We start from the raw sequence: 129884 nt of genomic DNA, 5'->3' as shown, positions 1-129884 counted from the left end.
ATTGCCTGTAGAGATGACTATAAATGGCTGGGGGGTGGACAAAATATACATATTGGCTACAGAATGTGTCTCAAATTAGGGAGTGAAAGGTAGTTGATTGACCAATGCTAGAAAGTGGAGAAAAACTGCCCAAAAGTGCGCAAAAAATATTGCGCCGTAAATTGCACCTTTTTTGCATATGGGGATCTGTAGCGTTATGGTCAAAGACAAATATATAAAACCATAACGCTGCAGATCTGCCGCTACATGGTCACCTGAGCATATTATGCTCAATTTGATGAATACATGTATTATGTAAATTATTGAATTATATTTATTTTTTCCCTGGTAAAGCCCAATATGAAGAAGTGTGCATTTAGAGCCAAACACCTTAGTGCGGGTATTACTGTCTCATGACAGCATCTAGTTCAAACTGAAGTTACTTCTCTGAACTACCTAGATATGACGTCATAATGGAATATAACGTCAAGTCACTGCATACTTGAGCTTACATGATTTGGAAAGTATCATAATTTTTACTTATGGTTTGAGTCATGATTTTTTTTTTTTTTTTTTTGGGGGGGGGGGGGGGGGGTTGTTGTTTAATTCACGTACTTTGATTGTTTTTATGCTCCATGTGCCTATATGGTGTTGAACATTTGAGATATAAGGGGTGTTAAGAAAGTTCGTTCCATGATGAAATATTTTCAAAATTTCAAACTAGTGCTTCACTTATATGGTGCCACATTGGTTCCTTAACTGGTAATAAACACTCACGTATGTAAGTCAATCAATTTTCTAAATTTAAGTGGGGCATATCCAACTTTATTTTAGCAAACATGAAGCGTGACGCTGTTTTAAACACGTCGACGCTATCAGTGGCGGATTTAAGGGGGGCGCCCCCGGCGCGCGCCCCCCCCCCTAAAATTGTCAAAGTTAGCGTAAATCAAATATGTCTACTTGGTAGACCCCATTTTTACCCTACAAAATCTCTAGAATCCAGAATCCAGCCCCCAGACCCCTTGCCTAATTTTGGCGCCCCTCTAACTCCAAATCCTGGATCCGCACCTGGCTATCATCCGTGCGCCGTAGGGCGCTACAGTACATAACATAAAATATCACAATTTGTTTATTTATGCACATATGTATTTGAAATTTGCTATGTATATTTATAATATATGTACTAAAAAGTAGTGAAACTTTCAGAACGCAGTGTTGATTATTTTTCAAATTAGACAACTTGTCCACGATTTAACGGGACAACCCTCGTATAGCAATTCATTTCTATCAGAAAATTATAGAATTTTTCTTCCATATTAAAACTTATATAACATCTTTAATATAAATTCTCTGTAATTATCAAACAATATCAATAATGCTTGGCCACGCTACATTTTCAATTTCTATGAAACTTTTTGTGTGTACTCATATTGTCACATCATTAATGGTTTTATATTTTTTTATTTCAAAAAAATGTCTCGTTGCCATGGTAACGGCACCTATTGTTTACCCTGTAAATTATTTCTAAAATTTGACCAAAAAACCTGATTTTGTAGGTTTTACTGAATAATAATGAGCTTAAAAGAAACAAGAGAATGGAAAAATCTACTTTTGTTTCAAAACTACCATTATTCCTCTCTAGTATAACAACATAATTTTTTTAAAAACTGTAATTTTACATCATGGCTTAACAACGCTTAGCTTTGGGGATTTTGGCATTTTGCCAAATTGAGAAAATTGCCATTTTAGACACTTTTTCAAAGCGATTTTTTAATATTTTGCACACTGATTTGAAATTCAGGAAACAGTGCATTGTATAGATGGTACATAAGTTAGTTTAAACACATTAAAATATTTATGGGACACTTAAACATTTTTTTAAAAAAGCTGATGAAAAATTACCCAAAATCTGCAAAATTTCCTTTTTTCAAGGAACATATGCCCATTTCATTAAGTTCATATAGAAAAGAAATATTCCTTTCTACCTGTTTTGATGTCATTTACAGTAAAATTAGTCCATATCTAGGAGAAGTGTCATGTAAAAATATTCACATCCCATTTCCAAGAGCATTAATACATGTAAATATGTTCTTAGATAGGAGAACTGTGAACACCTGCACAAAATGCCCCCCCCCCTTTCCGTAAAATTGACAATTTTGAAGTACATGTAGACTAACCAGGGCATGTTTCAAGTTTCCTGAAACTATCCCCTTAGATTGAAACTAATATAAAATAAAATTTTCCCTATCCATTCTCTATAACTATGTAAACAGGAATGCAAGATTTGTTACCATGGAGACAGGAATACCAGATTTTTAACCAAAATGGCTGCATTTAATGTAACAATATTCCCAAAACTACACTTATTTACTCTTTTATAAAACCTGTGTAATGAGTTAAATGTGAATGTGAACTAAATTTTTTGGCATCTTAAATTTGCATCTTTATGATGTTGCAAAAATATAATGCATTTTGTAATGCTATGTCAAATAATTGCAAAACCTTGTGGCTTTTACTTTTTCAAGATTCGGTCAAACTTGAAAAATTCTGAAATGAAACTAAGACAAGCAGGACATTCATAATTTTTTACTCATTTCAACTTGTTACTTTGTATAATTATTTATTAAATTCATGGGCAACTGCAAACCACAGATACTTTGAATGAAGTCAAAAATTTACACCCCCCCCTTTCTGATTTTTAGCTCACCTGAGCCGAACGCTCAAGTGAGCTTTTCTGATCACATTTTGTCCGGCGTCCGTCTGTCCGTCTGTCCGTCTGTCTGTCTGTCTATCCGTCTGTCCGTCTGTCTGTAAACTTTTCACATTTTCGACTTCTTCTCAAGAACCACTGGGCCAATTTCAACCAAACTTAGCACAAAGCATCCTTGGGTAAAGGGAATTCAAGTTTGTTCAAATGAAGGGCCATGCCCTTTTCCAAGGGGAGATAATCTTGAATTTGTTAAAAATTAATGGCATTTTTAAAAAATCTTCTTCTCCAGAACCGCTGGGCCAGGAAAGATGAAACTCATGTGGAATCATCCTCAGGTAGTGTAGATTCAAGTTTGTTCAAATCATGACCCCCGGGGCAAGGGTGGGGCCAAAATGACCGACCCAAGTTTTACATAGGAATATATACGAAAAATCTTTAAAAATCTTCTTCTCCAGAACCACTAGGCCAGGAAAGATGAAACTCATGTGGAATCATCCTCAGGTAGTGTAGATTCAAGTTTGTTCAAATCATGACCCCCTGGGCAAGGGTGGGGCCAAAATGGCCGACCCAAGTTTTACATAGGAATATATAGGAAAAATCTTTAAAAATCTTCTTCTCCAGAACCACTGGGCCAGGAAAGACGAAACTCATGTGGAATTATTTTCAGGTAGTGTAGATTCAAGTTTGTTCAAATCATGACCCCCGGGGCAAGGGTGGGGCCAAAATGGCCGACCCTAGTTTTACATAGGAATATATAGGAAAAATCTTTTAAAAATCTTCTTCTCCAGAACCACTGGGCCAGGAAAGATGAAACTCATGTGGAATCATCCTCAGGTAGTGTAGATTCAAGTTTGTTCAAATCATCACCCCTGGGGCAAAGGTGGGGCCAAAATGGCCGACCTAAGTTTTACATAGGAATGTATAGGAAAAATCTTTAAAAATCTTCCTCTCCAGAACCACTGGGCCAGGAAAGATGAAACTCATGTGGAATCATTCTGAGGTAGTGTAGATTCAAATTTGTTCAAATCATGACCCCCGGGGCAAGGGTGGGGCCAAAATGGCTGACCCTAGTTTTACATAGGAATATATAGGAAAAATCTTTAAAAATCTTCTTCTCCAGAACCACTGGGCCAGGAAAGATGAAACTCAGGTGGAATCATCCTCGGGTAGTGTTAATTCAAATTTGTTCAAATCATGACCCCCGGGGCAAGGGTGGGGCCAAAATGGCCGACCCAAGTTTTACATAGGAATATATAGGAAAAATCTTTAAAAATCTTCTTCTCCAGAACCACTGCACCAGGAAAGATAAAACTCATGTGGAATCATCCTCAGGTAGTGCAGATTCAAGTTTGTTCAAATCATGACCCCCGGGGCAAGGGTGGGGCCAAAATGGCCGACCCAAGTTTTACATAGGAATATATAGGGAAAATCTTTAAAAATCTTCTTCTCCAGAACCACTGGGCCAGGAAAGATGACACTCATGTGGAATCATCCTCAGGTAGTGTAGATTCAAGTTTGTTCAAATCATAACACCCGGGGTAAGGTGGGGCCAAAATGGCCGACCCAAGTTTTACATAGGAATATATAGGAAAAGTCTTTAAAAATCTTCTTCTCCAGAACCTCTGGGCCACGAAAGATGAAACTCATGTGGAATCATCCTCAGGTAGTGTAGATTCAAATTTGTTCAAATCATGACCCCCGGGGCAAGCGTGGGGCCAAAATGGCTGACCCAAGTTTTACATAGGAATATATAGGAAAAATCTTTAAAAATCTTCTTCTCAAGAACCACTGGACCAGGAAAGATGAAACTCATGTGGAATCATCCTCAGGTAGTGCAGATTCAAGTTTGTTCAAATTATGACCCCCGGGGCACGGGTGGGGCCAAAATGGCCGACTCTAGTTTTACATAGGAATATATAGGGAAAATCTTTAAAAATCTTCTTCTCCAGAACCACTGGGCCAGGAAAGATGACACTCATGTGGAATCATCCTCAGGTAGTGTAGATTCAAGTTTGTTCAAATCATAACACCCGGGGTAAGGTGGGGCCAAAATGGCCGACCCAAGTTTTACATAGGAATATATAGGAAAAGTCTTTAAAAATCTTCTTCTCCAGAACCTCTGGGCCACGAAAGATGAAACTCATGTGGAATCATCCTGAGGTAGTGTAGATTCAAATTTGTTCAAATCATGACCCCCGGGGCAAGCGTGGGGCCAAAATGGCTGACCCTAGTTTTACATAGGAATATATAAGAAAAATCTTTAAAAATCTTCTTCTCCAGAACCACTGGGCCAGGAAAGATGAAACTCATGTGGAATCATCCTCAGGTAGTGCACATTCATGTTTGTTCAAATCATGACCCCCGGGGCAAGGGTGGGGCCAAAATGGCCAACCCAAGTTTTACATAGGAATATACAGGAAAAATCTTTAAAAATCTTCTTCTCCAGAACCACTGAGCCAGGAAAGATGAAACTCATGTGGAATTATCCTCAGGTAGTGCAGATTCAAGTTTGTTCAAATCATGACCCCCGGGGCTAGGATGGGGCCAAAATGGCCGACCCAAGTTTTACATAAGGATATATAGGGAAACCTTTTAAAATCTTCTTTTCAAGTACTTCAAAGCTTAATATGATTAGTGATATTTATATGGAATCATCCTCAGTTAGTGTAGATTCTAGTTTGTTCAAATGATGACCGCCTGGAGGGGGGGGGGGGGGAGTAAATTCAAGCCCGATGTGCTCAGGTGAGCGCTGTGGCCCCTGGGCCTCTTGTTTCTTTTAAAACTTATGAAACACGGCTTTAAACTTGAGAAAAATTACATTGGTTTAAAAAAAAATCACGTCCTCTTGGGTAAGTTATCTTGGATTTAAACATAAATATCCAACAATGGAAAACTTTAAACATAGTGTTTGGCATATAATTAATAATTAGGTTTGCAATGGATCTTTTGTATTCTGTAAAGTCAGTTGAAACAATGCCCCCCTCCCATGAGACACTGTCCCCTACAAGTATCATTTTAAGGAAGTTCTTCCTTTCATTTTATTAGGTTCCTGCAAACATCTCATCACACCAACTATATCAATCTCCTTTTCTTTTTTTTCACATGTAAATATAAATTCTGAAAACAAGAGAACTTTTCGCTTTTTTTATTTTTAGCTCACCTGAGCCAAAGGCTCAAGTGAGCTTAACTGAGCCAAAGGCTCAAGTGAGCTTTTCTGATCAAAATTTGTCCGTCGTCTGTCGTTGTCGTTGGCGTTGTTGTCGTTGTCGTAAACTTTTTACATTTTCATCTTCTTCTCAAGAACCACTGGGCCATTCTCAACCAAACTTGCCACAAAGTATCCTTAGGTGAAGGGAATTCAAGTTTGTTCAAATAAAGGGTCACGCCCTTTTCCAAGGGGAGATAATTATGAATTAGAGAAAAATTAATGGCATTTTTTAAAAATTTTCTTCTCAAGAACCACTGGGCCAGGAAAGATGAAACTCATGTGGAATTATCCTCAGGTAGTGTAGATTCAAATTTGTTCAAATCATGACCCCCGGGGGTAGGGCGGTGCCACAATAGCCGATCAAAGTTTTACACAGGAATATATAGGAAAAATCTTTAAAAATCTTCTTCTCAAGAACCACTGGGCCAGGAAAGATGAAACTCATGTGGAATCATCCTGAGGTAGTGAAGATTCAAGTTTGTACAAATCATGACCCCCAGGGGTAGGGTGGGGCAAAATGGCTGATCAAGTTTTTACATAGGAATATATAGGAAAAATCTTTAAAAATGTTCTTCTCAAGAACCACTGGGCCAGGAAAGATGAAACTCATGTGGAATCATCCTGAGGTAGTGTAGATTCAAGTTTGTTCAAATCATGACCCCCAGGGGTAGGGTGGGGCCAAAACGGTCGATCAAAGTTTTACCTAGGAATATATAGGAAAGACTTTAAAAATGTTCTTCTCAAGAACCACTGGGCCAGGAAAGATGAAACTCATGTGGAATCATCCTCAGGTAGTGTAGATTCAAGTTCGTTCAAATCATGACCCCCAGGGGTAGGGTGGGGCCAAATGGCCGATCAGAGCTTTACATAGAAATATATAGGGAAACCTTTTAAAATCTTCTTTTCAAGTACTTCAAAGCCATGCTTGGGGTTAAAATTCAAGCCCCCCCCCCCCCCCGAGTAAACTTTCACTTCTGATCTGATATGAGTTTTTTCCTAGCCAATTGCTCAGGTGAGTGATGTGGCCCCTGGGCCTCTTGTTTGTATATGCAACATTTAGAGTACATTTATTCTCAACTACGGTACATATTATTAGATTTACGTGACAAATTCTACTGTTTCTGCTGCTCTTAAAATCTTGTCTCTGATTTTTCAATTTTAGAGTTTTTGTTGGTCAGGCATGTACCAGTAATGACCTTCATTGACATACGCAAGTAACACTGATAATTAGTTAATGAGAATTATGCTGAGTTGATTTTTTTTTGGCAAGGTACAGGATAAAGCTTGATAAGTTCTAAAACATATTGTTATACAGCATAAGATCTGAGGATGCCATCACATAATATGATAAACATGTTCCTATTATATTTGAACTTTGACATCTCAAACACTGATATCTTGAAGACAGTGGGTACAAGTATGTTGAAGTAGGTTGGAATTCAGCTTTCACTTTCCTGCTTTCAAACCTAAAATATGGCATCCCTCCTCAACCTGCAATGGTAAATAATTCCTGCACTTTCCAATATACACTGATTTCAAGCTAATTAAATGTGTATGTAATCCTTTAGAAAGTTGTTTTCTTTATTCTAGTATAATAATTCTTCTGTTACTGGACAGGTATTAAATTTTGTTTGAAAAAAAAAAGAAATAAGCAAGGTTTAAATTTAAATATAAAACTGAAATATTTTTTAACAATTTAAGGACAGATGATACAAACAAACTTTTGTCAAAGAATTTGAAAAGAACAACTGGGGTCATGTTTAAATCAGTAAAATTAATAACTTTCTTCAAGTACTTTTTAATTTTTAATTCATATTTGCATAAAAATGGAATTTGAAGTGAAAAAAATATTTGTATAGATTAATAAGGATAGTTTCAAGAGGGCAGACTTTTGAACATCACAGAAGGTTTACAATTTCTTTATATTCTAGAAATTTATTAATAGCATCATTAATTTGCAATTAAATTATGCCAAAAAATATATACCAATCCAGGCATCCATTTTTTGTTTGTATCATCTGTCCTTAATTTACTTTCATATTTTAAGAATGGTTACCTTGAAAAGAACAAAATCTAGGCTGTCCACTTTCTTGCAGAATGCACTTGAACTTCAGTTGGCCTATTTGGTCCTGTTTTGGTTTACTGGTCTTACTTTTTCTTTATTCATCTTATATGGTAAATCCTTTGATGAAAAAATGATGAAAATAATTATTTTCCTAGGAACATGATCAAAAGGAAAATTCATTTCATTCATACACAGACATGTTCATGTGTGTGATCATCTTAACAGTAGTGAATATTTGCCTGAGTATCAAATAATTTGTTTAGAATATTATAAAGCATGGTCAGTGTGTATAAAACAAATATCATTATAAATCAGAGGTGAATATTCTACATGTACATGTATATAGTTTTATTATACCCTCCGCTTGAAAAGTGGTTGGGTATACTGTAATCGGTATGTTCGTTTAGCTGTACGTCCATCTGTCTGTACGTCCGTCTGTCTGTTACGCTTTAGGGTACCCATCTCTTATTATCCACAACTCCTCTTATACCACTGCAATGAGTGAATTTCAATGAACCTTTCACAGAATCTTTATTACGTATTGCCATTGAGCACCTCCTATTTATTTTTTGATTCGACATATTTTGGATTTCCCGGCCACAGTAAAACATGGATTTGTCATCAGTTATAACCATATGGGAGGCAGGGGGTATCATTTAGTGAGCTCAGTGCTCACAGTACCTCCAGTTAAATTTTGTTTTAACACTTGTTGTACAAGTGTACATATATATTTTTTACTGTTTGCTATTTGAAAAGATTATTATTATTCACACAAAATTGAACTATATATTATACAGTACCGGTACTTCACAGACGAATGAAAGAGTCTATATAAACAAAAATAACTCAATATTTCTAGTGCATTCTTAACCTAGATCTATTTTGTCAATAAATATAGTACAGTTTTGGATATATATAATAAATTTAAAGTTTAAAAGATAGAAGCTATTAAATAAAACAATGACATCAAAACAAACATGCTGTTTTCCTATTTTCTGCTTATGAACATCACATGACCATATTTTGCTGATATATAGAATACTATTTAAAAAACTTAGCTACTTTATGCTTGTGCTCACACATTATAAACGTTTGATGTACTTTTTTTATACAAACAAACTTGCTCTAGTTAAATATTTTAACAACACAATTCTGTAAAAAAAAATATGTGCCTAATGGTAATAAAGAATTGAAATAATAGGATAAACAATGAATGAAAACTGACAGAAGTGGAAATTTATATTATAAAGATAAATAATGTTCACTTAAAAGTCTCTCTCTCAGCACATCATAAAAAGTAAACCTACTGAATGGCACATATTTTATACAATCTCTGTATATAGACATTTATATTTCGGGGGGGGGGGGGTTTCAGCTGTATCAGCAAGTGATGTTTATATGCTTCAAATTCATTTTTATTAATAAAAATAATTAAGTCATTGGTCAGAAAGTCAAACTGTCAAAAGGTATAGTTCGCTTGATTTGATAAGGACCACTGACCACTGCCGTGGTATAACAACTGTGTATTGTAAGGCAAATAAAATTAAGAAAATATGCATTTGTTAATCTTGATATTTTTGCTGTTTACTAAATACACATTGTACCTCCAAACGTTAGAGAGTAGTTCAAGGGAAGTAATTAGGAAGCAAAAAATGCTTCAAAATGTAGAAAAAACTATTCTCTACCTTTGAATTCCTTTTACATCTTTGAGTCTCCCACCAATATTTTACATATTTTGATATAATCAAATATCAGCCTTTCATAATTAATTATTACTAAATTTGTAATCAGTGTGCCTTTTTTGTTTTAAGCCTCCAAAAACTCCACTAAACCAATCACATATCTGATATGCTATAATATGTAAAATGACCATTTACTATTAAGAGATTAAATTAAAACTACAGATATAATTACTTTAATCTGTAGTATTAAATTTAAATAATGAAAACATATTAAGTTATCCCTTTTCATTTCTGGACACAGTTTTTCTTGATAAGTACACGTTTTTCAAAATTAACGAAATTGAGAATTTTGCACCCCGTTTCTATGGCAACCAAGGGTCTATTTCATAAACCCACTTTAGATTTTACAATTAATGACAAAGCTGTTTAAAATTATTATAAAAAAAATCAAAATGTTTTTCTTTGCGTGGCCAACCAATTTTGATAATTACAGAGAGCCTTTCCTTGCTCACCCCGGAATAGATACCTTAAATGATGGTGGACTATTTTAGAATCAGAATCCATGTTAGATTTTTGAAGGAAGAAAGTACAAGATAGAAATGGAGAATCACATTTTATTAAAAAGAATTATTGGTTCCGTCTATTTTTAAGAGGGCATGTAGGACATTATTTTATGCAATAGATTTGTACTTTTTCAGAGCATGCGCATTTGTTGGATTTTTGTCCCCATTCCATATCATTGTTTAGCATCTACATTGGCAGAAATTACTAATTGGCATTAATTATAGTAACCTGACGTTTACGCGTCAAATACTTTGACAGAATCTGAAATCTAAAAATGGCAAGCAAGCCGAGGGTTTTAATGGAATTGAGTGATGATCAGTTGGAAAATATAAGTGATGTTTGCCATCATCTTGACTGGGATTTTGATTCGGTTTCTAGCTCACCTGAGCTGAAAGCTCAAGTGAGCTTTTCTGATCACATTTTGTCCGGCGTCCGTCTGTCTGTCTGTCCGTCTGTCTGTAAACTTTTCACATTTTCGACTTCTTCTCAAGAACCGCTGGGCCAATTTCAACCAAACTTGCCACAAAGTATCCTTGGGTAAAGGGGATTCAATTTTGTTCAAATGAAGGGCCACGCCCTAATTCAAGGGGAGATAATTGGGAATTAATGAAAATTGGGTGGCATATTTTAAAAATCTTCTTCTCAAGAACCACTGTGCCAGGAAAGATGAAACTTATGTGGAAACATCCTCAGGTAGTGTAGATTCAAGTTTGTTCAAATCATTACCCCCGGGGTTAGGGCGGGGCCAAAATGGCCGACCAAAGTTTTACATAGAAATATATAGGAAAATTCTTTAAAAATCTTCTTCTCAAGAATGACAAAGCCATAATTCATCATATTTATATGGAAGCATGCTCAGGTAGTGTAGATTCAAGTTTGTTCAAATCATGACCCCCATTGGTAGGGCGGGGCCAAAATGGCCGACCAAAGTTTAACATAGAAATATATATAGGAAAATTCTTTAAAAATCTTCTTCCCAAGAATGACAAAGCCATTATTCATCATGTTTATATGGAAGCATGCTCAGGTAGTGTAGATTCAAGTTTGTTCAAATCATGACCCCCGGGGATAGGGCGGGGCCACAATGGCCGACCAAAGTTTTACATGGAAATATATCGGAAAATTCTTTAAAAATCTTCGTCCCAAGAATGACAAAGCCATAATTCATCATATTTATATGGAAGCATGTTCAGGTAGTGTAGATTCAACTTTGTTCAAATCATGACCCCCGGGGGTAGGGCGGGGCCAAAATGGCCGACCAAAGTTTTACATAGAAATATATAGGAAAATTCTTTAAAAATCTTCTTCCCAAGAATGACAAAGCCATTATTCATCATATTTATATGGAAGCATGCTCAGGTGGTGTAGATTCAAGTTTGTTCAAATCGTGAACCCCGGGGGTAGGGCGGGGCCAAAATGGCCGACCTAAGTTTTACATAGAAATATATAGGAAAATTCTTTAAACATCTTCTTCTAAAGAATGACAAAACCATAATTCATCATATTTATATGGAAGCATGCTCAAGTAGTGTAGATTCAGATTTGTTCAAATCATGACCCCCAGGGGTAGGGCGGGGCCAAAATGGCCGACCAAAGTTTTTAAAGATATATATAGGAAAATTCTTTAAAAATCATTTTCTAAAAAAATAGCAAATCCATGATTGGTCATAGGACTACTTTTGGATTTAAACTTTACAATAAAAAGCCATTTTCTACTTTTTCCTACCCTTAGTGCTCAGGTGAGCGATGTGGCCCATGGGCCTCTTGTAAATTCTGATAGTCACTCTTTAATGAATGCTGAGACTCAGATTGATTCACCAGAACATGAAGAAGAAATAAATGACAATGATAATTTCGTATATGTACCTTTCAGAATTCAACACGATCGTAAAAGTTTAGAGTGCATATATTATTTCTGTAGACCATGTATAACTAATGAAGTAGAAATTTCAAATTATTTAATCATCTATTTAATACAACTGGTTATGATTCTTTAACCTTGTTTTTCTTATTGCGCCTGGTTAGGACGTCAGCAAAAGTAACCAAGATTGAATGAACAGCTTCTTGAGTTTGTTTCATATAATCAATGAATTATCTAATAAAACAATTATTGCTGGCATTTTTCAGTCAATACGATGATTTGGCCACCTTTGTAGTACAATGTTCACCCCACCTCGGACTCGGGTAATATTGTATTCCTTTGGTGGCAAAATCATCGTCTTAAGCTAAAAACAGCAATAATTGTAAAATTTTGGTTTTTAATGCTTAATATACATTTTTATAAATTACATCATTATATTCCCGAAACGGAGTTTGGGAACATATTGTTTTCACTCTGTTTCTTATTATGTTCCCCAAACAAAGTTGGGGAACATATTGTTTTTACTCAGTTTCTTATTAAGGTCTTTCGTCTCCAACGGAAGACCTTATTGTTTTCGTTCGGTTTCTTTTTCCCAATTATTAAAGTCTTCCGTCTCCAACGGAAGTCCTTGTTATTCTTCGGTTTCTTTTTCCCTATTATTATTAAGGTCTTCCGTTCCCAACGGAAGACCTTATTGTTTTCGTTCAGTTTCTTTTTCCCTATTATTATTTTTTTTTCTTACCGATTTTTTGCACGCGAGTTCTCGGAAATGGCTCGACCGATTTTCACCAAATTTTCAGATCTGATAAATATTTATCTAAACCTTGTCGGAAATTTTAGTCGTCGATGACGTCACTTCCGGTCGTGAAATATGGACGATTTTCTGATTTTTAGAGGGTCGGCTTGTCCTGGAAACTCCTCCGGAACGACTTAAAATATTGACTCAATATTTTCAGTGAAAGTAAGAGAAGGTTTGCTGAGTTGCAGGCAGGCGTCCAAGTCTTCATAGCGCAAAAGGCGCCGAAGCTCAGTAGAGCCAAAAAAATGTCTCGGAAACATCTCACAAAATTTGACATCTTTTGTTTTATATCTTCGTATCTATTCATAATTTGTTAAAACATATAGAAGAAAAGTTGTACAGAATTACAAGACCTTTCATATGAAATCAAGAAAAAGGGGCTGGCCCCTCAAATCAGGGACTCAGAAGGGCCAAAACTCTTTCATTTATATCTCTTTATTGATAAATATTTTGTTATATATTACAGAAGCAAAGATATTTATCTAAACAATTTGTAACAATATATTATAAAATTTTGATCATATGTTACGTAAATAGGGGTCACAAGGGGCCAGAATGTCACATCTTTGACGCTTTATATCTCAAAAAGGGGCAATATTTTGATAAGCAATATTGAACAGAAGATGGTCAGAATAATGTTCTAAACAATATGCATGCTTTGAACTTTTGTAAAACGGCCCCATTAAGGACTTGGAGCGATGGCCCCTAAATATTTCCATTCCGCATATCTCCACCACGAAAAGAAATCTCTGAATAAGTGTTGAACAAATTTTTTTTTAAATGACAAGACCTTTCATTTGATATCAAGAAAAAGGGGCCGACCCCTAAAATTAAGGGCTCAGAGGGTCCAAAAGTCTTTCATCTATAACTCTATAATGATCAATATTTTGTTATAGATTACTGAAGCAAAGATATTCATCTTAACGATTTGCAACAATATATTTTGAAATTGAGATAATATGTTACGTAATTAGGGGTCACAAGGGGCCAGAATATCAAATCATTGGCGCTTTATATCTCAAAAAGTGGGAATATTTTGATAAGCAATATTGAATAAAAGATGATCAGAATAATGTTCTAAACAAGATGCATACTGTGATTTTTTTTTTAAATGGCCCCATTAAGGACGTATAGGGGTAGCCCCTAAATATTTCCATTCAGCATATCTCCAGAACGGAAAGAAATCTCTGAATAAGCGTTGAACAAAAAGTCTTTGAATATAAAAACCCTTTCATTTGATATCAAGAAAAAGGCTCTGACTCTTCAACATAGGGGCTCAGAGGGGCCAAAAGTCTATCATCTATAACTCTTTAATGATCTATATTTTGTACTACATTACTGATTAAAAAGTATTCATCTTAACGAATTGCAACAACATCGTATAAAATTTTAATCATATATTACGAAATTAGGGGTCAAAAGGAGCCAGAATATGAAGTGTTTGTCTGTTTATATCAAGAATAGGAGAAATATTTTGATATAAGCAATGTTGAACAAAGGATGGTCAGAATAATGTTCCAAACAATATGCACCGTTTGAATTATTGTAAAATTGCCCCATTAAGGACTTGGATTGGTGGCCCCTAAATATTTTCATGCAAGATATCTCTTTAACGAAAAGAGATCTGTGAATAGGTCTTGAACAAAAAGTGTTCAAAATCACGAGATCTTTCATTTGAAATCAAGAAAAGGGTCTGGCCCCTCAAATTAAGGGCGGAGAGGGCCCAAATAACTTTCATCAAGTATTTGAGATTGTTGAATTAATCAAAAGAATTTAATCAAGTGAGAGAAGTCTTGATATTATTTTGTAACAAATATCATAGTCAAAATCATCTCATCTTATCAAAAATCGGACGGAAGACCTACTCGTTGCTCGCAACGAGATCTCATCTAGTTAAGGTCTTCCGTTTCCAACGGAAGACCTTATTGTTTTCGTTCGGTTTCTTTTTCTCTATTATTATTATTATTATTATTATTATTATTCTTCCAACCGATTTTGTGCACGCGATTTCTCAGAAACGGCTCGGCCGATTTTCATGAAATTTTTATATGTTATAGCTAATCAATCGATCTTGATAGGTTTTTAAGCGTTTTTATGACGTCACTTCCGGTCGTGAGATATAAGGAATTTTCTGATTTTAAAATGCAATTTTGTCTTGATTTAGTAGCGAAAACTGCTTAAGATATAAACTGAAGATTAATTTGAGATGATAGTTTGTGATTTATAGCGTTGCAGAATCGCCTTTTCGTGCGTCGTCAGTACTTCCGGTCGACACCGGAAGCAAATTTAAAAAACGCAATTTTTCAACTTTTCTTTTTTTAATATTTTTGTTTTGATTTGAATAGAGACCCTTTTGCAGAAGCCAAATATGTAATTTGTTTGAAAATCGAAAAAGCCAATCTCGAGATATTAGCATTTGAAAACGCGAAGCGGCGATCCCAATGGCCGAATGGTTAGCGCGTTGGATTGTCACGCGGGCGACCCGGGTTCGATCCCCCGTATGACCACAAAATTTTATCATTTTTTCTGCTCGATTTTTCGATATTTTTAAATTTTAGACCATTTGGAACAATATATTACAAACTTTTAGGCATATCTTGCGTAATAAGGGGTCACAAGGGGCCAGAATGTCAAATCTTTGACGCTTTATATATCGAAAAGGTGGAATATTTTGATAAGCAATATTGAACAAAAAAAGGTCAGAATAATGTTTTAAACAATATGCATACTTTGAATTTTTGTAAAACGGCCCCATTAGGGACTTGTAGGAGTGGCCCGTAAATATTTGTATTTAGCATATCTCCACAACGAATAGAAATCTCTGAATAAGTGTTGAACAAAAAACCTTCAAAATCCCAAGACCTTTCATTTGATATCAAGAAAATGGGGTTGACCCCTCAAATTAGGGGCTCAGAGGGGCCAAAAGTCTTTTATCTATAACTCTCTATTGAACAATATTTTGTTATACATTACTGAAGCAAAAGTATTTATCTTAACGATTTACAACAATATATTATACAAATTTGATCATATGTTACGTAATTAGGGGTCACAAGGGGCCAGAATGTCAAATCTTTGACGCTTTATATCTCAAAAAGGGGGAATATTTTGATAAGCAATATCGAACAAAAGATGGTCAGAATAATATTCTTAACAATATGCATACATTGAATTTTTGTAAAACGGCCCCATTAAGGACTTGTAGGAGTGGCCCCTAAATATTTCTATTTAGCATATCTCCACAACGAATAGAAATCTCTGAATAAGTGTTGAACAAAAAAGCTTCAAAATCACAAGACCTTTCATTTGATATCAAGAAAAGGGGGCTGACCCCTCAAATTAGGGGCTCAGAGGGGCCAACAGTCTTTCATCTATAACTCTCTATTGATCAATATTTTGTTATACATTACTGAAGCAAAAGTATTTATCTTAACGATTTGCAACAATATATGATACAATTTTGATCATATGTTACGTAATTAGGGGTCACAAGGGGCCAGAATGTCAAATCTTTGACGCTTTATATCTCGAAAAGGGAAAATATTTTGATAAGCAATATAGAACAAAAGATGGTCAGAATAATATTCTAAACAATATGCATACTTTGAATTTTTGTAAAACGGCCCCATTAAGGACTTGTAGGAGTGGCCCCTAAATATTTATATGTAGCATATCTCCACAACGAATAGAAATCTCTGAATAAGTGTTGAACAAAAAGCTTCAAAATTACAAAACCTTTCATTTGATATCAAGAAAATAGAGCTGACCCCTCAAATTAAGGGCTCAGAGGGGCCAAAAGTCTTTTATCTAAAACTCTCTAATGATTAATATTTTTTTTTATACATTACTGAAGCAAAAGTATTTAACTTAACAATTTGCAAAAATATATGATACAATTTTGATCATATGTTACGTAATTAGGGGTCACAAGGGGCCAGAATGTCAAATCTTTGACGCTTTATATCTCAAAAAAGGGGGAATATTTTGATAAGCAATATTGAACAAAAGATGGTCAGAATAATGTTCTAAACAATATGCATACTTTGAATTTTTGTAAAACGGCCCCATTAAGGACTTGTAGGAGTGGCCCCTAAATATTTATATTTAGCATATCTCCACAACGAATAGAAATCTCTGAATAAATGTTCAACAAAAATCTTTAAAATCACAAGACATTTCATTTGATATCAAGAAAAAGGGGCTGACCCCTCAAATTAGGGGTTCAAAAGTCTTTTGTCTATAACTTTCTTATGATCAATATTTTATGATAATTTTGAGAAGCACAGATATTCATCTTAACGATTTGCAACAATATCTTATAAAATTTTGATCATATGTTATGTAATAAGTGGTTGCAAGGGGCCAAAATGATATATTTTTCATGCATTACCTTTCGAAAAGAGGGAGTATTTTTATAAGCCATATTGAACAAAAGATGCTCAGAATATCGTGATAAAAAAGAGAAACTTTAAAATTAATGAAATAAAACTTAATGTCATTCTCTTTTAACGAAATCTCATCTCATCTTATCAAAATTCACATCTATCTTTGCTCGCAACGAGAAATTTCAACGGAAGACCTTCTCGTTGCTCTTCGAGATCTCATTAGTTTTATTATTATTATTATTATTATTATTATTATTATTATTATTCTTACCGATTTTGTGCACGCGATTTCTCGTAAACTACTGGACCGATTCTCATGAAACTTTAACATCTGATAGGTACTGATCTGAACCTTATTGGAAATTTTTTTCGTCGATGACGTCACTTCCGGTCGTGAGATATGGACAATTTTCTGATTTTAAAATGCAATTTTGTCTTGATTTAGTAGCGAAAACTGCTTTAGATATGAACTGAAGATTAATTGGAGATGATAGTTCATGACTTATAGCGTTGCAGAATCGCCTTTTCGTGCGACGTCAGTACTTCCGGTCGAAACCGGAAGCGAATTTAAAAAACGTAATTTTTCAACTTTTCTTTTTTAATATTTTTGTTTTAGAATTGAATAGAGACCCTTTTGCAGAAGCCAAATATGTAATTTGTTTGAAAATCGAAAAAGCCAATCTCGAGATATTTGCATTTGAAAACGCGAAGCGGCGATCCCGATGGCCGAATGGTTAGCGCGTTGGATTGTCACGCGGGCGACCCGGGTTCGATCCCCCGTGTGTCCAAAAAATTTTATCACTTTTTCTGCTCGATTTTTCGATTTTTATTAATTTTAGACCATTTGCAACAACATATTTTCAACTTTTAAGTATATCTTACGTAATAAGGGGTCACAAGGGGCCAGAATGCTAAATCTTTGACGCTTCATATCTTGAAAAGAGGGAATATTTTGATAAGCAATATTGAACAAAAGATGGTCAGAATAATATTCTAAACAATATGCATACTTTGAATTTTTGTAAAATGGCCCCATTAAGGACTTGTAGGGGTGGCCCCTTAATATTTCCATTCAGCATATCTTCCAAACGAAAAGAAATCTCTGAATAGGTGTTGAACAAAAAGTCTTTGAAATCACAAGACCTTTCATTTGATATCAAGAAAAAGGGGCTGACCCCTCAAATTAGGGGCTCAGAGGGGCCAAAAGTCTTTCATCTTTAACTCTTAAATGATCAATATTTTGTGATACATTATAGAAGCCAAGGTATTCATCTTTACGATTTGCAACAATATATGATACAATTAGGACCATATGTTACGTAATTAGGGGTCACAAGGGGCCAGAATTTCAAATCTTTGACACTTTATATCTCAAAAATGGGGAATATTTTGATAAGCAATATTGAACAAAAGATGGTCAGAATAATATTCTTAACAATATGCATACTTTGAATTTTTGAAAAATGGCCCCATTAAGGACTTGTAGGTGTGGCCCCTAAATATTTCCATTCAGCATATCTCCACAACGAAAAGAAATCTCTGAATAAGTGTTGAACAAAAAATCTTCAAAATCACAAGACCTTTCATTTAGTATCAAGAAAAAGGGGCTGACCCCTCAAATTAGGGGTTCAGAGGGGCCAAAAATCTTTCATTTTTAACTCTTTATTGATTAATATTTTGTAATACATTGCAGAAGCAAAGGTATTCATCTTAACGATTTGCAACAATATATGATACAACTTGGATCATGTGTTACGTAATTAGGGGTCACAAGGGGCCAGAATGTCAGATCTTTGACGCTTTATATCTCAAAAAGGGGGAATATTTTGATAAGCAATATTGAACAAAAGTTGGTCAGAATAATGTTCTCAACAATATGCATACTTTGAATTTTTGTAAAATGGCCCCATTAAGGACTTGTAGGGGTGGCCCCTAAATATTTATATGAATCATATCTCCACAATGAAAAGAAATCTCTGAATAGGTGTTGAACAAAAAGTCTTTGAAATCACAAGACCTTTCATTTGATATCAAGAAAAAGGGGCTGACCCCTCAAATTAGGGGCTCAGAGGGGCCAAAAGTCTTTCATCTTTAACTCTTAAATGATCAATATTTTGTGATACATTATAGAAGCAAAGGTATTCATCTTAACAATATGCAACAATATATGATAGAATTTGGATCATATGTTACGTAATTAGGGGTCACAAAGGGCCAGAATGCTAAATATTTGACGATTCATATCTTGAAAATGGGGAATATTTTGATAAGCAATATTGAACAAAAGATGGTCAGAATAATATTCTAAACAATATGCATACTTTGAATTTTTGAAAAATGGCCCCATTAAGGACTTGTAGGGGTGGCCCCTAAATATCTATATGAAGCATATCTCCACAACGAAAAGAAATCTCTGAATAGGTGTTGAACAAAAAGTCTTTGAAATTACAAGACCTTTCATTTGATATCAAGAAAAAGGGGCTGACACCTTAAAATAGGGGCTTAAAGGGGCCAAAAGTCTTGCATCTGTACCTCTTTAATGATCAATATTTTGTGATACATTACAGAAGCAAAGATATACATCTTAACGACTTGCAACAATATAATATAAAATTTTGGCCATATCTTACGTAATAAGGGGTCGCAATGCGGCCAAAATGCTATTTTTTGTCATGCTTTACGTCTTGAAAGGAGGGGGTATTTTTATAAGCCATATTGAACAAAAGATGTTCAGAAAATCGTGATAAAAATGAGAAACTTTAAATTCATTGAAGGAAAACTTAATGTCATTCTCTTTTAACGAATATCTCAGTCAAAATCACATCTCATCTTATCGAGAAATTCAACGGAAGACCTACTCGTTGCTCGCAACGAGATCTCATCTAGTTATTATTATTATTCTTCCAACCGATTTTGTGCACGCGATTTCTCGTAAACTACTAGGCCGATTCTCATGAAACTTTCATATCTGATAGGTACTGATCTGAACCTTATTGGAAATTTTTTTTGATGATGACGTCACTTCCGGTCGTGAGATATGGACAATTTTCTGATTTTAAAATGCAATTTTGTCTTGATTTAGTAGCGAAAACTGCTTAAGATATGAACTGAAGATTAATTGGAGATGATAGTTCATGATTTATAGCGTTGCAGAATCGCCTTTTCGTGCGTCGTCAGTACTTCCGGTCGCTACCGGAAGCGAATTTAAAAAACGCAATTTTTCAACTTTTCTTTTTTAATATTTTTGTTTTTGATTTGAATAGAGACCCTTTTGCAGAAGCGAAATATGTAATTTGTTTGAAAATCGAAAAAGCCAATCTCGAGATATTTGCATTTGAAAACGCGAAGCGGCGATCCCAATGGCTAAATGGTTAGCGCGTTGGATTGTCACGCAGCCGACCCGGGTTCGATCCCCCATGTGACCAAAAAATTTTATCATTTCTTCTGCTTGATTTTTCGATATTTGTTAATTTCAGACCATTTGGAACAATATATTATAAACATTTAAGCATATCTTGCGTAATTTGGGGTATCGAGGGGCCAGAATATCAAATATTTGACGCTTTATATCTCAAAAATGGGGAATATTTTGATAAGCAATATTGAACAAAAAATGGCCAGAATAATGTTCTAAACAATATGCATACTTTGAATTTTTGTAAAACGGCCCCATTAAGGACTTGTAGGAGTGGCCCCTAAATATTTCCGTTTAGCATAGCTCCACAACGAATAGAAATCTCTGTATAAGTGTTAAACAAAAAATCTTTAAAATCATAAGACCTTTCATTTGATATCAAGAAAAAGGGGCTGACCCCTAAAATTAAGGGCTCAGAGGGGCCAAAAGTCTTTTATCTATAACTCTCTAATGATCAATATTCTGTTATACATTACTGAAGCAAAAGTATTTATCTTAACTATTTGCAACAATATATGATACAATTTTGATCATATGTTACTTAATTAGGGGTCAGAAGGGGCCAGAATATCAAATCTTTGATGCTTTATATCTCGAAAATGCAGAATATGTTGATAAGCAATATTGAACAAAAGATGGTCAGAATAATGTTCTAAACAATATTCATACTTTGAATTTTTGTAAAACGGTCCCATTAAGGACTTGTAGGAGTGGCCATTAAATATTTCCATTTAGCATATCTCCACAACGAATAGAAATCTCTGAATAAGTGTTGAACAAAAAATCTTCAAATTCATAAGACCTTTCATTTGATATCAAGAAAAAGGGGCTGACTCCTCAAAAAAGGGGCTCAGAGTGGCCAAAAATTTTTTATCTATAACTTTTTAATGACCAATATTTTGTTATACATTACTGGGGCAAAAGTATTCATCTAAACGATTTTCATCGATATATGATAACATTTTGATCATATGTTACGTAATTAGGGTTTGCAAGGGACAAAATGCTGTATTTTTTATGCTTTACCTATCAAAAAGGGGGAGTATTTTTATAAGCCTTATTGAACAAAAGATGTTCAGAATACCCTGATAAAAATGAGAAACTTTAAATTTAATGAAGAAAAACTTAAAGTCATTCGCTTTTAACGATTATGTCAGTCAAAATCACATCTCATCTTATCTAGAAATTCAACGGAAGACCTACTCGTTGCTCGCAACGAGATCTCATCTAGTTATTATTTTTTTCTTACCGATTTTGTGCACGCGATTTCTCGGAAACGGCTCGCCCGATTTTCACCAAACTTTCAGATCTGATAGATATTCATCTGAACTTTTCGTCGTTGATGACGTCACTTCCGGTCATGAGATATGGACGATTTTCTGATTTTTAGAGGGTCGACTTGTCCTGAGATCTCCTCCTTAACGACCGAAGATATCGACTTGAGATTTTCAGTGAAGGTAGAAGTGACATTTTGCATATAGAGCTTTCCAGGTAAAAAGGCATCGACGCTCGCCTGGGCTCGAAAAATAGGCTCATATGCATCTCGCAAAAATTGATACGTTTTCTTTTATATCTTTTTACTGGTTAATATTTTGTTCAGACATACAAATTATAATAAAAAATGTGCAATATAGTAAGACCTTTCATTTGATATGAAGAAAATGGGGTTAGCTCTTTAAATTAGTGGCATAGAGGGGCCAAAAGTCTCTCGTCTTCTACTCTTTAATGATCAATATTTTGTGATACATTACTGAAGCAAAGATATTCAACTTAACTATTTGCAACAATATATGCTAAAAATTTGATCATATGTTACGTAATAAAGGGTCATAGGGGGCTGGAATGCTAAATCTTTGACGCTTTATATCTCGAAAAGCGTGAATATTTTGATAAGCAATATTGAACAAAAGAGGGTCAAAATAATGTTCCCAACAAAATGCATACTTTCAATTTGTTCATTTTTTCCGTCGACACTTCCGTTGTAAACCGGAAGTACATGTACATGTAATTTCAATACATGTACATGTATAGCGATTTTTTTTCATTTTCTAATGAATGCAATTGTTCATTACAGAGATTTAAAGAATGCGTAGCATCTTAATATTTCCGCCGGAAGTACGGTTCTCTCAAACCGGAAGTTGTCTAAAAATGAGTATTTTCCATCGAAACTTTCAGGGATGATTACTGCATGCTTGACGTAGAGTTGAAAGTAGTTTTGAGCACATACGGTCGCACCGGAAGTGAAGAAGTAGAACCGGAAGTTAATTGGAATTGATAGATCCTACATTTTTTTGTGTTTCTAAACATATTTTGAAGAATTCTTGTGCCTTTTTGACATTTTTTATCCTATCAGTGGAATTATCCCAACACAGGTCTTATTCCATCAGATATCGGACAGAGGACCTACTCGTTGCTTGCAACGAGATCGCATCTAGTTATTATTATTATCTTTAAGGTCTTCCGTTTCAGACGGAAGACCTTATAGTGATTCTACTGTTTCTTTGTATTAATTCCCCCCTTTTTTTTGATGATTTCTCAGAAATGTCTGGACGGATTCTCATGAAATTTTCAGAGATGATAGAGAGTAAAAATATCTTTCAAATGCAGTTTTCAGTTTTTCAAATTTCACTTCCGGTCGTCAGATATGTCCGATTTCCGCTTTTTTTCAAAAAAGTAAAGTCATATCTCAGAAACGGTCAAAGATTAAGACACCAAACTTATATGAGTAATAACCTTGATAAGTAGGCAAAACCAATTGGGTTCACATTGTCCGGCGTCACTTCCGGTCGTCACAGGAAGTGATAAAAAAAACGAAAATTTCAACTTTTTCTTTTTTGCAACTTTTTTGCATCACAATAAAGCACCTTATTCGTAGTTTCGAAATATGTTGGTCTCACCGGAAATAAAAACGACAACTTCCGGTTATTAGAGAAAAACTGCATATTTTCAGTATTTTTCTTTCCCATAAATATTTTTTAAAGATAAAGTATATGTAATGATTTTAAGATATGTTATTCAGACTGCAAAATGACTACAGTAACGTCAAATATCTTTCTAAAATTCACTTCAGGTCGCGTTATTTCCTGTCCTCAAAATGAGAAGTTATTATAGCTACATCTCGTTAACGGTAATAGATAAAGACACCAAACTTATAGAAATGGTAGATCTTGATGAGTAGGAAAAACTATTTTGGTTTACATTGTCTGCCGTCAATTCCGGTTGTCACAGGAAGTGGTCTAAGAAATCGAAAATTTCAACTTTTCTTTTATGGAACGTTTATTGCATCACATTATAGCATCTTACTTGTAGTTTCAGAATATATCAGTCCCACAGGAAACAAAAAAGACAACTTCCAGTTATAAGAGGAAAAACTACATAATTTAAGTATTTTTCTTTCTAATATATATTTTTTATAGATAAAGTGTTTGTAACGGTTTTTGGGTATGTTATTCAGATTCCATATATCTACAGATGCCTCAAATATCTCTGTAAAATTCACTTCCGGTCGCGTGATTTTTGTCCTCAAACTAAGAATTTATCGTAAACGGTAAGAGATAAAGACACCAAAGGAATAGGAATGGTAGATCATGCTGAGTAGACAAATCGGTTTGAGTTAACATCGTCCGCAGTCACTTCCGGTTGTCACAGTAAGTGATCAAATATATCAAAAAATTCAACTTTTCTTTGTGGAATCTTTCTTAATATTACATTATAGCATCTTATTTGTAATTTCGAAATATGTCAGTCCATGTGAAAACAAAAGCGACAACTTCGGGTCATGAGAGAAAAAACTGCATAAATTTAGTATCATACTATCCCAGAAACATCTTTTATAAAAAGAGTATTTGGAATGATTTTAGGACATGTTATTCAGACTGCAAAAGTCTTGAGTAACCTCAAATATCTTTTTTAAAATTTACTCCCGGTCACGTGATTTCTTGTCCTCAAAATGAGAACTTAACATTACGAAATTTCTTAAAATGTAACAGATCAAGACACTAAACTTGTGAAGATTGGGCAACAGATACAGGGTAGAATGCGTGAGCTGTCATTTCCGGTCGTCACAGGAAGTGATAAAAAATTGAAAATGATTTTTTATAAATGTTATTAAGACTATAATTGTCTAAAGTAGCGTCGAGAATCTTAGTGAGTTATACCTCCGGTCGTTTGTTTTCCTTTAATCATTGTAAATATTATATGCCTTTTTTAACATAGATAAAAGCTCATTCAGACAGATAAATAGAGGAGAACGGAAGACCTTTTTGTTGCTGTAGCAACAAGAGTTTCTAGTTCTTCTTCTTCTTCTTCTTCTTCTTCTTCCTGGGTACTTTTTTGTCCAGGAGTGATCTTGTAAACTACACATCCGACTTAGGTAAAACCTTTTTAGTGTCAATAGGCATGTTATGTAGATTTGCAGAACGAAGGTCATTTTGCGCGCACGTGCTTGCAAGAGGGTGCACGTGCAACACGTGAAATGACGGATTTAATTGATATAGGCGTAACTTTTTACCTTTTTGATGAAATGCTTTGAAACTCATATTATAAAGATATATTAGTAGCATAGACAATATGACATGGTCAAAATAGCAAGATCTCACGCGCTTGCACCTGCGCTTCGCTCTGATTGGCTAAAACTAAAGTCTCAATATCTTTCTTGTTGTTTGACGAAATCCTTTGCAATTTTCAAAATAGCCATGCATTAGCATATTCTACAACATGTTATATAGCAATTATCATGAAAACACGTGCATGCACGTGCGCTGCAATCTGATTGGCTTTAATTTTAAATGGCTATAACTCCCTCGGTTTTAAACCAAACAGGATAGGATTTGGAACATAGATAGATATAATGGACTTCTACAAGAAAGTATGGTCACCATGCACATGAATACACGTCTGATCTGTGCAATCTGATTGGCTGAAAATTTAAACGGCTATAACTCCCTTGGTTTTCAACCAAACGGGGTAGGATTTAGAAGATAGATAGATGTAATGGACTTCTACAGGAAGGTGTGGTCACCATGCTCATGTATGAACGTGCGTGCACATGAAACGAGTAAAATAAAAAATACACTTGAATGAGCGTATTTTTAATACCTTTGGATTAAATACTTTAATATTTAATATATTAAAATATATAAATTGTGTAGACAAGTTGATATGGTCATTACGCACATGCATTCACATGCGCACGCGTGAACTGCTACAATTTGAATGAACTTGGTACACTTCTGGGTAAACGTTGTTAAAGTCTCAAATGCATAGAGTTTGTCTTATTTAATGAAGTTTACAGGGAATAAGGCACCAAAAGGGAGTTGGTGAGCGTTTGGGGAACATCTGTAACGGTTCCCGTTACAATTAGCCCTGGTATTGATGTTACGTTTGAATTTTTTATTTTAGCAATAAACACAGACTTAGCAAAAATTATTTTTATTTACTGAGTCATCTCCTTTGAAAAATATAACAGATATATGATCCTTTGATAAATCTTGCTATTATTTACTTTCTAATTCCCACGACTAGGGAGCGATCAAGGATTCCAAGAATCTGTAACTGTCAAGACGCATGATGGCAGCAGATCAGATATTGGAGCAGGTTCTGTGGACTACAATATAGATAACGGTAGATTTCTTCAATGCGTAAATTGTAAAGATTTTAAACAGTCCTCAATCTCATTAATCCTTTTAATCGAGGATGACGCCAAGACGCAGTCTTTTGAAACAGCAAAAGTGGGAATAAATGTTTAGGGTTAGCAGATATCCACGGTCGGACAGTTACAATCGCTGTGTGTGCGCTTTGCTTACAAGGAAAAAGGGAATTCGGGTGTCAAAATTAGCATGAAAACCTTGATTGAAAACTCTGTATAAAACATATAAGTTAAACCAAATGCGCTAAAGAGGTTACACGTTTCACCCTTAAAATTGTAATCAAATGCTACGAGTTTAAATGTCTTAAGATATCACAGCTATTCTATATTCTTAAAAGCGAGAAAATGATATTATTAAATGGCTTACAAATTGAAACGAAGTGGTTGAGCTTTTCAGATAAATGAAAATACATAAAAAATGGGATTCCTTGCGTTTTGAATAAATGTAAATTAAACAAACTGTTATCGAACAACTTTCAAAATTTAATATTCACAATAACTAAATACAAATACATTGATACAAAAATATCATCAATCTTGTTTAAGGGACTCCAATCCTCAGCCAGGAAGTTTCTTTGAAGTTCTCAGGAAGGTCTAATCGAAAGTCGAAATTTTTACCCTATAAAAGCATTTTTAGAATTACATATATCAAGAAATCAATGTTCATTTTTATCTTACAATAGATACCAATATTTATTAACATGATATGACATGAGAAGTGATTAATTAAGCTTTGCAATGTAAAATGATCAAAGTTAATAAAAAATAAAATACATTATATGTATGAAAATTGTGGATTTTTTTCAAAAGCCTGGATACCTATGATTTTTATTTTTAAAATGTGTAAATTGATCAAATTTAAAGAGGTGTTTTTATTCGCAATTCCTAAAAACATATTTGAGATTTACTTATTTTCTCTGTGTAATATGATTAACTTGAAAGATGAAGTTTGAAGAATAAGTATGGGTAAAACACGTTACTTTGACAATTCAGAGACATTTTTTGTACCTTAAGGCAACATTTTACGAATTCTAATCTTGTTAAAATGACTTTTGTCACAATTACAGTGTATATAAATTTTCTTACAAATTGGTATGGCATTCTTTTTCTACATGACCTTGATTACCTAATTAAGTAAAGTACACACAATGGAGAAACCCGTCCATTGGAAATACTCTTATTCCGACAACACCCGCAGTTTCCACGTTTCGCGTTTTAAAGACTCCGTGTTTCCATGTTTTTTTGCTGAGTTTTATACGCCCTCCCCCCCCCCCCGCTTGAAAAGTGGGAGGGTATATTGTAATCGGTATTTCCGTCTGTCTGTACGTCCGTCCGTCCGTCTGTTACGCTTTGGGGTACCCATCTCTTATCCGCAACTCCTCTTATACTACTGAGTGAAATTTAATGAACATTTCACAGAATCTTTATTACATAATGCCATTGTGCACCTCATATTTTACATTTTTTTTTCGACACGTATTTTAGGTTTCCCATAGCAAAACATGGACATTGTCATTATATCCTTACCTATGGCGTCACATATAAATGCTTCTTGATAACATTTGGTAAAGAGTTATTCCTCTTTACACATTACCGTAAAACAATATATAGCAAAACATGGACATTATGGGATGCGGGGGTATCATTTAGTGAGCTCATTGCTCACAATCCCTCTAGTTTGTTTTAATTTTATCTTGATCAATATTCGTTATATCCCTACTTTTATTACAAGTTACTTTACATATAATAATTGCTTATGATATTTATTTAACATCTTTTTATCGCTTTTTCTTTCTGTTTAAGTCAGTACAATAGAAGCTATGGAAGGAACATCAGTTAACATATCATGGACTGCTGATTTTTTTCCGAAAGGTGGATTTTATTACATATTACATCGAAATATCGGATCGCCATCTATTATAATAACATTAAAAAAGGAAAAAGTAGTAATGTCTGCAAAATATGAATACCAAACCCGACCCTTTGATTCTGTAAACATTTCCTTCAAGGTGAGAAATATTACTGTTGATGATGCTGGATATTACTTTGGAAGTCTTTCAGGAAAAGAATCTTTGTCTAGAAAAGGAGGAGTTGTTCTCATAGTTTTCGGTAAACATTTTAAAGCATCTGTCAAATTTTCTCTGAAGTATTTTAATACTCATATAAAAAATGAACGTTCTCATTGAGAGCATTATCTTCATTTCATTGTTTATTGTCAAAAAGATTTATGTAATTATAATATATTGTATAACAAACATATAACTAAAGAAAATTTAGAATATTGTTTAACATAACAAAAATACAGGAATAATGCATCGTTTGTTAGATGTTATCAATTAGAATCCCCTTGTGATACTCATATCATTAAGATCTTCTTCTCAGGGAAACCAGTTAAACCTAACATAAAAGGAAACCTTGAAGTTAAAGTTGGAAACAACGCTTACCTTAAATGTGAAAGTAGATCTACATCTGCCCCTCGATTTTACAAGAAGTTTCCGCCATTATCGTATTCATGGTTTGTCAACGACATCGGGCAAGACAGAAAGGATGGAGAGACCTACAGCTTTACTGTCACCAAAGATGTTAAATACAACAAATACAGCTGTCAGGCGAAAGAATATCTTGACTCAGAGAAAAGTGATGAAGTTCAGATAAACCCTATGTGTGAGTACAAAAATGATTTCTTATGAAGAATTGTTGTGTGGATTTCTTTCTTTCTTTCTTTATAAATACTTAAAGCTTTACAGCTTATCAATATATATAAAAAAATACAATCAGTTACAATGCAGAAATGGAAAATTTACAGGAGAACAATGTAGAAACAATATCATTTACATTTCATGGACATGACGTTAAAACCATGGTTTAAATTTCAAATGTTTATTTTTAAATAAGTAGTATCTACATAGAATGTTCAATTTTAAAAATTTAGAAGTTGTAAACTTTTTATGATGTTCAAAATTCTTTCTGCAGCCATCATTATTGATCTATAAAATATTTTCTAATTTTTGTGCTTAAAAAGCCTACAGAAAAGTTAGTTGACAGATATCAATTTTTAATTTGAGTACTCAACTCTTGTCAAATAATGTTCTCCTTCTTAGATTGACTAGCTTGTATGCTTGCTTGGCAGATATCAAACTTATCTTCGCTGATCCTTTTTGTTCGGTCCTATTCTGATATTGTAAATCTGAAAAGCAATGTCCTTTTTCATAAAACAATTCGATTATTTAAACAACTAGGTTAACTTTAGGCATAAAATGACCCTTTCCTTATATCAATTAATTGACTTTAACCTTTTGTCCCGTTTTAAAAGTAATGGTTATAAGTCGAAAACTTTCCAGATTTCAAACGGTCCGAAGGAAGAGTAGAGTCTTATATTTGACATAAAGATCAGTTTGAGGCTAAATGCATTGTACAGCCAGAGGTTAACGGGTCTCGTTCTGCTTTGATGACTACCTAGCACATTTCGTCAAGTTAGGCCAAAGAAAAATAGTTTTAGCTTCTCGTCTGTACTTTTTCAATAGTGCAAATCATCGAACCATATAATATAATGATAAATATGGACATTAACTTTGTTTAGCATTTGTATCGTTTAACCGCATTGCGATATTGTGATATATGAAATGTAGGAGTAAACTATATTAAATTCTTGACAATTAAATCATTTTACAACGCAACAATCACGGGTGACGACGGACATTTTAAGTAAGGACTTCCAATTCAGGTGTTTTGACAATGCCATTATTTAAAACCACCATAATGCAAGTTTCATTGTAAGTTTTCAGCTGTGAAATGCAAAGCATATATTTTTTATTTCGGAATTTGCAAGAAACAGTTTCTAACTTACACGCGGTTTTTCTACGGATTCTTTTACATTCATGTTTGTAATATATTCAATTCATTTAGGATAATATTTTTGCCATTTTCAGGAGAATTTTTAGTGAAATATTTACATCTTACGCTACAAATTTCAAACATTGTTGACTGATACCTGTACCTGTCCAATAGGTTGAATCTTATTGGACACCAACAGGTAATTTATTGGCCGTTGTGCAGAACAATAAGAAATTTACTGAACCAGGTTTCACAAAGGATGAAGTCACAAAAATGTTTTAAATCAAAATAAAATTGAAACTTAATTGGTGCTCTCATTTTCTATTACTCCATTTTTTTTCATAAAACGGGCTTTTTGAAAATGAAACGTTCTTGAATTTTGCACAAAACAAGTGTATTTGACTACATGCAGCAAAGAATCAAAATATAAGCATAACCATCGATCCAAAAATTAAAGCATGGTTTTGGATTTTCAGAAACTGGTTTTTCATTATATAGATAAATACTGTATTAATGATTACGCCAACAACTCCATATCTAGTGATTACGCCAAATTATGAACACGTACAGTATTTTGGATCTGAGGTTGTGCTTTATAAAAATGGTGTTAATGGCAATTTTTAAAGGTATTTACGGGATATTGTAAATATTATGCATTTCATGACGTCAGAATACATTGACTGGAAAGAAATTAGGTCAGGCCAAAATTAAAAAAAAAATAGCTTTGTTTCTCCTAACGCAACCGACCCTATTAAATTGCGCCGACTGAAAAGATTTTTCAAATAAGGCCAGAATTGAAAATGTCTTTGTTTCCCCTAACCAGACCCAAAATTCTCCAGTTGGGTCGATAGGTAGGTTAGCATGTTTTTTTTTTTGACAGCAGCTTTGAAAATGCATTCTAAAATTTAATAGAAAATTACATTAAATAAGAAAGGCACAAAAGAAAGCGGTTCGTGAACAAAATGCTAAGTATCATTCAAATGCTGTTTTAAAAAAATTCATGATTAATTCACAACGGTTATTTAATTGAACTTGTGAAATATTTCACGGCAGAGTATATTTATATCAATCGATAAAAAGACAAGATTCTTAAATACGCTAAGACCGGATATCCAAGTACCCGGTATATATTTTTTTTCCAAACCTTCCATCAGCCTCCAGTGCTTATAGACAATGTACTTTTTTGAGGGTCATGAGATTTGAAGTGATTTTGGATCATTTTGCTTTGGAGTTGAGAAGTAAGTGGCTAATTTTGAGTCGCAGGTTCAAATCCCACGAAAGAAAGTTGAAAGCGGTCCTACAAAAGAGACTATAAAAACTTACATGTAGGCCCAGTGTCGCTAGCTCTCAAAGACGATCCCCCACTGTATAATGGCAAAGAAGTGCTGAGTACGTATAAAATCCCAGAGGGATTAAAAGCAAAGAAACAACCAATCTTTTGAACCAAACCGAAATGATGATAAAAATGATATATACAATGTCATAGTCTCGAATTTTAACCCATAAATAAAGGCATGAAGAAAGGACGTCTGAATTATATTTATCAGATTGAATATGCAGACATATTTACAACAACTCCTATGGTTCCATGATGGCACATAGTAAACATAGATGAAAAGGTGACTAGATCCAAACTCATATAAAATAAAATGCAGTGAACTTGAATGATGTGTTCACTAGGTGGGCCCCTCATTTTCTCATGAGGCGGGCCTTGCATGCACCATGTATTAAGTACCTTAAATTCAACAGACAGGTTTGTTTGTTTGTTGTTTAAGGTCTCTTTCGAAAATTTATTCACTCAAATGGAGACCCAAGACATATCTTATTTAGTCACGGTAAATTCTATAATCGAATTGTTTCAAGAATCAAGAATTCTAATTAGCAAAATGCATAAGATTAAGACGTCGCCGTTGTTTTATGAAGAAATAATTCTCTGTAATCACATCTGGGCGACATTTTGTTTCTAACAAATGCTTGAAAATCACAGTAGAACAAGGTCGGCCATTCTGATAAAAACTTATTTTAATGACATTGTATTTTATAAAACTTTGTTAACAATAAAAGAATATTTGAATCACCTTTTTTAAAAAATCTTTTCAGTCGGCACGATTTGATTGGGTCAGTCGCGTTAGGGGAAACAAAGGATTTTTTTTTTTATTTTGGCCTAAGGTGATTCAAATAGTTTTTTTTTTTTTTTTGAATATTTTTTGACTAAATAACATTTGTAAATTAATTAATCATGAATTTTCTTTTAAACAGCATTTGAATGATACTTAGCATTTTGCTCACAAACCGCTTTTTTTGTGCTTTTCTTATTTAAGGTAATTTTCCATTAAATATTGCAAAAAATGCATTTTCAAAGCTGCTGTCCAAAAAAAAAATGTTAATCTACTTGTCGTTTACTGATTTTTATTTGAAAATTAAAATACTTAAATCAGTAAACGACATACTTACCGACCGAACGTGAGATTTTTTGGTCGGGTTAGGGGAAACAAAGATATTCTTAATTCCTGCCTCATTTTCAATGGATACACAGTCACTAAGGCCCCAAGAGATAAATGCTGCATTGACAACCAGTTTAGATTTATCAGAAATTGACTGGACAAAAAAAGTCCGTGCTCTTTCTCTAGTATCTTATATAATAAATACGAATATGTTTACTATCAACCAAGAAGCTTCGAGAATATACTGTATGTGAAGTTTTGAAATAATAATTTTTACCTAGAGTTCTCCTTTTACAGATGGTCCAGAAAAAGTGATGATAACCCCACAACCTCTTAATGACACAATTACAATCAAAGATGGCGATCCAATAGGTCCGTACAACTGCTCAGCGGACTGTTATCCGTCTTGTACCGTACAGTGGAAATATAAACGTGCGAAAGGAGGTTTTGAAAATATTACAACCTATGGGGTTTCTCCATTATCTTTACCAAATCTAAACGCAGACAGAACTATGATGACCCTTATTCGATGCGTAGCCAACAACAGTGAAGGGCATGGGAAGAATGGTATCAAGTTAAAAATTCAATGTAGGTGTATTCTAATATGTTGACGGTGCAATCGTTAGAGTGAGCCCCAAAAAATATAACGTAATGTTGAAGATCCGCCTTTCTAAACTGCGCGTTACTTTTGGAATGTCTAGATTCTTGACATAATTGATTCTTTATTCAGCAAGTTGTGTTATCGAAGAGTTCATATTTTAACAAACTCAACTATTTTGGGAGAGCGCGTTATAAGTTTTCAGAACTTGTGCCCAATCGTAATTAATTAAATTACAAATAAAATTGTTCAAATCAATCAAAATCTGCAATAACCATTAAATCAAGGTGAGTTATTTTTGAATGAACTACGCTGTTACCGTATTTTGCGGATTAATGCAATTGGCAAGGATTGTGGGTCCAGATGCTACTGCGGGAAAAACATTTGTGCAATGTCAGAATTTCAAATTGACCCAAAATCTATAGTTAACTAACAGGTCCGTGTTCTACTACAAAATCAGCGACTCGAAAATTGAGGGATGGCATCACAAAAGATAAATCTCTTTTCTTTTTTCTTTACGATTATCAAATGTATATATAGAATTTAGAGTTCGTTTAGAGTTCGTAGCAAAGAATTTATAAATAATTTACATTTTGGCACAATTAATTACCAAAGTTCAAACATATCATTATTTGAATTATAAATGTCAGTTTAGTATCAGTTTCTTTATTCTTTAAGCCAAAGGCTTATCATATTATGTACAATATATACAGAGTACAGAATAAAACATTAAACACTTAACAAAAATTCCAAGTGTTCACTCTAATAGATGTATGTATTAAAAAACCTACATTATAGAATTTCCTCTGACTCTTATCCGTGCTTTTTATATCATGACAGGGCAGGCCGGGGAGGGGGGGACTTTTTTCCCAATTTCTTTTGCTATGGAAAATGTTCATTGCCCCCCTTTTTTTAATACAGTAAGATGATATCAGGGAAATGAAGTATTGTATGCAAAAAATATTTCTGAAAGAAGTTGGCATTGAAAAGAGATCGCCTCTTTAAACAGGCCGAAAGTAAGAATAAAAAAATAATTATAACATTAGCAATCGTGTATATAGACCTATCCAATTATTTGAATATTTTGAACGACATACACACAATAAATAATACCTTATTTATTCATTTTTTTTTTTATTTAAGGAATGCATAAATGGTCTTTGTTTTTAGATCTCATGGACCCTAAGGTGTACATCAATAGAAAACTTCAAAATTCCTTTACGATGGATGAAGGTAGTCTTCTAAATCTTACATGTCTCGTCATGGGAGATCCCACTCCAGAAGTAACCCTTACGAAACTCACTGGCAACCAGATTCTGTGGCAAAAACAATTAAACTACACCTTACAAAGAGATGCACAATGTTCTGACACATTCAATTACAGCTGTGAGGCAAACTCAACCGAGTTTGGAAGCAGGAATCAATCATTCTCTATCAACGTTCACTGTCAGTTTACATTACCATTGTTTTCATATCGTAAATCTTTCGAGTCATTTTCCACAAATATATTGTTGTCATTAGTAGTGTCGCCCGGGAAAATATTCTATGTTAAACTATTTTAATTTTTTTTAATTTTTAGACATGCAGGTAATTGATTGTAGATCCATGTAATATTTACAAGTCAGTAAATATTGCAAGACTTCATCATGTTTTAAAAACTAGTTAAAGAAAGACATTTTGAACATAAGCATACGATATGCAAACGTCCATCTTACATATTTTTTGCCCCTGAACCTAAGTGAAGTAAATACATTAATTTGTTTATTCATACATCTATTTATGATAAGAATAAGAAAAAAAGGTATTTCACGTATGATTGATGCATTTCTCAAAAATATGCTAAATTTTCTATAACTTTTCCTGCAAAAGCCCCAAAAAGCAATCTCACAAACTTATAAATAATAAATCTACTTTGAAAAGAATTTATAATACATTGCCCTTAACATTATAAAAACGAACAAAAAATTAGAGTCTGAAATTATTTAATCATTACTTTGAATTACTGAAATACAACTTATTTGCAACTTTGTATCTTATGTTCTAGGTAAGCCTCGCCTTGATAACTCCAACTTATTTAAAAGGATCTTTGGGTCAATGAGTGGTCCGGACGTGAACGTTCATGTTAGTTTGCCTGTTATTGCAAATCCCTTAACATCTTCATCAAGGTTTGCTTGGTCAGGACCTACACAACAGATTATATCGATTAAAGTTTCACAAAGAGATAACGTTGTCTACAAACATTGGATCAACAGCACTATTCCTATTCGGAGTCAAGGATCCTTTGGAAACTACTCACTGAAATATGAAGGAAAAGTCATCGCTAATATTACGATTAACGCCGAAGGTTGCATTTTGTTTTTATCTAGTGTTTTTCATTGTGCATTTATTCTCAATCAGGTGAAAGCCTTTGAAGCATGCAGAACCTTTTAAAAAAGGAATGTTATGCCTATGTACTATATAAATTAGCTAGAAAATTTTAGTAGGAATGCAAATATAGCTTAAAGTTATTATACTTATTCTTTGTTTGTAAAGAAAGGTTTGCGATATATTCCCAACCCTTTGTGAAGAATCAGTAAACGTAAGGGCACGTGACATCCAATATTGTTTCCCCTACATATAATGTATATCGGGTATATTTGGTGCAGAATTGCATTTCAAAAGATCTAGCAATCTTTTCATTGGAATGATTTTTATCACCACAAAAAGCAAACCATTTGATTCGTTTTGTCGTAGAAAATTAGACTGTTTTTTAAAGATATTATCGGTATGTTTTCTCCCTTTCAGAATATTTGGACTTTTTTGCATACTTTCCTGTTTATTCTTTTAAACAAGTACAATAAAAACTAAGTTCCTTTTTAAACAATATATATATATGTATATATAGGTGACGGATTATAGACTAACAATAATTATTTCCATGCATATGTCGTACATGTGCATGTATCCAAGTAAGCTTGAAATATACCTCTTTCATATCTTTCATATCGTTTCTAGAAAAAGACATTACATAGAACTTAACAACAAAGCTTTATGATGAACTTAAATTTCCCTTTTCAATTTCCCTAACTTAAATATCAATGCGTGTATACCCTTATCACTTGCGTATGGGGTTTTACTCTCTCAGTCGATTTGATATGCCAGAGTGCTCTGTGTTCGAACAGTTTCTTAAATGAAGCAAGTTATTGTAAACAAGTAAAAGAAGACAAATATTGAAAAGTAATCTTTTTGCGTGGACCCTGTGGTCCACGCAGTAAATATATAAGCGAGGCTAAACAGGATGCCATGGGCAAACGACAGGCTACGCATGCGCGAATATGCTAGAGAGTTCGCACCTTAGGCAACTTGCCCGTAGAATCAATGCCATTTATTGGCAAATCGCGCATATCGCATCTATATATTTAGTGGCAGATCCGAATATTTCTCTCATACGTATACTTTTATTGATTCGACATGTTTAATTGCACAAGCATTTCAAAAAGTAGGAAGAACTTGCAGTATATCAATACATGTAACTTAACAACTTGAATGAAAAACGTCATTGAACGACTAGTTAAAGCTTTTGAAAGATAAAACAAGTTTTCACCGGCATTAAATCTGTGTATCAAGGCTCGCAAAATAATTTGATATTTCAGTCATCCATTTACCGTCTAATGGAGGTCGGTAGCAACGGTTTTTAATGTTGGGGGGGGGGGGGGGGGGGCTCTGACAAAAAAATCTGAGTACGTCAGAGTTGTGCCACACGTGAACCATCAGATCTATTTTACCATGATAGATTTCTTCCGTATAAATCGGAGATAAAATTAAACAGTTTTGCTTTGAGACTACAATGCATTGGCGTCGGAAGCAAATTGAAAGTGGGTGAGGGGGGGGGGGGGGGCTAAGTGTAAAAAAAACTATACCTTCAAAAAAACCTGATAGTCCAAAAAAAAAACCAACAAAAACAAAAAAAGGGAAATGTCATTTTCCCAAACACGAAAATCCTATTTCGAGGGGGGGGGGGGGGGGTTCAGGTTCAAACTTCAGTACCACCGCTTCCCTCTTTTTAACCTATACTGCGACTTGTCGGTGGAAAGTTGGGGGGGGGGGCGGGCTAAACCTACGCAGCAATGTTCAATGTCTATGATAAGTATATATTTGGGGAAAAGCTGGCAGATCATTGTATTTTTATATAGAATTTCAGTTAGAAACACATGCATATGGTCCACGTATTGCAGTCCTTTTTTAAAAGACAGCAACTTGTTGGAAGTTCTGTGGTCGATATCCAAATGAATGGAAAATTTACAAAAATAACAGGATTTTTTTCCCACAGTTTTATCTGGTATAAATAAACTTTTGTTTACTTGCTATAATTATGAGATTTATTTTGTATTGAAAATAAATTGTATTATTTCTACAGTGAATTGTCTACGGATTTTTCGAGAACATAATAAGGAGCAGACGACGAGTATGACCGGTCGACATGGGATTTTACTTTGATTGAACTTTCAAATTCGAACCTGCTCTCAAATTCACTTTCATAATTTTTAACGTAAAGTTTCCCATCGCTTATCATCAATATTGTGACGTAAACCAGGCTATTGTGACGTCTACTACTCTCGGGAGTTTTCTTTCAACGAACGATAACTATTGCGGGAAAATGCACTTAGTCTAGGTATCCGACGTTCGTGAAATATGAAGTTTTATGGTCCGATCACGTGATGATCTAGAATTTGACCAATCAGGTAACGTGTTGTGTGGTAAAGTTATAATGAGATATAATAATATACATAATGTTTTAAATGTTTTAAATGTTTTAAAAATTAAACAAGAGGCCCATGGGCCACATCGCTCACCTGAGCACTGTGGCTAAGAAAAAGTAGAAATTCGATTCTTATTGAAAAGTTTAAATCCAAAAGTAGTTCCATGACCAATCGTGGCTTTGCTATTCTTGAGAAGAAATTTTTAAAAATGTTCCTATATATATCTATGCAAAAATTTTGTTGGCCATTTTGGCCCCGCCCTACCCCTGGGAGGCCATGATTTAAACAAACATTAATCTACACTACCGGAGGATGCTTCCATATTAATATGATCAATTATAGCTTTGCTTTTCTAGAGAAGAAGATTTTTAAAGAATTTTCCTATATAATTCTATATAAAACTTTGATCGGCCATTTTGGCCCTGTCCTACTTCTAGGGGTCATGATTTGAACAAACTTGAATCTACACTACCTGAGGATGCTTCCATATAAATATGATCAATTATGACTTTTCTATTCTTGAGAAAAAAGATTTTTAAAGAATTTCTCCTATATGTTTCTATATTTCTATTTGGTCGGCCATTGTGGCCCCGCCCTACCCCCGGGGGTCATGATGTGAACAAACTTGAATCAACACTACCTGAGGATGCTTCCATATAAGTTTCAGCTTTCCTGGCACAGTGGTTCTTCAGAGGAAGATTTTTAACGAATTTTTCTATATATTTCTATGTAAAACTTTGGTCGGTCATTGTGGCCCCGCCCTACCCCCGGGGGTCATGATGTGAACAAACTTGAATCTACACTACCTGAGGATGCTTCCATATAAGTTTCAGCTTTCCTGGCACAGTGGTTCTTGAGAAGAAGATTTTTAAAGAATTGTCCTATATATTTCTATGTAAAACTTTAGTCGGCCATTGTGGCCCCACCCTACCCCCGGGGTCATGATTTGAACAAACTTGAATCTACACTACCTGAGGATGCTTCCATATAAGTTTCAGCTTTCCTGGCACAGTGGTTCTTGAGAAGAAGATTTTTAAAACATGCCAACAAATTTTTATTAATTCCCAATTATCTCCCCTTGAATGAGGGCGTGGCCCTTCATTTGAAAAAACTTGAATCCCCTTTACCCAAGGATGCTTTGTGGCAAGTTTGGTTGAAATTGGTCCGGCGGTTCTTGAGAAGAAGTCGAAAATGTGAAAAGTTTACAGACAGACAGACGGACTACAGACAAAATGTGATCAGAAAAGCTCACTTGAGCCTTCGGCTCAGGTGAGCTAATAAGATATGCTCTTGCGCCCGTGTTGTTTTGATGATGTGTTTTTTACCTTGAATGGAAAAGATCAATGACGTCATATTATAACATGACGTCATAATATACGGTATCTTTATAATGCTGTAGGTACTAACTACCTAACTAACCTTGACCTTGGAGTTTGACCCACTTTTACATGAAAATTTTAAACTTTTTCTTTGGCCATATCTTTTGAAAAGTAGATACCAGGACATTTATACTTCACATATCTAATGTTTGTTGGAAGACCTTTCATTGGATACCAACAACCTTGACCCTTTGACCTTGACCTTGTAGATTTCCGTACTTGTGAAAAAACTTTAACCTTTGCCATAACTTTTGAACGATAAGTAATAGGACTTTCATACTTCATATATATAATCCTTGTGAGAAGACCCTTCGTTGGTGTACCACCAAATTTGACCTTTTGACCTTGACCTTGGAGTTTGACCCACTTTTACATGAAAATTTTGAACTTTTACTTTGGCTATATCTTTTGAACAGTGGATACCAAGACATTTATACTTCACATATGTAATGTTTGTTGAAAGACCTTTAATTGGATACCAACAACCTTGACCCTTTGACCTTGACCTTGTAGATTTCCGTACTTGTGAAAAAACTTTAACCTTTGCCATAACTTTTGAACAGTAAGTAATAGGGCTTTCATACTGCATATATGTAATCCTTGTGAGAAGACCCTTCGTTGGTTACCAAGAACTTTGACCCTCTGACCTTTACCTTTGAGATTGACCTACTTTAAAAAAGCAAACCTTGACAATAACTTTTAAAGCGTTAGGGCTAGTGCTTTCATACTTTACACATTTGATTCTTATGACAAGACCTTTCATTTGATAACAAGAACGTTGACCTTGACCTTGGAGTTTGACCTACTTTTAAAAAAAAATGAACGTTGGCCATAACTTCTGAATGGTTAGGACTAGGGCTTTCATGCTCAACATAAGTATTCTATATGGCAAGACATTTCATTTGATACTAATTACATTGACCTTTTGACCTTGACTTTGGAGATTTTTGTACTTATTTAAAAAAAACTTGAACATTTGGTTACTTTTAAATTTCACAATTGTTTTCCAGTGAGAATACCCTACTTTTGGTACTATTTAGTTAAATTTGCATTTAAGAAAAGCTTAATCTTTGCTATGTTGCCATACGGGGGCATCAGTGTTTCACAAACACATCTTGTTTTTTTTTTTTTTTTTTTGTTTTGCTTGACATGTGTTTACCTGGCCGATAATGTGCTTAAATAAAATGGTATCAACACTTGCGGTTTCAATCAACTTTGGGCAGAAAATCAATCATGCATGCATTTGGGTACATATATCAATGTTACACATCATTGAACATGCTCCCTATGACCCTTATTTCAATCTATGTAAAGAAAAAAAAGATGAATGAAATTTGTATTAATTTCTAATTAATTAATTTTGAATATAATCTGAGTGTTTCATACCTTAATTTACAAATAAAACCCTTAAATTTGAGTACTGTAGATCTAGGAAAACTAATAATAATTAAATTTTACATGCCAGTAAAATTAAAATTAAATCTTGGCAAAATTAACAATTTAGAGTTTATCAAAACTTCAATCTTAATAAGGAAATGCCTTTAGTATGGAAATTGGCCTCACTATTAAATGATAAGATCTAATTAAAGCTAATTCTGGTGGAAAATAATCAATTCCAGGTAATTTTTTTGTTTAATAAAAAAAAAGATAAATACTGACACCAGTATCAATCACAGAAAAAAAATTAAATTGAATTACTGATAAAATCAGTTAATTGTGATTAAATATTCATGCTCAGTGTAATTCATTTGTGTAGTTGTGAAAGCTTTCTTTATTCAGTAAATATTATTTCAAATTGTTTCCATGCGGGAACTGGTCTTAAATGTAAATGACCTTCGCATAGTAAGGATTCCTGGAATACTACTCAGAATAAATAATTTCAGCTGCCTTTTAAAGTGCCATTGTTTATTGGAAATCTAATTTATTAGTTAGCCCCGCCCATAAAATTAATAAACTCCGCCCACTGGAGCTGCTGGGAGTGCTCCCTGGGACCGCTGGGACTGCTCTGGGAATACTGTGGGAATGCCCAGAAGGCAGTCACCGGGACTGCTGTGGGACTGCTTTGTGTCAGGTTGGGTCTGGTCGGTACTGTATATGCATTATTAGATTTTAAAAGGAGAATAATATTGCTGATTAATTAACCCTAAGTTCTCATATCCGCGTTTTATTTCTTTTGAACTCATTATCTTTTTTTTCTGGAAAAAATGTTATCAGTATTTTGCCACCCAGTTGATGTGATCAGTATTTTGCCAACAGTTCTATTTTTATCGATGAAATATCGATTTTTCCTTACTATAGATGTAAACATATCTGCCTTGAAAATAGCATCTGATAATTTTTAAGCTTGATTTTTTTTTTTAGATAAACCTCTGCCCCCATTGAACTTTACCTGTTATTCCTACGCTGTTGGATTCGTCAACCTTACGTGGATATCGAACTTTAATGGAGGACCGGAACAATTCTTTATCTTATATCAAAAAGAAGGATCAAGCTGGATACAAGATGCGAATCTAACAGACCCTGGTGAAGGTAACATAGGGCATTATGACCCAGGACCTTTGACTCCTGGACAGCAGTACTGGTACCAACTGGAGAGTTGTAATAGAATCAACTGTTCTTTGAGTCCGAGAGAAGTTAAAGTCAAAGTTAAAGGTGAAGTATCAATCGCAACTTCTCATCTTTCCGACCAGCGGAAAAACGACCTCGAATGTATATATAAGACGCCATTACAACCCTCCCTTGATCTTTGAAATAAATGCATGGGGACATTTTATCTGTGGAATATGGAGTTTAACTTTATTCAATGTAATTATATTACCTAAAACATACTATAGAAGGGACTTCTAACTCAGTCTATCATATATTTGAAGAAACGGGAAATGTATAACTTTTTTAACATCCGATGATGTTAATACATTCGAGGTTGTTTTTCCGACCTCTGACGGAAAGACCCAAGATGATGCGATTGGGTGAAGTATCTTACATGTATATATTTTTTCTACTACATTATCTCCTAGTTACTTAACAAAGTACAGGTTCAACATGTATTAGTATTTCTACAATATTATTACTTAGGTCTCTTTCTGGCTAGACAATTAAGGATAATTCATATAAATTCTACGAGGGTGATCAAAAAGTTTGCAAACTATCTATTAATTGAATTCTAATGATTTCCTCCATCACTGTGACCTCACAATGTGAAAATGACTTCAATACGTAGGTAATCCGTGACGAAAAATGGTTGTCACAGTCTTAGTCGAACAACGAACAGCTTTAAAGTTTAACGTATAACTTAGGAATTTCTCTGAAGTATCTTATAACAATTTGTACAAGGTTTATGAAGACAATAGGCTTTCAAGGCGTTCAATCATAAATTGGATTGACTGTTAAAGTTAAGGGAGGGATATGGTTAAAAATAACGGTTGTTTTGTATCCCAGCGAAGGCAAGCTGGGGAAGAATTATGTCTTTTGTTGGGCGATTTGTTATGAAAGATCGCGAAGTTATACTGTATAACGAGAAAACTTGGCACATAAGTATTTTAGCGCAAACGCAAGTGGGAGTGCATTGGCGCAAATAAATTTTAGGGCTTGCACTTGTCATAAAAATATGCAAATGTGATATTTTGTTTTTTTTATCCACACCCGTATTTTACTTTTTGGTTAGTCAAGCGCGGAAACACAATAGCACTCCCGTATATAAGTAAATATTACCATTTCTAATTTTTTTTTCTCTGTGAAAACTCTTTGAAAGTTGTTGGAGTTTATTTCTTGATAATTCTGCCGGAATGTAAATTAGGCAGGTCGATAGGTCAGGAGCTAAGGAGGCCTAATACGCATGCAAATCTTGTGCACATCTGTCTCTGTGTCTGAAACTAAGGAGGCCAAATATGCATGTAAATCTCGTGCGGCTGCATATGTGTTGGACGTCAGTGGGCGAAGACTATTGAAATTGGCATGGAAGTCCTCGTGTGATTATAGTCTATGTCTACATTTTTAAAGTCTAAATCTACAATTTTATTTCACAATGAAATGGAAATATAAGGAATCACTTCGCCCTTCGCTTCGCCCGTTATGCAAATTATCCCATGTTTCCCACTACTGTTGATGCCCTGGCATACTCTCAAAACTAGACAGTGATTCCTTAAACATTTGTCAACATTACCGTTGTGTTGCAATCACATTGACGTGCTCGTTGTTCGACTAAGACTAGGACAACCATATTTCGTCACGGATTACCTACGCTTTGACGTCATTTTCACATTGTGGGGTCACAGTGATGGAGGAAATCATTACAATTCAATTAATAGATAGTTCGCGAACTTTTTGATCACCATCGTAGAATTTATATGAACTATCCTTAATTGTCTAGCCAGAAAGAGGAATTTGTTTGCTAACTTTTTGATCACCCGTCGTGTTTCTTTGCACAATATATTAGAGAATGAACACATTTTCATGATATTTAAAGCTCCGCCGATCTCGTCCTCCGCTCTGTTTGGAGACAATACAATGTTGGTTTTGGTTGGAGCTTCTGCGGTTGGTTTTCTCCTTGTTGTGATTTTGACTGGAGCGGTAACGATGTATTGTAAAAAGACTAAAAAGTCAGCTCCAAAGAAAAGAAACAGGGAGGAAGGACTCAGTGAATGTAAGCAGATATAGTGTCAAAATATTACAACATCCATCTTACGTTCTAATAAAAATCTGAATATACTGTATTTGGGTTTACTTTTAAAATCGGTGGCTTTCAAACAGACAAGGAAAATCTTATTTAAAAAATATTGAATACGTTAATGGTATATACTTGATTACCAAAAGTTTAATCATATTTAATCCATCCATTCTACACAGAACAAAATGCCCTTTTACACGTACCGTATTTTCTAACTTTTTCATCCTTATGTCTACAATTTTAGATGAGAAATTTTACAAGAAAAATGTTTATTAAATAAAAAGTTATCAGGGCAGTTAATGTAGGAAATTACTAGTTGTTATAAAAGGGCAATATAACAATACCAGCAATCCATTTCAATATCGATTTGTTTGTGCGAGGGGCAACGTTTTTTCTTCTTTTTTAATGTGGTTAAAAAACTTCAAAATATAATAATATATTTTTCCGTGCATATTTTACGTTTTTAAAAAACAATAAATGTTTACAGCCACAGTTCAGGATGATACACCAGCGGATGTTGTTGTGTACGCTGCTGTTGACAAGAGTGTTCTGCTGAAGAACAGGCAACAGGATGACGTAATGAAGAATGACGTCACCAAGGATCAAAATGGTAGTCCTGCAATCTATCTCTCCAAGTATTATATTGAGTCTAATGTTTTTTTTTCTAATTTCGGGTTCAATATGTACCTCATTGTGTTTAGATGACAACGACACAATGTACTCAGAAGTGATAAAACATCCTAAGAAACAACAAACGGATGAAAAGAAAGAAAAGAAGAAGCATGAAGAAAAGGGGTTGCAAGAAAAGAATGAAGAAGCTGGAGCATCTACCAGTAACGACAACTCACGTTCAACGGTATGATGTGAATAGCAATAAGTATAAAAAAAATTTTAGATTTGAATAATTTAGGGAATAACTCTCTTCAAATTTGGCAGTTGCGACCGTTAATGCTGATTTAACGGTCGCAAACTGAGTTTTACCGGCAACGCGTTTGCGACCGTTAAATCAGCATTATGGTCGCAAATACCCAAATAGAAGATGGTTATTCCCCCTCTAATCCAATCCATGCATTTTGTTTGTTGTTTGCGTCTTATTTTGTTGATTTCTTTACAAGAAATACGTCACAGGGCATTGTGTTTTTGCGTTGCTCTATTATGACGTCACAATGAAAAGCTTCCTGCCTCGTTAATGCTCGTTTTACTGCTTCAAACATCAGTGCATTAGCCAATCAAAAGGTGTTTTACAAAAAAAATTGCATTAGAATAAAATATAATCCATGTATGCACTTTATGCACATGTATGCAAATTAATCAAATGGTCCATGTACATGTAAATTTAAAGTGATCATAAATTAGTCGATTTAAAATGATAATAAAATGGTCCCTTTAAAGTAGTTAAAATATAGGAAAGTTAAATATCATGTTAAAGTACTAAGATAATGGTCCATTTAAAGTGATAATAAAATGGTCCATTTAAAGTAATAATAAAATGGTCCCTTTAAAGTATAATAAAATTGTCCATTTCATGTGATGATTATAAGTTTCCAAGCCAGCAAATAATGAAACAGAAATAAAATCGACCCAAATTTAACAGAAATATTTTCAAGTCTTATGAGTATTTCCTGTTTTTAGTGTTAAGGAGTTATTCTTTCAAATTGATTTTTTTATTGCTTTATAGAATCAAGATGGTTTAGTTTATATCGATGTTGAATTTGCGAGAAAACCCCAAAGTTCAGATACAAAGGGGAGACCAGTCATACACGGAGAAGAAGAGAAGACAGAGTACACTTTCGTGGATTTCACCCAGAAAGCGCCACCTGTACAGGAAACGCGGAAAAATGTCAAGTGATCGTTTGTAGTGAGATGATAAATCAAGAATCAATTCACAGATGTGTACATCTGGATTTATTGACGACAGATTAAACTTTTTTACATTCATTGTTTTTTAAAGTCTTGCATTTCTTTGTCTGCTTGTATTTAGAATTGTGAATTAGATCATCTATTTTCATCATGGATACCGAAAGATAATTGCATATAGACTGCATATAATATAATTGCATATAAATCTCCATTAAAAAAAATCTTTTTTTTTTAATTATGTGTCTAAAAGGAAGAAAGATAAACAAAATTTTCATTTCATTTTCAAAAACTGCATTCTTCTATACTTTACGCATTTCTTCGCCCATCGCTAGAAGTCCTGAAAGATTAGATCATTTTACTTGAATTGGGTATGCATGTGTTCAAGTATAAGTATTCATCCACGTCTTTATATGAATTATACTAAAAGGAACCATTGCTCAAAATAATTTGGACAACTTCTAATTTACATTCACCAGGAACGAAACAGGTGTATGCGTGTGTTGTTTCATAATTTTTTGCACTCAGTTTTTAAAAAAGTCAAGAAGCCCTGTATTGATGTAATATTTAACTCCATTGATCACTTTATTTTCAATAGGTACGGACCTGGTGTAATCATTAACTTCAGTCTTCCTGGAATTAAAATAAACTTACGCAATCAAAAAGATGTCTTTTCATCTAATTTTTAAAATATGTACTCTTTATTAATTTTCATATCATTTCGTACCTGACACAAAGGATTCTAAATTTTGAAAAATTGTTGGGAGATGTTGGACTTATTTGTCCCAAAGAAGAGCTGTGTATACCTCTACACGTAACACAAAAAAGATAAAAACAAGGTAAAAGTGATGAAATAATGGACCAAAGTGTCACGACTTTCGGGGGAAAGATGGGGAGTCATATTTTAGAAAGCGCTATATTTGCAAAAATAAAATAATAATAAAATAAATAATGAGAAAAATTATTCAGCCAAAACAGTCTTTTAAGTTTGATAGAATGTTTCAGTTTTTTATCACTGTCACAGATTTTCCAACAGAAATATTGTTTACATAAAAGGCCTTTGGATCGCTTTGAAAAATTGTGAATGTAAAAAAAGATTTTTTTAATGACACCACATTTTTTTTCAAAGCGATCTAAAGGCCTGTGATTTACAATATATAACATAAAGCCCAAGTGCACAAGGAAGCGAAACTGTATATCATAGTAAAACCTGCAGCGATTTTCAAATACTATGCTTGAAAGAGGGAGAGGCATGTTTTCTCTAATAAGCTTACTCCATTATACTCTATCTACACTTATGGGCTTTTATGTGTAGTGGATAATCCAGATCTAATGAAAAACAAAACATAGAACAATAAGGAACTTCTTGTGATCTAGTTATATTACTTACTTAAACGGGACAAAATGAGTATCAAAGTTTGGTTTTCTACACATCCACTTCAACTTATATAAGGATGACTATAGAAATTCCACTTATATGTATCGCATACTGCTTTTACATTCTAAGTGTGAAAATTCTGTAGCTTGTGCACTTGACTGGATTGGTTTAGGCAGTAAGCGGGAACAGATGTTTCTACAAATACTGGCACAAACAATATTTTTAGTTGAAACAATATGAAATTTAATTCTTAAAATTTATCCTTTTTTATCCTTTTTTTTTATTTTATCATTTGGAAAACACTTTAGATTTTATGATAATTATAACAGTTTTTAGATGGAATGTATATTAAGTGTCAGCTCAATCATCATTTACGGTCTATCAATAATTTAATTTCTGTTTTCAATTTGAAAGCATCATGTAATGACTGTCAGTAACTCAAAAGAAAATTTTTCTATAAAATTATTTTAGACGTATTTTTTTCAATAACTGCACCCAGAAAATTTGGACCTGAACATTTGATTATCAAAAGCAAGAGACACTAGTAATTTATTTATCGATTTATTTAATTTTTTGCTCCCATTAAACCATTACAAAAAATAATCATCATGGTCAATGAAATGAACATTTAAACTTGAAAGCATTAGTTTTCTCTCTAAGACGCCAATGTATATTATACATTGCACTCTGGATTTAGAGGGGGCAGTGGACTCGGTCTCCTTTTGTGTATATTTTTTCTTGGTATGGTTCTTTGGCCCGACCCAAACCACCTTTTCAGTATTTCTGGATCCGCCACTAATTTGTTTATCCATAATAACAATAAAACACACATCATTTTAGTCTTTTATTGCAGGTTTATCTTATGTGTCATGACAAATACAGATATATAAACTGCATCATTTACTAACAAATTTTTACATTCATAGTAAATTTAAATCACTCATTATGAATTCAGATATAAATACGCTATATTATTCTTTTTTAAAAGAGTGAGAAAAGATGATATTCACAATGATCAAAATTTTAACATAAGAAAATATATATGGAAGGATATGGAGATAACGAACAGTATTCAATCTCAAAGTCCATTAAACAATACACAAAATAAGAGCAGAGCAAACACGGACCTCCGAAACATCAGAGGTGGGATCAGGTGCCATGGAGGAGTGAGCATCCCCTGCCGACCTGTTTAATGTATTAAAATTCAATAAGAGTTATGCATTGTTAAACAATCGATGTTAATTGAATTAATAATTAAAGAAAAATTTCTCTCAAGTGAAAATCAGATTGTTAGAAGATAGAAATGAAAGAAAATGGATCAAAGATAGTTTTGAGTGAGAGGACATATACAAGAAAACAAAATGAAACTCGATATCATACAATAGCAGCCAAAATATTGTGTAAGGACATTTCTAAAGAATTCATACTGTTGAGAGTTATCTGCCCTTTATACAGCATGATCCGTGTAAGAAGACAGATAAAAAAAACACATTGATCAACACGACAAGGCTGAAAGTGAGATAACTTTGTGTGCTCTTTATATCAAGAGGAAAGTAATCCTAGTACATGTACGTATTTCACAATATCTACTTGTCATAAACACTCAACTTAAGTAACAAGGCAATCAAAATTTCTGTAACAGTGGTCTGTAATAGTCCACTTAAAATTAATCCGATTTTTCACGAGATACTAGATCGTAAGCAATAAAGAACACCAACAATTATTCAGATATGATAAATGGCTGTGATTTATTTAATAAATTATATTTGATTAATCAATAGATAATAAAATGATTCAAGTCAACAATGAAATGCAAGGAAAATATGAAGATATTTACCTATAGATTGAATCAGCTATTCAGCAATGGGAATAATTACGGTAATAATATAAATAGGCAGATAAATAAATAGGAGACAAACTCCTAAAAACGTCTGATAATTAAAAAGAACCAAGTGGTCCAAAGCGCTTCGTGAAGATGTCAGCAAGGAGAGAACTTATAGAGGAGTAAGGAATTGTTTGAAATCTAACTTTTTTACATTAGAGATAAGAATTTGAAAGAATTAATCCAGAACCAAGAGGAACTATTTGTGCGCAATACATATACTGTTTTTTTCAATGGGAGGAACTGTAGCTCTCCTGTCTGTCAATATTTTTTTCCGAGAGCTATAGTTCTGCAGCTAGATTTGCACAAAACTGAATCTAATCTACTAGATAATTTATTTACATGCGTTTCATCTTTCCTGGCCCAGTGGTTCTTGAGAAGAAGATTTCTAAAGATTTTTCCAATGTTAAACTTTGATACCCCATTTAGGCCCCACTCTATCTCCGGGGGTCATGATTTGAACAAACTTAAATCTTTACTACCAAAGAATGCTTCCACATGAGTTTCATCTCTCCTGGCTCAGTGGTTCTTGACATGAGGATGCTTCGACATGAGTTTCATCTTTCCTTGCCGAATTGTTCTTGAGAAAATTTTTAAAAATACAAATAATTTATAATTAATTCATAATTATCTCCCCTTGGAAGAGGAGTTTGGCCCTTCATTTGAACTAACTTGAATCCCTTTACAAACGGATACTTTGTGGCAAGTTTGGTTGAAATTGGTTCAGGGGTTCTTCAGAACAAGATGACAACGACGACGACAGACAACGGAAAACATTTGATCAGAAAACCTCAGTTTTGCCTTCGGCCCGGGTGAGCTAAAAAGTAGCTAAGCTTCATAAAGAGAATTACGTTATTTTGTATTTTTCACCTAAAACTTGTTATTATTATTAATCAGTTGTTGCTGATTAGTAGAGCTATCTGTTTTCAATGCTCTTTGAATTGTCATTATTTAGGAAAAAAAAAGAAAATCGGAAGGTTTTACTTTGTTGTTTTATGAACTACAAATTTGTTGCTTCATGATTACAACAACTATCAATTAAATGAAATGACTATATATGTCTTGGTCTTTTAGCCCAAGAACCAGACACCCCTCAGTCGGGTTTTGTTAATGCTGCTGTTGATAAGCGTCTCCTGATGAAGAACACAAAGCTGGCTGAATTGGAATTGCCAGAAGTGAGAGAAGAGGTAGAAGAATCGAACAGGAACAACGACTCACGTACAGTTGTACGATGTTTTGCTTGTCAGTGGTATAATCATTATACCTAGTCAGTGGCACGATGTTTATAGCTTGTCCGTGGTATGATTATTATACCTAGTCAGTGGTATGATGTTTATAGCTTGTCAGTGGTGTAATTATTATACCTGGTCAGTGGTATGATGTTTATAGCTTGTCAGCGGTATAACTATTATACCTAGTCAGTGGTATGATGTTTATAGCTTGTCAGCGGTATAATCATTATACCTAGTCAGTGGTATGACGTTTATAACTTGTCAGTGGTATAATTATTATACCTAGTCAGTGATACGATGTTTTAGCTTGTCAGTGGTATGATGTTTATAGCTTTTCAGTAATATTATTTTTATTACATTTCGAGTATTTGTACTTGGTAAATTTATGAAAACGAATACTTTAGTGATAAGGTTGAGAATCATTGAGTCAAACAGAACACACTTACACATCCATCTAGACCAGTTTTTACAACCGGAAAATGATTGATACTCTTATAGATAAATATCATCAAATCTATCCTGTGAGTTTAAACCCTATGAATATATGTATATTACAAAAAGATTAATTATCTAGTAACCAATCATATCGAAATAATTAGATTGTATGTACTTAAAGAATACTAATTAAACAGCCACATTCTACTTCGTCGGATACAAATTTAGCATCTATATATTTACAATGGACTATTCTACTTTTTCTGCAAAGCTTCATTTCTCTTTTTTATATAGAATAAATATAGTGAGTTGTTTTTTAAATTATTGACATAGAATATTTTCTGAATATATTTTAATGCTTAACAGAATCAGGATGGTTTAATATACATCGATGTGGAATTTACAACTAAGGGCATCGACTCAAAAGGGGAGATCAGTCATACACGGAGAAGAAGAGAGAACATAGTACACGTTCGTGGATTTCTCCCAGAAAGAGCCACCTACACTGAAATCGCAAAGTGACTGGTCCTCTTGAGAATTTCAATAAGACGATTTTCAATTATATTGTTTGGAAAATTCTTCTGGTATTGACGGAGTAACGTTAACACCATTTCATATTTTTGTACATTCATAATTGTAAGAGTTTATTCAATATTTCTATGTCGAATATATTGTTGTGCGAGGGCCGTTTAAAAAATATGCGGAATTTTGCTATTATTAACTCTTACAGGCGTCATGTAGTTTTGAAATTTCACAGAAATAACGGTATACAGGGAAATTTTTTCCCCCGTATTATTTTCGCCCCATTCGCCCTACTCACGGGAGATATGATTTCTTTCGTTTGAGGAACGAATTAGACAGAAATCAATTTCTACTTGGTGTGATAATGAATTACTTTTTCGGAATTACAAGGTTTTCATTCGAATCCCTGGTGAATATCACGTGGTTCTTTAGAACCGGTCTCGTTTGCAAGGCGTGAATAGTGGTTTAAATACCAGTTTAGGACGACACGTAGAGCACGACAAAGTTTAAATCTCAGAAGCAGAACGAAGTAGCGTAGGGAGTGGTTCATCGACATGTTTTAGCAATTGTAGATGATATGTAATCACAGAAAGTGGAGTTGGAGAGAGATTTGACAGTGTGGAAAACGAGGTCATCAGAGAAAAGCCATCTTAGAGCTTGTTTTTATAAGATAAGCATTCATTTGAGAATACAACTGATCAGTTTTTTAATAAGAAATAAAGTAGTGATAACAAGGCTTGTAATAGAGAGAATTTGAAAACAAATACATGTACATGATTGTATTAAATTATGAGATTCGTTAATTCTCGTCCGTATAGCATGGTTTAATTCTTGATTGTTTTATATATTGATAAATATTTTATCTTTGCTGTGATAATCGAAGTTATTTCCAGAAATAGATAATTTGTTTTGTAGAAAGATGGATTTGTTCATGGAAGAAAACTGGTGTTTATGAAAATCAAAACAAATACGTTACGATCATTTACCGTAAATCTGGAAATTTTTACTGTAGATAATTTTTTAGCAAATTTGCGCGTGCATTGAATACGCAAAAATATTTTTCTTAAAAATACATCAACATGCGAAGAATTTTTTTCTGAGAACTCGTGTCTTTTTTTTAACTCAGTGAATAGGTGTCGGTAAGCACTGGCCATTTTTAAAAGAAACCTGTTTACACTAGTCTACTATAACTACAAGTTAATTACCCGTGCGTAAATTGTCCTCATTATAAGCAATATCGTCTGATGATTTGACAAGCACTGAGGCGGTATGCCCCTTTTTAATTATTTTAATCAATTAATTTGCCAATAAAGAGAGAACTGTCATTTTATCTAACCGTGTATCAACACGGGCGATAACTCAAACTCAGTGCATTTACTAGAAAGTTCCAAATGCAAATGCGGCGTGTAAATTTTAGGTGAGAAAAACCAAACGTTGAGAAAATTAGTTATATTTTTTCTTCATTTGGATTATACTTTAGGTTAAAAGGCATACACAACCTCTAAAATGTTTGTTATAATTGACTTAGAAATTATTTTCAGTGCAAATCCTTTTGTATTTTTATCAAAATTGTTTCGGAGCGATTTTGCAATATCTTGCCACGTTGTGAGTATATTGGTGGTATTCTAACTGGGCATATTATTTGAAACATAACCTGATATGAAAATCTTCAGAGGTTTTTATTTTTAGCACCAGTGACAATTCGCAAAAATTTGAAGCGTAAAAATTAATCAACAGCTTTTTGACCCAAATTCGCAAAAATAAATCGACGTAAAAATTTCCAGATTTACGGTATTTTATTTTTCAATTAATGCAAGTATAGAATATATAAGATACTAGTATTATATTTGCATTTATATCCCATTAAATATGTTTGCTTATCATTTTAAAATGTCCTTAGTGCTTCAGCTTTATAACTTGGACATTTTCTAAGTACATGTATACAAAATATCGAGGACGTACAATTGTTTGAATTTATTTTTCAATTTCAGTTTCTTGCCATTTTCTCAAATGTGCTACTAAAATGAAAAGTTTTAGATATGTTGAAGAGAAAAAAGTATATTCTTATGTTTCAGGTAGATATATGTTGGGGTTGGTATCACGATGAGTATAATGAAGAAGGTGATTTTAAGATCTCCAGAGAAGTACGGTAGATTTTTTCTTTGCGTTTTATGCCAATTGAAAGTTAAATTCAAGTTAAAAGTTAACTCCATCATAATGGAAAAGAGAAACATTTCATATTCTGAACTTTGAATATAATAATTCGTTTTTCGATTTGTTTTAGTAGATTATTCAATCAGGAATCCGTATAGTAGAGTATAGGGCATAGACAAATTTTGTTTGGTATCTTTTAACCAAGTATATGTATTAATGACATATAAACTTTATAGAGGAAACGAGTTTTACTTGTCTTGTGATTAATGCAGGACAGGTACGGCAATGCCTAAGTGGATTAAAGGTTTAGAATATTTGGATTTTCATTATAGTTAAACTATGGTCTCATTTGAATTATCTACTTTGAATGGAAATTTATTAATTGAGTATTGATTTTGAAAAATATATGATCAAGATGGTATAAAATTATATTTATATGAATGTTAATTCTGCAATATTTGCGGTGTTGTTAATTGGCTTGATTGAGTTATCTTGAAAAAAGAGATTTAAGTATTTAGTTTCAATACTAAAAAGTTTTGATAACAGAAACTGAAGTTTTGTCGGTTTTGATTTTCGAGTAAAAAGGAAATTTTGTCAATGAATTCTAATTTTAAATATGATTCACCAAAATTGAATTGAACTTTTTCTGAATATTAATTTCATGAGTTGTTTTGCACAATTTTCGTGTTTGGTAGTGTTTGGAAGATTTGAATTTTGATAACGTTGATATATTTTGTTTTATGATGAAATGGTTTAATGAATGTTTATTAATTGGCAACCATTTATGGAGTATTTACTTTTATTGAAATAAGTTTTCAGTGGAAAGTGGTTTTTATAATCGGATTTATGCAGTGAATACGATATAAATCCATTTATCACAGCGCCCCACGCGGTATGATGCGCGCGCACTATACGCGCAAAGCATTGGAACAGTCAATTATAAACTACCCTCAAAGATACACGTCTTAATTGAGTGCTGCTAATTTTGAGAAATATTTTCAAATTCTTTCAAATACTTTCTTTGGAGAGATGCCCAAGCGCAAGTCGTCCGAAACTGTGGTTACATCCGCAAAAAAGTCCACCAGAAAAGAAAAAGCTGACACCAAATCCCACCAAAAAGAGCGGGAAAATGACAACCGTAATATTCACAGCATGGACGAGGACATTAACGAGTCTGCTAGCTCAGTAGATAAGTCTGACTACTTACCAGCGCCTATTGTTAGTGTTACTGATGCATTGGGTTGCACCATCCCTTCAAAAACACGCGAAAAAATACAAAATGGGGAGTATTTAGATCTGGGCGTCTTGTTAGAAACGTCGGAAAAAAGAAAAAAAAAATAAGATAAACCTAGTGGACGGGGAACTGGTCTTGCAAAAGGCCAAAAGTGGCAAAATCAGCGATATCGGGAAATAAACCGACGCGTTCCTTGTACTTACTAGTATTTACGTCGAAGCTCATCCCGATCAATCACTTGGTTGACTTAAATATATGCACACGGTTAGACTGGGTTTTTATAGATCTCCCACCGGCTGGAAATGGTACGACAAGCAATTTAGGCTTAAGAAGGCAAGAAATAGTTCTATGGCATGGGGGCAAATCGACAATGAACTTTGGATGTTATACGTAACTTCACCGATTACTACTTCCCAAAAAAACAGTTGAACCGTCAAAAGGCATGTGTTTTGATTTTAACTACAAGGGTGCATGTAGTAAACCCTATCGTATTTACGCACATCGTTGTATCAGGCGTGCATCCGACCACCCAATGTCCACTTGTCCTCGTAACCCAGCCCCTTGGTTCCCCATAAAAAAGCAGCCTTTTCGTTTTCAATCACCACTGTGCACTTGTATTTTGCATAAATTGATTTGAACCAGCCGTGGCCATTAAATGCCAAACTTAAGAAATAAATAATTAAGAAATAATAAATGCACTGTTGTTTTTATGTGGAGTCTGTGATAATACTGTAGCTATTTAAAATCTGTTATTTTTTAATTTAAAACAAAAATAGAATTTGAGCGGAATTTCAACTATAACCCAGCTTAACATAAAATATTTTATGGATGTTTATCATAACACATCTGTGGTGTTTGGTTTTTGGCGGGATTGATTTCAGTAGACAATGAGAAGTACAGAAATAGTAAAATAGAAATTAATATTTCTGTTTAAATTAATATTAAATTGGTTTTGAATTTGAATAACTTTGGCACATTTTAGCATATCATGCTTTTATGAATATTTTCCAACCACTTTTATGGTATTGTCATTTGGCAATTTATTAAAGATTGTTTTCATTATATTGCTGATAATATGAAATAGAAATTGATTGGATTCGAATGCTTTGCACATTTTATCATAAAATGATGTTATAGATGTTTATCCAACTGCATTCGTGGTGTTGCAGTTGGTTAAAGTAGTAAGTGGGTTCAGATCATACGAGTTGGAATTTATGTATGTTTATCCAGCCACATTTGTGGTGAAGCCATTTAGTAAGATTGGTTTCTGTAGAAAGTGTTTCTTAGCATTTAGTAAAGTAAACGTTGATAATTTTTATGAGAGCAAAGTAAAGTTTGATTGGAACTTGAAGTATTTTGATAAATTTATCACATAGTATGAATTTATGGATGTTTTTCGAACCCTTTTGTGGTGATGCCATTTGGCGAGATTGGTTTCTGTAGAAAGTATTTCTACATATGAAGTAAGGTAAAAGTTTATTATTCTGATGAAAATAAAGTAAAATTTGATTGAAATTTGAACTTTTTGATAAATTATATCCTAATATGAATGTATCGATTTGCATCCAACCACATTTGTGGTGATGCCATTTAGCGAGATTTGTTTGTGTAGAAAGTATTTCTACATAAGTAGTAAAGTAAAGGTTGATAATTCTGATGAAAATAAAGTAAAAAATTTGATTGGAATTTGAACTTTTTGATAAATTATATCATAATATGAATGTATGGATTTGTATCCAACCACATTTGTGGTGATGCCATTTGGCGAGATTTGTTTGTGTAGAAAGTATTTCTACATAAGTAGTAAAGTAAATGTTGATAATTCTGATGAAAATTAAGTAAAATTTTGATTGGAATTTGAATTTTTTGATAAATTATATCATATATGATTTTATGGATGTTTATCCAACCACATTTGTTTTGATGCCATTTGGTGACATTGTTTGAATTTGATTGAAATTTGATCAGTCTTGACAAATTTATATTTCATATTAGATCATAGTATGATCGTATGGTTGATTTTCAAATCCATTTGTGATTTTTTTCAAAAAGACGAGAATGATTTATCAGAGAGTTATATATACATGAAGTCAGATGTTAAAAAAAAAATCTTATAAATTCACTTTATTATGATTTGATTATCAAATGGATGTTTATACAAACACATTTATGTTGTTGCCATTTGAAGAAAATGTCTTCGGGAAAAAAAAGGTGTTCTTGATTCACAATAATTGAACTTTTAGTTATTTTAATTTTTAAAGTGTTTTTGCACAATATTATGCTCCTTTAGTTTGACGATTTTGTTTTAAATAATTTTGATATATTTAATTTTATAATAAAATTATTTTATGGATGTTTATCCAAGTATATTTGTGGTATTGCCATTTGGCAAAATTGATGTCAATAGAAAAAGAGTTAAAGAAATACTTTTATGTATTTAGTTAGGTAAGAGGTGAATGGTATTATTCTCCAAAAATGACATTTATATTTTTCTTAATTTAAAACATTATTAGTGCAATTCATAAATTTTGAACTTAATGGTGGAATTTTGATTCATTGTATCATTTAATGATAGTATGCATGTTTTGCTAGCCACAATGGTGATGATTTTGATTTCAGAGTTAAAAGATACATGTATTTATCAGTTTTCTAACATCAAATTTGATCTTCCAGGTATTATTGGTTATCGTTTTCTTACGTTTAATTCAAGCATCATGAGGTATTAATCTGTGTATCAATAATGACAGAGTTTCAAAGAGGTACATATCCAAGGAATTGAGATGGGAATCAAGATATTTCGCAGGAATGTGTTTTTTGTGCTATTTTGATATTGGATAATGAATATACTTCTATGTATAACTGTGTTGAAATCATTTCATATATTTGAGGTCTTTTTCCCTGGGACTTCACGATCAATCGTGTGGTATGCGTTGAATTTGACTTGAAACTATACTCAAAGCTCAAGTGCAGTGTGGATAGGATGTGTGCATAATATCAAGACTTTTACGATCAGACTCACATGGTGAACTGCGTTATGGATTTTCAAAAGACGGCGGTGTATTGAATTTGTTAAGAATGGATATACATGTATATGTATTTCTTTGGTGATTATTTAATTGTTTCCAAAACATTTTATTGGAAAATTTCAGTAAATTTTATGTAGTTATTGTGTTTAAAATATTGATTGACTTTGATATTATTTAAATGAATTTTGTTGGATTGAATTTAAAATCAGTGATTTTATACTTTAATTCTTTTTCCCGTTCTTTGTATTTAGAGCTGCTGCGTGTCGTTGCTATGTCCAAATGGTGTGTTTGTTGTTTATTGTACTTTCATTTGAAAGTAATGAATGGATTTAGAGTAGAAATATGATTTCTTTCGTTTGAGGAACGAATAAGACAGAAATCAATTTCTACTTGGTGTGATAATGAATTACTTTTTCGGAATTACAAGGTTTTCATTCAAATACCTGGTGAATATCACGTGGTTCTTTAGAACCGGTCTCGTTTGCAAGGCTATATAAGCGGTGAATAGTGGTTTAAATACCAGTTTAGGAAGACACGTAGAGCACGATAAAGTTTAAATTTTATCATGATTTATTCAATCCAACATAAACATGTATATATACAAATATGTTATGTACACTTTACAAATAAAGCTGCTACGTGTCGTTGCTATGTCCAAATGGTGTGTTTGTTGTTTATTGTACTTTTATTTGAAAGTAATGAATGGATTTAGAGTAGAAGGCGAAAATAATACGGGTCGAATGTAAGAAACACAGTATGATTTCTCAAAATAGAATCGAAATTGGGCGAATTTAAAACGGGGCAAAATATTTCCCAAGGGTGAAAGGGCGAAAATAACCCTGTATACAGTATGTATCCTAAAGATTCTAATAAATTTTGGGCAAAATATCTGTATTTTAAAAAAAATTCTACCAAAATTATCGGTATGTTGATATCGGTGATGGAGAGGTAAGGAGCACGACAAAAAATTTGAAGCAAAGTTGCAAGTCAAAAATAGTTTTGTTTGTTTGTTAATTGTTCTACTTTGAACTATATATATAGATTACTGCATGACTTCAAAAAATGAAATGGTTTTATTTGAAGAGTATATAAATGTAACCACATTGTACTCTTACGGTATTCACTGTGGAGGTAATGATCCAGATTGATTCTAGGGGATAAAACTCAGTATAACTAATACAAGAAAGAAACTGACAAAATCCTAAGTACATGTACAACATATCCCAAATTCAAATTTGTATGGTCACAGGTCCTACCTGTTTAGAATGGAGGTATGTTCAATATAATCAAGCATTATGCCGATGGAGGGATCCTGTGTTTGCTTTAATGGAGATGTTGCTAAACATGACCTTGGTTTCTGTGTTTGCCATAAATTATACAGGATATTCCCCCCTTTTGGTTCTAAGATAATGTTCACCTTTCTGGAGTGGGGGTATACTTCCGGATAAAGTTAAAATCAGTTCACCTTTCTGGAGGGGGGGGTAAACTTCCGGATAAAGTTAGGATCAGTCCATCTGGAAGTAAATAAGTACGGTAGTTCAGTATTGTCGTGGGTCAGTTGACTTGGTGCTCCCTTGTGGGGTGACTGCGAACGTTTACTCGTTTGCAGCCATTTAACGTATGCACATACTAAAGTCAACTGATATTTCAACAAAGTACTATTAATGGGAAATGATTGTTGAATAATGGTTGACACTGATTGATAGAAAATGTTGTGCCGATGGGGACTGCATTGCTGTGTGACTGGATTTGATAAATTGGAGAAAAACTGTATTTTGTATTAAAATAATTATTGCAGATTGTGTTTGTAAACAGGGACCTTTATACTTAGTATATAGGTCCCTGATGTAAATTAGTAAAGATTAACAAAGTTACCTTCCGCGAATTACCTGGGATGCTCAATTTATTCATATTTGCTGAATTTGATTGATGATTGATTGATTTGTTGTTGATGATGAAGTGGGTCTGCCAATGTTGTGTTGATTTGTGCAAATAAATAATTATTAACTTTTGGTGATGTTGAATTTTCTCTTTAAATATATAAATAAACAGTACTAAAACAAAAATTATTTGGATTGGTTAAAAAAAATCAAACTAAGTTTTTCACCACCTGAGATGGAAGTTAGATTGGGGGTCAACAACCTTCTCCTTGCTAGGAATTAATTTTTCAGTAGATTTAGAAAAAAATAACTGACACAAATTATAATTTAATTCTACCTAAGGTAAAATCATTGATTCAACAGTGGAATCGAAGAATGCTAACACCGATTGGTCGAGTCACTATTGTTAAAACTCTAATATTACAAAAGCTGAATCATTTATTTATTTCTCTTCCTGCACTTAGCATTGACAAAATTTCCTCACTGAATAAAGATATCTTTGAATTTGTATGGAAATCCAAATGTTATAAGATTTAAAGAACAATACGTATTCAGCATAATCTGTCTGAAGGTTTAAAGATGGTAAATATGAGTTAAAAGACTGTTGAGTGCAAAATAAAAGCAAACCATGGTTTGATATATTCCTGGGAATTAATGGAAATGATGTTATAAAACAGATTTTAGATTATGGAGATGATTACATCTCTAATGTCATTATGTCAAAGAACAATCTTTTTTGGTCGGATGTTTTATGTTCTTGGAAATATGTTATAAAAAAGGTAAAACATGACGTTGACATGAAAACTAAGGCTTTTAATATTCCAATGTGGTACAACTCAAACATAAAGATAGAAAATAAGAGTATCTTCATAGAAAATTGGTATCAGATAGGTGTCAAAACTGTTGGACAGTTTCTATCTGAATATTGTATTTTTCTTTCAAATTCTGCTTTTCAAAAAAATTTTAATCTTCCTACTCTTAATGTAATGTAGTATAATAGTGTTATTAGTGCCATTGCAAAATGTTTTTAAAATATGGCAATTAAGAGAACAATATTGAACAAAAGTTGCCTGCCCTATTTACCTTTTTATTTTGAATATATTTTTTTCAAATACAAAATCGTCAAAAATTATTAACAATGTCATAAACAAAAATTGTTTGAAGCCTACAGCAATTTCAAAGTAGAATTCAGAGTTGTCCCCTCATGGAGTGAATGATATATGCACACAAGATGTTTTTCGACTGTGTTTCAAGACAACAAATGATGCTTCTGTACAATGGCTTCAATACCGACTTCTTCATAGAATTCTTCCTGTCGGATATTACTGTATCTTAAGAAAATTAATATTAAAACATCTGATTCATGTAGTTTTGCATGGAGGATACTGAAACTATTCAACATGTATTTATAACTTGTTATGACGTAGTGGATTTATGGAGAAATTTGAGTATGCATATCTATATAATAACTGCTAAAAGAATTGGTTTTAATTTCAAAAATATCATTTTGGGTGAAATGCCACTCACTAAAGATAACATAATTATAAACTTTGTTATATTATATACTAAGCAATATATTTTTACTTGCTTATTGCAATGTAAAAAGCGAAACTTTCTTGGTATAATAAATCATTTAAAAATGAAATATACCATTGAGAGGTGTGTATCTATTAATAACTATAAGCTGTCATCTTTTGATAAAAAATGGAACTCATGGAAGAAAATTTTTGAATCAAATTGACATGTTTCTTTTAATTTGAATATTAATTATTTGAATGTATTTAAAAAAAAATTTACAAGGTATATACAATGACCTTTCTTGTAAGGTCGAATATGGACTGACATGCTCATTTCACACTGATTTGGCTACGGATTTTAGGGGTTATAGAATCATAATCAAGAACACGATCGGAGATCTGGTCAACACAGAAAGCTTACTTCTCCAAGGCACCTGACGCCGCCTCTGTTTTAAGAGGTCCGTTTTGCATCTATTCATATTTTTACTGTTTGTTTAAACGTTTGAGGAACATCACTGTACTTTATCTTCACATTCTATTTAAGAATCCTATTAGAAGTGTAGATCTGTATTTCCCACGCATGATTCTGCCGTAATCCCAGCAGGCACGCAACGTTGTTTCAACGTTGAAAGGAGGTGGAATATAGGTTGCAACGTTGATCAACTATATTTCAACGTTGTTTCAACGTTGAGGTTTCAACGTTGAATTCTCAACCTTTTTTCAACGTTGAAACAACGTTGAAGCTGCAACATATTTTCAACGTTGAATGTTCGTCGATATTTCAACGTTGAAACAACGTTGAAGCTACAACATATTTTCAACGTTGAATGTTCGTCGATATTTCAACGTTGAAACAACGTTGAAGCTGCAACATATTTTCAACGTTGAATGTTCGTCGATATTTCAACGTTGAAACAACGTTGAAGCTGCAAAATATTTTCAACTTGAATGTTCGTCGATATTTCAACGTTGAAACAACGTTGAAGCTGCAACATATTTTCAACGTTGAATGCTTGTCGATATTCCACGTTGAAACAACGTTGAAGCTGCAACAAATTCTCAACGTTTGAAGTTTTTTGATATTTCAATGTTGAAACAACATTGAAGATTCAACATTGAGTATTTTCTGATATTATAAAATTGAAACAAGGTTTGAAAATGCAAAGTTGACTGTTAGTTAATTTCAACGTTCATTAATTAAACTCATATAGACCGTGCCGTATACTCTTACGCAAAATGTTATACAGAGTGAATCTAAGAAGCCTTTTTTATCAAATTGTGCTTTTGTTGTGTATATCAATTCTATAATATTTCTTTTCACAAAATATATAAAAGAAAAATTCAAATATAAACACATAACAATTTTCACACTGACAATTAACCCAGGTCAAAAAGCATTACTTAAGATCCACTCCCCAAAAACCTTCGAGATATCAGATAAGGAGTGCCTCTCGCTTAGTTGGTCAGTTTCAGTGTCAGGATAACCTTGTTATGCAATTTTCTTACTGGGCAGAGTATAGCTGCAGCTTATCTAGGTCAAAATTTGAATTTAACTGATGGACAAGAAGTGCGCGTCTCCTTGCTGTTCATATTTAATGTGTTTTCAAGCTACATACACAAGGATTAAGGCTGGAATATCAACTTCTGCTCAGTAAGTATTATTTCCTTTTCATGGATTTAAGAAATTAAGTTTATTTAGTATCTGTACATCATTTAATTCTTGTTTTATAAGTATCTTTGAAATCTACATGAAATGCACATCCTTGGTTCGTGTATTATGTGTATTGTTGATATTCATTTGGTTATGAAATATAAGTATACTAATATATTATTCAATTTAATTAATTGTAGTTCATCGTTTGGTTCAATCAACCAGTGGTGCAGGGAATTGATTGTATATATAGTCAGCCTTGATTGCATCAGATTCTTCGCCCGTGAAAATTATACAAAGGAATGCATCATTTTGTAAGTACACTATATCTATGTATGTCTATAACATTTTCTTTAGTAATAATAATTTATAAGCATACTAATACGAATTTTAATATGAAGTTAACTATTATTCTTTCTAATCATGTTAATTAAATCCAAGTACCGGAAAATATTCCTTTGTCTGATTTTTTAAATTATTCATGTATATTTATTTTTATCATTCGAAATAACGTGTTACATACATTATATCGAAAAAATTTCTTTCACATCTTTATTTCTTTTATTTATAGGCTTTTGCACTAGAGGGTGGATTCTCCTGTTCATTTCTTTCATTCGTGGGACTTAACTACAGATGTATATGCATAAAATCAAAGGATCCGCCACTTTGTGGAACTTAGTAGTGTAAGACAGACGCGTACTTTGAAGAACCTTGATGTGCTAACTGGACTCCGTTTTCACTAGGAATATAAATTTTGTCAAGCAGTGAATTTTGAGATTCAGTGATTGAATCCAAATTTGTGTTTTTTTTAAAAAATACAAACTAAAATGAATTGTCTCACAATCGTAATACTGGATTATAACTTATATAAATATTTCGCAACTTGAATAAAAAATATTATTAGAATTTGAAATGTATTTGTTTATAAAGTAAAACGTAATATGAATTCAACGTGATTTCAACGAGATATCAACGTTTGTACAACCAAAAAATTTCAACCAAATCTCAACCTAATTACAACCAATGTTCACTTTTGTTCAATGTTGATATTTGACGTTGAAACAACGTTGAAGCTTCAACGTTGCATCAACTTTCATTTGCAACCAAAAATCAACCATAAATCAACCAAAAATTCAACCCATTTTCAACGTTTATTCAACGTTGAAAATTGACGTTGAAACAACGTTATGTTTCAACGTTGCCTCAACTTTCATATGCAACCAAAATTCAACGTTGATTCAACGTTGATGTGCAACGTTGATTCAACGTTGAATCAACGTTGAAATGCCTGCTGGGATAGCTTTAAAAATGATAGATGATCAAATTGCTGAACAAATATGAGATAATCTTAGAACAATCTAAAAGGAAGTTCTCCGTCTTTTTCCATAGATTCGTTTTGCAGAAAACTGTAGATTAGTCATGATTTGATCTTGATATACCTTTTAAGTGGTAGCAAATAATCGACATGTAAAAGTCTCATTCCTATACGCGAACATAGTCTAAACATCTTATTTGACTTTTCCGCACCTGAATTCCTTTGAATTTCTCCAGATAACACAGTTGATGATGTATAAGGTTTAGCTTGCAAAGACATGTACCATAGTATGTATTTCTTGTGTCGTAATTGAGAAGTCGCAATGACAGACTAAACAAAATGTGAGAATACTTAAAAAACGGAATTGAAAACCTGAAAAAGTTTACATTGATTAGATAGCCAGTGTGGAAATATCTAAAATTTAATAAGTTAACCATTTCCAAAACACTGTATGTTTGCCTTCTCCCGACGGACTGGCTAAAATGGTCTGACACGGACATTATTTAAATTTGGGGAACGATTTGCAACACGAATTTTGTATTCTAGACAACACCAAGGGTTGAGATATTCCGGATAAAATGTACCACCTACACAATGGCACATTTCTTTACCCTGGGTCGAGAGAGGGCAAACGGACATTACAAAAGCTGGCCTTATTGATAATAATAACGTAAATAATCGTAATCACCTAACATGACCATGCATAGTATTTCATATTTTATACAAATTTCTTTGTGTTAAAACTCTGTTGTTGCATTTAATTGTTACCTTTTGCATATCTCTTGAAAATTGTCTTACTGGGTAAATAAAGTTCAAATTAAATTTTTTTTCTATATAACTTATTTCAAAGAATTAAAAGGTTATTATTTTTTGTTTGTTTGTTTGAGGCTTTGTTGTACTTTAAACTACTTAATTTACACTTCTTACAAACTTATGAAGTCATTCCTTCACTGAAGTGCATATAAAATATACAACAATGAAGTAGAAAAAAAAGAATCTTAATAAAAAGACAGAACCAGAGGAATATTTTCCATAAATATGAATTTTTATGCCTCCGTAAACGAAGTTTAGGGGGTATATAGTTTTTCTCGTGTCCTTCTGTCTGTCTGTCTGTCTCTCTGTTTGTCCACAAAAACGTTAACCTTACCCATATAACTTTTGATTTAGTGGAGCTATGATTTTCATATTTGACATGTGTATTCCTTGTGACAAGAACTTTCATTGGGTACCACAAAATTTGACCTTCTGACCTTGGAGTTTGACCAACTTTTACACAAAAATTCTAAACTTTTACTTTGGCCATATCCTCTGAACAGTAGACACCAGGATATTTATACATCATATATGCATGTGGCAAGATCTTTTATTGGATAGCACCAAGCTTGACCTTTTGACCCTGACCTTGAAGAGTTCAGTACTTTAAAAAAACTTTAACCTTAGCAATTACTTTTCAACGGTGATGGCTAGTGCTTTCAGTTACTGAAATCGTAGATTGAATGTTTTTGATCAAATTCAATACTTGATTGCAAATTAACTGGCTCGGACAAGTGTCTCAATTCATGGGATTCACCCATCCCTTTCAGGCGACCGAAATTCCTCTTTTATCATCAATTCTCGGTCGTATTTCCTGTGTCTTTTCAGCATTCATGATCAATTTTCACAAATAAAAATATCCCCGGACAAGAATCTGTTCACTATCACTGATCACAGGAAGTCTTTAACAAAATCTTTCCTTCGAAATAGAATTCCTAGCCTGAAGAATTCGAAGCGTAACCGCCTTCCAAGCCGATTTACACCTTGCCTACTTTTGACGGAAATCTACGGCGACCGGTTAGTGCAATATTTATATCTGAATATATCAAATTTAGTATATAATTGTCAATCTCAAATGTATATATATATAAGTAATAAATAACAAGTTTATAAACTCCAGTGGGAATTGAAGTGGGTCGGTATGTGATCAAATCTTCTGAGAAGGCCTTCGGCCTTCACAGGATTTGATCACGTGTCCGACCCACTTCAATTCCCATTGAAGTTTATAGACTTGTTATTTATTTCTTAAGTGAATAAACATGTTAAAGTAGTAATTCTTCAATGACAAAATCGTGGGGGAGGTAATTTATTATTAAGGAACGTCTTGTCTTTCCTCAAGGGGCTGTAATTGTGAAGTGTTGTACATTGGGAACAACAGACACATGTCATTTTATTAATCAAATCTGCTGTAAAAAGTGTTTGTATTTTTTTGTGTTTATTCATTTAAGAAATAAGTTCAAATTATTTATCATGAAAAAAGATAAATCTCACAGGAGATAAAAGACTGAGGGAAAAACGGTGAAATTGTTTTCCCTTATAATACAACACATCCTTGTTAGTTACACGTTTAATCCTCTCCCTCATTAACATATTTATGTTATATAAAAGCAGAGCAAAAGGAAGAAATACCATTGCTTTTTATCTCAAAGGTTCAGCTGCTCATAGTATATTGTTTATTGAACAAGGTTTTCATCATCATTGGGAATTGTTGAACTAAAGCTGAAATTGTGTCTACGCTATTTGGATAGGAAATTTTAAAAAATATGCAAATTCAAGTTCGCGTTCCTTACTTTATTTGGGATACTTTGTTTTGGAGAAGGTAAGACGAAGGTGTACGAGGGTTGTTCCAAAAAGTCGTAGACAGGGAAAACAGTTTAGTTTCTCTTTGCTAAATCAAATTTCTTTCCTTGTCAAAGCAAAAAGCAACATTTTATGATCAATTATTCCTTATTTTGTTCGTGCGCCGACAGACCTTATCGGCCTACATATAAATCGTTCTTATATCATTAATATGAAAGATAAATATTTAAGAATTCACAATTTTAAAGAACATTGAATATATTATGTCTATGCAAAATTTGGTTTGTGCTGGTTGCATGTTTAAGAAATTATAAATATTGTCTACGACTTTTTTTTCACAAATTTCTGAGCATTTAATTGATCTGTAACTCAAAGTTTTGCCATTTACTTAATAAATATACATATCTTTTCCTTGTGAAGAGACGTTAAAAGGTAAATAATTCATGAGTTTTAATTGATACAGTTTTAGATATAATAACATAGGAAAATATATTGTCAATATATGAAATATATAGATGTCTCCAATTGCGTCACAAGTTTCATATTCCAAACACAAAACAAAACAAATGAAATCAATCGTATATATCTTTAAGTATATGTACGCAGATGTGTATTCATTTAAAGATATGTTGTTTTTTGTGTCTGACGAGAGGATAAAATAACTCTAGAATAAGAATGGAGACAGAAGTAAATCAAAATATTAAGTGGTGATATGAATACCTTTAACAGAGATATCTATTTCTGTGCTTGAATAATCCAATTCTTATTCCTGATGAAAATTTTCTTATGTTGTGTTGTAAAAGATTTGTTAATATTTTCACGAACCACATCCAATGCAGTTTGAGTGGCGCAATCTACCATATTATTCTTTGAGTCATTATGACAGTTCTTTATAATAAACATGGGTTTTTTCCCATTTTCCCATTCTCTACTGAGGTTAGCTATTTTCGATTTTTAACACAGCGCTAAAACAGAACTGATTACATAACCTGCATATTTTTTCAATGACAGTTTGAAAATTTTGAAGGAAAGTAACACATTAAAGCTTGATAAATTCATTTTAAAAATCTTTTCCTTAAAGTTTGTTGTTAAACATTTGAAGGTTTTGAATTTCCGGTTTTGAATGAAAGATCCATATTAAAAGCCAAACGAAAAACAAACAAACAAACGGATTTTTACGTGATTTTTACGTGATTTTTAAAAAGATGAATTTAATAAGGTTCAGACCGGGAAAACAATATAACACAAAAGTAAGAAGAGCAAAGGTTGATATCTTAAAATTGAAAACCTACTCTGAAGAACTTTATATATTTGTTCTTAGCTCTATTAGTTTGAAACTGAAATCTACATAGCCTAAAATACTGCAAGAAAATTTTGTCTAGTAGCTATCGCAGTATCTGAAAGGTATTCTTTTAATTACTTCAGTTGATTTGTTTTCAAACATGTAAAAAAATCTTTTGGACAATTTTAGTCTTTAACTTCCCTTTTTACTGCCAGTGCTCCAATTTACTGAAAAGTAAGAATAAAATATTCACGGAAATGTGGCTAGTAAACTATACGCACGTGTAGACAAAGTAAACAGAAATGTTATGTGTTTCAATTTTTACCACTATACTAGAATTGTTCGGAAAGTGGACTAGCGCAATAAAATTAAAACGGCTTAAGATACATCTATAATTTTTGAACAGTTGATTGGCATCATCTCTTTATTTATATGATAAATTATACACCATTAGGTATATTCTTAAATAAAGTTTTAATGTTTTTGAAAGCAATTGATGATTTGTCCAGTCGACGCAAACTCGAATATTACGTTTTTTTTTTACCTGAGTGTAAGTAAGAAAAAACTTTTTTCATACTCAGGTATGTTAAGGTTACAACCAAAAATTCTATTTGCCTGTATGATATGACGTCATAGTAAGCTATGTGGCGTGAAGTTTTAGAGATAACAATTTCTTTAAATCGATATCAAAGATTGCTTTGAGATCGTAAATTGGATCAAAATATGCAGAGGCATAATATAAACAGAATTTTGTCCTTTCTGGGTCTCGGTAGTTATCACAGGGGTTAAATACCAAACCCGTGACGTCATAACTGTTGATCATGCAGTAGCAGAGTGAGTGTGAAACATAACGAGAATTCATGTAAACAAACACAAGAAATCGGAGTTTAAGGTCAGACGACACGTTTCTCGTATATATGTTTTGTATCTCTTAGTATTATATCAAAAACTATTAATAATAGTCATTCTCTTCTGATTTCTATATTGTTTTCAAAATGTTTTTAAATATAAGTGCACCAAAAATTGTGTTATAGGTCATTTAGAAGATTACCCATAAGGATTATATAAGAAATATGACCCTATGGAATACGGTAATGCCTTAAGGTACCTTAATTTTTTGTGAGGAAACTTGTTTAGGTACCTATACTTCAATAACAAATTCTTGGGAAAAATTATATATTTTTTAGGAACGTGTCGTCTGACCTTAAAATCATTTAGAAGGAATATCATGTGTGATTCATGTGGCAATAAAGCTTATGAATAAGGTATGCTAACATAAATCTACAGTTTCTTCGTAAAATAAAAACAGAAAGGGTGTTTACTTGCCGATCAGCCTTTCCTCTGTCGTTCGTAACAAAAATGACGCAAAAGTTCAACACTACGCCGCATACTTTGAAACTTAATTTTTGTTTCTATATAAAGTTCTTATTCTATTGTTTTTGGAAAGTGCTGCTAGATTCGTATGTCTTACGGGAATTGATGCATTTCTTTCGATGTTATGAACAAAATGTAAAAATTTTGGAAAGGTTTCCTCCGAAGGTGAAGTATAATTATTTCTGTGATAGGACAGTAGGATTCTAGCAGCACTTTTCATGGTACAGAGATGTTTTTACATAAGTATGACTACACATTGAAAATAATTATCCCCGGGGTAGTCTTGAACTTTTCACTTTTTCATTAAGGCATTTTTTTTCTAATTATAAAGGTCACGTGGTGACGTCATGGTGTAGTGCCTCTTGTAGTATATGTCTCATTGACGTCTATAGAATGCATAATGATAGTAAAAGTTTTATCCATGACTGTTCCGATTTATTAGTATTACATGTAATAAAGAAAAAGTGTTAATCCGCCGAATTCTCATCCATGTGCTGCCTTAACATACCCGCGTATGAGCTTTTGTCTTTCGAAAATGCCATTAATTCACTCAAGTGGTAATACACAAATGCTCCATGAAATGTGCACTTTTTCTGTAAGTTCTTTGGATTTTTGTCGTTAATTTCATATGAAATGTCCAACCAATTAAGGTTGAAATGACGTCAGAAAGGCGGTCGGATTTTTCCCTAACATTCTTTGAAGTTTCACTCCTAAAGGCTGACATAGACCTTGGAAATATTTAAATGGGTAAGGAAAAATAAAATGCAAAGTACTTTAAAATACCGAAAAAATATTAGAGAGGTGTAAAGTTAATGTCGATTTGTATTCAAAGTTTGTCATGTCGAAAAGTGACATTGATCATGTGTGAAAGATGTTGAACTCCGACAAGCAAATATGCTGTTATAATCAAGTAAGATTCTTTTACTATACATAGTTCTATTTACGGTATTATATGCATTGAAATCGGCTGTTTATGACATTGGAAGATTCTTTAAACAAGACGGGTTTGAATCTTTATTTAAGTCCAAGGAATCTCATCAGAGGTAAAGAATGCCGACATTGAGAAACAATGACGCCATGAAACTAAATCGCGAGAGCTCCGGGTGATCTTATTATGTCCTTTCATTTTCTTATGATAATTTGGTAAAAATTCAAGCTATCAAGCTTAAATTTTTCAACATTTCTTTAATTTTTTTGTGTTTTATGTTCCCTAATACTTTTGTAAGCCTTAGTTTTATAGTATTATTTTAAACGTGTCAGTCCACGAACTTTCCGAACAACCCTCGGATAATGTCTGTAGAAATGTTCCTCCTTTGTTGTACTCTCGATTAATATTTAAACAATAAAATGCTTTCGGGTTGTTAGTACGGGAATGAATGTCGCAGCTGTTGCAGAAAAAAATACATAAACCGCGTAAGCGGGTTTTGTGATTTTTTTCTGCAATAGCTGCGACATTCATCCCCTTCTGACAACCAGAGAAAGACATTTTATTGTTTATATTTATATCTGTTTAAATAATCATTTAAAGTAGGATTAAAAAGATTAGTTACATGTATTGCACTAATGACGCGAACGACTTTGTACGTTTCATTGATGGAACAGTCGCTGATAAGACATCTGTACAGGTGACATGCCTAGTGTAGTTCATGCACTGATTAACGCAATGGGTTTACTTCAGAAATAAAAGAGGAAATATTCAGTGGATGTAAATATACAATTGTAAGGTGGATTCCCTTACCAAAAACACATGTGATCGCGGGATTGATATGTGAAAAATATTATTGTCCATTTCAATGCCTCAGAGATAATGTTGCTCGTTTTTCTTTTTTCGAAGCGCTGGTACTCTGAACTTTGTACGGAAAAAGTGATCAAAGAAAAAATGGAATTACAAGTAAGAATGCTGATTTAAAGTAAACATGTAAAAATAAGGGCTCGATAGATATTGATAAATTATTGGGCTTAGCAAAGTTTGTCGGTAATTCATATCAATAGGGTAGCTATATTTAATGTATTATGAGAATCTAGCTATCGAGTTCTTTTATCAAATATTGTTATTTTACTAAGTAATTTTGCTGATTAATAAAGCTAACTGTTAAGTTTGTCGGTAATTCATATCAAATATGGTAGCTATATATGATACATTATTAGAATCTAGCTATCGAGTTCTTTTATCAAATATTGTTATTTTACTAAGTAATTTTGCTGATTAATAAAGCTATCTGATTCCAGTTCCCTTTGAATTGCCATTATTAAATAGAAAAGAATTGAACAGCAAACTTTTATATATTATGGAGTGTTTGAGAATTTAACATGAGGTGTTATCAACTACAGTGGTGTATTGTACATGATTAATTTACAGAACTGTAATTTGATGCATCCATTATTCAAATCACACAATTAAATGAACTATTCATGTCAATGTTTTTAGCCCTAGAACGAGAAAACTTTCAATCGGATGCTGTTGATGGAGGATAAACAGTTAACCGAGACAGAAGCATCGAACACTGGGACAATGATTCACGTACAGTGGTATGATGTAAATATACAATTGTAAGAAGGATTCCCTTACCAAAAAGACCAATGATTATACAATTATACACGTAGAAGAAGATAAGACAGAGTACACGTTCGTGGATTTCTCTCAGAAAGCGCCATCTATTCAGAAACCACAAAATGATGACTAGTAAAAATCTGTTACATTGTCTTCTAGTGAAGGTTTGTAATCCAACAGACGGTTATTAATTAGATTGTTTGAAAGTGCTTTTGTCATTGTCCTAGTAACGTTCAGCATTTTAGATTTATTTTTCATACAAAGTGCTATTTCAATTAAACTTTTTGTACATTCATATTCATAATAAATGTTTTTTAATGTCTATTAAATTTTTGATTATAAAATAAAGTTGTCCAGCTACGAATTTCTTTGTATTGAAAATAACGGAATTTTTAAGATTTAAGATTGCAATATATATCTTACATTTTGTAAGGAATATTTATGTCAATACCGTACAAAATGTGCTAAATGTTCTTTACGTTCAATGTGCTAAAAGTATCCGAACACTACTGCTATACCTTAATCAACTTTTTGTTTAAACATATTCATTGTCAAATAATGAATATATAATGTAAATCACTTAGTGCCTATTATTTAACTTAAATCTGAAAAAAAGATATTTATCTTCATGAACTATCAAGCTTCTTGAAATAAAAATTTCGGATGCCGCAATGCCACGATAATCAGTAATATTATTTAGCCTAAAAATATCAATGTATTATCAATGAATGATATGATAATTTACTAATTATTAACATTAAATTAACATTTAACGTCATACTTTTTTGGCATCGTTTAAGTTGTTTAAATTATTTCTCATTTGAATATCGTTTGAACATTTTTTTTTACAACATACATGTATATTATTCTCCTTTCCAACTTTGCTAGATTTCAGTCATTTGTGCCTTTTTTTATATTCTTGAATGATAATTGTACGTGTACTGTGAGACTTTTTTATTTATCATTTTGGAATGTTAATCTGTTTCTAGTTGTTGTGAGTGTTTATTTACTGATGCTTATATTGATTCCTGTTTTGAAACATTTTTAAAATAGAATAGGATCTTTGTGTGGAGATTGAAACGCTTCTTATCCTATTACAAACAGCTATAAAATATATGTGGAATATGTACTTGTATACTGCGAAAATGTTGATGAGATATAAATTTAAATGTTAACAATGAATGAATAGATCTTACATATTTAAAAATAATTTTTGAGTGATATGTATTTGAAGCTATGGAGAAGGTCGACGAATGCATCAAATATACTTTTCAAGCATAAGCTTATATAAATGGTAAATAGCCTTGATTGAATCAATACATGTGTATATATGTTTAAAATAGAATGGGATAGGATAAGGGATGAAAATGTGAAAGTCAATTTGCGAATATTAAAGATATATAAAACTTGTTAAACATAAGAGGTCCTGTGGGTAAGAGGTGTTTACGCGAAATCGTAACGAATGTGTATGGACAGCTAGACAGGAAGAGGTACGGGCGGACACACTTATCACTAAATATCACAAAATATACCCTGATTTTCAAGTTACCAGATATGTTGATGATAGAAGGATATCAACAATATTATTTTATTTAATCATTTCACACTATGGTCAAAAATGAGATTGCTTAAATAAATCTATTATTACTTAGGTATTTATATGAATGTGTCGTACTGAATTGTCTACTGACTTTGTTGTCTCATGTCAAAGATTACACAGAAGATGTGACCGGTCACCACGAATCCTTACTTCTCCATGGCACCTGACCCCTCCTCTGTTTTAAGAGGTCGGTGTTGCCTCTGCTCATATTCTAATATCATGTGTCTTGTTATGTTTAGAAAGGTAGCTTATTTAATCAATCTTCATTTAAGAATCATATGTAGTGTTGATTTACATTTCTAAACATTACCCGGTGTAATAGTGTGAAAATGCAAACAATGATCACATTGCTTAATATAAGAAAAATTCGCAAAAATTTTGTCAAAATTCAAAACAGGAGTTCTCCCTCTTGCTCCATAGATTTGTTTTAAGAAGATTAATCTGTCAACTGGAAAATAATTAACATAGGGAAGTCATTTTTCAATATGCGAGCATATATATTCCTGGCAATAAAACCGTCTTTTTTGTTATTTTGATTAACAGCAATAAATTTCAAATTGTTACCTAGTCTTACATAACACGCTGATGTCTTAAGATTCCAAACTAACTTTTACATAGATTAGACAAAGAATTCGAAAGTTAAGATAATAATTGGGAAAATCATCGAGAGTTTTTATGAAATATTTTTGCTAAAAAATAGAGTTCATAAGATCCTTTCACATTTTACTTTTGTCGTCTCGTTAAGCAATAACCACTAAATGTAAATTCAATTTTTATGAGCAAAAATGAAATTTTTGAGTGTTTTGTTTGATACCGATCATTGTTAAGGGTAAAGGGCTGTAATTGTGAAAGGGAGAACGTTTGGGACTATAGATATGTGCTATTTGTTTCATTAAATCGCATCTTAAAAGTGTTTGTATATTTTTTTTAACCTGATTTGAGAAAAAAAGTTCAACTTATTGATAAAGAAGAAAGATAAATACTACAGAAGATGAAGGACTGAGGAATGAACTATAAAATAATTTACTGTGTCTCTATATAGTACTACACATCATTGTCAGTAACATGTTTAATTTTCTTCCTCATGAACATATGTATCTTGTATAAAGCAGAACAGAAGGAAGGAATATAATCATTTTTTATCAAAAGGTTCAGTTGTTCATTGTTGTATATTGTTTATGGAACAAGGTTTTCATTGAAATTGAGAAGTGTGGATTGTGCCTACGTCATTAGGCTAAGAAAGTGAAAAATGTGCAAACTCAAGCTTCTTTGCATCATTTTATTTAGAATATTTTGTTCTGTTGAAGGTAAGACAAGTAAGACAAGAAGGTCAGACGTAATCGGTCTGACACTCCAAGTTAGAGGCATATACATAATTTATAGTAGCTTCTTCTCGATCGTGAAGGGAAAACAAGATATAGAATAGTTGTCACGGTTTTGTATGGAATAGTAATTGAAATAATAACAAAAAATATAAATGCAATATGATTAATTGAATGAAAATGGTTTAACGTCCCTCTGAAGAATTTTTCACACATATGGCGACGCCACCACTTGTCGATTGAGGGCTACCAATTCTGTCCTGTCCTAGGCACGCATGGCTGTTGAGCAATGAGAGATCTTTTTCGTGCCAGCACCTACTGCGATACGGGACCTTGGATTATATGGTCTCATCCGAAGGACCGCTCTCCACTACCCACAGTGGGATTCGAACCCGCGAAGTAAGAATTGACTCCTTACTTCTCGACTCTAGAGCAGACGCTCTAACCACTGCGCCAAGCGGGTGACTCCACACCCTTGAGAGGAAATTCAAAAAAAAATAAAGTCTCCATTTCATCATAATCCATTTAAGGATATACGATCCTCAGCCAGGAAGGATAACTCTTTAATTTATGATTTAATTCAAAATGTCTTAAAATAAAGCTTGAAAATGAAATTTTTTCATGCAACAATTTTCATTTTATGCCTCTACGCATGATTCAATGTTCTTTAAAGTTTTAACAATCGGTAGTAAAAAAGTTGACATTTGTACCTCATAAAATTAAGTTAAACTTGCATATTTAAAGAAAATCAAATTTCTTTTAATTTAGCCTTAGTTACCAATGTTTATAAGCATGATTTGAAATTAGAAGTGATTTACGGTGTTTTCTTTGAAAGGAAACACTTCATACACTATGCGTTATGAAACGATGGAAGTAAGTAGGAGAAAGTAAAGTACCAAATAAGTGTAAAATTCATGCACTTTTCTTTAAAAGCCTGGATACCTATGATTTTTATTACTAAAATGTATTTCTTGATCAATTATTAATTAAATAATATGCCGTAGGTAGTTCAAATTGCAGTTCTTGAAAAATTATTTGAGTTTTACTAATTTTCCCTATATAATATGATTAAATTTAAAGATGAAGTTTAAAGAAACACCGTGGGTAAATACATTTTAATTTGAGAATTTAGAGACATCTTTGTTAGCATTTTCAATTACTCAATGCCTGATTTTCAGAACCTGAGGATCGGATAACCTTAATCATTGTCAAAAAAATATACATAAACAACTTTTGTAAAATTAACAGTGATCTCATTTTTTTTATCATGATACTTTTTCTAATACTTGACATTTATTTCTTAAGAATTGCTCTCGTTGTATCATTTCATTTGTTTTAACCCCTTCACTTCCGTACCGGTCAAATTGACAGGTGGCGCGTTAAAACACGACTTCGCGAAAATAAGATCTCCGTATCTATTTTGTGGTAGCATGAAGGTATATAAGCTATATATCATCTTTTTGGAAATTTTCTCTACTTTTAAAATATCTTAAAAGATTATATCTTGATTGCCGGTATTTAATCGATTTTACGTTGTAAAGACAAACGAGACTTTTTGAAAATGGCGTAATTTTCCAAAGCGATTGCCGATTTTCCAGACGATTGACAATTTTTTTCCTGATTAACTTTATAAGAAAGCATGGTATATTCTTAAAGCATATTTTCTCTACTTTTAAAATATGTAAAAATTATTGTTATTACTTTAAGGTATATTTTAAAAACAAGAATTTTCTTGCACCAATGTGTTTTTTCTCGATTTTATTCGTAATATTTAAACAAAGCTCAGTTTTACGTTTATTTCTGAGTTGAAATAGGGAAAACAAAATAAAGCTGGTAAAAGTAAAGAAAATTTCCTTTCCAACAAGCCCTTATAGGCCTTCTTACGCTCAGTATTTTCTTAATTACGATAATTTGAATTTGTGACCGCATAGTTTTTATGGAAAAATCGGTCAATATTTACATGTAACGTCAAGGTCGATATTGTTGCGTCTTACTCGAAACAACAAATTCTTTTATAAGATTTTTTGACCATTTAAATATATTTTTTACTGAAATAAATGCATAATACAAAAAAAAATAGATTTCCAAAAACAAATTATACTTTCGTTCTGCCTTTTGTGTTCAGTGAATATTGATTTATTCATCTACATGTAGGCCCTAATGATGTATTTTTCATGAAGTGATATACAATATTGATAAAAATTGTAGATTTCCGAAACATCGATCTTTACTAAAAAAAATCAAAGTACTCAGAAGTACAGAGAGCCGGGCTCATTTACAGAGTAGAATGGATTTCTTACATGAATCACGTTTATATTCTGATGAAAAAATTATTTTAAAACTATCAATATAAACGGTAAGACACTGACAGTGAGTTTTTCAATCCTAATACCACGGTCCGATTTTGTCAGAATCAAAATTAATCTGGTACCGCAGCTGAATGTAAACAAACAGGCCAGTCTGGTTCCCTCTCCTGCTTTACTTCGTATGTGTAGAGAACTACGGTAACACTGATTATCAAAAATCCTTACGCTAATGAACTATGTTCTTTGACTTATGAAGTTTTCAAAGTCATTACTACTAATGTTTATTTTATATAGATAAAACTTAGTTTTATTATTGTTGCTTTATTTAGCGTTTGTATCTTCTCAAAAGCGGTTGAGAGTAAGAACTATATTTTTGCACGTAACTTTAAAATGGCGACTATGGGGTCAACATCCTGCCTTGAACAGGATCACATAAGCCGGCAATTGCTCTTTGAGCAATAAGCCCGGCTAAAAATCAATCAGATTTTTAATATTGTTGTATCTTGTTATACTGTATACTTATTAATTTGCAATTTAATTAGATCTATATTTTAACAATACAAAAAGTCGTATTTATAAATAAATACGACTCATCACTGTATGAGTTGATACGAATTGAAACAAGCAAATTCCAAGAATTGTGGTCCCCCGCTTTCGGTGTCTTTGTTGGTGAGATGTTATTTTTTATGACATATTGTGTCTAATATGAACATCCTATCATATGTCATTTCTAAAATTATCATTGAAATTGATTTTTTTGAAGGATGAAAACCCTTATCCTGACCGTTAAAAAGTTATGGCCAAAGTTCACGTTTTTTAAAAGTAGGTCAACTCCAAGGTCAAGATCAAAGGGTCAAAGTTGTTGATGAAACTTAAGGTTTTCTAACAAGGATTACATATGTAAAGCATGAAAGCCCTAGCCCTTACTGTTCAAAAGTTGTGGTCAAGGTTAAAGTTTTAACATAAGTACGTAAATCTTTAAGGTCAAGGTCAAAAGGTCAAAGTTGTTGATATCCAATGAAAGGACTTGTCACAAAGAACACATATGTGAAATATAAAAGTCCTAGTATCTACCGATCAAAAGTTGTGACCAAAGTTAGTTTTTTTTTTAAGTAGTTAAAACTCCAAAGTCAAGGTCAAATGGTAAAAGTTGTTGGTATCCAATGAAAGGTCTTCTCAAAAAGATTACATATGTGAAGTACGAAAGCCCTAGCCCTCACCGTTCAAAAGTTATGGTCAAGGTTAAAGTTTTTCCATAAGTATGTAAATCTCTAAGGTCAAGGTCAAAAGGTCAAGGTTGTTGGTATCCAATGAAATGTCTTGCAACAAAGAATACATATGTGAAATATAAAAGTCCTAGTATCTACTGTTTAAAAGTTGTGACCAAGGTTCAAGTTTTTAAAAAATAGATGAAAATCCAAGGTCAAGGTCAAAGGGTAAAGGTTCTTGGTATCCAATAAAAGATCTTTTCATCAGGATTATAAATGTGAAGTATGAAAGCCGTAGAACTTATTGTTCAAAAGTTATAGCCAAGGTTAAAGTTTTTTCATAGATACGGAAATCTCCAAGGTCAAGGTCAAAAGGTCAAGGATGTTGGTATCCAATGAAAGGTCTTTCCACAAACAATATATTTGTGAAATATGAAAGTCGTAGTACCTTCAATTCAAAAGTTATGGCCAAAGTAAAAGTTTGAAATTTCTGTGTAAAAGTGGGTCAAACTCCAAGGTCAAGTTCAAAAGGACAAATTTGGTGGTACCCAAAGAAAGGTCTTGTCACAAGGAATACACATGTGAAATATGAAAGTCATAGCTTTACTAAATCAAAAGTTATGGGCAAGGTTAAAGTTTTTGTGACGGACAGACTGACAGACTGACAGATGGACAGACTGACGGACAGACGAATGAGATTTAATGTCCCCTCACTTTCGCAAAAGCGGGGGACAATAAACACGGGTTTCCGCTGTGATAGCTGTAAACAAAAACATGATCCGAAATCTGAACGTCAATTTTCATGATTATTTCACGACGAAGATCCTCACGTCAATGAATCAAATGATACGGACATGCCTTTGGTATTAGCAGGTGAGAATTCGTGTATATTGACTGAAAAGTTTAACATGTTTAAGATTAAAACGCATTAGTTCACGTTCAAAAGAAAACTAAATGTACACATGTACTAGATCTTTATGTTTCAGTGTGCGTGTTTCGTATCGTTCAGCCAATTTTGCATTGTTTTTGAACTTTGATGCTTTTGACAATCTCTCGTAAGTTAAAAGTAAAATCAAAGTTGTCATAATAATGGATAGTTGTTTTCAGTATCAATGTACCAGTGTGTACATGTACAACTTTCACATTGAAATTTTAGGGTGCTTTCACCATATGCAACAATACTTTCTTCTGTGAATACCCACACAATACCTTTCTAAGCCCACCATGAACCACGAAGGTCAATTAATATGCAAGGACACCAATGAACAGGTAAATTTTTGTTTTGGTATTGAAAATTTCTGTATTTCTAAAATTTCAAAAAATAAAGTCACATGACATCGCATTCATACAAGTTTATAAACATTTGATTTATATTTTGAAAAATAAGTGTTTTAAACACATAATACTTATGATGCTTGATTTTTCTTACAGACACATTATTTAAACATGTAATATCTATCTGAATGAATGCCGAGATATGGAACAAGCTGTTTTTATAGACTGCTGTTGTATTTCCAATCTGCAAAAAGTATGTGGTTAGCATTTACATTTTCTCAATTTTTCAGACACTTTCCAATTATGGTACATCATATACATGGGTGGTCAAACTCACTGGATGGTTTATCAACACTCCCATGCTCACGAACAGCCTTGCCCCAGGAATTTTGCCCTGAAGTAACATTGCAGTCTATTGTCTCCTTTTTTTTACAACCCTGGCAGCCATGCAGGTATGAAATCTATGAAAGCCATGAAGGGACATAGAATTTTTAAAATTTATAAAAGTAAACCGAGTTCTTGATTTATACAATCCGTTCTCTCGGATTGACAATCTGTTATAACATATTGCCATTTCATTCTCACAGATTATCAATTCGTTCCCTCAAATTACACAATCCGTTATCTCAGATTGTATAATTCATTCTCTTAGTTTATTATGATTCATTCCCTCGGAATGTAAACCCTTCCCATGATTTCGTTTAAATTATTTATCTGTACATATTGGATATGGTAATACATGTTTAAAAAATAGAATATTGTAGTATTTTACATCCTAACTTTTATTACATATTACGGTCCAAAATGAGAAAAATACATGAACATTTTCAAATCCATGTGCTAGTACTGATATTTGTACAACAAAAATTCTTAGAGGTTTTTGTGTTACTTGTATATTAGAATAATTGAAAGTCCTAGATAGTAAAAGTGAATATGGGTCCTGTGTAATCATAATATTTCTAAAATAAATATAGGTTGAATTAGTTATTAAAGTGGTTGCAAACGACCGGTTGCTGAAACAAAATAAATAGAACGCACTTATTGATTAAAATGGTTGGATGTATCTGTACATATATGTAATGAAATTCAAGAGAACAGATTTCCAAAATCATAAGACTGACGTTGTAACAAATCGAGATGATGAATTATCAATCTGTGAAAACAAATTACCGGTATGTAATTCGAGATCTCAAATTAGTAATCCTTAAGATCGGATTGTGTTATTCGAGATCTCATATTATAAATCGAGGGAACAATTTAGTAATACGTGGGATTGGATTGTCTAATTTGATTCGATATCATTTTTTACTTTTTTGAAAAATTTACGTGTCCCTTCCTGGCTTTCGTAGCAATCTAATGCCAAATTTTTTTTATATGTTGCGATAGCGTAAACAGAGGTCTGGCTTTAGTCAGATTGCCATATATGCTATTTGTTTTACTTCAGTAATTTTACCATGATGGTTTACTACAAGGTTGTTGAATTATCAGTCCTGATACATTGACTTAACAATATCATTTAACTACTTGGATCACATTATAAATACAATTTTAATTTTAGAGGGAAAATCAAATAAGTGTAGTAATTTTAGCATTCTTAATTTTATTTATAAATATAAATTTATATACACAATGACATGTATCTGTTTCAAAATACTTAAATCTTTTACAGGATAGAAGCTGATCACTTGTACTTGACAGCAAATAATAATGGACGAGTCAAAGAATTTCATCCAGTCTTACAGAGAAATGACAGTTGATAAAAGAATGGTGGACACAAAGTAAAAGTGCCCTTCAACATTTTGTTGAAGATTTCAGTCTGATTTGGAATTCATCTTGCAATATTTCTGGATTTGTGTATTTGGATATAAGAGTCAAATTTTCAACTTATTGACTAAACAGTTTTAAATATTGCCAATGCTATCTATTATTATTATTTCCCTTCAAGATAACATGTCAAGTCTTTATTGTACCCCTTAAGCTCTGTTATACCAGAAAAATCTTGTAATGAAATCATTTAGTTTTTTTTTCTTGTTTGATTAAATCCATGAAAATAAAGATTATTTTTAATGGCATCAAGAGAATGGATTTCTTGTTAAACAAAAAGATAGTATGCATGTTTTGCTAGGGCTTTGTAAGAAGCAGACCAGAATTCTTTGCTTGCAAATTTTGTCGTTCGCCATTTTTATTACGTCAACTATTAGATGATTTATCCATGTTTGAAGCATTTCAAAATTGATATTTACTTACAGTTTAAAGCAGAATTCTGTACTGATATGACTTTGACCCCCTGAAGAACAAGAGTGTCAAGGTCAATTTTTAATACAAAAATGTTCTTTCACCTTTATGGCCCATATCTTACAAACAATATGATGAAATATACAAAAAGTGTCTAGAATGTGTCCAGAATGTGAAATAACAAACATGTATATAGCCAAAAAAAAACTTTGAAATGATGTTGCTTAGCAACCACTTAAAGGTCATTAAACAGATATTTGAACTAAAATGATGCATGGATATTGCAGTTCTGATCCCTTCTTGAGAATATATTAAGAATTTTCCATTTCAGCATCCATTGTGTAAATTAAATTATGGCAAGAATATTGAAAAGTGTTGAAAAAAATTGATGGAACTTTTGCACTTATTTGACCTTTGACCTCCTAAAAATAGTTCTAATGAGGTCAAACTTTAAGACAATTGATCTGTTGTATGTCCCTTGTAATTTTATGACCTCACATCTAACTTTTATATGTGTTTGGATGCATAAATGTGTCTAGGATAGTAAAAAATGAAAATTTCTGCCCGAAAATTAAAGAATTCTGCGTTGCTTAGCAACCCCTTTTAAGTAGTTATATGCAGAATTGAAAAAAAAGTTTATGTGTTTCATGTAGTACAGTATAATGCTCTTTTGTTGGTATATCCCAAATTTCCTATTTCAACATGCATCATACTTAATATTTAGCTTAAAGATGAAAAAGTATCAAAAAATCCCATAAAATTTTGCACTTAATTGACCTTTGACCTCAATTTTTACTAATAAGGTCAGTGGTTGAGTATCTAAACAGTCATAAAATATCATCTGTAAGAAATTTCCTACAAAATGGTATGCATTATGCCTAGCTTTCCCCTTGGATAAAAAAGTTAGAAATAATTTAATAATGCCATGTCAAAAGGCCTCCAAAATCACGTAAAATGCGCCGGAAGAGAAAGGGTTAAGGTAGGATTCTTCTCTGGTTTCTGACTAGATGAAACATTCAAAGTATATTTGCTTATAAGTCTTAAATATTTAGGTGTAAAAGATTCAAAAGACCATATTTTTCTTTCCTCGTCACAATTGTACAACTTTAAATAAAAATGGTAAACTGCGCTTGAAAACTAGCAGGGACTATATTTTTGGCGGAATGGTGGCGTATGAAAATATCTTCTTTTCTGCCTCTCAAAATTATTATAGAATAATGAATTTAGTTATAATTTGTACACAATCGAAGGCTTGGAGAAATTTTCAAATGCAAGTTAAATTAATGATGAGGGACTAAACTTTCAAAATATATCAAATAAGTATGATTTTCCAAACAAACTAGAACTTTGTTAGCTTTTAAAGGCTTCCAATCAAAGTGCAGATTTGAGCCAAAAATCCATTTTAAAGTATTTTTTCTCTCTTAGTAAACGATCAAAACTTTTTGTTTTTGTATCATTTTGTACATTTATAAGACTACTTTATTATATGTGAAAATAAGAAAAAGTTAAATATAGGAAGCATATGAAAATAACTAATATATCCTAAAAAATGAAGAAAAACAGAGAAAATTCGGATTAGCCAATATCCAGTTAAGTTAAATTATTTATGTAAATTTGGTAATATCATGCTATAGACCCGATATAGTAATATGTTTTTATGCAAAAAGAACAATCTTTAAACTTTTGAAATAGAAGTAGGTATCACATGATTGGCAACAGTATTTTTTTATTCTTAATGTCAAGGGAAAAGATAATGACCTTGACCTGACCTTGCCTCTAATATAAAACGGTCAAATTTAATTTCACTGATACTATCACTTACTGATATTGTCTTCTTGATTCTGTGAAAATTTCATTAATTTTTAAATATTAGAAATATGAGAAGAATCCTACCTTAAAGGTTTTACTTTCTATTATTACTTATTCTGCTTTCACAGGATATACAACTCTGAAGCGCCTTTACGTTCCAACTTTTCAAAGATTTTGTATAGATTTTTACTGTTAAACCGTATCTTCACATATTGTTTTCATCCGAAACAGAGTCTCTGTCACTCAAATACTGCCTGTACAATTTGTACACATGTACAACTCGCTTGTGACATATTTTATTGATTCCTCTAACATTTTTAAAGGTTATTCAGGTTTTTTTCTGAGTAAAACACTAAATAGCATCGTTATCTGCTGCTCCGTGACGTCATAGTTTTTGTCGTTTTCAATAAGGAATACCTATCTTTTCAAGTTGATTTCTTTTAAACAAAACAAAATATAAAGCTATAATTTGGTATACGAATCGATGTAACAATCCTTATTTTAAAATTTTGGGCTGTTTTTGTTTTTGCACAATTTTACAGAGAATATGACTGCAGACGTTATATAGTGTATTGTGTGTAACTTACTAAAATTTGACCTGCTTCGCGATCATACTTTAGCAGTTTTTAAAATCTGTATAAGTTTTTAATAAATCGTAATATTTTGGGGAAAAAATAATACAAATCATTTAGATTTATAGAAAAAATATTTCTACCAAATTCGGATAACATATGACGTCAAAAAAGATATGTCAGTGTCCAAGAACTTTTCGATAAATAACGTCATTAGCTCGATGACATACAACATGGAAATCATATGACATTAAGCTCGACTTTCTTTCATGATTGTATGTGACGATATTTCATCACACAGTTTCTTGTGGGAAGCTGGAAAACAAGGGTTATTCGAGACACTGCATTAAAAATGAATGGGAAATAACAGTAAACTAAAGTGAAATTAAACGTTTCATTAAAACCGCTTAAATCTTGTTGAGAATCCCAAAGAAATATTAACTGAAATATGTGAAATTTATAACAATCAATGTTTGTTTTATACACAAATAAGAAGGTGGATTTCATTGAAAAAAAGAATTATATTGGAATTTAAATATGTATCGTCCATGGTGACAAGGTGCTGTTTGCGAAAATTCAACGAATTATCACTGATTATGTTTAACTGACTTTAAGACACAGCAAATTTGATTGGCATACTTTGAAGGGTCACAATTTTTTAGCAAACAAAAAACCCTTTTTAGTTTCTGTCCAAGCACTGATGATATTATTTTATATTTACATTCGCTGTGTTTTTCCAGTAAGCCAACTGTGAAATTAATTTGAAAACCATTTTCGTGTATACTCACGCGTAGAAATATACACGGAGAAACGTGCATTAACTTGACGTCACAATGAGGCTGCAGCGACGTTATTAACAAGAGGTCCATGGGCCTTATAGGTCACCTGAGCATTATTCAACAACTTTCCAGTGATTGAATTTGATCCATGTTCTAAGCCAGATGCTATAGCATTTACAATTTGGTCATAATAACTATACAATTAGCAGTTCCTTAGTTTGGTTACTTAATACCCATAGGCAGGGTAGGGGAACAAAAAATGCATTTCAACAAATCAGCAATATTCAGCAATAATGAGTAGTGCCGCTACCACACATGAACCCTGGACTCTTAGGCCTAGATCCACACATTGTACAATTTTTAGAAAGGCATTCATGCTTTTAAAAAATATTTGATTAATACAAAGGAGTACATTTCAAACAATTCATTCATTTTCAGTATATAAGTACACCCCCCCCCTATGGTACAACTGACCGTGGGGCCTTGAAATTTACAATTCCTGAAGATTAGGGCCCTTGCTCATAACTATATAGGTAGTTCATCTGCTTAAAACCTAGGCGCAAAGAAGAAAATATTCAAAGATTTAATGTTTTTTTCACTATACATATATAATCAATATAGCCCCCCCCCCTAACACCACAACCCCTGACCCTGGGGCCATAAAATTCATAATTTTGGTAGAGGCACTCTTGCTCATCATAACTATGCACTTAGTAAGTTTATTTAATACCCAGGAGCAGAGTAGAAGATTTTCAAAGAATTCATGTATTCTAACTATACAATCAATAGAGCCCCCCCCCCCTTTCTTTACCAGAACCCTTGACCCTGGGGCCATAAAATTCACAATTTTGGTAGAGGCCCTCATGCTCATCATAAATATGCACTTAGTTAGTATATTTAATACCCAGAGGGGGCAGAGAAGATTTTTAAAGAAATCATGTATTTTCACTATATATAATCAATAGAGCCCCGCCCTAACACCAGAACCCCTGACCCTGGGGTCATAAAATTCACAATTTTGGTAGATGCACTCTTGCTCATCATAACTATGCACTTAGTTGGTTTATTTGATATCTAGGAGCAGAGTAGAAGATTTTCAAAGAATTCATGTTTTTTCACTATATATTCAATAGAGCCCCCCCCCCCCCCACAGCACTAGAACCCCTGACCCCAGGGCCATGAATTTCACAATTTTGGTAAAGGACTCAATGCTGATTACAATCATGCAAACAGTTTGACTGCTTGATGTCCAGGAGTAAAGAAGAAGATTTTTAAAGATTGCATTAATTTTAGTGGTTTTGGCCCCACCCCTCAGGCCCCAGGGGGGCAGGGATCATGAAATTCACAATTTTTGTTTCCCTTCACCCATAGATGCTTTGTGCCAAATTTGGTTGAAATTGGTTTAGTGGTTGCAGAGAAGAAGCTGAAAATGTTCAAATGTTAACACAAGACGGACGACGAACGACGGACGACGACGGACGAAAACGGATAGCAATAGGTCACCTGAGTTTACTCAGGTGACCTAAAAATGCAACGATATAGGGCAACGAGAAATTCAAATACATAGCATATTTTAGTTGCTTCCAAACATGTAAAATGTAAATGAAGGATATGGAAATAACGAACAGTATTCAATCTCAACGTCCATTAAACAATATACAAAATAAGAGAGCAGAGCAAACACGGACCTCCGAAACATCAGAGGTGGGATCAGGTGCCATGGAGGAGTTAGCATCCCCTACTGACCGTTCACACCCGCCGTGTGCTCGTTGTATAAGGAATGTTTTTTCAGTTTAGTGTGAATAAATTGGTGTGTGAATCACACAGACTTGCACGTAAGCATATTTTTACATGAAGCGCTAGCGCGCTTCATGAAATATGCCTACGTGCCAAGTCTGTGTGATTCACACACCAATAACTCACACAAAACTGAAAAACATTCCTTAATTGAACAGCCTCACGTATGCATGCTTTACGATTGCGCCAAGGGTACCTCTTTTCCTGCAAAGTACTTTTAGATGAACCTAATTGTACATTTATAGCTGTAAGCGGTTATTTAATATTGATTTGTTGCATATATTGCAGTCACAGCTATAGTTCACTTGGTATTCAAAAATAAAAGCTAAGTATTTTTTTTAATTCAATATTGCACTATATAACTTAATTTTTTAAGGAAAAATATAATGCAAGATATCGTTCATTTTTAACGTTCAAAGCAATAACAGTATCCAAACATTATCGCATGCACCTTAATTTACATTTTGATAAATCATATCCATTGCCAAATAATGAATGAATAAGGCAAATCGGTGCCAATTCTGAACTCTTAAATCCGTGAAACAGTATCTATCTTTATGAACTATCAGGTAACTTGAAATTTTAAATTCGGATGTCGACATATCATGGTAATTAGTAACAATTTTATTGGGTTTAAGAAATACTAATGTACTTTGAATAAAACGAGGTTGACTTGATAATTTACTGATAATGGTTTAACTTCATGCTTCGTTTTCTTGGGTTGTTTATTTTGTTTAACTTACTATTCATTTTTAATTATCATCTGAACAATATTTTAGAGGCATTATTATTTTTCTTTCAATCACTGCTACATTTGATTCATTTATACATTTTTTTTATATTCCTGAATGATACTTTTAATTTTTTCTTTATATTGATCTGTTTACCCAGAGATTTTATGTTCATTAATAGAGTATAATTTGCTTTTGTCTAGTTGATTGAAATGCTGATTTTCTGAAGCTGATATTAATCATGTTTTGAAAAATTAAATAGAAAAGGATTTTTTTTTATTCCTCTCTAATCTAACAGCTAATAAATTGATAAATGCATTTTTGTAAGGGGCTGATAGAACACTAAAACAACTATTGAATAAAGCAATATTTCCTTGCAGTTTTCATTAAACCTGTGAAAAATTTACTATGTGTAGTTTATTTGACATTTCACACATTTTGATGAGAAATACATAACAGCGATTAAATACATCTTACACATAAAAAAAAAATATTTATATGCACCTTGAACAAGGACCACAGATGCATCAAATATCCTTTGCGAACATAATTCTGTACAAAGGGTAAAGCATTCATTACATCTTTAAGAAACCTTGCCGGAACCAATATATCCATGTACGTGGAACGTCTTGTGTATTTTGATTTTACTCGCATTACTTTTTTATTCCTTAAATAAATTGATGCATATAAATCTGATGATATTTTTTATTCTTTTTTCTCTACATTTTACATTTATTTGTAGGGAAAGGGGGAGGGGAAGGGAGTAGTAAGGGTTGGGAAATGTGAAAGCCGATATGAGAATATTAAGTATATAAACACTTGTTTAAAAAAAATAAGAGTGGTTGTGGAGAAGAAAAAAATATCCCAATTCGTAATGGACGCGGATGGACAAACAGACGTGCAGACGGAATCCCTCTTCACTAAATACCACCTTTTTCAATTTAACAAATAAGTTGACAGTAAAAGAGAATGCCTATCAACAATACAATTAAATTTCAACATTACAAAAAAATGGATGGTCAATAAAATGATGTTGTTCAAATACAATTTATGATGACTGAGGTATTTATATGAATATCTCATATTAAATTGTGTACTGACTTTGTCGTTTCTTGAGAAAGACCTTACAGAGAGTGTGGCTGGTCGGTACGAACAGCTCACTTCTCAATGGCAACTGACCTTCTATTTTAAGAGGTCCGTGTTGCCTCTATTCATACTTGTACTATTTGACTAGTTTTGTTAAAATGATCACTGTTTTAATAATAACATTTCATTTATGACTCCTACATGTAAGTATCGATGATTTACGTCTTCCGGCTTAATAGATTGAACGAGCAAAAGATGATCACATAGTTTAACAATAAAAATATTGGAGATAATTTTGTAAAAATTAAAAAAAGAATTTTCGCTCGTTTTCCATAGATTCATTTGAAGGGGATTCTCCATTACTTCATCTTGTCAAACAAGTTTTGGAAATATGGGAAATTCGCTTTCTAATATGCATATAGAGTTCTAGCATTTTATTACACTTTAACGCACTGTTTTTGACCAAAAACATGTATACGAGGGCCGTTCAAAAATTACGCGGACTTGTTGCACAGTAGAAATATTTGACGACATAATCGGGCAAAATTTCACAAATAATATAAAAGAATCTTTACTTATATGGTCTTCAAAATTTCTTATCAAAATGTTGTAAATTGGTATTAATTTTGAGTGATTTTTCAGGACATACCATTAAGTCACGGCGCAGCAAAATCTTCGACGTCACAAGCATTATAAAAAATATGTGATTGAGCTTTCATTTTCTCAACATTTTCCCTTGAGTACCTGTATAGTTTGAGTTACCTTACCTACTGAACATCAAAACACCATTTCTTGTCAATCTTAAAATCTATTTAACAACTAAAAAATATTCTTTTTTTGTTATAAAACCAAAAACTACTTATGAGATATAGTGTGATATTGGTGACTCTCAATCACGTTCTTTACAGTCCGGATAAAGTTAACTTTTCTTCTATAATCTTCTTCCGTTCTCCCGTATAGCCTTTTTACAGAGGTCTAACTGGCTAAAATTTCAATTTGTTATTTGTGGGCGACTGTCACGAGTAGCCTAGTTTACTACATATTTTATTATGCATATTTTGGAACTATGTTGCCGATATCTCGAGCATTACACATATTTGAACAAAAGTGTGGTGCGCCGTCAATTCAGGAGACGTCATTTTCACAGTCGTTTTCAAGGGAATGCTTAAAATAAAAATCACTACATTTCTGTTAGTACTTCAAATATTACGTCCCAAATCTAAATACATAATAGTAGAACAATTTAAAGGTACATTTGAGAAAATTGTTGAAAAATATCGCGAATTTTAGAAATTCAATGAGTTAAATTTTTTAATCCGCATGCTTTTACTTCAACTTTTTTGTCGTGCGCCGTACTTCTACATCAACGATATCAACATACCGATAATTTAAGTAGAATTTTTTTTAAATACAGAAATTTTGCCCAAATTTTATTGGAATCTTTAAGAAACATTTTTCTGTGAAATTTTATGACTATATGACGTCTGTAAGAGTGAATGATAGCACAGTCCGCGTAATTTTTGAACGGCCCTCGTAGTGTAATAACTATAAAAAAGAAAAAAAAATAACCTTTTAACCTTTCCAGACAACACAAATGTGAATCTATTGAGTTAAGCGTACAACGACATGCACTGCAAAAGTGTATTCTTTGTGTTGTTATTGACAAGTTGTAAGGACAGACTAAAACAAACCGGACGTGAAAAAAACTAAAAAGTTGGATTCTAACAAGCTAGTCTAGTCTAAATTTATGAATGATTACAAGCAAGAAATGGCAATAAGTACTAGAAATAAACCTCATTGATAATTATACGAGGGGCATTTGAAAAGTCCTGAGAACTGTTTAATACAATTTTAACTATTTCACGGAAGTGAATGGTTTTAATACCATTGAAAAATGTTTTAAAATTTGTATTTATTTTGACCTCACTTTTGTATTTTTAGGACGTTATGAATTGACGTCAGAGTCGATCTCGAATGACTAACATACTGGAAATTCGTTTTCTTTTTTTTTTTTTTTTTTTTGGTTAAGATGAGAACAGCTGCAAGTTGATAACAAAAGCTTTTTGGAAAAAAAAAATTTCATGAAAATTTGTTTAGCGCTAGAATAACACTAAAAAAATGGTACTGTATACCAGCAATGAAATATGTCATTTTATGGTTTGTTAATAAGTACGGTTTATGTCCAATCGTGTTATCATATGCATTCATAACTATTTTTTATTTATATGATAGTGCTGGACTTGGTTTATTATAAAGCTCTATATAGCAAAATATATACGTATAACAACAACAACATACATATACAGTATAAATTTATTTAAGTGTCCACAAATGTATCTTGAGTAGCTATTTACGGATTGCATGTACAAAAGTCTTCCTTTGAACTTGTTTCTCTGCTTAATTTTTTTTAAAATTTTGTTTCAATTTTAGCGCTCCAAAACTCAGTCTGGTTTTTTTTTTTTTTTTTTTGCCTTTTTACTAAAAAATAAATCTGAGTGTTTCTTTGACATGTATAATCTTATTTGTTTTCCGTGATTTACATTTGCGATCGTATTGAGCTAAGCCGAAGTTTTCAACCCTTAATTTCTTTTTCTTATTACTTTTATTAAGTAAAAAAATCCGCGAAATATTGCTCAATGGAAACCTCAGATAGCCCTCTTAAATGATGTACAATTACGCTTTATATATATATGACATAATTGGTGACATACAGGTAAGATACAGCATCCTTTTTTACTTGCAATTGGCATCTGATTTACAAAATAGTTATTCTAGGCCATATGCTAATATTATGTTTTATAAGAAGAGCAATCTCGGTTAGTTAAAGTTCTGTTTATGAATATATTTTCAGGACAATTTTTCAAAATATCGACTAAGTTTGAAAATGGGGATCTAGTGTGCGAATGGCCCAATACCTCTTCATACGTTGATTATTTAACAATCACTACAGACAAAGGAGTTTTGTTTGAATATAAACCAATTACAACTGACCGATACAAAGTGGAAGGTGTTTTAAAGTATAGTCTTGTTGATATCTGGGTCCGAGAACACTATTCTTTAAATTTACAACAATTTGAAGACTACAGAAAGACATACAAAGGTAAGTGGGGGTTTTTTTCTTTTTAGAATTTTTAGAATGAAGGATAGGATTATACTGAAATTACAGGATAACAATGTAGATATAGGATTCCCGATAAGATAGGATACGATTTTCAACGTGTAGGATAGCAGTGTCTCAATTCATGAAATCCATCCATTCCTTTTTGGTAGACTGAAATTCCTCCAATTTTTATAAACAATCTTTCTTGTGCCTCCTCATAAGTCTACTTTATGAATTTTGGAGCAGGTTCTTCATTGAATGTTGAGCAAATGTACATTGTTTTATTTAAATATGGTCCAGAAATTTAATTGTAATTAGTAGTTTTGAAGTACCGGTAAGAGATTCTGCCTGAAGTTTTATTGACATACCCTTAGAGCTATTAAATATGGATGGACACAGATTTGAAGTTAATATTTTCTGCATTATATCACGACTTAAATATTTTTATTGCATGCATTTCACACAAAAATATATTAAAAATTTTATTTCATCTTAAAGTTATTGAAACTGCAAGGATGTTAATCAAACCCACCCAAAAATTTGAAGTGTCACAAATTTAACTTTTTTTCTTAATACCTAGTAAAAATGACAATCTTGTTGTGTATCAATGAAAAATATAATGACTTTAATTCAGAAAAATAATTATATTCAGAGTAGAAATGTAAGAAAGCAAACCCATTTACAAGTATCATCATTCCGCGCTAAGTGTTGTGTTCAGAGTTTAGCAAATTGACCACACCCGTGAAACGTACACAGTTTTTGTAAACAGGGCACGACCTCTGTTAATGTTGATGTTTAAGATTCACCGGGTGCGCTCAATTGTTAAAGTCTGCTCACCACAACTACATGGACTGACAATATACTGTGTGATTTTCGAACATTTCCACTCTAAATTTTCTGGATTAAAGTTTTAATATTTTTCATTTATACACTACAAGATTGCCACTTTTCGAACGTATTAACAATAAAATTAAAATTTGTGTGAGTGCAAACCCATTTAAAAAATTTAACTTTTAATATTTTTGAAATGAAATTTTAGTATATTTTTGTTTGAAATGCTATTAAAATATATCAGTCGCATTATTATACACAAAATACCAACTTCAAATCTGTGTCCATGCAATTTTGAAATACACCAAAAAAAAAAAGAAATATAATGCCTTTTTTTCAAAACATGGACTCTGATTTTGTAAAGAGAAGTTTGTTTATGATGAATAAAAGAAAGAGGGCCTCTTTATAAAAACAGACACCCACAATATCTTTTTCTTAAATATAACCTTCCTTACAGCACTTATTTTTAAATGCTGGACGATAAAGAAACCATATCAAATGTATAATACATAAAGTATACTCATGCACTTCACAGCAGAGAAAGACTGGTAAATTGTTTTATTTCTACATATTGCTTTAAGGACGTTCGATCCTGATATTTTGAGCGTATTTCGCGCAGGTCCTTTATTCATAAAATTAAGCATCATTTTTAGGTTCTAACAATAAAACTGAATTCTACAATGCAAATTAAACTAAATTTAATGAAAAAACCGCGATTAAATTCCATACAAGTAGAATTAAGCTAGGGACTATATTTTGTGGCGGAAGGTTTTTTAGACGAAAATGAACAGTTTTTTCCATTTGAACTATAACAGTACTGTTAATTTTGGATGCCTATTTTTCCATGCTGGTTGCATACAAAGCTGTTTTTTGCAGTGAAATATGCTATGCTGGTTCTGAAATATCTATTAAATTATTTCTTATGAATTCTATCAACAAAGTGTGACAAATATAGTAAATATATTCTGAAAATCCAGGAAAAAATTGTGCCAACTTTAACGTAAAATTCACACTTTTTAAGTAATATCTGAAAATGTACATCACATACCCCCACTTTTGATGTTCTTTTCTAAATATTCAAGATAACTTTGACCTATTTGCTTAAAATCAGAAAAAGTTTAAGACTTTAAAATAATTTTTTTGCTCATTATATTTTCAATGCCGGAAAAATAACATTTTATTAGTGCAGAAAGGTCAAATAATTGATTATGCGAAGCAATTTGAAACTTTTTCTTAGTCACAATTTTTAAGTGTCTTTTTTTAAACAGACTGAGAGTTCATTTTGTTTCATGCTTTAATTGGATAAAAATATTGAAAGGAAAACGTCGAAGATGTAATTTTTAAATAAGACACAAATTTCAGTGGAGAAAGGTCATATTAAATGTACTGTAGCGCTAAAAGAAGCATATTAACCCCCATTTTTTGATTTGAATTTCAATTAAGCTATGTATGTAGAAACTAAAAATATACTTGGCAAAAAAAGTTTAAGACTTTAAATATCAGGATCGAACGTCGTTAACTGATTTTTATATAAATTACATTCTAAAAATATATAAAATCATCAAAATAAGCTGAAAAGAGCACATACAGTGATAAAATTCCGTTATCCCAAATGAAGTACAGTTGTGCAACTCCTCATGTGTTGTGTTTTTCTCGTTGACCCCCCCCCCCCGCCTACCTACTACACTACTACACACTACGCACGAATTTCTGTCTGTATAGAAAATATCTTGATATAAAAATATATAAAGTATACTTAAGTTTTGATTGTTACCTTTACAAAGTCTACTTTTGCTTTTGCTGTTTTTAACTCTCAGAAGCCCTTTGCAAGTAGTAGATTGTGTAAATCAGGTATATTTGGACCACTCGATCGCCGTGAATATAAGAACTGTCAAAAAGTTTTGAAGTGTTCGAGAATACTAGACGTATATGCTATAGCTGGACCAATGGCCAAGACAAAAAAAATATTGCTTTTTTATCTATTATTATTTTCCGTGGGATATGTAATCTATTTTTTTTTCGCAACAGTACAAAGTTTACTTGTAACAGTGAAAGTTGTTTATAAAAAAAAATAGGGAGGGGGGGGATTCAGCAGTATAGTAGAAAAATGCATCCATATATTTACAATCAAGAAGGATATGGAGATAACGAACAGTATTCAATCTCAACGTCCATTAAACAATATACAAAATAAGAGCAGAGCAAACACGGACCTCCGAAACATCAGAGGTGGGATCAGGTGCCAAGGAGGAGTGAGCATCTCCTGCCAACCATCAAATATCAAATAATGTAAATCCTTACAATTAGCACATAATTACTTTTCATCATAAAAATAGATGATTTTTTCAAAGTATATCACAGATTTTTTGCCAGTGCCTTTCATATGCCATATATGAATTGAACATATTTTATTGCAATATATATATACAATGGGATTGGGCACAAATTCTTAAAACTTATTTCGCCCTCTCCCTACATGAAGAGTTTATTCCATATATCTACAACTTTGTAATAACAAAACCTTTTCTATAAAAATCCTGTCTATAATCCTCTTTATTTTTTATTTACTAGCAAAAATAGATTTTTTTTACAATATTAAGTATTATCAAGTTTTCTAATTTACATATATTCCTGTTCTCATATTGGCGTCATGACATTGGAGAAAAAAGTAAATTTTTCAATAGAAATTAAAAATAATGAAATCTTGATAAACTGTGTTTATATTAATACGTTGATACATTGAATACGCCCCTTGACATGCAATTTTTGGGCTTCTTGATATATACATCTAGTATAATAAACGTTTTTGCATACTTCATAAGGGAAAAAAGAAAACAAAATTAGTAAAATTCATGTAATACTATTTTATTATTATTTTTTAACACAAAAAAATGATTGATTTCATTGATATTTGCATTTCCAATGTCTTCGTCCGAGATAAAATTACAAATTGTAAATGTACTTTATTTCTCCATCAATGTTTCGGCGCGGTTCCAAAAAAACAAAAACCACGTGCAGGGCGGAACAAACAGCAAGACAGTTGCAGGGCTTGGAGCACGTGGATTGGCAGAATCAAAGCATGTAAATATAAGGAATAACAGTCTTATTTTTCGTTTTCATGACGATAATCAATCGATTGGCTTGCGTGATAATTTTATGCATAAACGCCGAACAAATTATCACATAACACAATCAATTGATCACATCATGAAATCGAAAAATAAGACAGTTATTCCTTAATTCAATCATATTTTCTCTACATCTACGAGTGTTGTCCGTAAAATTCGTGGACAAGCTAAAAATTTAATAAAAGTTGTGTCATTGATTTATATTATTGACATATTTCTAATTCTTTAACTAAATGTGAATTGAAAAATGTGAAAATTTATTCAATTTCAAATGTTTAATTACTATGATGGGTTCATAATCAGACTTGGAATGGAGACCCGGAGCACCGCAAAATTTTAATTAAAAAATGTTTATTAAGTAATTATTGAGTTAAACGCTGACTATGTTGATAAAAGTTACATGTGCTCGTATTTAGCTTTTGACTTTGGGTAACGTCAAGAATTTTCGTTTTAGTTCTCCGGGTATGAGAGTGTGTCTTTTTGGTTTCTGATAAAATTATAACCATTTGTGCTTTGTTTCTGTTGAAATCTTGCATATTTATAAAATAATACATAAATTTAATGAAAATATTATAGTTTCATATATTTAACAATGTTAGACAGTAATTATCAATGTTGTCCACGAACTTTACGGACAGCCCTCGTATATGTATATTGTATTTGAAAAGTAAAAATCTAAAGAAAATTTCAATTGACTTTTTCCTGCACTCAGAAATCTGCCTAATCCGAACAACTTTTATGAAACCAGCAGTATTCATTTTTGCCAATTATACTGTATATTGTAGGCCTAAAAACTGGAGGGCTGTATCTCAGAAAATAGAAATGGTTCCATCGCCTTTTTTTTTCAAAGTATTGGTAACCATTTTGCAGAGTTTGTTCATGTGTAAAGACATATTGCATACATATATTTGGAATGATCTCAATCTACATATTTAGAAATATACATCAGAAGGTGTTGGTTTTTATGTTCGAAATGTAATATGTGGAGAATTCAAACTATGTTATTAATATTGTAATTTTACATGTCAAACAGTACATTTTTCACTGCCTAGAACAGTTTTTGAAAAGCCTAATTTAAATTGGTTGATTTTATATTTTAAAAATGTATTATAAGGTTGAAGAGTACAAATCTTTTAAAGATCTAACAGCAGAAAATTCGAAGTCTGCATGGTCACATTGAAAAATTATGTTGAAAATGTAATCCTCTGAAAAAAGAAACATGTTTAGAACAAATACACCTTTTTTACCTTATAAAGTGTAAAATTTGCAAAAATTGATAAGAGTGAAGTTCTAAAGTGGATAGGTGTGAACATTATTCTGTCTAGTATTTGATAAATGTATTAACATGCGATTGTATTTAAAGAACGGAATTAAAGCATTTAAAAAAAATTTTGTCACTGAGGAACTCTAGAATCTATAACAATATACATCGGATTACTTATATTTACAATCAGAATGTTTTCAACAAACAGGCTTTGCTGTTAACCAATCAATGGTTGTGCACATTTTCGAGTTTTCTGTGCATTTTCTGTCAATATGTACATCTTTTATTGAAAAGATTTATTTCTTGCTTTAGTTAAATGTAATTAGTCAGGAATGAAGGTGATTTTTTACCTCTGTATATTTGAATTGTTGATGTCTTTATCTAGAATAAAAAATGGATAATTATGAGAGATCGTTTTGAATAAAGATTACGCTGCCTCTTAATCTACAAGTATATAGGAAGTAGTAAAATTATAATGTACATGCAAGTATTATATGTTTATATATATACTTTTTTGTAGTCAATAAAGTACAATCTACGGAAGGAGAATCAAAAAACATCTCATGGACTGCTGAGTATTTTCCGAATAGTGGAGATTACAACATATTTCATGCATATATTGGTCAACCGCTGAAGATAATAAAAGTTACTGGAACAAATTATGAAATATATGGTGAAAACTTATTATACCATTCCCAACCCGGTTCTTCCAATGTTTTATTTGAAGTGAGAAATATATCAGTAAAAGATGCTGGATATTACGTGGGAAGTGAAACAAAGACTTTCTCATCAGGAAGTGGAGCTGTACTCATAGTTTCTGGTAAATCCATAAATCATGATAATCTCAAAAATGTGATGGCATGATTCTTTATATGAGTTCACGTTTAACAACTGAAAGAAAGAATTTAATGAGAAAATGCGGGAAAAATTGAAGTAAATTAAACTTAAGTTATGACAAAAAAAAATCCACGAGTTGATTGCAAGTCAATATTTGTAAACAGTCAGAATTTACCACTTATTTTCTTAAATATTAACATTTAAATAATTTATTCAGGAAAACCAGAGAAACCAAAAATAACGGGAGACCTGGAAATCAAAGACGGAAGAAATGCCACCTTGAAATGTGAAAGTAAATCTACATCTACCCCCGACTATCACAAGTTTTCACCATTATCGTATAACTGGTTTGTTAATGGCACCAAAATAGACGGAGAACAAAGTGCAAACTACACATTCAAGGTCTCAAAGGATGACAGATACAAAGGGTACAGTTGCCAGGCGAACGAAACTTTGGAATCAGAAAGAAGTGACGAAATTACAATAAACATTTTGTGTGAGTATATTGCTAAATCTTCTTCCGTACTTTTACGCATAATGTAAAACGTCAGATAATTAGATTAAAGTACAATGGAAAGGGTTTATATGAATAATATTTTAAGGTAAACATATGGATTTTAATTTACTTGTTACATGTAAGAGCCCAGTCGGATCTTACAGGATATAACGATAACTGATGAGTAATTCTTTTCTATCAGTGGTTGTCTCTGTTGGCAAAGGTTTCTCATCTTGAATTGTTCAATCTCCGGGGATGACCCTTTTAATTTGTTTTTTTTCCGGCTGAGATGCAATTTTCATATTCAAAATGTTTGATAATCAAGCCAAACTGAAGTGTCTGAATCAAGTTTGATAGGCCCTTTGAAGGTCATATATGAAAGATATATATATGGTTTTGTACTCATGCAACCCCCCCCCCCTTCTTCTGTACTTGGCCGTATCGCTCACATTTATGACTTGAAATTGAATCAAAACTAACAAATTAGCCCCTTCACAATCAATGCGATTCTACCTTTTTGCAGGGCAAATAAATAACGTTTGGCGAATGTTTTGTTAACAGATGATTATATGACCGTATACAAGACAATTGGTTTACATCATTTGGTACGGAGACACAATATTCTTAACGTTGACAATTGTTTGTGCGGTGTGCGTTTTGTATATTTTGTTCAAACATTAATCGCAAGGTACTTCTAAAGTGGAAGGACACAACATTCATCAGGTTAGTACTTAGTATATTTTAGGCATTAGTATACGTTTTAACTATCCGATAAGCACTATATCCGGTAAGGAAAGTAGCGATAAGTGGCTTGAAACCTAGCGCTTTCTTGAAATGAACGTAGTATCACCTGATTAGGAACGCAGCAATAAACAGTAAGCTAAGCACTATATCTAGTAAGGAATGTAGCAATATACGGTAAAGAACGTAGCACTACATCTTGTGAGGAACAGTCGAATTAAAACTAAATCAGTTATCTCAAATAAGCAAAGTTTTCAAATAATGACTATAAATTGCATAACAAAAAGGCATATTTTTGTTGAGAAATACGTGAACAAAATATATCTTTTTCAGGCAAACTGACAAAATATATCTTTTTCAGGCAGACCTACATTCCTCCACAAAATGCATCATAACTTCAATGATGTGTGCAAACGAATTGAGTAACGCGCGTTATGAGACTGCTTCTTTCAGAAAATGATAAATCAATGCTTATACATGTACTCACAATTTTCTCTCCTGTATTTTCTGAAATTTTTATTTATCTATTTAAAATTTCTGCCTTATCTTTCATGTAAGTTGCAATTGATAGAACAGTCTTTGGAACAGTTTAATCCGGAAACGAAAATAGTGTACAATTATAACAGAAAATAATAACCAAAGTTTATTTTTTTTCAATCTAAAATGATAAAATACATTTTTGCAACAAAAAATACAAATAAATCGTTTAACAGACATAATTTTTTCGCCTTGATTAAACAGAAACGGCGTAGTCCCTGTATTCATACACCAGACAGACTTTGGTGATTAGGTCTTGTGTGTTATGTATATTTATCACTTGTATTTTTATATTGCTTTTTATTAGGGCCAAACAAAGTAAATATAAATATATGTAAATGGTGCAAAAAGTCCTTTCAAATGCTCAACTTTTAATATTTATTGCAAATTTTCTGCGTATTTCGTAAACATTTGAGATAAGATAAGAAGACAGATCATGATGCTGTGATTTTATTAACCATTATTTTCCATATGTATTTTTGGCAATACTTAATGAAAGAATGAGTGCACTTAAGTACGTCATTTGGAACCTTTTTGGCTACCCATTTAAGCTTAACATTACAATATATCGCTAAATTAATCTATGATTAATGTGCAAGCATATGCTTTTGATATTTGTTTCTAGAATTTTTTGTCATACATATTTCTATAATTACAGAAAATGTAATTGAAAAGAATATGTAAAAGCCTTAAATTCCGGAAATTTGAACGGGACCACTTTCGAATCTAAGGTATCCGCAAATAGGCGGAGACATTTAAACCGCATGGTTGTGGAATGTAAACATTAGCACATATGATTTTTACGCAGTGCGAATTGAAATGGAGAAGAGAGAGAGATCGTGTTGATTTCATGGTGCACAATTATTAAATGATTCTAATGTTAAGGGATGGGGTAAATGTCTCGCTGTGCAGACTATAATACTGAGGCGACATAAGCCTATACATCTACTTACTAATGACACTGTCAATACCAGAATTCTTTCAAAACACCCCTAATGAAAAGCATAAAGATAAATAAGAGACATATTATCCTCAAACCCTATTAAAATTTGTGCAAAAATCTCCCATAGTTTGAAGTTGGAAGTACGATAGATAATGTCACAACAGAGACTTAAACACAGTGAAATTTCCAATGAAAGCGTTAGCGTATCGAACAGCAGAAGGTCACGTGAGAAAGGTGATTATAATATCAATCGTTGTTGCTCAGTGACCGGTTAATTTAGTAGCTATTTCGACCCTAGTTTGGGGACATTTTTTTGAAAATTAGATATGAGCCGCAACTTGGCCAACATTGTCCTTTGGATATGTATAAGTTTAAGTTAAAATACATATTCTGTGCAAATAAGAAAAATGGCCAAGTTGCGGCTCGATGTAAACAAAGTCGTTGAAAACTGGAATGCATATGAATAACAATAGAAATGAGACAAAACTGTTAGACCCCCGTCTCAAAAGCTAGTGTCGTTCGGCATTATTTAATACTTTCATGTAATATAATTACCAAAACCTGCTCTTATGACATTGTTTAATACCTATAAAACATAATGAATTTTGGAATTTTATTTTGCGCAAAACATCGGGATCCAACTCTCATAGCTTAAGTGCACTCATTCTTTAATTACAATTTCTTATTTTCCCTCCTCTTATTCTTGTATGGGCTAGCTTGTGCTGTACGCTATTATATATTGCTGTACCAAATGATAAAATAATGCACTGTTCACGATCAGCAAATATTTTCGGAAATGCAGCGTTTGTATATTAATTAGTATACGCATTCCTATTTTCACAGATGGTCCAGAAAGTGTCAGTATAACCCCAAAACCTCTTCGCAATACAATAACAATTAAAGATGGCGATCTACTTGGTCCGTACAACTGCTCAGCTGACTGTAATCCGCCTTGTACCGTACAGTGGAAATATAAACTTCCGGAAGGAGATTTAAAAAATGTTACACACTATGGGATTTCACCATTACCTTTACCAAATCTAAAAGCAGACAGAACTAGGATGACTCTGATTCGATGTGTAGCTAAAAACAGTGAAGGGCGTGAGATTGATGGCATCAAGTTAAACATTCTTTGTGAGTGTATTCTAATATGTTAAGGGTACAATTGTTAAGGTGAGTGCAAATACTTATTCAGTGATAAAAATAATATCCGCCTCTTTAAACTGCAAACTATTGGAATGTTAAGAGCCAGTTGTATTATCGAAAAGTTTATACCGTATTTAACAAAAAGTTCAGTCTACTATTCATCTACAATATCCATGGAATCAAGGTGAGTAAATTATTTTTTTTAAAACCTCACTGTTACCGAGACAAAGAATTTTGCAGATAAACACAATTCGCAAGAATCGCAAGAATTGTTGGATAAGACGATAATGCGAAAAAAAAATTTTTTTTGAGTAAATGTGCAAAGTCAGAATTTTAAATTGATTCAGGGATATCCTTAGAAATCATAGTTTCTTTTTTCTATTCTGAAATCAGAGATTCACGAATGGGGGATTGTAGAATGAAAGAGTTATTTCTTTAATTTGTTTTAAAGTTTTTTAATTCAATTCACCGTGATATTATAGATTTTAAATTGACAATTTCAAAAATACGATCAAAATAAACCAATTCACATTTTACGAGACTTGTCTGGTAAAATTGTGGTTAAGTTGTCTATTGTGAAAAAGTAATCAACATTCTGAAATTTTCACTACTCCTTGGTTAACATATAATGAATACACATGGGAAATTTCAAATAGATATATGCATTAATAAAAAAATAGTTTTATGTTATGAATTGTATCGACCTACGGTGCACGGATGATAACGTCAAAGTGCCATGTTTCATCTTTGCTAAAAATAAAATTAGATAGGTCCCACTAACATAAAGATGTCCCATCGATTCAAAGACTTGAGTCTTCATACAGCTGAAGAACCATGCGATCTTTTGAAGATTTATTAGTAAATTACGGACAATATGCTCACCATCAGTCAACTAACAGAGCATCTTATATCGATGGTCGACAGTGATAACGTCTTTTGTTATTACCATGGCAGATTGTTCGTATGTTTTGTACTACCAGGGAACTCGATCAAAAAGACTTCGCTAAGAAAACTCCCATTTCATTTGTATACGGAAGATCTGGTAATATTTTCATATATTTCTTTTCTTCTGTATTCATATAAGTCTTTTAACGTGTCATTACAACATCTGAATCAAACGTAACCGCTCTCCGGTGCGCCGAAACGTCATCACACGACGCCATTTTTCGTGCGTTGTGTTTACCATTTTTACATTTCGATTGCTCGGCAAACTGCCAAAAATTAACCGAATCCTTGACATTTTTAAAAAGACAACAAAATTGGTTGTGGAATCGAAATAGAATGATTTCAATCCCACCCAAATAATGTATTTTAAACCTTTATTTCGAATTAAATCTTGTGTATTCTCTAATATAGCCTTGGTTTTTTTTTTACCGTGCGCGGTAGGGACTTGTGCATATTCAAGTATAATAAAATCTTTATTTTGTCTATATGTTATCAAAAATATTATAATGTATTTAAATATGATAAACAAACATTTGTCGAGAATTTCAGCTAAGTGTGCCCCTTACTTTTCGAGAAAAACGCTTTGTCCACAACATGAAAACATTGCTGTGACGTCATGCCTTTGTTCTTGCAGTCTAAAAATTTACCTGTAGCCGTCCGATAATAATAATTACCAGTCTGATAATATATTATCGGACGGCAATGATAACAAAATCAGACGGTATTCAAAAAACAAAAAGAAGAGTAAAATAAAGGTTAAAAATGTCCAAAACCAAAAAAAAATGTTAGGAAACAAATTCAGGGACAGCAATCGCAAAGAAATCAAGTTGCTATACAAAATAGCAAATCCATGAAGAAATCGAAATCGAGTTTAAACCTTCCTCCAAATTAATACTTCCCACCTTTTAAAATTGTTTTTGATACAGCACTTTGAATAAGTGAATTTAATCCATTTCTGAGAAAGAATTAGCAAATCTATAAATTTTATAAGGATTGTTTCCAGGTGGCTGCACTTTTAAAACCTGAGAATTTCCATCATATAAACTAAAACTCCAGGATGAAAATCCCCATTTTTACTTTCCATGGTGATGGTAAAAATATCACCAAAAATGAAACCTGTACCAATTTCAATTTATGCACTAAATAAATAAAAATGTTCCAAATTTAAAAGGAAACATTCACCACCGCTGACCCTGTCCTGCTTAGCTAAACGACTGTCATTGAATGAATGAAATGAAACAAGAGTTCACTCACTGTTTTTACTGTCTCATTTCTACTTATTAGGAGGGTAAAAAAATGATGCTTGTGTTATTATCGGACTCCTCCAGGTAACTTTTGGACAGTTTAAATGGCAATGTTTTAAGTAAGATATATGCCTCATACTATTCTATATGTAAAATTATCAGACAGTTTTCGGCCCTAACAGGCCTCAAACAGTCCGATAATTTTACATATAGAACAGTATTCGGCATATATCCATTACTTACCGTGCAACCCTCGTATTCAAAGTTTGTTAGATCTGTCTCAAATATATAAAAGCGTAGGACTAAAACCCCGAAAAATAAGCGTCCAAAATATTAATCCCAAGAGTTGTCCAAAAGGAAGGGGTAAAGAAAAAAAGTGACTCTAAAGAAAGAGTTAAGAATACAATGCCGTATTCCGGCAAAAAAGGGTATTTTTCCTAAACCGTTGGTCAAATAATGTCATTGACGCGGTTCAAAGAACTCAGATTTGTGCAATTAAGGAAAAATAGTTAAGTCTTGATTCAGTGTCTAGATTTATTGGAAAATTTATCAAAGACCACATAAATCAGTTGAGCAGAAGAGAATGTAGCTAACTAATGAAGATTTGAACTAATGAAAGGTCAGTAGAGAAATATTGGTAATTAAATGCCTAAATTAACTAAAATGATTTTATTCTACATTATATATATTCTTATAAATAAGGACGTCGACGCTCAGGATGGATTCTAAACTGAAGAATCGCAAATAAAAGATGTTGCGAATAATAATTAGTTTTAGTAATTATTTTGATGACTTCTTTCAAAAAATTATTATTTTGGGATATTCATAAATAAAACAAGATGTGTTTGTGAAACACTATGCGTCCTGCGGCAACAATGTTAGAAAAAGCTAATTTTTGTCATATGGGTCACAGTCAAGATGAGAAGGTGACTTTAATTTGTTGTCATTTGAAAGAACTTAATTTGTGTAGTATGCATACCAAATGTTAAGTCTCTATCTTTCATGGTTCAAAAGTTTTTGGGAAGGTTTAAGTTGACAACAGATAAGCAAACAGACAGGGCAAAAACAATATATCGGATCTATCGAAAATCTCAGCCATAAAATTATTTTTACTTCACTTCTAATCATTAAAGTACCATATTTTAATTATGGATGAATCTATGAAAGTTTTTACTGCAAAAATCTAAACTTTTATTTTTATTAATTTATGTTCATTAGTAAGTTATGTTTATACAATTTACAACTATATTTCTCTAACTAAAGTTAAGATTTCTGCAATTAAACTTTCAAAGATTCATTTCCGTTTTTTTTCTTTCATTTAAAAATGAAAATTGTACATATAAAGATAAGTCATCGTCAACCCCCCCCCCCCCCAAATCTTTCAACAAAGATCTAAAAAGAAAATATAAAACACTTGAAATTCCACAGATGGTATAGTGTTTAAACCGTATATATGTTTAAAAAATGATATTTTCAGTTGATTGGAAAAAGATGATTATTTTTTAGTGTGATTCATATAATTTTATTTAATTACAATAACATTGTCAGAAAATGCAATTTGTCATTGCGTCAATTGCTGACTGACGTTTTTCATACTCATTGTTAGTCTATTTTTTAAACATTGAATTTACGACAAATTTTTCCGTTGTTTCCTGATAATGACAACGAGCACACGGCGGTTGTGACCGGTCAGAAGGGGATGCTCACTCCTCCATGGCACCTGATCCCACCTCTGATGTTTTGGAGGTCCATGTTTGCTTTGCACCTGTTTTGTATTATTTTATGGACATTTGATTTTTAAAATCATTTGTTATCTCCATATGTTTCATTTACATTCGTTTTTTTGTTATAAAATCCATTGGAAATCTACCTCGTTTGCATCCCTATAACACAAACTAAACCTTAATGTCACTTAGGATGTAAATACATCATAGAAATCATATTCATTTTCTTTATTTTAGCTCAATTCAAATAAACAACAAGTACAATGTACCCTATTAAATTATTGTTAACACACGATTTATATGTTTACAGATATTTTTCTTTTCAGGCAAATAATTCACAACTGAAATTAATGAAATTATAAATTATCAGAAAGAAAATTTGACAAAACTAAGCATTGAATCTCTTTCTTGGATGTACCCGGTAGCTGTGGCCCTACTACAGAACAAGGTCGTTCCCATAAATTATCATACCATTCAATTTGTCGACACGGCTGGCGTCAAACGACGTCCCAGAAATGTAATGTTTAATTGAAATAAAACTATTTTATGAAGGTGATCCATATATGGTATAAACTAAAAAAAAAACAATTATACAAGCAACATTTTTTTGAACAAGTCGACCTTTTATCGAAAGCTTTTTATCACTTTGCAGAATACTATTTTATTGCAGATTTATCGAAACCGGTGATCTTTCTTAATAATAGTAACCAGACTCTGTCAAGCATCAAAGAAGGCCATACTCTCAATATTTCGTGTTTTGTGGAAGGCAATCCCACCCCTTCAATCAAGCTCAGCAGAGTCTTGAAAGGGCATATCAATGAACAACAAGAAAAGTACTGGCTGAAGTACACTATAGCACAAGCTCAATGTTCTGACACCGGCACCTACAGATGTACAGGAAACACATCATTTGACAGTAAACATGAGGAAGTGACTGTAAATGTGACGTGTAAGTATGAGAGATTATTTTGAAGCATATTTATTTTCAGGTATATCACATGTCAGCTTATTAGAAAAGTTCAAGCAGAACCTCTTACTTCAAAACTATTCATTTTAATTCAAATTTCATAATATATTAAAAGTCAACAGTGTGAATTATTCAACATTCAATGAAAAAACTGCTCAAAAATCTACAAATTTTTACTTGGAGAGTAGTATACTGTATGATATACTACGAATATTTAATAAAGTTTTTAAACTTTTAAATTTTTTAAAATAAATTTTACACCTTCCCTCAACAAACTTTGACGATAAATGAAGATATGACAAAGAAGTCAATATTAAATGTACTCCATTTATTTTATTGCTTATTTAGATTTTTGATACCCTAAATACATGTATGTTACTTTTTAGTGCAAAAAGGTTAAACAATAAAGGACGCGCATTAATTTGCAAAATTTATTCAATGATGAATGTTATTCAAACTATTTTACTTAAAATAAGATTATATTTTTTGAAAATGTTACATTCGATAAAATATGATTAAGGTTAAAGTAATTAACCAAAGAGTTAAAATTTAAGTACAAAAAGGTCAACTTAACTGTACCGTGCACACTGACCCCTATTTTCGCTGCCATTTTTTGTCATACTATATGAGTACTAAAGAATACTTCTCAACAAGTCCTTGATTTAACATATTTCAAGAGTGACATACCTTAAGTTAGTTAATTAAAAAAACAACAACAACAGCTGAAAAGTAACACAAGAGAAATATGCTTAGATTTTCTCGTAATGTAAGATTTTCGTTGTGCTATTTATTTTCATGTGCTCATCATTACTGCACAGAATCGAATACGGTAGACGTATTATATTTGGCTCTGTATTCTTGAAAGAGCTTTTGTAGGAATCAGATTCTGCAAATTTAAGTACAACACAAAGTGTATTTGCACACAAACGCATAAATAAGAACACTAGATTACAACGTTTAATCAAATATATACTACATTGTCCTCAAAATATTTTACACGCTCATGATAATACATTTCCAGCACCTAGTTTTTTATGTTCTAATCTCTTATTCCTTCCCCCGTCTGAATAAATATAAAGTATGTAGATAATGAATGATAAATTTCAGGTAAAAACTACATTAGAACAAAATTAACAATAAGAAGAACATATTCAATCTCTTAAAATTGCAAGTAGGGCCTGCAGGTGTCAATGAAAAGAGAACATTTCCTGTTGAACGTTCACACAACCCTTGTGCTCCTTGTTTATGATCGACCAAAATAAAAACTCCAAAAGACAATTTAATGTTAAACTTTTTAATATGACATTTGTATGAAAACGTCAGTAAATTATCAACTTAACAAAATACTGTATTTGATTTTAAAAAGTCGTTGTATCGACCATAGAGTCTGCAAAATTTTTACTTTACTTTTTGAATTGTTGACAACCTTGTATCATTGATTTGTTTGTGAATAGCTTGGTTAAATGCATGCTTTTGTGAATCGACTAGGTGTGGAACTGAATGGAAATATCCTTTTCAATTGATCGTGATAATTTAATGTCCAGAATTTTAAAATTGGACTTAAGGCTGCAAAAGTGGATAAAAGTAGTTAAAAATTACATTCTTTCAGAATTGGTGCGGCCCAGCAAAAAGTTGTAAATTACTTATAAGATTCAGACCTCAGCTTCTTTGAAAACTAAGGAGACATAAACTCCAACTACTAAATATTAATATGTGAACATGCATATTCATCAATAGATACATCAATATTGTGTACTATTACTTATTATTAACCTATTCCATATACGTCAATTGCGTTGTATTCAAATATGAAATCGTAGCATTATAAATTATTTTAGGTGAACCTCGTCTTGATATGTCTCTCAGTGTGCCTTTCAAGAAGACGTATGGGTCAAAGAGTGGACAAAATGTCAAAGTTGTTGTGACAGTGCCTGTGCTTGCGAATCCTTTTCCATCCTCAGTTTATTCAAGAATATCGTGGCAGGGACCTAGAGGCAATTATTTGAATATAAGTAACACAGTAATTCAAAGAGATAATGTTGTCTACAAATACTGGATCAACAGTACCATTCCTGTTCCTAATCCAGAATCTTTTGGAAATTACTCATTGATTTACGACAAAAACTCCATCGTCAATGTAACAATCAAAGCCGAAGGTATATATATTTTTCATAAATTTATACAAAGTTTCTGAAGGTATGCTTTCCTGCTTTACATCCCTTTGTGTATCATAGATTCTGAAGCTTTCAATCTTCTTTTAACTTACAGTGCTTCCCCGTTATAATTCTCCCCATTATAACGCCACCCCCGCCTACTGCCAAAAAAAAGTCAAGTCCCGATTTCCTCGCTATATAAAACCCCGTTTTACCACCATCCCCCGCCTATCGCCATCCTCCAACGTATTTCAGGTACAAATCTGTCCATTACCGTTATAATCAACCCCGATAATTAGCGCCAATTATATCTTCAGGGAGAGAATTTCAATGAAAAGTCTAAAGCAATTATCCGCCATCAATCTTCCAGGTATCAAAGTTTGGAGTAGATGATAAGTTAGATACATAATTATTTGAGTTAAAATCTTTTTGAAGTCTGAATATGGCTAACTCGCCAAATTCAAGGCGCGTTATCTTGGAATTGAAACAAAAACTGGAAATCATTAAATATAACGAAAAAAATCTTAAGCAAGAAATTTCTAATTATTTTATAGAACTATGAAAAATTGATGTAAAAAGACGGACTGTATGTGATATTCTTCAGCTCCGCGTGTTCCTACATACGTAGAGGCCAGACAGGGACTTGAATGTTTGTTACGGCATTTAGAATCAAAAGAATCAACAACTGAATCTGAAATAAACTTTTTACTGCAATTAGCCATTAAAATAAAACCATCAGAACAATCAACAATTGATATGTTTTTCAAAAAACAGTGATTTTCTGACAGGCATACGTAAGCTTTAAAATTTATATTTGTTTATTTGATATAAAGGCATTAAAATCTAGAAATATATGTAGTATATTGATAATAAATTTGTTTCATTTATTTGTGCACGTCACTTCTCTCTCCCCGATATAACGCCACCCCTGCTATAATGCCAAAATAACCAAGGTACAAATGTTGGCGTTATAACGGGGGATCACTGTAATTACAAATTCGTAAATTAAAGTTATATAATAGTAATGTGTTTTGCGTGCACTATGTCTAAATAGTAGTCAGGGTTTGGCACATGGTGCACGAGTCGGATTATTTACTTATTTTCTTCTCAACTTAATGTATGCTTTACTTTATTACTAAGTATGTAATAAACTTATCAATACATACCTTTTCCATATCACAGGATGTGATATGGAAAAGGATATGTATTATTCTCTATTGAACACTATGCGAGAATAGTATGGGTTATATAGAGACAAACTGATAGGAAGCATAATAATAATCTATACAAGTTTGGCTTTCCAGAAAGCCTGAACTGTCATCTCTTTGGCTTTGTTAATTCACAGAATAAACAGTGGAATGTAACTTTTTCTCAGCTATTACATATTTTTCTATATTATTCCTCTGGGGAAGGGGAGTGGCATTTTATCTGAACAATATTAGATAAAGAAAAAAAGAGTAAAAATCCTATGTTGTGGATAGGAAGGAAATATTTTAACAAATTTATTTTGGAAAGCTGTATATTTATTGCGCACAAAAAAGTGCGCTGTTTCTCCATTTATTTCTCCATGTTCTTCAAAATTTCATCCCAAAATATTACTAACCGTGTGATCCTAACATATTACTTCGCTGTTTCAACAACAAAACATTCCTTTTTATTATTGTTAATACTATACTAAGTCACTTAATAGCCCTCCTGGCCCTGAATTTCAGGGATGGGGTCAATTACTTTAAAATGTAATTAATTAAATTACAATTACTTTGACTTTTTCTTCAATTAAATTACAATTAATTTACAGGCTTTCTAAGACATGTAATTAATTAAATTACAATTACTTTGCAAAAGTAATTAATTAAATTACAAATTACATTTTGAATTTTTGATTTATTTAAATCCTTGTCATTGAATATACAGAAATGTATTCATTTGTATATAAGCCCACCCTCTGCACAAACAAGAAATAATATGATATAGACATTGTGTATCTTCGTGGTTTGAATTATAACATTTATTCACAAAACATTTAAAGAAGTGTAATGTATCCAAGATCAGTTTCATGTAGTTCCCCCCAGACGCATTCTACATGTACACAAATTGCATGGCATATAATATTTGATTAAAAGGGGGTGTTTTAATAGAGTAAAGTGAGTCGCAACTCTTACCCCTCAAATTACCGGTACACATTTCTGAACCTGGACATCCTAAATTACTATTCATGTTGAACATTTTTACTTCATAGATAATACATGTACAGAATATAACTTTTTCAGATACAAATTTCATTCATGAAATTCTTTTTAGATGTTAAAATAATTATCAAATTGAAAGTTTTTTTTTCTAAAGTTAGAGGAGCATTTCAAATTGAAATAATAATCTCCATTTATTGGCTTTGTTTTCTACATCATGGAATGAATATACCTCCTTAGAGGAGTTGACTTGTTTTGATTGCAATAAATAGCTGTAATTTGGAGGGCATTTATTTCTTCCCAACAACAGGGAACTTAATTATGACACACACATGCTGCACACACATTCTTTTTTTATTATTATTATTGATCAAACAAGAAAAATTGAAATATAATAAATGTGTGTTTTATAATGAATAGACCTAAGAAGGGTGGTACAAAATTTAAAAAGACCTATAACAAAAAAATAAATTCCACATAATGATTAGAAAGAAACTAGATTATTATTATTATTAAACCAATCATTTATTTGCTTGTAACCATTAACTTAAGATTTTTTAATTAAAAGATTGAGGATATATTTTACAATTAAATAAAAGACAGGAAAGGGGGGGGTGGTGGTAGTGGTGACAATATATCATGAATGTGTACTGTATAAAGTAATTGAATGTAATTGAAAAAGTAATTGAAATTACATGGTATTTTTTCAGTGTAATTAATTAAATTACAATTACATGTAATTGAAAAAATATTCAATTACAAATTACTTCCAATTACAGTTAATTCTCGATAAACCGCCACCTTTTGTAATTTAGAAATCATGGCGGTATAACGAATTTGGCGATGAATTGAATTTTCCATCTTTTAGGAGAAAAGACGTAGAGTTATCGTTCTTAGAAATACCATTTAGCGTTTCTATTCTTATTATCACATGTACATGTATATATAAACATATTTCTAAATTTGAAAATGCTTCAAGTTATTCTTTTATGTACAATTTCGCTAAAACAAAGTATTCAGTTATGAAATTAAGACAAGTATATGTGTATGTATGTAAACCTGCACGTCTGATATTGAAAAAAAAATGCTGGGTCGATCGTCATGATATATTGCCTAAAGTACGTAAAATAAGTTCTTGAATAAATTCATTGCTTATGAAATCATTGTTCAAGAAACGTTCACAATTTCTGACTTATAATTATTTTTTAAACAAACCTTGCATTGTTTTTAAAAGCAGAGATCATCAAAATAATATCGATATCGGCGTACTTTACAACGACCGCTTTCGTGGCGAAGCCTTGACTAAATGATTTTATTAAAAAGAAAACAAAATTATTCTAACAGTTCATGTTAAAATCATTGTTTACTTAATTGCATGTACCTTGAATGGCTTTGCATGCTTTACAACAGGGATAGCGTCAACCAATTAGACGCGCTTCACTGACCACATACACCAGTGGCGGTATTATCGAGATAATTGACACTTAAAAATGGACGTTTGTTGTGAAAACAGGGTGGCGGATGGCGGTATGCGAATTTGGCGTTATAAAGAGAATTTTATATAGCAGGAAAAACGTTCTTGGGAAATCATGGCGGTATTGCGAAAATGGCGATGAATCGAATGGCGATAATTCGAGAATTGACTGTACTTTAAAAAATGTAATTAATTACAGTCAATTACAATTACTTTTTTCAATTACCCCATCCCTGCCCTGAAAGTGGGATAATCATTTGTTTGCCAGATAAAAAAAAAAATTATTGTTTGCAATATAATTCGGTCTAACGTTAACGCGCTTCGTGGAGATGTCAACTACGAGAGCACTTGATAAAAAGGTAAGAAATTTCTTTAAATTCACCTATTTTGCAGTTGAGGTAAGAGTTTGAAAGAATTTATCTAGAACCAAGCACAAATTTTTGTGCGCAATAAATATACAGTTTTTTTTTCAATGGTTGGCACTGTAGCTCTCCGGTCTGTCAATATATTTTTCCGGAGAGCTACAGTTTTGCAGCTAAGAAAAAGAATGCAAGTTAAATTCTTTAATTATAAACATGAAATTATACTTCTTAAAAAGAATAGATAAGACATGCAAAAAAATACTAATTAATGCTTCTTTGTATTCTTTAATCTTCCTATGTCCGTAGTTTTTTATGGGCATTTATACAGTGTAACTTTCTCAAGGTTCCGGCTTTACTCTTAATATATTCGATCGCTTAACAGTGCTTAATCACACTTACATGTATTATTTTAAAGAAATTACAGCAAGTTTATAGAATGATTTATTAACCAAATATTGAAGTTTTCGCCATCAATCCATATCAGTATGAGTAAATGCGATTACTTATTATGAATGTTTTAAATTTGATGTTGTTTTTCTGTGAAATCTTGGATCCACGCGTCGGCCGCAGAGGATATTTACACACGCGCTGACCTAGTTAGAAAATTCCATCGAGTTCTCACCATCATTTACGTTTATAGCCAAGAAGACTTTACATGAGCTAGAATATACAGTGCGTGCAACATGTATATTTGAAGAACCACCACCAGCCAGGCGATTTTGTGTGTCTGACTCTCTATATGATGCGCAGATTGTTTTTTTTTTTCTTCTCAATAATAAGGCAGATCGATCATTGTTTACATCTCGATCTATATTTAGAAAATCATCATCAAACTGACCAGTCGGTAATCCTCGGGTGGCCTCGCACTTTTTGTGTGGAGCGTATAGTGGAGTCAGCCGAGGATTGCCGATGGATAAATGGCAGCTTACTGTGACTTCACATCCGGAAATCAAACTTAATGTGTCATCTCTCGTGAGAGATGACAATAATATGGTTAGCAGTGTAATTTTCATCATACTATATTTTTGCACGTTAATTTTATATTATCTCAAGCACAACTGCTATTTAAAGTAGAGTATTTTAAGAAACGCATAGATCGCCTGCTTCTAGCTTCAATAAATACATTTTAGCAGGACAACATGTTAAATTTAATAGTGGTCTTCCATTGCTACTAGCGTAAATAGTTCGTGAAAAAAATCTTAACGGTCGGATAGTACGACTACGACATGATATGACAATAATATGACAATCAAATCTTCTTCCGTACGAGTGAAACTTTATGAGAACGTTATACACGGGTTTTGTTTCGCATCAGACAAAGCTAAAAACCCAATCATGGTACTATATGTATAAACAATAAAAAGGCTTAAAACTGGGATGTTTGTGTGGATCTTGTAGCCAGCTGGCACCTTGTGTCCGAGACCAGCTGTGACTTGAAGCACTTTAAAGTTGGTGCTGAGGCACCTTCAGATTGTTAGTGGTTCCAATGTACGAGGGGTGATCAAAATGTTCGCGAATTATCTCTATATCTACAAAACCATAATTCAGATTAGAATAAAATTTGGTTCACACATAGCCATACACAAGTTCTATGAATAGCATATTCTGAATAAAGTTTTTTCCTTGTTTGTGGCTTCACAATATGAAAATGACACTTACAAGTGTAGTAATAAATACATTTTTTGCATATGGAATATGGCAGACGTCACAATAGCCGTATCAGCCCATGATACGAAAAAAGGTTGTCTCAGTAGAACTCGTTCAATCAACGACTATATACAATTTATTGCATAGCTTAGAAATCCCTTTGCGGTATCACAAAATAATTTGTACACAGTTTATTAAAATAAATGATTTCCTATAAATTTAATCAATGATTGGTTTGATCGTTTTAGTGAAGGAAGGCAGATGGTTAAAAATGATACTTGTCATGTTGCCCAGTGAAAGCAAGTTTGCAAAGATATGTGTTTTTAATTAAGTAATTTGCTAGCAAATACTTCCAATTTACACTTTGAAAAATAGTTGAATATTTGAACAATAATATACTTATTAAATACCTAAGATATCGTTTACTTTAGATTTTAAACATATTAGATATGATAAAAAGGAGGCACCTATTCTCTATCCACCTTGAATAAACGTCTCTCCCGAGACAGAAGATCTGTGCTTTAATGGTCACCATGCTTATTTTTGGAAAGGATATTTTTATCCACCCATTCTGTTGCCGATATTTGACCATTTCTGACAAATGAACTGTTTTTGTCCTAAAAATTAACTTACATGGAAAGAAATATAAAACTCCAAAAAATCTTTCAGCTTTTGTGACAGAACACTACGGAGGGGGTCACGTGACCGCAAATATCACGTGATTTGCGCATGCCAGAACGGTGGTTGATGTGTATTAAAATGGAGAGGATTATTTTTAAGATATAATCAACATTGAAACCAAATATTGTTTCTTTTATGGAAGTTATTCAATTAGTTCGCGAACTTTTTCATCACCCCTCGTAGTATTACGTAGGAATAGCGATGTGCACCTATCCGGGTGTGAAGTTAACAGAACGTTGCCCCTTGTCCTGCTATCACTAGATGTACAAAATTAATACAAATCACTAACCCTTAAAGTTGAAATGGATATTAATGAATTTTGATAATTATTAATCAATTAATTAATTACTACGCAATTTACCAATCCTTTAAGGATTCCTCAAAAATATATAATTTTTACAAAGAATTTGTCACTGAAATACATGTACAAGTATATTAGATACTTATGGAGGGATGCCACATCAAAATGTTATCTTATAGATCTCTGAGTCAACCTTTTTAAACATTGGTTTCAGCACTGAAAGGCCGACATTACCTCCTTATTATTTTATGACTTTTTTTGTATTTTTTCAAAGAATATTAAAAAATATATATTTACATCTAAAAAGGATGCGCTCTTGTAAAAATTTTGTTGTAAATGTATGCATCACATGAATACCTAATCAAATATCTAAAGAAAAGCCGTATTTACAGCTGTATATTTATTTTTTTAAATAAAAAAAATATTTATGATAATAAAACACATAATTTGTGAATTTTTTAAACTTGTGGTTAAAATCTTCTTATAACTAGTTACAACTTGGGAGAACATGTTCGTAAATCATGTTTATAAAACAAATTGAAACGAAATAACCAAATTTCAGAGAAATTTTTTTTTTTTTTTACTTTGACCAATCCCAATCAAAATTAAACCGATTCCTATCATAATTGAACAATTATTGGAAATAAATAACATTTCCCTTAGAACACTAGTCTGATTATGTGTAATAAGCGTTAAAACATTATTGAACTTGACAATCAAATAGATTTCTTCATTGTAAATAAAATGTGTGTTAATTTTGATCGGAAGCAGTTTAATTTTGATCGGGTTAGGTCCAACTATAAAAAAATAATTTCTCTAAAATTTCTCAATTTAATTCAATTTCTTTTTCAAATATGATTGACAAATATGTTCTCCTGAGTTGTGACTAGTTTTATGGAGTTTTTACCATAGACTTAAAAATTTCACAAAAATGTGGGGGTTTTTTTCATATTTTTTTTTTAATAAAAAAAATTGAAAGTTTAACCAGCCTTTCTTTACATATTTTATTAGATATTTATATGACGCATTCATTTACAGCACATTTTTCAAGCGAAAACATCTTATTTGGATATAGATTGTTTTTCATTTTCTTTGAAAATATACCAAAAGATTAATATAAAATAATTAAGAGCTAATATCGGCCTTTCAGTGCTGAAACCATTGTTTTGAAAGAATAACTCAAAGATCTTTCAAATAAAAAAAGTTGGTGTGGCATTCCGCCTTAAAAATACCTGGCAAAATATGGGATACCTTACGAGGCATTTGGACAAGATACCTGAGCGTGATATTTCTTTTATTTTAAATCATTTTTTGCAGTCTTCTGTCTGGCGTTAATCAAAATCTTTGGTGTACTTATATTTAAAAAGATATTGAAAACAGAGTGGAAATCACAGGAGAATGAAAATTATGAATATTTCAATTTGAAATTATATAAACAGATTCAAACATATATATGAGAAAGGTGACGTCTAAACTTAAAAGACACTTCAGTCTGTTTTAACTGCAATTACCGGTATCCGATATATTTTCGTAGTACTTAAAATTTCAGTTTTTGTGGTTACTGTATTTAATAGTGTCAAAGTAAATTGTCATGAGCTCATAAACATTTGCAGATGCTAATAATCAAATCACTGTCTTTCTAATTTCAACAGACTTAAGTAAACTTAAGACACCAAGGTCAATAACCTTATGCCTTGTCTGCGACATATATGTTAAAGATAGTTTTCTTCCGAATTTTGTAGCAGCCGGGCTCATATTGTTTCACAAACACATCTTGTTTAAATTGTTTAATGACAAACAGTGTACCTTCTAAATAGCAAAAACGTACCTGTTAAAGGTCTACAAGAAACTGCATATTGGTACTGTCAACTATTTCAAGAAGCAGGTCAAATGTCAAGTTCAAAGACAACTAGGTCCGAAACATGGTCAAGAACAAACGCCATAGTACCAAGCTTTATATATGCAAAATATCAAACCCATACATCTTAAGTTGTCGGGATATAAGGTGCAAGACAAACAGACGGACGAACAGAGAGAGAAATATCTCGTTCGCGGCGCCGCGTCATATCTAAGATGTAAACATAGGTAGCGATTGTTCCTTTGCAAAGCGCTCGGCACTAGAAGTGAAAGTCACGGGTCTTTCGGATATGACCTTAAAAACGTAGGTTCCGCGTCACGGTAGGCGCTGGCACGTTAAAGAACCCTCACTGCTCAATGGCCCTGAGTGCCGAGTATAGGTCTAAATTTGAAGCCCTTCACAGGCATACGGTGACGTCTCCATATGAATGAAAAATTCCCGAGAGGGACGTTAAACAATAATCAATCATACAACAAGATGCTTTTTTAAATATAAATTCAACAATACAACTGTAAATCTTTAGTATTAATGAGACATAAAAATGTTTATTCATATCTATAGGAGAGATAGATAACCCCCTGTTCTAATATAATCTGATATTTGACTTTCATGCTTTATTATAGTTGGTTTATTTGAAAATGGCTTCATTTTTGTATAAAGTCTGTAAAACTTGAGCAAAATTGACCTTATTTTTTTCATATTTTGTAAGACAAAGCATGACAACTTACGAGTGTGAGATTAAAATTGAATCGTAAACATTATTGTTTGAATCTTTTAAATTGGAATTAAACAATAAACACAAATTTAGATATCTCTTTTCATTTTTGGCAATGTTTTTTCATAAAAATTACAGTTTTTCATGGTTTACAAAAATGAATAATTTGTATCCTAATTCCATGGCAAACAAGATTACAGTTCTAAAACTATTTTTAGATTTTAGAATCACTCACAAACAAATCTGTATTAATTAATGATATAAAAATCCAAATCGGTTATTGTGAGTGCCAAGATTTTTTCGTGATTACAAAGAGGCGAAAAATAAAGGCGACACAAATTTTAAAAAGTTGGAGTATACTGAGATAGTAAAGCCCATTTTTGCAACCACTATTGAAATAACGACCACGTATTATTGAAATAAATAGTTGTTGAGAGTGCATTTCAAGAGCAAACATAGTTAGTAATCACTATTGAAATACGACCGCTATTGAAATAATTATATCAATAGTAGTTGAGAGTGCATTTCAATAACAAACATAGTTAGTTACCATTATTGAAATACGACCACTATTGACATGATTATATCAATAGTGGTTGAGAGTGCATTTCAATAGCAAACATAGTTAGTAACCACTATTAAAATACAACCACTATTGAAATAATTATATCAATAGTGGTTGAAAGTGTATTTCAATAACAAGCAAAGGTAATAAACATTATTGAAATACCACCACTGTTGAAATAATTATTTCAATAGTGGGTGAGAATCAATTTAATTAAAAACATAGGTTGCAACTACTATTGCAATAATGTTCACTTTTGAAATAAAAATTTCAATATGGATTAAATTATGGTTTTTAAGTTTTGAAGTATTATCAGCAACTTTCAAAATAATTATTTAAATCACTCTTGGCATTATAATTTCAATAACTATCTAAATCTTCATTTAAGGACAGATGATACAAACAAAATATGGATGCCTGGATTGGTATATATTTTTTGGTCTGATTTCATTGAAAATGATGCAAATAATAAATTTCTAGAATATAAAGAAATTGTAAACCTTTTGTGATGTTCGAAATTTTGCCTCAGTAAAACCATCCTATACACTTTAATTATTAATCTATATATTTTCACCCCAAATTCAATTTTTGTGAAATTTTGGATAAAATATTAAAAAATTACTCAATGAAACTTTTCTTTCAAACTGGTCGCATATCGATGTGGTTGAAACCTATGGTAATCACATTGAAAAGCAGTCTTCCCCACTATTAAATAATTATATTATTGTTTGAAACCTATGGTTATCATATTAAAATGCACTCTCACCCACCATGGAAGTAATTATTTCAGTGGTCGTATTTCAATAGTGTTTAATAGCTATGTTTGTTATTGAAATGCACTCTCAACCACTATTGATATAATTAGTTCAATAGTGTCGTATTCCAATAGTGGTTACTACCTATGTTTGCTATTGAAATGCACTCTCAACCACTATTGATATAATTATTTCAATAGTGGCCGTATTTCAATAGTGGTTACATGTACTAACTATGTTTGCTATTGAAATGCACTCTCAACCACTATTAATATAATTATTTCAATAGTGGCCGTATTTCAATAGTGGTTACTAACAATGTTTGCTATTGAAATGCACTATCAACCACTATTGATATAATTATTTCAATAGTGGCCGTATTTCAATAGTGGTTATTACCTATGTTTGTTATTGAAATGCACTCTCAACCACTATTGATATAATTATTTCAATAGTGGTCGTTATTTCAATAGTGGTTGCAACAGCCCAATCCTCTGTTACACATCTTTGATGTAGCCTTTCTCTTATCTGCAACACACCGATTTCACAGAATAAATTTTAATGAGACTTTCATATAATTATATAGGTCCATGTTGTGTATATCCTATTTCATTACTTTTGATGAGACACATCTTTAGGGTTTCTTTTACCAAAACATGGATGCTGCAATTCTTTTTATTTTATATGGGATAGTATCTTTTTTCCTCAACTACATGTATTCCTTTATCACTGAATAAAAAAATATTGATAGATTTCATTTTTTTTTTTACAAATGTAATTATGCACGTCATACTCTATGTTTTGGTAGAACACATATTTGGGTTTTCCCAGAACAAAAAAAAAATAAATGTTATTGTATGCATATACGAACGGAAATATCATTTTGTGAGATTGTTGCTTACATCTCTCTACTTCAGATTTAATTTCATATTACTTAATATTATACATGATTATACATTCCATTTTTTATGATAGCTTTATCAATTTTTTTAAAATTATTTTTTTCAAGATTCACCTAAGCCACCTTCAAACTTTACCTGGAACTCTGACGCTCGAGGATACGTGAATCTTACCTGGATATCAAACTTTAATGGTGGACCGGAACAATTCTTCATCTTATCACACATGAAAGAATCTGGCTGGACATTTGTTGAAAATCTGACAGACTCCGGTGAGGGTAACTTGAGATATCATGACCTAGGACCTTTAACGCCAGGACTTGAGTACTTGTACCAGTTAGAGAGCTGTAATAGAATTAATTGTTCTTTGAGCCCGAGAGAAGTTAAAGTCAAAGTTAAAGGTGAAGTATCTAACTTTTTATTCCATTAAGTTATCTTCTTGTAAGTTGTAGCAAGTTATTTGATTGGGTAAAAGATTTTATCCAATTTGTATAACATAAAAGTCAACGAGTTACGTCAAAAACGTATCACTCCGCTTGACGTTACTTTAAAAATAAGCTAAAATACTATAAAAATATTATAAATCTCAAGCCTTTTTCTGGAGGAATAATTGTCTCATTGTCTACACTGAAATTAAATTATAAGGAATGAATCTTATTTCAACTTATGTTATACGATAAAACATAATGTTTCGTATAACATAAGTTGAAATAAGCTTAATTCCTTAAATAAACTTCTTGAACTACGTGCATCTTTATTAGCATATTAAGAATAATTCATATATTCTATTTCTTGACAAAAAAATCTATCATGATATTTAAAGCTCCTCCGATCTCGACCTCCTCTCTGTTTGGAGACAATACCATGCTGATTTTGGTTGGAGCTTCTGCCACTGGCTTTCTCCTTGTTGTGGTTCTGACATTGGCGGTGACGATGTATTGTAAAACAACTAAAAAGTCAGCTACGAAGAAAAGAAACAGGCAGGAAGGACTCAGTGGATGTAAGCAGATATAGTTTAGATATACAAGTGTATCCAAAATATTATCCATCTTACGTTATAATGAAAATCTGAAGATGCAATATTTGGTTTTACATTTAAATCGTTGCGGCTTTGGTGCAGACATCAAAGGGCTTGTAAACAAATATGAAATACGTACGTTAATCATGATAATGAAATAAACTTAAATCCAAAGTGCTTAATCATGAAAACTATGGAAATAACGATCAGTATTGAAGATCAAAAGTTTATTATTCTTATTATTATTATTATTATTATTATTATACAAAATTTATAGAGCGCCTTATATAATAAACACAATTACTCTAAAGCGCTGTACAACATAGTTAAAATACATTCATAAATACAACATCAAGAATAAAAATTTTGTTGAATAGCATAAGAAAATAAAATTTAGTATTGAAAACCATTTTAAAAATTAAAAATATTTTTGCAAAATGATGATTAAACGATATCAAAACACGAAAAGAGAAAACTGCATACAATAGAGCATAAGAAATTTCAGAAGATTAAAAATAACCAAATATTTTAAGTCAGAAATCTTTAAACATAATTAAATAAATAAATAAAAACAGTCTATATTTGACACTTAAAGATAAAAATTTAACCGAATGCTTCCCTAAAAAGATGAGTTTTCAGATGTTTTTTAAAAGTGTTCAAAGATGGGCATAAAACCAGATGTGGAGGTAAAGAGTTCAAGAGGGATGCAGCGGCCACGTCAAAACGTCTATTCCCACAGGTTGATGTTCGACAGTGTGGTCCTTGTAGTGACAGCTTGTTTGCCGATCTAAGGGAACGACCAGGTTGATATACGGTGATGAGCTCTGCAATGTATTTTGGTGCTATGTTGTTGATTGCTTTGTAAGTATAAATAAGAATTTTGTACTGGATGCGTTTGTCAATTGGAAGCCAATGAAGGGAAACAAGGATCGAAGTAATGTGCTCCCTCTTCCTGGAACGAGTAATAATGCGTGCTGCTGTGTTATGTATTCTTTGTAATTTGGCTATTTCGGTTGTATTTATGCCATAGAGGAGAGCGTTGGCATAGTCGAGCCTAGATGTCACAAGAGAACAGACCAGGGTCTTGTAGGCATCCTCTGTAATCAATGGACGTATTCTCCCAATGTTCCTAAGCTGGTAATAGCATGAACGAGACACCGAGGAAATTTGCATTTGCATGCTAAGAGACTTATCAAACCACACCCCGAGGTTCTTTACACTGGTCGCCTCTCCCACGATGGTGTCACTAAAGTTCAGATGGTAAGTTTGAGACTACTTGAGTTGTTGTTTTGGAGTAAAAACTATAAATTCTGTTTTGTCCTGGTTTAGTTTTAGCATGTTGGAACACATCCACTGCTTGATTTCTTCCAGGCACGTTTCAAGTCTCAAAGCGGTATTATTCCAGTTGTTCCTGGGTTTAAAGACCAGATAAGCTTGGGTATCATCAGCATAACAATGATAGTGTATGTTGTTTTTGGAACATATGTTACCAATTGGTCTGGAAAAAATGGAATATAACCTTGGACCCAACACAGACCCTTGTGGTACACCACATCTAAGATGGTAGTCCCTGGAAAAAGAAGATCCAATGGCAATTTTATGCGTCCTTCCTGATAGGTACGACTTAATCCATGCGAGGGCCGAGCCAGATATGCCAAAACCAATTTTTAGTCGATTTATCAGAATGGAGTGGTCGATGACATCAAAAGCTGCAGATAGGTCTAACATAATAAATGCCACACATGTACCAGAATCTAAAGCTGCAACAATATCGTGATGGACTCTAAGTAAAGCTGTTTCAGTAGAGTGACATGGGCGATATGCTGATTGTACATTGTCATGAAGGTAATTTGACTCTAGGTGATGATCAAGACGTTTAGCAACAACTTTTTCGAGAATTTTGGAGAGGAAGGAAAGGTTTGAGACAGGTCTGTAGTTGCGGTACTCCTCTGGATCTAAGCCGGTTTTCTTGATGAGAGGACGAACAACAGCCTGCTTAAAGGATGATGGAACAACAGACTGATTTAGGGAATGATTTATAATGTCCGTTACCATAGCATGGCAACTATCAAAGCAAGATTTCAGCAAGAATGATGGCATGGGATCGAGTTCACAGGACTTAGGAGATGCTGACATGATCATGGCACGGATCTCGTCTTTTTATAAAACAATACAAAATAGGAGCAGAGCATACACGAACCTCTGAAACATCAGAGGTGGGATCGAATACAGTACAAAATGGCATAGTATTCGCTAAATTACTAAATCTTTTAGGTACATATTCCGTATTGTTCCCTTTTAAAAACTTCTTATGTCTAAAATATAAGATTAATACCGGTCTTACAAGGAATTTAAATATTTAGTTTATAAATAAAAAATTCTCAGGCCAATTCTTGTAGGATGTAATTAGTTGTTACAGAACGGCTATAGATCTTCCAGTAACTCATCTCAATGTCGATATATTTGTGCCAGGGGCAAGGTTTTTTTCTTCATCTTTTTTTCAATGAGCGTATGTTTTGCTTGGTAATAAACGCTGCAGATAATAAAAAAATTGTCCATTTTGATGCATATTTTATGTTAAAAAAATAATTTTTTACAGCCACAGAACAGGATGATACACCAGCGGATGTTGTTGTTTACGCTGCTGTAGACAAGAGTGTCCTGATGAAGAACAGACAACAGGATGACGTAGTGAAGAATGACGACATCAAGGATCAAAATGGTAATCTTGCAATCTATCTCTCCAATGATTACACTGAGTCTCGAGTTTTTGCAAGTTTTTAAATACCCTTAAATTATTCACAATTATTATGTTTTCCTCAATCTTTCTTCTCCTATACCTTTTTTGGTATATGTACAAATACATATGTTTGTTCTATGAAATATTTTAATCATTGATTAACAAAAAGAAATGCTTATCTGGCTCAATACGTACCCCATTGTTTGTTTAGATGACAACGACACAATGTATTCAGAAGTGATAAAACACCCTAAAAAACAACAAACAGATGAAAAGAAAGAAAAGAAGAAGAAAGAAGAAGAGGGGTTGAAAGAAAACAATGAAGAAGCCGGAGCATCTACCAGTAACGACAACTCACGTTCAACGGTATGATGCGAATAGCAAGAAGTATAAGAAATTTTAGATTTGAATAAATAGAATGTATCCATGTAAGCACTTTATCTCAAATTAATCAAATGGTCCATGTACATGTAAATTTAAAGTGATCATAAATTGGTTCATTTAAAATGATAATAAAATGGTCCCTTTAAAGTAATCAAAATATAGGCAAGTTAAACATCATGTTAAAGTACTAAGATAAAGTAATAATAAAACGGTCCCCTTAAAGTATAATAAAATGGTCCATTTCATGTGATGATTATAAGTTTCCAAGCTATGAAATAATGGAACATAAATAAAATCGACCTAAATTTAATAGGAATATTTTCAATTCTAATGAGTATTTCCTGTTTTTAGTGTTAAGGAGTTATTCTTTCAAATTGTTTTTTTTTTCTTCTGCTCTATAGAATCAAGATGGTTTAGTTTATATCGATGTTGAATTTGCGAGAAAGCCCCCAAGTTCAGACACAAAGGGGAGACCAGTCATACACGGAGAAGAAGAGAAGACAGAGTACACGTTCGTGGATTTCTCCCAGAAAGCGCCACCTGTACAGGAAACGCAGGAAAATGTCAAGTGATCGTTTATAGTAAGATGGAAAAACAATAAACAATTCACAGATGTTTTCATCTGGATTTATTGACGACAGATTAAACGTTCATTTTTTCTTTCATTGTTTAAAAATCTTGATTTTTGTACATGTATTTAGAATTGTGAATTATCATCTAATTTTCATCATGAAATACTGAAAGTTAATTACATATAGACTCAAAACCCGTTAATTAAAAAGTTTAAAAATTAAAATTATTTGTCTAAAATGAAAAAAAACATAAACCAAATGTTCATTCATTTTCAAAAACTGTGTTTTTCTTTATTTTGCATTTCGTCGCCCATCGCTTAAAGTCCTTAAAGATTAGACCATTTTACTTAAATTAGGTATGCATTGTTGCAACCACTATTGAAATAACGGCCACTATTGAAATAATTATTTCAATAGTGATAGAGAGTGCAGTTCAAAAATAAACATTGTTATACCCTTATAATTATCATTCTATATTTTTACATGTGTATTATTTATAAAAAGTCCAACAAAAGAACTGTTTATTACATCGGTCTAACAATTTCACTATTGACCGGTCTTACATTAGAATTAGTAAATAATCATCGTTCAATATCGGCAACGCGAAAAGAGCCGAAGTTAAGAGCTACAAGAGTTGTTGCTAACAGCAAGGTTAGGAAGAAGGGAAGAGTATGTTTTGTGATAAATAATTTTTGTGATACAATAAATATATAATTGATTTTGTTCCTTCTTAGCTTGATGTTTTGTATTTACTGAAGAAGTCATAATTTTCCATATAAAATAATTGATATTATAGCGTGTATTGATAAAATTGATCAATCTTAAGTGAGCAGTGAAGGGTATAACAAAACAGTTATAGACTGGGTATGAGGGCAACATATGATTTGTTTGACCTGAAGGTGAAAATGTTACCTTTGGCCTGTGACCTCGGGCAACATTTTCATCTTCAGGTCCAACGAATCATACGTTGCCCTCATACCCAGTCAATAACTGTATATTGATTGTAACCACTATTGAAATAAGACTGCTATTGAAATAATTATTTCAATAGTGATTGACAGTGCATTTCAATAGCAAACATAGGTTGCAACCAATATTGAAATACGACCACTATTGAAATAATTATTTCAATAATGGTTGAAAGTGCATTTAAATAACAAGCATAGGCTGCAACCACTACTGAAATAATGTTCACTTTTGAAATAAAATTTCAAAATGATTTCAAAGGTGATTCAAATAATGATTTTGATAGTTGCTGATAATTATCCAGACGAGTACAAAAACCGCATTGCAAGACTTATTGAAATAACTTAACTATTAAAAAATATAAGGATTTTTTGTTCATTCTGTTCTCCGACATTTTTAATTCATTTTTTGAGTTTACTATTAAAATTACGACTACTTGTTTATTATGATTCCAAAAGAAGCTAAAAAAACGTTTCAAATCACCACCTCATAATTATAATTACTATTAAAATAACACCCACCATTGTTATAAACCGAATACTTAAACTTCCCTAGAAATTTTGTTTTTTACATGTAATATCTTGACGAGTAGACTTTGACTTTACTATCCATATTTGTAGTGCAGGTAATCCTATGATTGTAATCGACAATTTAATTCTGTTCTATATTCTTTTAATTAAAAATAACCAAATTTTCATCAGAAAGTGTGTACACAAAACCACCAGCTCTCCTTCTTTTTTTCAATCTTGTCTAGATATTCTAATTTCTACATTAAGATGTATTTTTGATCCTTTCCTTTCCAAATCAATGACAAAAATGAACTTTATCTGACATTTTTTTTCAAAATTGCATATATTAATTGATTGTCTGTTGGTTTTCGCTGATTCGACCAGATTCAGCGAGAGCTCGAGATTGTTTATTATAACATTGCTAATAGCATTTGCATACAAGTTTGAAATAAAGGTACATATAGGTCAGTTTAATAAAAAGTGTCCGCGTATTAATTGAAATCTCTACAAAAAAGGAACACACAAAACAACTTTAATTTATATTTTTAACTCAATAAATAAGTTTCTTGTGTATGAAAACAAAATGTGTAATTCATCCTTATATTTGTTTTAATAGTTGGAATACTTCCATGAAGCTTGTAATGTGGTTTGGTATTGTCAGCAACTACATGTTTTAGAATAATTGTTTTAAAATCTATTGGAATCATTGTTTAAAGCACTATTGAAATCAATATTTTAATCACTTTTGAAATCTATATTTTAATCACAATTGAAATCTTTATTTCAAAATTGAACAGTATTTCAATAGTGGTTGCAGCCTATGTTTGTTATTGAAATGCTCTCACCACTATTGAAATAAGTATTTCAATAGAGGTCGTTTTTCAAGTGTTTGCAACCTATGTTAGTTATTGAAATGCTCTCTCAACCACTTTTGAAATAATTATTTCAAAAGTGGTTGCAATCAATGTTTATTAGTGAAATGCACTCTCAACCACTATTGAAATAATTATTTCAATAGTGGTTGCAACAATGCATATTCAAGTATATGTATTTATAAACGTATTTATATGAATTATACTAAAAGGAACCATTGCTCAAAATAAATTGGAAAACATCTAATTCACATCTACCAGGAACAGAACAGATGTATGCCTGTGTTGTTTCATAAAATTCTTGCATTTAGTTTTTAAAATAGTCAAGAAGCCCTGTATTGATGCGATAATTAAATCCGATGATCACTTTATTTTCAACAGACACGGGCCTGGTGTACAATTAACTTCAGCCTTCCTGGTAATTAAATAAACATAAGCAATCAAAATAGATACATTTTCTTCTAATATTTCTAAACCTATACTATTTATTTTCATATCGTTTAGTACCTGACACAAATGATTATCAGTTTGGGGGAAATTGTCGACAGATGTCGGTCCTATTTTCCACAAGGAAGAGCTGAAATTTGATCTACATGTGACACAAAAATGATAAAATCAAGTTAAAGGTGACGAAACAATGGAACAAAGTGTCATAACTTTGGGGGGAGGGGGTGGAGAGTTTTATTTCAGAACGCTCTGCATTGAGCATTGCAAAAAGTAAAATCTGAGGAATATTATTCAGCTAAAACAGTCTTCTCAGTCTTATAGAACGTCCTAATTTTCACAATCATAATAGATTTGCCGAAAGAAATATTGTTCACAATTTATCACATACGTATTGCATAAGCGCACAAGGAAGCGAAAATGTACATCAAAATAAAACCCTTCGTCTGCTTGAAATAATATGTTTGAAAGAGGGAGAAAAATGTTTTCTCGTGAAGTAATGAGCATACACCTATATACTCTATCTATACTTACGGGCTTTTATGTTTAGTGGATAATCTAGATCTAACGAAAAAATAAACCTATTGCAATAAGGAAGTTCTCGTGATTTAATTTATAACATAAGCTGCCAAAAAGGGGAAAACGAGTTCTGTATTCGTTTTAAGTTTTACATATCCACTTCAACTTCTATCACTTCAGGATGATAGTTTTAAGTATAAAAATTCTGTATCTTGTGCAACTGACTGGTTTAGGCAGTAAAAAGAGGGGGAACTGGCAAATACTGACAGAGTTTCTAATTAAAACAATATGAAGTTATTCCTGGATCTGTCACTAATTTGTTCATCCGGATCCATAATGACAATAAAACACACATCATTTTAGTCTTTTATTGCAGGTTTATCACAGAATCTTATGTGGCATGACAAATACAGATATATAAACTAGTATAAACTACATCATTTACAAACAAGCTTTTATATTCATAGTCTATTTCAATCACTTATTATGGATTCAGATATAAAAATGCTATTAAAATTATCTTTTTTTAAAAAGAGAGAGAAAAGATGAAGATATACAGAAGGACGAAAATTTAAACTCAACAAATTATATCTTTGTTTAACGTATCAAATTTCAATAAAAGCGTTGCATTGTGAAACAACCCATGATAACTGAACTGATATTTTTAGTTCATTAGTATCAACATGATCAAGTGATATGAAGATTGTAAGAAAATAATTATGAAAAGAAAATGGAGCAAAGGTAGTTTTAACATGAGGATATATTCAAGATAATGAAACTGAAACTCGGTATCATACAATATGGACCAAAATTTGTGAAAAATCGTAGATGAAAATATTTTAAAGAATTCATATTGCCGAGAGTTATCTGCCCTTTAAACAGTATGATCTATGTAAGAAGACAGTGTGTATCTAATAAAGAAAATAAAAAGACACGTTTTTATGAAAACGATAAGGCTGAAAGCGAGACAACTTTGTGTGCTCTTCATATTGAGAGGAAAGTAATCCTATTATAAGTATGTATTTCACAAGATCTATTTGTCATAAACACTCAACTTAAGTACTGGGGCAATCAAAATCCTCTGTATTACTTAGTGTGAATTACAAAGTCTTAAGCCAACCAGGAACTACTTGTTAATTAAAGCCACAGAACACAAACAGAGATTGTATAACATATGGAGAACTGAATGAGTTTACAGATTATCATGCAGTCTCCATATTTTTGCCACAGAATTTGAAATCACCTTGTTAAACAATAAACAAGAGAATTAAACTCAGACTCCATTCGCACAAACCTGAGTATAAGATTGTCAACATGGATTGAAGTGGGTCTAAAATACAAGATATATGTGATGTTAATTCTACAATTTTTTTTCAAAAGATTAAAAGTTAATTTTAATAAAATAATTGGTATATCAATGTGATGGAAAAGCATATACGAAGACCTACTTGATACTGGTATATATATTAAGAGTACAGTTTTATTAAAGAAATCAACTTTGTTGGCCCTAATATCTCTAAATCCAATTTTTATGCCGAATTTTTATTGATATGGGTTACATATGAAACAAGTGAAAGAGAAATTAGAGATCTTAATAAGCCTGACTTGAATCTGGAAGTAAAATAATGATTTCATCTTTTCACAAATTAATTTGAAAAAAAAATGTCATTCTAATATGAGAATACTCATTGAATAAGAATTTAAAGATGCATAAGGAGATGCAAAAATCTACTTGGTTTGTCCCTTCTTTGACCCATATGTTC

At 32.4% G+C, this 129884-nt stretch overlaps 2 protein-coding genes and 1 long non-coding RNA gene across 4 annotated transcripts; all 3 read left to right on the top strand.

Moving 5' to 3' along the window:
• The first annotated feature begins 26193 nt into the window (after positions 1-26193).
• Positions 26194-46349, top strand: LOC134257341 (carcinoembryonic antigen-related cell adhesion molecule 5-like). The gene is made up of 11 exons (XM_062739968.1): positions 26194-26290; positions 28119-28424; positions 28698-28979; positions 32891-33181; positions 34362-34637; positions 35236-35535; positions 41671-41961; positions 43775-43951; positions 44463-44585; positions 44677-44831; positions 45654-46349. Exons 2-11 carry the CDS (start codon positions 28136-28138, stop codon positions 45822-45824), a joined length of 2355 nt encoding a protein of 784 aa, XP_062595952.1. The 5' UTR covers positions 26194-26290; positions 28119-28135; the 3' UTR covers positions 45825-46349.
• A 20144-nt stretch (positions 46350-66493) lies between these two features.
• LOC134257339 (uncharacterized) lies at positions 66494-73477 on the top strand. Its single transcript, XR_009989904.1, has 3 exons — positions 66494-66690; positions 71162-71218; positions 71756-73477. It is a non-coding gene; the product is annotated as an uncharacterized LOC134257339 (long non-coding RNA).
• Positions 73478-74619: 1142 nt separating this feature from the next.
• LOC134257340 (uncharacterized) lies at positions 74620-125035 on the top strand. 2 transcript variants are annotated; one of them, XM_062739966.1, is made up of 12 exons: positions 74620-74785; positions 91450-91698; positions 97442-97741; positions 97976-98254; positions 101319-101609; positions 106205-106483; positions 108340-108657; positions 120208-120498; positions 120921-121097; positions 123715-123837; positions 124067-124221; positions 124641-125035. In XM_062739966.1, the coding sequence occupies exons 1-12, from the start codon at positions 74728-74730 to the stop codon at positions 124809-124811; spliced, it is 2691 nt and encodes an 896-aa protein (XP_062595950.1). In that variant the 5' UTR covers positions 74620-74727; the 3' UTR covers positions 124812-125035. The 2 variants fall into 2 exon arrangements, with proteins under 2 accessions (XP_062595950.1, XP_062595951.1); XM_062739967.1 differs by lacking the exon at positions 120921-121097.
• The last annotated feature ends 4849 nt before the right edge of the window (positions 125036-129884 follow it).

This window comes from Saccostrea cucullata, unplaced genomic scaffold, assembly GCF_032062105.1.
Source record: "Saccostrea cucullata isolate Sc308-1 unplaced genomic scaffold, CSIRO_AGI_Scuc_v1 ctg872, whole genome shotgun sequence".
Lineage (NCBI taxonomy): Eukaryota > Metazoa > Mollusca > Bivalvia > Ostreida > Ostreidae > Saccostrea > Saccostrea cuccullata.
The sequence above is the reverse complement of the archived record's forward strand: the minus strand, read 5'-3'. Positions and strand labels throughout refer to the sequence as shown.

Excerpts from the sequence above, each read along its gene's own strand:
- LOC134257341 (XM_062739968.1), top strand. The coding sequence starts at position 28,136 with ATGGAAGGAACATCAGTTAACATATCATGGACTGCTGATTTTTTTCCG. Across the intron at positions 34,638-35,235 it reads ATTCTCTATCAACGTTCACT|GTAAGCCTCGCCTTGATAAC; the intron begins GTCAGTTTACAT and ends CTTATGTTCTAG. Across the intron at positions 35,536-41,670 it reads TATTACGATTAACGCCGAAG|ATAAACCTCTGCCCCCATTG; the intron begins GTTGCATTTTGT and ends TTTTTTTTTTAG.
- LOC134257340 (XM_062739966.1), top strand. The coding sequence starts at position 74,728 with ATGTGCAAACTCAAGCTTCTTTGCATCATTTTATTTAGAATATTTTGT. Across the intron at positions 91,699-97,441 it reads CTACAGAAAGACATACAAAG|TCAATAAAGTACAATCTACG; the intron begins GTAAGTGGGGGT and ends ACTTTTTTGTAG. Across the intron at positions 98,255-101,318 it reads AATTACAATAAACATTTTGT|ATGGTCCAGAAAGTGTCAGT; the intron begins GTGAGTATATTG and ends CTATTTTCACAG.